This window comes from Triplophysa rosa, linkage group LG10, assembly GCF_024868665.1.
Source record: "Triplophysa rosa linkage group LG10, Trosa_1v2, whole genome shotgun sequence".
In the NCBI taxonomy this organism is placed as follows: domain Eukaryota; kingdom Metazoa; phylum Chordata; class Actinopteri; order Cypriniformes; family Nemacheilidae; genus Triplophysa; species Triplophysa rosa.
The window spans coordinates 20,729,940-20,874,118 of NC_079899.1; the positions used below are offsets into that span (position 1 = coordinate 20,729,940).

Consider the following 144,179-nt stretch of genomic DNA (forward strand, 5'->3'; position numbering starts at 1 on the left):
GGTTGAAATACGTGTAGTGTTTTTTATTTTGCCACAGTTTCTGTTTAACATTCAGTTAACAACACTGATATGAAAATTGATCATGTGTCTTTAGATTTGTAGGCCAATGCATTTTTGTACATCGAAAAGTTGCGTAAACGTTCGTATATAGCCTACTGGCGGTGTGAATTTCTCCCCCGGATTGTATTGAAATCAGTTTTTTCAAATGTATGACGAATATGTTCCGCTGTGATGTCAGTACAAAATACATAGCCATTATTTATGCACTTTGGGTAGTATATTTACAAATGCGCGAAGGGCAAGGCGTGACCTGTACGGTTTATGCTAAGGTCTGTCCTGACTCCTGACCCTTGTTGAAGAGTTTAGAGTTAAACTAAAACGTTCTTGTAGGTGTCATGTAATCTGATCGTTTGTTCAAAATCACATTTTGATTCAAATTTTTAACTCTCACACTTTGGTGTTCATGCGGATTTCATGAGCACTGCGTTATACTAATGAACTACACGCAATTATTGTATATAATAATTGTATATGCAATTATTTTCTAATTATAACTGCTTGTAATTACACAATTACACAATCTTATTGTTATTGCTATAGCACTTAATTATGGTAACATAAAATATGTGAACATGGATAGCGTAAATTGTAACCAATTAGACATTTAGTAAGTAAACGCTGTATGACTAAGAGGAAGAAAGTTATTATTTTAGTGAGGGATATCTACAGTACTTCTGATCGTTGACCAGGTCGGTGCGTAAAAGGGCCATGGCGCACCAAAAGACGGACAGAGGGTTCAGTCCGTGCCAGTTTAGTGGCAGGTAGATTTCAGGCGGAGCGCCCTGAGAGAGTATCTGCGTCGATCCATCTGCTCACGATCCGTCAAGGGATGTGACGCTGGGTGGCACAGCCTCGCCAACGATGCCATATATTCCGCTGTCCCTGATATATCCTCCGCCCCTGAGCTCTGCCCCTGAGCTCTGTGTTAAACGATGCCTAACTTTTTCAGAGTTTTGAAATGTGCACCAGCCCCCGTATTTCTTTTAAATAGTTTCTTTAAGGTTTTGCACATTTGCGCCTCGGTGTGTTATGAGCAAGAGAGGCCCGTTTCATTTTTCATTCGGACTGATAGGTGATAGATTATAGAGAGAGCGAGAGAGAGAGAGAGAGAGAGAGAGAGAGAGAGAGAGAGAGAGAGAGAGAGAGAGAGAGAGAGAGAGAGAGAGAGAGAGAGAGAGAGAGAGAGAGAGAGAGAGAGAGAGAGAGAGAGAGAGAGAGAGAGAGAGAGAGAGAGAGAGAGAGAGAGAGAGAGAGAGAGAGAGAGAGAGAAATAAAATTCATCCTGCTTATCATTTGATCAATTCCTTCACACGTTTGAATTGTATACATTCTTGTTAAATTTGAAGGAAATTGTGTCTGAGCTATTTACATTTGCAATTCCAGATGCGTTTTTGTTGCTAACAATGAGATTTAAGATTTACAAGCAAGTTTAAATCTGGGGACACCATCTTCCTCGAAATAAAGATAAGAGGAGGCTGTTGCTGAGACAGGCTCTGCTAGTGCTGGATTATTCTCCCTATAAAACGTGTGAAATGTTCTCTGAAAAGCAGTGGTTGCCTACAGCTGACAATTCCATTTTATTGCATGAATTCATTGGATACATCCTGTACTTTGCTTAGTCCTCAATGTTGCATTAAGTTCTTTTCCTTATGTCAATAGATTTCTCTCTATAACGGCAGCTTTGGTTCGATCGTGGTCTCGACCACGGGCAAAAAGCTGAATGCCAACTTTCTCCTCCATACATTTCCAGTGGGTATGTGGTATGGGTATTCTTGTTAAGCTTAGTACATTTGACTCAATTTATCTACATCTTTGTTAGCTGAGAAACATGCTGTGGTCTTCACCTGTCACAGTCTTAAAAATGTTGCTATTGGAATCATTGTGTCTGAACGGATTATTTATTATAAACCCATGTATGGCAGTTTTACACACTTTTGGTCTGTAGTAGTCCTAATACACATTTACATTTACGTAATGCATCATGAATATTGTTTTAGGATGAAGGCATCCAGCTATTCATAAAAAGCAAAGTATTATAAGGTGTTTTTTACACAACAAACAGCCTTGCTAGTGTAAATAAAAACTAAAGACACACATTGTAAATTCTGTTTACTAACATTTACTGTAGGTTAGTTCAGTCGTTTTAAAATAATCATACTGCAATGTAACAGCAATAAAGAGCTTCATATACCGTGTGTAATAGAGAAGATTAAATTCTCAGGATTTTGAGAGTTTAATATCAGCTCTATGTGTGTACGCCACAGTTGGACAAGATACACTTTTTTAAACCTCGCGCATGAGCTGAACTTGCAATGCAACAGTACCCTCTGTTGGTTGGTTAATGCACCACAGTGATTTACAAGCAAGGACCTCCAGCACACATTCACTTAATTTCCACTTCCATTATTGATATTTTTGCCAAAAAACTCAACCAACCCAATTTGGAATCTGTGACATATACTACATGTGAATTAGTTATTAATTTACCTAGATTTTCTGAAAATACATGACAAGCCATTTTGTTTTATGTTTGCCTGCCACATATACTTAAATTTAAATGAGGAGATTGAAGAATATGAATAAACTGTTACATGTTACTTTTTAGCTATTGTTCCACATATTTAATTATTTTATCCTCAAGAATATTTTAGGGAAATTGTTTATTCTAAACTTGATATTCACAGTTGGATGTTCTGAGTGATGTTTAATAGGCATTCAGTCTTCTTATTGCCAAGCGTCAAGGCTGTACATTTATATAGCAGAAAGCAGAATATTGAAAAGTTATTCGAACAAACTTGTCGATGAAAAGTGACAGATCTGTAAAAAAAACATGCCTGTGTTGTGATGCATCACGTTAGTCATGATAGTATATTGTCAAAATATCCTGGTGTGCACTACAGTACAAGACACGAAACAAAGCTAGAAAAAAACTGACTTGAGTTCATCTGAGACAACGGTCAGAACATTCTCTCACATTTTCTCTCTCACACACAGATGTTTGTCTCTCTATCATGGTGGGTACTCCACTAACATCTCTATTGTTTTATACTCATCTAATGACATCACAAAATCCTTTACTAAAGTGTTTATTAAACTGTTTTCTTGTGCTATGGGCTCCCTACAAAATAGGCTAAACCTGACCACAACACAAAGGAAAAAACCTGCATCCATTTGTCTCTCAAAAGTTACAACTGCTCAGTACACAAATCGGTTTCAAAACCATTTCCAAAAGCCAGGAGCCACAAAGAACATGAACACAGAGAGCATACCACCATCATAAAACTCATTAAGACCACTCTATGCCCCCACCTCTCTCTCTCTCTCCTCCTATATCAAGAGCGAAACATTAATCTAGTAAATCTGAAGGAATGTCAGCCCTAATTGCTGTTCAATGAGGAAAGAGAGATAAAATGGAAAGACATAGCTTCGTCAAGCAATAATAGATGTGAGCATTAAGACCTTCTGATAAATCATATCTCAGCCCCCTGTCATCATTAAACCCTGGGCCTGGTGGCCATCTTGTGGGCGGCTCTCACCCCAGGCCTGCAAACAAGAACCTAACAGGTTTACTTCCGCACAGGGGCTTCCAGGATGTCTTTGGGATGGTCCTATCACAGGCGCATCCCTGCACTATCCAGCGGGAGGTGGGGGAAGCGACTGTTTGAAAAGAAAAATGGCAATAGAGTGTGACTAAATCAGTTTGCTTGGCAGTCGGACAAAGCCTTGATTCCCCGCTCCCGAGAGAGAACGCGCGGCGCGCTATGCCTGGCATCAGTTCTTAAAGTTGAACGTTGCCAAAGGCGCACATTCACAACAATTAGCTACCTTTTCTGTCCCAGCCCCCTGGTTATCCATCCCCTAGGTGGTTATCTAATCGTCTGCTTGTGTTTAGAGGAACGAATGTCTTTCTCTTCGGGCCGACATTTACAGCTGCCGCTTCTCGATATCTGCGGAGGAGATGGGCACATCACGGAGACTAAGTAGATAAGCAGGGACGTACCCAACCTCTTAACTACCCAACACTGTAAGCCTCCGGAGCGCAAAGAGCTTCGCATATGGGGAAAACGCTTGTCCGGTTTCTAGCGCGCAAGCAAGCGCGAGCTGCGCTATTAGCTTTGCGTAAAAACTTTCAGGGAAGGTGGTTGAGTGCCTGCGCGTCGACTTAAACTCGCCACGGGTGGAGAGAGCTGGCGTTTGAGAAGACCACAGTGATTAAACGGAAGGAGTATGAACATTTCTACTTTCTCCTTCAGCTTTATGGCTGATGGAAAATACCGTGACCACGGGGTGCTGTCGAGTTTTGCACCCTTATTCATAGTCCCCCGGAAGCACGTTTCATCACCACGGTATTTGTGGCATGAGCTTTACATCGTTAAATCTACCAAGTTCTAATGGCCCATGTCCGCTCCATATTTTCTCCCTCTCTCATTCAGTGTTGGTCAGGTGCGTACGGAGGTTACCGTGCACGTCTATATGGTGATGGATAGTGCGGTCACCTGGTCGTCATCCCTGTCGTCCTTACATAGAAGTCACTCCTATAGTTCACCCTGATAACACAGCTCCAGCTGTAAATACAGAGCTCATTTACATCAGGTGACTGTATGGCTGTGTGTGTGCGCACGCGTGTCCTCAATCTGAGCTCGCGGGTGGTTCCGGGCTGTTCCTTATCAAAAGGCCCTACATGCTTTCAGCAGAAGACCAGGCGCTACTCCTGCGAAATAGAGAAATGATGACACAAATGAGTTCTTATTGTTTTCTTGAGGGCATGTTGAAGTGATGCAATCATAAGCAACGCACCCGCTGCCATTTTTGAAGTGTCAATGCACGAGTGAATGTGCGATCCAGTTGCCCTGGCTCCTCAGACTGAGAAATGGCTCAACCATGTCTGGATGTGTCCATATAAAGGTAAATAAAATAAAAAACAGGAGAACATGAGAGGCTGTATGATTTTATAGCGATTTTACCACAATACAAAAAGGTGTGTGCCCTGTGAAAAAAACGCTGTAAAATCATTGCGATGCACAACCCTAAAGTGGCTATGACAGAAACAGCAATAGGATCAAATACACCAAGACCATATATTATAATAATAATTAAATAGTATTTCTGAGCCAGTTACATCATTACATAGATTTGCAAAAATAAATAACGACCGAATGAATGAATAATAATAAGGGTGTGAGGTAGATCGGGATACAAAAAGACAATGTGTATCGTAGAGCTATACATATCATCTATACAAATCAACAACCTTACCGCATTAATACAGATATGCAGTCACAGGTATGCCTCCTGTAAATCACTTTAAAAGGGGCTCACCTAATCAGAACTTTCTGTTGTACAATATACTAAAAACCATGTTTTAAAGAAATAGGTTTAGCCCGTAATGTTCAGCAGCGAGGGCAGATGGAAGCTCTTTCTTACCAGACTGTAAGCGGTGACCAGAGTTAATCAACATGTCACACACACAGTGACCCCACAGGCTGAACCCACTGTATTTGTTTGTCGCCATGACTTGTTATCAGGAAGCAGTGTTTCGAGGGACACCATACATACTTTATACAAATAGGCCTCTGCGCACACCCACACACTCTCTATCTCTTAGACACACACGCGGACATACAATCTCCGCAGGTCCTGCACTCTGATGGTGAATAATGGCGTACTTTTTTGAAAGCGGCAGTTCCAGCCGTAGTCTTCTCCATCCAGCACCATCAGCACTTTAAAAGATTAAGTCCTACCTTCCCTTATCACACTACTTTCCCTGCTGCTGGCTCGACACCGGGTCCTCGCCGGCCGCGTCCCCTCTCCGCCAGCCCTGCGACAGGGCCTTAATTTCGGCCTCTCTGGCGTCTATCTTCTTGTTTCACATTTTTCTCCTCCACGCTCCCGAGCCCATCTCTTTCCGGCTGTGCGATTCATCACCCCGGGATCAGCCACAAACGGCCTCTCCGTCATTGAATGTTATCTACCATCTCAATGTCATAGTCTTCAGCCAGACTGTGCCACGTTGCACTGGTTGGAAAAGAACAGACTAGAACACGATGGGCAGAAAAATAGGGAGACTGCTTGCAAATTCGTAAGCCAGATATGAAAATCATTTCATTTTAAAATTGGATAGTTTCATATATACTGTATGTTGACTGGTAAACCAATGATCCAATCTTGCTAAAATTAACAATGTAGTACAGTCATGATGAATACCACCTGTACTCATTTGCAAACAATGTAAATGCAATGTCTTTGGAGACGTCTGACCAATGGCAGGAGGAAGTGTTCTGCACTTCAAGTGTACAGTGTTGAAAACATTTGAAGACACAACCCAAAACATGAAGACCTCACAGTGTAACAGTAAATGTTTAATCTGATTTTCACATCAATCGACCTTTCTAGCCTAATAATGTACTGCCTTGTTTGCGAGTGCGCTTTAATCCCTTATCAATACAGTACTTGCCCTTAATTATGCAGAGGTGACTGATAAATTAGTTTAGACAGAATTGAGATTATCTGTTCAATCTGCCTCTATCTGGAATTAAAATCGATGGCCCATCAGCACCTGCTACACTAGCCCAAAAGGTAGAAACACAATACAGTGTGCAACGCTCGCGTGTACTGTGTGATATCTTTTTCACACATTTATTATTTTGGGGATAGATTTATGTGTGATTATTTATATCATCAGTTAAGGAAAGGCATGAAGATGAATAGCATTTGCCGAAGACGGTTTTGGTGGTCCTAAAAGGGATTTGTGAAATAATTGTGTTTGTGTTCAAAAATGGAGGAGACCAAAAGCAAGAAATTTACTCACCCTCGTGTCATTCCAAACCTGTATGACTTTTCTTCTTCTGCAGAACACAAAAGAAGATATTTTGAAGAATGTTTGGTAACCGAACAACATTGGCCACCCATTGAATGGACACAAAACCACTGAGACATTTCTCAAAATATCTTCTTTTGTGTTTCACTCAAAAAAGAGTCATATACAGGTTTTCAATGGCATGAAAGTGAATAAATCATGACAGAATTTGTATTTCCGGGTGAACTATCTCTTTAATTACAAGATTTCACTCATTAATTACCCACTACTGCCCTCCACTGGTTAAATGCTTCACAGTGGTGAAAAGCCACTGTCCTTTATCAGCCACTAAATAAATACATAAAAATGAATCTTTTAACACAAATATGAAAGGATACAATGCACGTTCAAATGTACTTTTTACAGAACTCAAAAACACAGTACAGCCCTGCAGCTCAACAAGCCCATTGTATGATTCAGCCAGGCCATCTGATGCTCTTCATAACTCCTGCTGGTGTGTGTGCTTAGCACCACTCACTTTAATTAACAACAGTCGAGGTAGCGCAGTCGCATTTAAAAGGTTGCCATTCCACCAATATGAAAGCACAATTAAATATTAATTGCCTACTGAATAATAGATGAAGAGTATCTGTGTACAGTTCAGGAGCCTAATTCCTGTTAAAGTACAAGTCTTTAATCAAGCAGTAATGAGCACTGCTATGTCAACAGGCGTTGTGCCCTATCAGCAAAGAATAGAGAGAATTACCATCGAAGGCTCGTGACGCCGAGAGCCTGTATCAATTTTAATGTAATTATGCTTTACTAATAACAATTCAAGTCATTATAAGGAGCGCTCGCAGAAATTGATTCTGTAAACAACAGACACGCACGATTCTATTGCGATTACTCTCCAGAGGTTTCGTCCCGCTGTGTGGTAGGCCTACGGTAACTCACGGTAAGAGCTACATGGAACTTAAGAGATCTTTGTGGTGTTGCTTTTCCAATTTTCAAAAATATGATCGACTTTTTTGTCAATTACTCACGCAAGCCATTCCAAACGTATGGACTGTTTTGACAGGGCTTTCATCCTTTCTTAGCTTGATGGTATAAATTGTCCTACACCTTCGGAAAAGTCTGGACATTACTCAAATTATCTCTCCTCACTGCAAATTTTTATTTTGGGAATTTTTGGTAACATTATACTAACTTTCCACTCATTAACTTTACAAGCAAATATGAACAAATAAGAAACAATATATTTTTACAGCATTTTGCAATCTTTGTTAATGCTTGTTCATACAAATGGGTAGTTGACAAACATCTGTCCTATGATGTGACAGCAAAATTAACTAAGAAAGAAAAAACTAACGATGAAGATAAATCTCTCTTATGCTATTTTATAATATAAATATTAATAATATAAAATGATATATTATTAACAGTTTGTTTTCTAAATTTAGGACACATGTACGGTTTATTGTTTATTGCTTGCTCGTGTTAGTGCATTAACTAGTGTGTAACTTATGATCTAAAAAGTATTAATGAATGTTAAAATTAACATTGAATAATATTAAATAAATGCTGTTTTTAGTTCACGTTAACTAATGTAGCTATAACAAACGGAACCTTCTTGTAAAGTGTTACCGAATTGTATTTAAAGGGACAGTTCACCCAAAAATAAAAATTCTGTCATCATTTACTCACCCTCGAATTGTTCCAAATCTATAAATGTCTTTGTTCTGATGAACACAGAGAAATATATTTGGAAGAATGCTTGTAACCAAACAGTTCTTGGCCACCATAGTAAGAAAAATTACAATAGTAGTCAAAAGTGTCCCAGAACTGTTTGCTTTCCTACATTCTTCAAAATATCTTCTTTTGAGATCGACAGAAGAAATATATTTTTCCTTCTGTGGTAGTCAATGGTGGCCAAGAACTGTTACAAGCATTCTTCCAAATATCTTTCTCTGTGTTCATCAGAACAAAGAAATTTATACAGATTTGGAACAACGTGAGAGGGCGTAAATAAAGACAAAATGTATTTACCTAGTTTTGGGTGAACTGTTCTTTTAATAAGAGAATGTTTGTAATATCTAAAAGAAAAGAAAAAGCAGACAGATACTACGGCTTGTACTGTACCACAGGCAAAAATGACTGGTGCCAGCGTGACCCTTTAAAATTCCAATAAGTGAGATCTTGTGTCCTGCCCCACTTCTCTTCTTTGCACAAGAGAGGCGGATAGAGACAGAGAAGAAAGAGGAGACGATGCCACATTCACCTTGATCAAGTACGATTTTTCACACCGTACCGGTGAACTGCACGTTTCGCAGTCTGCCCATATAAAAAACGGGAAACGATTCAATGTCCGACTGTATCTGCATCACAGCCACTTTCTCGCCACCCTGACCTAGAAACAAAAGACCTGGTGAGCCGGCTGGCCAGTGAAGGGGCCTCGGCTGACAGGAGCTGGACGCTCAGGTGGACGCACCAAGGAGAGGAAGACGAGATGGCTTGTGGCACTCTGGCTTTCCAGCTGGCCAACTCGTTCCACTGTCAGGACGATTGTCTGCGGAGGAGGAAAGCAGTGAAAGAGAGAATATAAAAGAGGAGAGAGAGGTTAGCACACAGACAGGCCGATGAGGACAGGCCAGTGAAGCTAAAGTCACATCTCTCCTCTACAGGGTCAAAGTGTTTGAATACAACGGGTCATGAAGAGGTGAAGGAGAGTTTAACATTCCAGCTGTGGTCTCGTACAGCCAGGCTTTTACCTATCAGCATGAAGTCTCCAAGAACTACCTATTAGACAAAAAACTGTATTGATATTTGGTTTTACATGACATTTAAAGGCTATTAAATGCGTAAAGTCTTTAAATGTTTGAGCCTTTTCAACAGCTAATTTATGTGCACGTTTTGTATTGGGAGATCCAGTGGAGAACCTGTATGACAATTGAAGCTCAAAGCCACATCCTGGAACAAAGACGCTCGTTCTTTCTATCGCTGTTTTTATGTTATTTTCTGCAGCCGTATATTATTGATCTCACAACAGACAAAATTTGTTTTCCCCAGTACAGTACAAGTGAAGAAATTGTAATTCTTTTATTACAAAAAAACACACTGAGTAAAAACAACACAACATGCTCTCTATCACTTTCCGCGCGACACAAGTCTGAATTCTATTACGGGAGAGCGGCGGCAGATACAATGAAATATTTTCAAGGGATGTTGAGGCAACAAAGTATATAAAATGCCATAAATAAATTATGGGAGACAATTTTAAGAGCATTAAAAGTTTGATCTCCTTCAGGGAGGCCGCCGGGGACTTTTTGAAGCAGTAATTATTCATAAAAATGAAATGTCATATTAGTTTGTCCCGGCTTAATTTGATTTCACGTTGATGAATTTTTTCCGCTTCGACAGGATTCAGTTGGACAAATGTGGTGCTCTCCTCACGTAATTCTCTCTAATAAAGACACATTTGTTTGAATATACAGACAGGGAGATCCGAATAATGATAGTAATTAACACTGGATGTTTAAGAATTATGTCTGTTACTGCATCCGATCACAGTGATATCAAAAATTATGAACCTACAGGTTTGTATTGATTGATACACTCTTACAGAATGGATGTCATCTGGTAAAATCAGTATCAATAAAAAAAAACATACCGATCGCGCTTCCTCTGGGTTTTTTTGGCTACACATTTTTCATTGACAAAATAGCCGATGAATCACCTACTGTATGTGAAAAATATTTTTACCTTTAACTGTTGTCTACGGTTTCCTGTTGAGCTTTTCTGTATGCCGTTCACTCGGCATAAAAAACATAAATGTATACATTATTTAAAGGGATAGTTAACCAAACAATAGCAGTACCCATTTACTTCTATTGTATGGACACAAAACCAATGCAAGTCAATGGGTACCTCCGTTGTTTGGTTGCCGCCATTTTTTTAAATGTTTTTGTTCTGCGGAAGAAAGTCACATGGGTTTGACGAGAGGGTGAGTAAATGATGACATATTTTTTTATTTTGGGTGACCTATCCCTTTAATGCAAATATATGCTACAGAATGTACCGTTTTGTAATAAAATAACCCAAATATTTCACTTTGTTGAGTCACACCATTTTTTCTTTCTCTTACCTTTACATTTATGTAACAGTGATACGTTATGGATTTGAATTGTTACATAGAATTATTTTACACACACTATAGCCTAAATGTGATGTCAATTGTGTTATTTTCACTATTCCCCTTAGGAAAAGTTACCATGGAATTATTACAGTACATGTACAGTACCATGTTTTTTTTTGACAGACTGATTACCATATTGCTAAAGTCAAAAATCATTGCTAAACTAATGTTCCTGTAATAAGACAATGGCAAGTTTGTGGTTACTACAAATGGGCTACTATAAACTATGGCTATTTTAGTAAACCATGGTTAATTTTCTTAAGGGTCTTAGTATGATGTATCGATGAAAATGTAACAATTTTTACTCATAATTTCCTGTAAACATATTCAGTCACTTACATCAGTCAGTAACTAGCGGTCTAGTTAGCTTGTTTATTTTTGATTCTTCATTTCTTAACCCAATTTAATATTTTTATATGGCTACAGACAAACAAACAAACAAGACAAATATAAATCTAAAATCACATGTGCATCAGCGTCCATGAAAACAAAACAACACCAAATATGTGGTTATGTCATGCTACTGTCTTGCTAGGCTAGCAAAATGATGTAAACATATTTAAATTCCACCTTTTTTCACTTAGGGGTGTGAACGTGCACTTTTAACCATTGATATTACCATCATGAACATTTTAATTTAAACATGTTCAGTTAAATAAGCATTGCTTTTGTGGAACTTATGGGTTCATGTGTATTTTAGTGGTTCATCACGACTTGCCAACACAGAACTGGTGTAGGCTACACCTCAAATTTGTGTTACCGCCTAACATCAGCATTATCCAAAGCAGATATCCAGGTGAACATGCACATGCCCTTCTGTTAAAGGACACAAAGGGAGATGTACAAAAAATGTAGCGGGCTGACGTGTCCTTTGAATCCAGACACACCTTGTTAAGGGTATTAGGATCAACACTGTGATTGATCTGCATGTCAGATTCGTAAGTGAAGGCTGTGGATTCAGCTGTCCACAGCTCATTTTCCACTTGGAGGTCAATTAAGACACGGAAAGGTTAAAAACCACTAGGACACTAGGTGCCGTACAGCCCGTAGACCCTTACAGAGATAGTGGAGATCACATACATTTAAACACACAAAGCTAGCCTTCATTTGATTGCCCAATGTCACTGTTTGGCAATCTACATGGGGGGGGGGGTTGTATCATGATACAGTATATAGATTGCTGAGCTCCAGATGCTTTACAAAAAGAAAAGGGAGGCATGTTTGGATATAAACTAATAGAATAGATATTCATCTTTGACTGTGTCGAACCCAGTCTGCGTAGTTATTCAGCACTGCCTCATTTCCTCGTAGCGCACGGGGCTTTTCTTTTTCATTAGCGAAGCTCGGAGCACACGAGGAGTCAACCGTGTGGATATTCTGACGCCCCTACGGCACTCTATTTACCCCAGCTCCTCAGCCATGTATCAAGGGGAACGTCTTTCTGGCATTAAATATAGATGCAGTCGGATTAACATATCACGAGAGAGCATGATTAATGCGAGATTACACCGGATAGCGGCACTGCGTTTTCCATCACTGTTAGAGTAATGGACTTTGATTCGATTCAAATCATCCTTTGGCCATCAACATAAGCAGCATTTAAGAGAGACACAAGATCGCTTTGAGCGAAGTGCATGCAACGCAAATAATAGACAGGCAGGCTTAAAAATTAACTTGTATGAGTATCGCTGTTACTGTCTTGATACTTCCATCCGCTGTTTCTTTTCTGGACGATCGATAGTTTCTAAATAATCCAGTTGACCTAGTGGACAATAGAGCAACATCTCATAGAATTGCATTCCACATCTTAGGACCCAAATTTAAGCGAGAACTGGAGCAACATGCACCCTAGATATCCCATGAAGACATAAAAACAGAATTTATTTTTAACCCATTGAATCCATCCAAAACGGACAAACCCAACTGTTGGCTTAAATGAACCCTGAAAATGTTCATATATGACCCAACCATTGGTTTAAACAACCCAGCATTTTAGGATGAAACAATCAAGAATGGGTTCATTCATAACCCAACGTTGGGTTTGTCCCATTTTGACCCAACCGTGGGTTGAAAATAACCCAACCCAGCGATGGCATATAGCAATGCCCCAGCATCCACCTACAACACAGTAGCATCATGTACTGTAGATGTCTTTAAATAATGTCCAAATCTAGTTGGGTACAACTGTAATCCCAAAATTATATGCGATTAAAATGATTAATTATATGGTTTTATTAAACAATATTAATATCAATATAATCATTATGGTGGCTATCATATAGTTTAATTGTACTTCTGGCACCATTGAAAACTTTCATTAACTACGGTGAACTATAAAGGCAAAATAAACACGACCCATGTTGTTGCATCAAAAGCGATAACCCAAGCACATGCTCACCTCATTTATCCTACTTGCTCTCTAAGAAACACACTAAGAGTCCACGTATGCATATTGTATTTCTGGGTATTTCTGGGCGAAATTTCTGGGTATTGATATTTTCTGGCCCGGTCGCATTTCGCCTCCTTTCTCCTTCAGAGAGTCACCCGCAAAGGGTTAAACCCTCCCCCCCTCGTTCTGCCCCGTGCCACTGCGTTTCTCTCGCTCTCTCACTGTGTCTCCCTGCATCCATTTGCAAATGATCTCGCTTGTCTGCATATTGTCACTTGCAGCCTGCCCACACATTCATCAACTGTCGGCCGGCTCGCCGCGCACTCCCCGCGCCCTCTACACTTAATTGTTCCCACTCTGACCTGGGAGAATAGAGAATGATGTTTCTCTCATTCGTGCTGGTGCACGGCGTGGAGAATTAACAGCTCTGTGGGGATGGCCAGGCTGCGGTCAGGCTCTCCCCTCTCCTCCTTCTGTGTTTCTGGGGCACGGTCCTTCCTTATTACCGGATGCAGGTGAGGATTCACTAGGAGATACAGGATGGATTGGTGCAGACCTTCCACGGGCCACAAATTGGGGACGTTGGACAGAAATATATCTGGGTAGTTTATAGTATACATGAACTTTACTTTTGCACATCAGGACTTTAGGTTAAACTTTACATACTTTTTACACTCTAAAAATGTTGTGCTATTTTCGACCCAGCGTTGGGTCAAAACTGTATAAACACAACCGTTGGGTTAAAGTAATCCAGAAAATGATTATATTTGATACAAAAAATGGGTTAAAACTACCCAGCATTTTGTGTTCAAACAACCCAGCAGAGGTTCGCCCTTTTTGACCCAAAGCTGGGTTGAGATTTTTTTTGAAGTGTACTTAAACTTTTTGTTGTCATATGTTTTTTATATATTCCAACGGTGTGATGATTTTCTAAAAGTACAAATATTCCATGTGTTTATTTTAAAATGAAGGCATGAAAACAGCATAGACAATAATTATAACACTATTTAGCAGGACGTCAGAGGAATAGAGTTAAGTTACAACTTTTACAAGGTTTCCATACCAGAAAAAAATTTGAATATAGAATCCATTGTATCTTTTGCATATTACCATCAGAGTTGGAATGGACAAAAACTCCAAATAACATGGAAAAGATACCTTTATAACATCATTAGACATTGCGTCTGGTGACACAGTGTATATCGTATGAATTAAAGGGATAGTTCACCCAAAATTAAAAATTCTGTCATCATTTACACGCCCTCTTGTCATTTTAAGCCTGTATGTCTTCTACAGAACACGAAAGAAGATATTTTGAAAAATGTTGGTAACAGAACAGCACAGCCCCCCATTCACTTCTATTGTAACATTCTTTTCACAACACAGTTATTGTGGCCAAAAGAATGTATAATAACCATATTATCGAGATATGTTGATTTATTAAAAATAAATAAATAATTGTATCAGTCAAGTTTACCTTCAATTTAATTCTTTCTTTCGACCAATGAATATGATAGTAGGGAGATGGCGAGAGAGCTGTTGTAACCATTGTGGCTCTTAGCAAAATTTCAAATGGGTGTTAAATAATTTACAATATTATCAAATGTGTAATACGATAGTGATAATCACATTTTTGTTATATCATTTATTGTTATTACCGTTATATTGTGACACCCCTAAATACGCCCCACCCCTAAACCTAACAGTTACTGACGGAAAAACAGATCATAAGATACCAAAATGTCCAAATGGGATTAATGTGAATAATGTCCGAAATAATGTGAATTAGTCACCTTGTAAAATAGTTATGAATTGCCATCAGATCGAATTGCACTATTTGAATAAATTTAATTTAAAGTTTTTTCAAACTTTCAAGAACTTTCAAAACCATAGAAATTGCTTTATAATGCTTTTTTATTGGTACGTTTCTATTTTTAGGAATCTGATACAGTACTTCAGACGAAGGACAGTCACATATAGTACTATTTCCACATTTGACTTAAAATGACTAAAAAATTAACACTTTAAATAAGTTTTATTATCATATTAGCAAAATCATGTCATGTCAACTGCCCACCTATACACAACCAGCTTCCACAAGCCCCCAGCATGTGAGGTTTTCAGTCCCTTTGTGTTCCGCTGTCGAGAGGTCATCCTGCCTATTCATGTGTCACAGGCGAATGCTCCAGGAATGCAGCACAGGGTATGTCACATACAATGGATTTATGGCTCCTTATCAGCATGTCATTTGCATTTGCCAGCAGACCCTGAGCAAAGGCCCATTTTCCATTTTCTGGATAGCGGGCCGTCCTCCGCCGGTGCCCAGGGGCCCCACTATGCATCACTCGCTCCCGCCCTCCGCTGCTAAACATTCCCACTGCATTAGCTAAGACAAGACATCAATTATACATGCCGTGGTTTCACTGTTGCAAAATACTATTTCCAGCTGGCTTAAATAGGATTAAAAATTAAATATTGCTTGCTGAAAAGGAATATGAAATCAGGATGAACTTCTGCTACTTTCAAGCAGGACTTCTGGGACCGGTGCCGAGCAAAGGGGCGAGCCCGTAAGCGATAGCAGGAAAGGAAACATTTTAATTGGATGTTTTTTGGTGTAAGCCTAGCAAATATTTACCCAAGCAGCTCACAAACAAGTCCTTTCAGAAGTTAGATTTAAAGCAACGATAACAGATGGTAAACCAGGCGCTGGCTCATAACTCAAGTTTCAGCTTGACTTGTGTGTGACCACAGGGTACCATTTTTGTTTTTTAACCCGGCCAATATCGCTATCAGTTCAGCCGTTTAAACATTACACAGCAGCTCCAAATACGCCGTTTAAGCTTTCAAAACAACTTTAGCCTATGAAAAAAGCCTGTGCAAAAATGCCACCCAATCATCTTAACGCTTTTCTTTCTTGAAATCATGGACTTGTTCACACCATCTTGGTTCCATCAACGCAAGGGTCGAGAGTGGTGTGGGCCGGTCACGCTAGGCCAGGCCTGCTCATCTCCAAACCTTTGGTCCGTCTCATTAATTATAAATATGTACTTCCATTATGAAAGCCTCAACTGCTTTGAAAACATTAAAGACAGAAAACCCTTTTTTTGTGGTGTTTGCTCAGGAAAGCATTACTAAAATGATCGCCATGCTAATACAACAGGGAACACACATACTGATAAAAATACTTTAGTTTAATGTCGCTTTGGGAAAAAAGCGTCTGCCAAATGCATACATGGAAATCGTGAGAAGAGGTGCTACTGCTTTTCTAATGGACAAATGTTTTTTTTACATGGTTGGAAGTGTAAAGTCTAGTTACAATTGTCCTGCTTTCCCCTTAAAAATACTGTAATAGTTTTGGATTGGAGTCAGTGACCTACACAGGGAAGAAGACTTCAACGTCTGAACTCCAATTCACGTATGTCTACAAGTAAATGTCTTTTTGCGAGGTTACAGACATTAGACGTTTTAATTCCTGTTCCTATTACAATGACTACTAATATGCAAACACTGCACTCATAAAACGTCTTTTACATTGGTTTAACACGCAAGGCTGCTGTGGTCAGAAAAAGCCACAGCTATTACATATTAAAGTCTCACTTCATCTCACAGGACGGAATAAGTCAAACGCAGCACTAACCACTTCAAAGGGCTGGAGAAGACAAGGCTGTTTCTCTGTTATTGTTCAAGGGCTCATTCTAAATATGACCGTTAACATTTCCAGCCGTGTGTCATGTCAGATGGCCACATAGCTAAAAACCACACAGAGGCAGGCTGAAGTATTCTCACACGAATCACCATGCTTTCTCTCTCACCTGCGCAGTAATGTGTGAACAGCCTTGACTGCAGTCTGTTTCCAACCACCTCGTGTACCAAACTGTTCACAGATTCAGCTTAAAATATAAACAAACAACTCCCACGGTTAGACAGGTAGAAGATACCCATAATCCTCTATTTGAGGAAGGCGGGATGTGACTAAATGTAGAGATGCTGTTCGTGAGAAACGTTAGTTGACAAAACGGAGACCTCAAGACACTAGTTCAGCATTGGTGAATGTGAATAGTTTAAAAGACAGAGATCTTAGACGAAAATCACACATCTACACTCCAAATGAAAGTGATAGTTCACCCAAAAATGAAAATTCTGCCATCATTTTCTCACCCTCTTGTCATTTCAAACCTGTATGGCTTTCTTTCTACTGCAAAGCACTAAAGAAGATATTTTGAAGATTGTTGGTAACCGAACAACGGCGTTACCCATTGACTTGCTTTGATTTTGTGTCCATATAGTAGAAGTGAGGTTAACAACACTCTTAAAAATATCTTCTTTTGTGTTCTGCAGAAGCAAGTCATACAGGTTTGAAATGACGAGGGTGAGTAAATGATAACAAGTTTTCATTTTTTGGGTGAATTACTACACGATCTTTATTGGTTCATATAGCAGCAGTTAGGATTCACATTACTTGTAGATTAAACAAGTTCTATAGTCTTAAAAATATTTATTTCTTCAAAATAAATAAAACAATGTATAGAACCCTTTCCACCCAAAGAACTTTTGTGGTTCTGTAAACTTTTAAGGCTCTTTATGGAATATACACGCTTTGCCTAAGAAGAACCATTCTTGGCTGAATGGTTCCATAAAGAACCTTTAACATCAGAAGAATCTTCGTTTCACACAAGGTTTATTGTATTTTGTGTCAAAATACTTTGATTATAAAAGGTAAAAAAACGGTATAAGAACCTTTAAACGAATTGTTCTTTGGGGAAACATTAATGGTTATTTCTTTTAAGGACCTTTTTGTAAAGCGTTTAGCCAAAAAAGCACCTTTTAGGAACCTTTATTTTAGTGTTACATTATTATGCATAATTGGTTCGAAGTAATAAAAAAATCTGAGAATACACATGAAAATTGTCCTCACAATGTTATCTTGATCATTAGGAATGAAAAAAAAAACATAAAAACCATTCAAAAAAATTACATTTTGAAACATTTATTTTCAAGAGTGCATTCTCCAACTTAAAACGTCAACTCTACACGTCTAACACACTGCTGCTTGGGCCTTCACCACGTAACACATGTAAACGTGACCTCCCAACCTTCAAACATACCCTTCATCCCCCAGTATGGCACAAGTGACATGTATTGGTAAATACGTGCATGACAATGGGTCCTCCGCCCAAAGCTTGACAGCATTGTATATTAATAGAAGCTGAGTGTATTATTCATAGGAAGAATTACTTTGGTGCCATGGTCCCAGGCCAAAGGGAGCTCCATGCACTCCTGCTCTCAGCCCTGACAAGAAGAATACTAACAATACCGGACATGTGCAGAGCTGCCCGAGTTTACCACTGCCCACACTATCGCCCATTATAATAATCTATTCACGGATTAAAGGGGTTTTATCTTGGAGCCCATGAATAATGAATGCGGAATTTCAAAATTTAATTGCCCCGAATTAAATGATTCAAGATAATGTTTCTTTTATAAATTTGTAATGGGGCTTGGGTGGCATAGAATGAAAAAGTACATTAAATAAAACCTCTTTTTTTGCCATCCACATGAAACCAAGAATAAAAGGACAATGGACCAGTGCCCTTATGTCTCCTAATGGGAGTAAAGATTTCTCTACATGACAGGTGAACGATTTGAAGAAAAGCACTCCACCTTATTCGATTCGGGTGAAAAAATGCACAGAACTTGGATTCTGATGAGTCTATACAGTCCACTGGCATACGGTTTCAGTGCAATCCACTGTGGATCTTCTTTATGGCTACTGTAGATCACAAGATTTTAGAATATGTATTAAAGCTGTAAGCTTTCCAAAGCTATAAATCTATATAAAGAAGCAGCAAGAACATGATAATCTCTCGAAAATCCTTCTTGAGTCTATTTTGAACAGTGTATTAAACGGTTTTAATACTATAACATAAAAACAGGAATCAACAACAACAAAAAAACTTGTTGGGAAAAAATTGTCATGAATTTCGATGACAAGTCTACTGACGGCTCAACTGAAAAAAGCTACTCAGCACTAAAACATAAACTCAAATCCATCCTGGAGCAGTGTTTCACATCTAAAGAACAACTACATTACTTCTTTAAAGCTTAAAAGACGGATGCAACAGAGAAATGATGTTGGGGTTGCGGCGAATAGTCGTAAAAACAAAGAAAATAAAACTGAATTTGCGAAGATGGTACAATGTTTCAACTCTTCATATTTACTGCTAAGTTGTCTCAGAAGCATAATATTAAGTATTAAAACTAGTGTATAAGCAACATACTCAAGAGTGATTTTAACACAGACTGAACTACATTCACAGCGTGTAGCAACCTCACGGTCACCAACAGCCTCTTATTCTCCGGTTACGGGTTACAACAATGTTCAAATACCAAACGAAAAAAAATCACTTTGAGAATGTGTTGACTGTTCTCTGAAGTAGATAACAAATATGTATAGAAACGTGTTTTTGCGGACTAAATTTGTTTAGAAAACCTAGACTTTTTACCAGGGTAACAGTGAGCAAGCAGCGCTACAGGCATCGATGATCTCGCAGATTGATGTCAGAACCTTAAAAGAATAATGATTGTCTAGCAACACAACAATGTTTCTGGAATGATCTACAGTAACGGCTGTTAGAGAGAAGTCAACTCTCTACATCAGCATTTTAGATAAACAGAAACATCCTTGGCAGCGCTGCCATGTCCTTCAATATAGTATATTTTCTTTAATTTTGTGAGGTGCACGCAAGCTTTCATTCAGACAGGAGTCCAGTCATTTCTGGCAGCGCGAGCGAAGCTACTACAAAAGAAACCAATGTGGCACTGATATAAAACTCAAACGAAACAAAATAAAACGTCAGGCTTCTTAGTTTAAGCTAGTTCATATTCCATACACAAGCTTCATTTAATAAAAAGGCAAAAAAGAACTAAACTGAAATCCACTGCCTTTGTTTAGAAAGCTTCTGCTCCTATTTGTGCGAGTCTCTCGAACGAAAATAAATAAATAGCAGGAACAACGATTGCCACCATGCTCAAGACTATTCGCTGCCTTCTTTTGCTTCATCTTCAGTTCGTTTGGTACTTGGCTCATCTTGGCTTTCAGGTGTCTTCTCAAGCCCATCTCCCGTCTCCTTACCCTCTGGCACAGCATCACTTCCTGGAGGATCTTCTTTAGTGCCGTTGACATCTTTAGACCCGCCGTTAAGAACTGTTTTCCTGTAGGCGGCCAGGCTGGCCTCATCCGGCTTCATTTCCACCAGGTTCATCTCCTCCTCAAGACGCTCATCCTCCTCCTCCAGCTTCCGCAGGATGATGGGAAGCTTGGCGTCAGTGTTTTCCAGAAGGGCGATGTCGCTTTCTTCGTACAGTGGCAGCGGTGCCCCTTCATCCAGCTGCTTCTGGAAATGCAGGCGCTTGGTGCGACCGCTGGACACGGCACGCTCGAGAATCTCTTTTTCGGCCAGGCGAAGTTTTATAGCTATGCGGGAGTGCAGGGATAGGTCGGGTTTTTCTAGCATGGAACGGTCCTCCTGGACAAAACACAATAATAAACATTTCATATCAATGACCATTGGCTCATTTTTTTGTTAGCTGTAAGAAACTTTGGATAAAAGCATCTGCCAAATGCGTAAATATAAATGAAAAACAAAATGACATAAATGGGACAGTCATGCAGAATTAAGGGTCAAAGGTGAATCGCACATGGTAGTTTAGATGTACCATCTCACTTTAACTGGCTAAAAATGTCTTTAATGATCTGTTCCCTCTAGTGGGCACCATGACATTTATGGCCGACTTTTGCTGTATTACTGTTTAACTTCTTAAACTACTTCATGATCTTCATTATATCTAAACGTCGGGAGAGATCATTTAAAAACACCTCTGAGGTCGTCTTGTACGTCTTGAGTAACAGCGTGGCCCGCGTTTCCAGGAATGTCCACAGCTTGATCTCGTTTTCCCAGCTGACGGGGAACTCAGCGTTGCCCAGGGTGAAGATCTTGTTGATGGCGTGATCGCCCACCAGGTAGTCCCTGAGTTCCTCTGCAATCAGAAACACAACTCTCTGGTTAAGCGAGTAATCTCCCGCGCTACGGCGCCAGCAGGTCTGATTCGCCGCGATTACGTAAGGTATGATTACACGGCTGCTAATGAGATGAAAGGGCTTCGCGAGTGAGCATTTCGTTGGTGCGCGTCGCCGAACCCTGTCACACCGGTAAAACAGAAGCCCCCAGCGCAGGGGCTGCGCTTTGTTTAAAAATTAACATAAAAAATCTGAATAATGTATAGGCTTAGACTTTAAGAGGTCTTGCCAGAGGACATGGCCTGGCTTTATGGGATTTATGACAAAAATTTCTTGTGCTTATAAATATTTTACTGGTTATCTCTGACTGTGAATCAGTCCTTGCACACATCTGCTGGACTGTCTTAATCTATTAAACACCTGAGGGACACTTGTTCATGTCCGAATATGCGAAGTTCCCTTCTTTATATTATATTATGCAATATATCAAATGAGTGTGAATATGAAGTATTCATTACGCAATAGCTGGAAATGACAAAATATCAACTGATTCACCAGACACTTTGCAATGCCAGGCCATTAGAGGCTCTTCTCTTGGCACCAAAAAGTTTCTTATGGCTACCATTACAGTCCCATTTTAACAGCAATTATTTTCACAGGCCCAAAACAGGTCAAAGGACAATTCAAACAAAGTGGCTATAGTATGGAAATACATTCATCCTACACTTAAAATTTTTCCTTTAATTTTTAATCACACCACATACTCAAAGAATGCTAATCCGGACACATCTCGTTTCTCTTGTCTAGTTTTGTATAGGGACATGCTATGAAACAAAGCCTCTCACTTCCTGTTTCCCATGCCTCAGGTTCCCAGACAGTTGAATGCTCTTACCTTCAGTCATGCAGAAGACACGCAAGAAGGCCAGAAGCTGAGCAGAGATGGGCGGCTCGCTGCAGTGGAGTGCAAAAATGCTGGACCTGTGGAGGCAGAGAACCAGAGAAGGTTCAAAGCAGGGTGCTCCGGCTCCCCTCCCTCAAATTAAACCCCAATTAACTCCAGCGGAACGGGCAGGTGCTAATGGAAGCCTCCCGCCTGCACGAGACCGCGGCGCTGCTCCACGTCGCATGACAACTGATTGATCTGAAGCGATGAGAGGCCACTGAACTTGATGCATTTTTAAAAACACGCTCAATCATTTATAATTTACCGTTTAATTACTGGAGCAAATCTATGGCCTCTTCCTGTCTGACTTAACACTGGGATGAAAAGAAGCATCTAGACTCTGACCAGAATCAAAAGGCAACTTCACACGCCTGGATGGATTATACAGTATTTATATATCAATGAGGACATTTTTACATGATATTGTTCAGAGAGAGAGACAGTATTTAACAATTCGAGCCGCACAATACTCCAGTAAAATTTGCGATATACTGTATAATGAAATGTGTGATAGTTTGTAAAATCAATTTAAATTATATTACAATAGACTACTTCGTAATCTGTAAACACTGGTTCAGAAGCACTTCCGGTTTCATTTTTTATTTGAATTTCTTTAAATCGTACATCTTTTCCATCTAACATTTTTAATTGGTTCTGTTGGTTGTATTTTGTTCAAACGTTTGTGTAATGTTAAAAAACTGAAACGGGAAGTTGTTCTGGACCAGCAATGTTTACGTCTTCCAAAAGACCAGCAATGTTTACATTTTTCAAAAAAACTTTTTACGTAAAATTATTATCACTACAACTTAAAGTGAACAGTATAACAAATAATATGCAATATGCATCCTGGGATATCGCAATATTTTTATAAATTTGATAAATTGTGCAGTGCTAAATACAATGCAAATACAATACAAAAACTGTGCCCTGCATAGCTGAGGATAAATTTAATTATTTTTTAACAAATTAAAGAAACAAACATAAATTAAACAAAAAATGACTCCTTACAATTAAACCTCGTGTTTTTTTTTAAGATTTTTAGTTGTGCTTTAAACTTTCCCATGGCTTCCTTGGCTTCTCTTTACCAATGCTAATAATTTGAAAGGGCACTGCAGGTCATCTTGTGTCACAATATGATATGTGATCAATAGAAATGTAAAAAAATTATAATAAGTTGGAATTGCTTTACTTACGCGGGTATGCCTGCACGTGCCAGAACCTCGGCCTTCATCGCATACAAACGCTCGCTCTTGCTCACACCCAACTTAATCTTTACGCGGTCATGTGCGTTATCATCAAAGAAGAAACCGTTGTGGATCACAAACTCTGCATTGGATCTCGTCCCGTAGAATATATAGATCTAGAAAGGCAGAGAAGAGAATGAGGCATATTTGTGAGAAACCAAAGCATCAAAGGCAGCTATGACAAATGAATACACAGGTCAATTATACTGTAGGGTCACACATGCAACCTGTATTATCACCCACTGATAATTTAGTCCCCAAAACATATGTCTATATGCTTCCAAACACCTCTAACGTTAGCCCTACCATACATCCGTAACATTTACTGAGAGCACTGTGCAGAGTAAGTGTGAAAGAGAGAGATAAAGCCCAAGCCCAATAGACAGAGTAAGGAGGGGGTGAGAAAAGCACAGTTCAATCTTGCTCTCGGCCTCTTCACATCGACTTCCAGCATGGTGCGAAATCAGCAGCAGGAATCAGGGATCAAACGGTTCTGTACAGAGCGACGCTCACAGAACGGCCCTTCCTACTCGCCCCCAACCCTCGCCGTGTCCCGCGCGCCGGCCCCCGCACTCGCCTTCTTTCACTGGCTGTCTCTCCAAATCTTATCAAATAATTCACATTCTTGTAAGTGGGGGGGTATACCTGCCCTGTCACTGCGGACCTTGCACATCCGCTGTCCTCGTGGCTGGATTTGAATGCCTCTGATCTGATATTACCCCTAGGCCTGCGTAATGACCGCTGGCTGATAAATGCATCATGGGCAGAGCAGTGGCGATAAGTGAGAATGGAAATCGAAAGTGTACAAGCGTATTAGGGGGACAATGCATGGCATGAAATTCACATTTTTTGCCCCTCACGTAGAGAGTAGTGTTGGGGGAAATTCTCTATAGTCAGATCGTTCTATCGCCAGCCTGCGGATCGCCGATACACGATAGTATCGAGGGGCGGGGCAATTACGCATTTATCTATGACAAAATGGATTTGTGGACAAAAATAGAAGCTTACGTGTCTAGAAAATGCTCATGTGTGACTGCAATTAGCATTCTATCAGAGTTTAAGTTCAGTGCAGTTGGCAACATTGTTATTTACCACCGCAACCTTTTAAACGAGAGAAAGTAAACTATTGCTATAAGTCAATATCATTCATCCAAATGCGTCACTGATGCCTGCGTGCGCTGTTATTACTTGATTGCCAAACGGGAACAACTCGTGCGCTGGTTTTAAACCCTCACGCGCATAGCAATTCCTGCGAGGAAAAGCCCGAGCCGCATGCATCACAAGCTCTCTCGTGCGCTGAAAGCCGGCACATTATAAACTCTCACTGGTGCGAGGAAAAGCCTAAGCCCGCGCATTAGCTCTCTTGCATGAAGAAATGCGCATTTGTAATATTGATTTGCAACATATATTGGCAAACAGCCAACTATCGTCTAGGGATTCATCCTGTAAGGTCATCCTAATTTTGATCTTACATTGGTAAAGATGTTGCACGGGGTCACGGCACTTACCTGTTCGGCCTCTTTGTAATCTTTGAGAGCTACACATTCACAGCGGTCGTCCTCTAGATTGTAACCAGTCGTAATCTAAAACAGAACACAGAAAATGGTTTATTCACAGTAGAGAAATGTCACAGACTGTTAAGGAACATTCTACTGTACAACATTTTTCATTGCTGCTTACACATTTCCGCCAAATCTACGTCCCACACATCTGCTAACTCATGTTGATATCAGTCAAATGTTTATTTTACATGAAATTCATTTTTAATTATGATGTCGACCACGTCTGTTAGCTTTGGCCAGCTATTCGTATGCTGATTTACACAAAAACACACCAACAAATACAATCCTTTACTATTAAATCTGTGAAAATGACTGGGAAATCAACTAAATCGAACTAACCATAAACTGTAAAAAAAAACTAGCTGCTACTAAAATATACAATATGTTTTTATTAAGCCTTAACCAGAGAAAAACCATTTCATTACCCATTTTAATGACTGATTTTCAATGCAAATGATCATTTGAAGCAAAACTTCATTTTAGGACATAAGCGCATTACACAGTCATATAAACACAAGCGATATATTGCTCTGTGGCAAAAGCCACGGAGCGCAATCAAAGACAAATTATCTAAATAAATATAAAAGATCCCTCGAGATCAAGGCATAATCTGCTGAAAAAGGGCATTACATTTTGCTTCTGCATCCTTTAAAAGTGAATGTTATGTGTACTTCAGGCGTGCTATTCAACTGAAAGCACAATAAACATGTGACATGCAATTTGAATGCCTAAACCTCTCTTTCTAAAACATTTATCCTCCTGCTGACCACGTATGATTTTGGTTGTGGCATTCATGTTGAGGACTCACCAGGCCGTTTGTGTGGTTGCACATGTCCCACAGCGGAATGAGTGCCAGTGTGACCCGACTACCGTCTGCTGTGGGAATCTGGTTCTGTCGGGTCATCACAGAGGCCACTGCCCACCTGAGAAGCAAATGACATTATATCATTATACATACAAATCGGTTCATATGTGTCTCATATTCAATTAAGTGGTTCCATTTGTAATCTTTAAAGATCATTTTTTCGTTTTGACCTTGGGTTTCCACCGCAATTTCAAATGGATTTTTTCAGAGTTAAAGACGGCAAGGCAGTTTTATGACCAGTCATAACTTAAAACAAAATACTTAAAACATTTTTTAGAAACATTTTGAAAACCCAAAATGGGCTATTAAATCTTTCTACTATAAAAGTTAATTTATTGACAAATCAGACAACTGTTTTAAAAGTGGTATAGACGGTTTCAAAGTTAACTTCCGGTCTGTGTTTGTTCATCGGTCTGGCTAGTGACTAATAAGTATTTATATTTTATTTGATTTTGAATTAATATTAATTTATGTTCCTATCTTACATATAATACTGGTATAAAATAAACAATTTGTTGAATTTTATTGTAGATTCATTTTATTAAATAAACAATTTGTTGAATGGGTCGTGTAACTTCGTCGCATTTAAGTTTAGCCAAGTAATGGTTCTTCTACTGGTAACCCAAAATCAACTGGCTAGACATACTTTTAACTTGCTATCTTAAGTAATTTACTTGTCGTTTCTTTTGCTTGTTTTCAGAAATAATCTACAGGGCCACGAAAGCGTGCATGCTTAGTAACGTTTGTTTATTTTGTTGCTTTGAAACCGTCTATAACTTTAACAAATGACCTCCCATTTGTTTTTCAACAAATGTTTTTCACACGAGAAACATTAACCAACATTAAAAGTGGCCTTCACGTACAAATACAAAATCCTTCAAAAGTACAGAATATGCCTCCCACAGTCCTATAACTAATCTGGACATCATTTATTAAAAGGAACGCAACGAAATCACGAGTCCACCGAAGACAACATTAGCTGTGACAAGATGCTATTTCATTCCCTTCACACGTCGCCCAACGGGAGCACAGACTTGCATCATATTCAACAATGTAAAGATGAAAGGGGACCAAAGATAAATTATTCCTTCACAGATAATTTGGTGCTAATGAAAGAACAATGAGAACAAACGCCTCGTTTGCAGAGGCCAACGGTTCCTCCTGTTTTTTAACCTCGGCAGGGAAGAGACGTTCTACTTTTTTAACGCGCTAGGACATTTCAACCAACCTGTAGTCGTCAAAGCTAAAGGCGTCCTTCAAGGGCAGCTTGCTGGCATTCGGATGAGTCTGGGAATTGAAGATTGAAGGGAAGGAAAAAGGAGAAGAGACGAAGGTAAAGAGGGAGAGGAGGATAGAAAGAGAGGAAGAAAAAAGAAAAACACAAATCAGTCAGTTGAATTTCATTATATAGGCTGCCTAACAGATCCTAACAAGAGTCTAGCCAGGCAGAGAGCGTCCAGTGGTGCTATGCAAGGATCACGGTGGCATTAGCCCGCCATACATCACTGTCAACTTAATTTGTTGTGCCCAGCAGCCGTCATAAATCTGCTTCATCAATTTGGGTGACAGAGAGCCACTGGTGCCACAGAAATCTACATTTAAAGCCACAGACTCGCTCCCTCCAAGGGCTCATTTGCAGCGGGTGTCATGGAGAGCGAAAAAAAGCAAAGCTACGATCCTGCAGAAAAGGGGGGGGGGAATGGAGGGAGAAAAGAATGCCAGGGTCTAATTCAGCCGGCCCGTAGCACCCTCCTGAACATGCAAAATGAGCCATAAAAATAGACGTAGGTATGAAGCTGAGAGTGAAGGATATTCTTCTTTTCCCCCCACAGGTGCTCTCGTGGCTGCGTGTGTGGCGCTTGTCCTGTGAAATGAAGCACGCTGCTCCACAATGAGGTACTGCGCAAACCGTAATGGCGTTGATATGTATATAACGCAATACATCAAAGAGCTCGTGCGGCAAAATCGTAATCACGGCTCGGGTGATCGGTCCATCACGGAGAACGGGTGATAAAACTGCCCTGCAGACAACAAAACGAAATGCAGAGAGTGAAACATAAGAAAACAAAGAAAACTTTCAGAATGACGAATTGTTTACAGACTTGTACACAAAACAACTCGGATGTCGGTTCAGTGTGCGAGTTTGTCTTAAGCAACGCTTAACGTGTCCTGTCATTTTTTTTTTTAAGTCGGATAAAATTTTGATCATATTTGTGTGCAAATATCCGACATATAGTCAACAAGGTTTTTATTTGGGGATGAACAATTGTTGTAAAGTGATAGCTCACCCAAAAAGGAATTCGCCCTCTTGTCTTGTTCTATCCTGTATGGCTTTCTTTCATCTGCACAACACAAAATAATATATTTTGAAGACAACAACATCGGTACCCATTGACTTGCATTGGTTTTGTGTTCATACGATAGAAGTATATGGGTACCGCTGTTTTTCAGTTAACAACGTTCTTCTAAATATCTTCTTTTGTGTTCTGCAAAATGACAAGAGAGTGAGTAAATTATGACAGAATTTTCTTTTTTGGGTGTTCTATCCCTTTAAGAACAAAACACAGCGCTCTTCAGATAATCCTCTCTTTTGCAGATACGTAATCCACAGACATACGTGTGCTTATTAGAAGGGAGACGCGAACTCCTGTGAATCAAACTGCATCATTAGGCGCTCAAACTGAAGAATAGAAAGCACACAGAAGTAGTAGCTAACTTTTACCTTCCATGTCTCTCCCCATTAATCAATTTCCCTGACACTAATTGAGCCCTGTATTCCCCCTTGCTCACGCTTAGCGAAGACGGTGATACCAAAAGGCACGTGTGTGGTCACATCATATATTTGCAGGTTTGTTTAAGGGAAGTGGGTTTTTTTACTTCTAGCTCTACAGCAAAGAACCTGACCTAACCCACTCCGTAAACTCAGACGAGGTGTAGCACGCTCAAGTAGATGAAGGTCGAAGAAGCGGCGTTATAACAACAGAGCTCAAGCTGTCCACTGACGACTGAATTTAGTGAACCGTCGGACTCAGAAGCGGCGCTCGCGTACGATGACGGACAACCATTAAAAGATAAGCCCCCTGTAAAGCCAGCGAGTCAGAATTCAGCGTCCCGAGTTTGAGTCTTGGGTTTGCTGGTTCACGTAAGGATAAAAAAAAACACATTACGGGTTTGACGGAAGTAATAGTGCAAATCTCCAGAGAGTGTGGAGCGGTGTTCTCTGCAGATTTTTTTAAGCGAAGATGTGCTGAATACGGCTAAATAAAAACGAAAAAACATTTAGGACAGCATCTGTATCCATTATAGGCCACCTGAAAAGAGTTAAAGTGCCGTTAATGATATTTTTAGCCCTCTGAGATCCGAATACTCAGATGAGTGCCTGAGTAGCGTAATAGATTCAATTAAGGCAATAATTAGTTGAACCGAGTGATAAACCTCACGGGGGAGAGAACCTGGCTCGAGGAAGACCACGGAGAGGTCTGTCCTGCACTAGGGGTGACGATATGGCCACCAGTCCGGCCAAAAAAAATAAAGTGCACATAGCTAGTTTATAACACAGAGGTAGGTCGAAACCGAGGTAGTTTTAGACGGCACGTTTGATGAGGTGTAGTTTTCAGAGATAAAGGGCAGCTGCACTGCTGCAGGTTCAGCTTGTGATACATTAGCATCACCAGAGAGAGGTAATTCATCATGTGGCACAATGGCACGGTGGCTCAGAGAGACGTGAGGGGGGGACAGCCCTGTAAATCAATTAGAAAACAAAAGCTCCCACCACGAGCGCCTGCTCCGCTTAACGAGGACGACGGGAAACGCGGCTAATTGGCCGGTGGCCTCCAGGAGGTCTTTCTGGAGCCGAGATCCCTGAGCAGTCTCTTCCGCCACACCGGCCGGCATTAGCGAGCTCGTCATCCCGGTGCATGCTGAGTTTCAAACGGAATTGATTTTATTCTTTACATGTTTTTGGTTTCAGCTGATCTTTGGCGAATACCACGCATGCACTCCGTCGCGAAATTCTCTGCATCAGGAAGGTCAGACAGATATCTTCCCAGGTGCGGCAAGGGAGGGGGCTGCGACGGTACCGTTGGGACCCGGTTCATTTCTCATCAACAGCGGCAGATGCGGCGCACCAAGGTTACTTTGCATTCGCTGCATACCGGGGTCACCTTATGAGGTTCACCTCCCCCACACACGCTCGCGCATCCAGCCCCGGCGAGGAAGGCGCAGCTATCATTGGTCCCCCGCGGACACGGGAGGCGCTCGGATACTCCTCGGAGGGCGCCCGGCGTTGACAACAGCCTATCCCTCTTCACGTAGGCAAATATATATAAAAAGCTCCTCAATTCCAGCAGGTGAAGGGCTGGTTCTTCTCGAAGAGATGCCGGGAGGGGGTGGCCAGATAAAGCGGGCGGGGGTAGGAGGCAGAAGAAGGGGGCTGGGGTTGTCAGTCATGTGTGGAAGGTACAATCAGGTCAATTCAATTCAAAGCCAATGCGACAAGCTAATTTTCCAGCCCGGTCATCTGCGGCCGCTTCAGAAGAGAGGCTGACATTGACAGTAGTCATTATAGTGACACTGGCTCCCAACCTGAAGAGCCGAGCGGAGAGGAGCCGCAAAAAGGGACAGGACGCTCACCGAAGGGCCAGCAAGACAACCCTCCCCCTCAAGTCAACCTCAAAAAAAAGACACAGAGCAAGAATGAGATGTTCACTTCACTCCATACTCCTGCTCGAACGCACACAGAGTAAATCCTTCTGTTAATGGAAAAGTTTACACGGTCGGTATGGAATTGTATTACGTTGAGAGGTTTCCCAAGCTTTGGTTTACTGTACATGCTGAAAAGAATAAGTTGCAGAAAAAGTCCTTTGAGTGGAAGTACCACTTCATTTCCACCACGATCCTTGAAAGATTCACTTCTGCCACCTAATGGACAAAGAAATGTTGAAAAATTTCAATATAAGACTTGATTAACTTTTTGATGCCTGATGCCAAAGGCCTGAGGAAGCAGACACATACATTTTATTATTATTGTTTCCTGTTATTTGTCACAACCGTTGTACGGAAGACAGCATAAATACACTTGATTAAAGTTATTAACAGAGAACGAAAAACAATAACACTGTTTCTAATTACACGCCCACCCCCTTTTATAAACCAGAAAACATTTAATAAAGAAAAACATCTACAGTTCCTCAGTGACAAATACATTAACAATCTGCATGAATATTTGATGCCTTATCTTGACAATGTGAAATATTACTTTCTTTTCTCTAATTGACAGTCATCTAATGAAAGAAACAAAAACGTACCAGATGATATTCTGAATGAAAATGGGCAGGAACACCGCATATTATTGCTTCCTTAATAGTCAAGACAAGGTCCAGGAACCAGGATTAAATTCAAGATCAAAGAGCTATCTGAAGGAATTGACATCTTGATGTGTATCTTAAAGGGACATTCACCCAAAATGCTCACCCTCGAGTTGTTCCTGTAATCATTTCTTTGTTCTGATGATCACAGAGAAAGATATTTGGAAGAATGCTTGTACCCAAACAGTTCTTGGCCACCATTGTCTACCATAGTAGAAAAAATTCTTTGTAAATGTCTTTGTTCTGTTGAACATAAAAGAAGATATTTTGAAGAATGTAGGAAAGCAAACAGTTCTGGGGCACTTTTGACTACCATTGTAATGTTTCCTACTATGGTAGTCAATGGTGGCCATGAACTGTTTGGTTACAAGCATTCTTCCAAATATCTTTCTCTGTGTTGATCAGAACAAATAAATTTAGACAGATTTGGAACAACTCGAGGGTGAGTAAATGATGACAGAATTTTTATTTTTGGTTGAACTGTCCCTTTAAAAATCACATTTTAAAATTTAAATGTGAAACTTCTAACAGGTATCAAAACCCTAACTGACATGCAATCAGTCACATTTGCATAACCACTGTGTTGTGTTTGTATCAGACAGAATAAATAAAAGGCATCTTCAAAACACTTCAATAGGTGTCTCGAAACTAAAAGCACATCTGTCTGCTCTTTATGTGCTTTGAAGAGCATTTTAAGGGGTAAACATCTCCCCCTGTTGGCCACAGCACATCAGTGCAGCTCCATCTCTAAACCATGTCAATGGCAGCTTATCAGGGGCCCTGAAATTGGGTGCAAGAGGGCATTATAAAGCTCCTTTACCCATCTCCAATGTGCCTCCAACGGCAGGGATCCTTTTAAAACTGGATTTCCTCACCTTAGCAGACAGCAGAGTAAAGGACAGCTATTCATGTGGCTACGGAGTCTGAATAACTTCAGGCGTGATTGCTTAAAAAGCCCTTCACTCAGATGGCTGGCAGTCCATGTATGAGACACAGATAGGGCTATCAGTCACCTCGCTCTGCACAAAGCCATACCTTGAGGACAACTCTATGGACTTGCTGAAGAAAGTGAGAAGAGGTTTATTTATTGAGAATTCAGTGACATCAATAACTAAAATTCGTTCTTTCAGCTTCGCCTGTATTAATCATCTGCAAGGTTTTATGAGGCCATCTTTCATTGGGTGTAATGTTATTACATGCAGGACAAAGCATGTAAAAATAGAAAATAAACTATTTGTAATGTGCAATAATAACTGTTTTTGGCTGCACAATGTTGTTACATGACCACACCACGTAAGCAAGTGGCTTCTGATATTTACATTCTTTAAATCACATTTTGGGTAAAACTCTCTGAGTCTAATTCAATTTCAAACATAACGTGAAAAACGAGTTGGCAAATATTGTGATTTACTTCCATATATGCACACAACTCAAAGGAAAGATGTGTATGAGTGAAACTTACGTGGATTACTTTGTAGAAGTAGGCGTACTGCCGGGCTGTGTTTTTGTATTGACTGAGCACATCCTGTATGGCTTGTGTGGCCAGCAGGTGGCGCACCTCCTCCTCTTCAAAATAGAGGGGTGTGTCATAGTCAGCTGGCAGGGTCTTGATATAGGGCAGCCAGGAGGAGCTGGGATTGGCCCGTTCACACAGCAAGTGTAAAGCCAGAGTCACATTGCCCATGGCCTGGAGGATCCGGTCTTGACTGTACAGAGGGCCTGTGAATGATGGTAAAGTTAGGGACTTAATGGAAACATCAGTTTATTAGATTTTAAAATCACGTTTTTTTATTGGTAACAACTAACGATCACTTTAGTGTTGTTTTCACACTAGGTTTTTACTGACATGACTAAAAGTTCAGTTTGACCAAAAAACGCTATTTACATTGTGTACACAAAAATCAACGAAATACAATAATTGTATGTGATTACTAAAATTTAAACAAGAAAATAAACACATTTATGGATGAAAAAAATCTACATTTTTATGCTGAAAACATGAATTATCAGGTTTTCCCAAATTTGTGAATGCCACACAAGCTCAAAAGTATGCTGTCATCACAAATAATATTATCACAAGTAATGCAAAACAGACGCTAGAGCTCAACTTTTTGTGGTATTCAGTGACAATGGAAAAGTGCTATGAGTAAACTCACCGAGGACAGAGTTCTTTGCGGATTCCACAGTCATAAGCATTTTTCTGGGGATCCACAGGAACAGTTCTTCTGCCTGGAACAAACAGAAACCCACAGAAAAAAGCCATGTGTTTTCAACACAAAACTACTCAAATTCACCAATGATCAGCTGTACAATAAAGCTTAAAGCTCTAATTCCCCTTAAACATAAAAATTCTGTCATCATTGACTTACCCTCAATTTCATTTCAAACCTGCTGGACTTACTTTCTTCTGCAGAACACAAAAGAAGATATTTTGAAGAGTGTTGTTATCTAGCACCCATTCACTTTGGTTCATTTTGTGTCCATACAATAGAAGTCGTTTATGAACTTTCTTCAAAATATCTTCTTTTGTGTTCTGCGAAAGAAAGTAAGTCAATGCAAGGCAAGGCAAGTTTATTTATATAGCACATTCCATACACAACGAAGGTAATTCAAAGTGCTTTACATAAAATGATTGACAGAGGACAGATAAAATACATAAATAAGACATCTTTTCAAGGCAGATGATTTAAAATGACAAATATAGCTTTAGAATTTAAAAGACAATAAAACTGAAATAAAATTAATCTAAAATGTGTGTATATATTAAAATCAAAAGAAAATAGTAAGTCTAACAGGTTTGAGAGTGAGTAAACGATGACAGAATTTTCATTTTTGGGTGAACAATTAGTTTAATACCAAGAACAACACAAATATGTTACACATCCTTTCTTGACGCCTTAATTTACAAATATTGTGTAAAACTTAATTTTGCATTACCATTTACCAATTCACCTTGCACTCAACAAAAGCACCCACACAACATCAATCTGAACAACAGTAGCAGCCGTTTAAGTCAATTGAACGCTGACTGTAAAAGTGACCTGTCGTGATCAACAACCTCTATAATCAATCAACGCTTTAAATACTTCCACCCACCCGCTGTGCCAAAGCACTAACAAGCCCATGATAACTAATCCCAGGCCTGTAATAAACACTCATCTGCTGACCATTACAGCAAAAGGATTACATAGATTTCATCTACAGCCAATATACATTACAACATCATGATCTGTAGGCGGCGGAGAACGCTGCCAACATACAACACATGTAATTTACATTTGCAATGGAATGAATCTCATTACTGTGTGTTCACAAGCCAACATGTGATGTCAGAGCGATACTATATTAGTCTCGCAAGGCAGTCCTTTGAATTGCTCATACTGGCTTAAACAGTTTAAACATAAAAAAAGTTGTTTGACCAACATACTGACCAACGATTTCCTTTATCACTGTACACTTATAAACCAGAGAGGAAGCTGCATTGCAGTCAGCCAAGGAGTTGACCAGCTCATCTTGGCATCAGATAGTCTGTGAACTAGGGGAGAAATACACTAACCTTAATATCTCTGGTGGCCTTCAGACCATATCCTTCATCAGCAAAACTGGAGATCTCAAAACCCTCGCACGAAGCCCCACACTCGGCGGCCCACCCCATCAGCTCAGAGAAATAGTCTTCCCTGGATCCCTCGAACACTACCGACACCCCTGAGGAAATAACAAAATCCCATTACAAGCTGATTTAGCTTTTGTATGTATATTGAACCACACCGTGAGAAGTTCCCTCTGTAATCGTTTCCATTATTCTACTGCATTATGTTGCTCTAACTCACAATAGTGGAACTAAGTGGTTCTACCTATTACTTATGTAGTTTACTACCAAATATTGTGGTTAAATGTTTATGTTATTGATGCTTATGTGTTCTGATGTGCATCTCTGATACTCCATTAAGGAGACTACTCTGGATTTTCCTCAAGTCTTATAAGACTTCACATCAGAGCTGTATTAAAACCTTAGCTACTACAAACAAAGCTATTACAGTAGATCTGGGTTCATTACATTTGTTTATGGCAAACCTGTACAGTGTGAAAATCAGTTTACCAAATAAAGTGTGTATAACACCACACCATCACTTGTGCAAGTGAGAGTCCTCTTTTATATGATCTTAAAGGAATACTATACCCAAACATCTAAATCATCATCCTGTCATCCAAATCTGCATTAATTTCTGTCTTACACTGATTTTCTTTATTTGTAGCAAATTATTATTGTAGCAAGTTATTTACTTGAAGTACCCCCTGAGATTTTAAGTTTAATAAATTTCAATAATTTAATAGCACATGTACATGTTTAACCTTATAAACATGCATTATTTTATCTGTTTTAAAGTTTCTATCAGTAGTATTTTACATAACTATTGATATTATTAAACCTGTAATATTTCTTTGCAATTGAACTTTTTTAATTAGTTATTAGTAATGGAAACAACTTGTATAAACACCGGTAGATATACAGTATACCAACTAACTAGGACAGTATTAACTTGATTTGCCCTGTTTGAAGGAAGTTCAAGATCACAGTCCAATGGAAAGCTCCAGAATTACAAAATCATATTCATATGATCTATGTACTTTTTTATTATTACAAAATCATAATATTCATGTAAAGTGATCTTTCTTCAGTACCTTTCTGTTTCTTTCGGATCTTTTCTACCAGAGCTCGGATCTGAATGTATTCCTCCCACTCCTTCCCAGGAGAGGGAGCTGTGCCGCTACACTCTGAAGAGCAGAAAAGAGAAAAAAATCATTTAAATAAATTTTTAGGTAACATCTATGCATGGGTCAATAGAACCCAACAGGTTCTGTGATCTGTTTAGTTTTATACAGTAAGCAGATGGAGTAACCAGAAGATGGCTGATTTATATTTTATTTATAAATAAATTCTTTGAATGAGCACTCTAGTATTATATAAATCAGGTATGTCTGGGTTACTCCAGGAACTCCATGTACTTTAAACCAACAACCAAATAATTGCAAAAGAGCTCAGAATTCCATCGTCCACGTCTAATAATAACATTAATAAGTGACTACACTATGTTGAGATCTGCTAGTGGGGGTTGTAGGTTCAAATCCCTCTTGAATTTAAAGGGGCTACTACTACTGTAACCCTGAGCAAAACAAGAGGATGGGACTGTTCACCTAGAAATGAAAATTCAATGGTGACCCTAAACTGGCCCTAACATTCTGCTTATTGCTTAACATATACTTTAGTGTTTCATGGAAGAACAAAGTCACATGGTTTGGAACAACACACGGATACACAATGACAATTTCATTTTTGAGCTATCAATTTACCAATTGTTTGCTCTATTGGTATTATCCCTGTAATGCGTGTCCTTTTTTTTAACAAAAAGGCAAAGCTAAAGTTAAATGATTACATACTAAACAGATTTACTTGTAAATGAAGGTAACTATTCCGTACCCAAGAAACACCCTTTTTAAGATCCATTTGGACCATTTTGCAATTAAAAAAGCATTCTAACAATTAAATCAAGTGATGCACATATTACAGCACGGTACTCATGGGAGTAATTCATTTTAACAGCATTTCAGTTTATACTCACTCTGTAGCAGTTCAGAGATTAAATTCATCATCTCTTTCGGAGAGACCGCAGCTGTGGTCCCCGATTTCTGGGTCTTCACTCGACTCTTTTTGCCCATCTTGCTGTTCAAGGAGAGAGGATAGCTGGCAAAGGTTGAAAAATTGAAACAACAAGAGTTTCCATAAAAGAAGTATTGATTTAAAAGTAACAATACAACTTAAATGGTTCAGATCTTCTCTATGCACCCTAAAAGGCTTTAAAAGCGAAAAGCAAGAAAAAGTACTTGGCTCAGTGTTGGTCTTATAAATATTTATGTCCAGTGGACTAGGTACACCATAGCCATAAGTGGTAAATAGAAGAAACATGTCAATGTTTTACATTCAAAATCAATCTCTGGACCTGCCAAAAAGAGTTCATGGTCTCCGAGAGGGATTACACACACAACACTGCTATAGTCAGCCCAATGACACTAATCACATCTACATTCCTGCTTAGGACCCACTATGTAAACATTAAGGATATAGCTAACATTCATGAAGGCTAGTTACATTCAAAAAATGACTCCTACTGCAGCTGCTGGATTTGTTGGCAACACAGGTCTACAGGACTTTTGTGACATGAATCTTAGAGATCCCACACTGAGCAGGAAAATTCTCCAAGATGGATAATGCCACCAAATGTTACTAAACCTATGTCCACTATTTACAAAATAATGGCAGGCCTAATTATATTACTTAACAGCAAATCGGATAGAAACACTTAAAACTTAAAAGTAAGCTACTTAAGAATGAAACCGTCAGGGACCTAACAGTTCTGCACTCACGCTTGCTTACAGTAGTGGACAGCAGCCAGAGACATGACACCTTCATACTGCATAAATGAGTATCTTATTAATAAACTAAACATATAAACATTCACACAAGTCAAGACATTACATAATGCTCAGAAGAAAAACAGTTAGATAATATTCAACAGCAGCCTGATGCCTTAAAATAACTGCCTTAAAAGTCTGGCCCAATGCATCCATTCAAACCTACTAACGTTAGCAGATGATCATTTGCTTCACATGATTATACACCACTATATAGCATTTCAATCTTCATTTTTAAATGCTAAAATGTCAAGTGATCAAATGCATGTAGACAAAACAGCAATGGACTCTGACTTTAACATATCTAAATACCAATTACCATTCAATGGCTCTTACAAAAGCTACTGTTGACTACCTAAGCAACATTTGTGTGTGTCAATACCGCGTATGAAACGTTCAACAGCATTTCTGGGCTTCCAGCTTTGTGCCTATGATACTCAAAACTGTGCTTTAGTTGGATAACGTTAGCTGGCTCCAATTTAAGACACAACCAGTGTATTAATAACTAGCATGCTTCTCTTTCGCAACACTTTTTGCATTAACGCAGGCACCCTCTTCAGCGTACATTTGCAAAGCAATTTCAAACATGAAGCTTATTATGTGTTTTAAATTACTATATCACCCACGTTGGGTTGCAAACATCATTTAAAACATATTAACACGAAACTACCTTCCAATTGACTGCAAGTGTTTCTTCTGTCAACCTGGAACTCAATCCTCTTCAGATCGGTCTGCTGGCTCAACCAAACTCGCGTCGACGGAGACAGCCACGCCCACGTACGATTTTCGAAAGACTGATTGGGTCAAGAATGTATTTGTCCCGCCCAAGCGTGTACGATGCCTTATTTTGATTGGATAAAACGACATGCGCACTACGACAATTGTTATATAATTGGCTAAAATCGTAAATATATTTAATCTCGCCAAATTGCGAGCAATGATTGGTTGAATCTAAGGTGGTACTTTTTGCAGCACTTTTATTGGTGGTGACAAGAGTCGATTGGTGCGATTAACAATGTTGGTTTGACCAAATGGCTTGTGTGTCTTGTGATTGGAAGTTTACTTTAGAACCATAAATTGACCATAAAAGGATAAAGTGTGCCCAGCGTGATTCGCAGAGGGAAACGTCAATCACAGCTATAACGTACGTAACGCAAATGCAAAACATTTTATGTTTGTAATGTATCAATGTATTACCATTTATAATAATAAAGTAAATCCAAGCAATTTCTAATCGATAAATTATGCAACAGTATTGCAATACCCTTTAAAATAAAAATAGAAAAATATAATTTAAATCATTTTAAAAAATCAGCTGTGAGCATGTCATTTAATTTTCAACAGCTGATGTATTGTGTGTTGTGTTGTTGCACGCATGATAAATGAAACTTTTAAAAAATAATGACGTAATGGTTGTGATTGTTTCTTATTAGAAACCGCAACTTCTACAACTAGCCTACAAACACCAAGCAATCGTTGGCAGTTGTTTTATTCTTGCACAACAGACTAACTTAGCTGTTAGACTTGAGAAGAAAAAAATGTGTACAGACACAAAGATTGGGTACGTAACACATAAAAGAGGGAAGAATGATGTTGGGCATGTTCCATGCAGGTGCTTGTGTTAGATCTGTTTGATGCACATAAGATGATCTCTCTGTCCATTGAAGCAAAACTCTCCAGTAGATGGCAGACTTGTCTCTTTTTTCTGCAATGGATTTCAGACACTACAAACAGCAGATGACAAAACTTTTTTCAAATCTACAAGAGGGTTATTTGCAATTTATTTATCTGCTAAAATACAGGTCAATTCTCGGCTACATACAGCTCATTAAAATATATAACCATGCTAGTTACAGGTATTCTACAGTAAGTTATTTACATAGCACTGAATTGTATGTCCTAGAATACAATTTCATGTGTTTCACATACAGACAAGCTAAACAGAACATTGAATTTTATAAACAATTTAAACATCAAATCCTCATTCACAAAAGAAGCAGTGCATTTGAAAAAATAAGAGGAAAGTATCAGCATTTCAGATTCTTTTGTGCTTTAAAATGAGCAAATATAAAAAGTCAGTAGTTGTGTAGGTTAGATCTGTTTATAAAGGACACTTAATTTTTCAAAAATAGTTTTCATGAACGAGTCTTCCTACTATTAAGGTATTGTGTACATGAAATACTTTACAGCATAATTGAGACGATATATGTCATCTCACTTACAGAAGACACGTTTTTACTGTCCTAAATTCATTAGGTATCTTTTTCATTAGTCAATATGCAAATACACAATTATAAAAGGTCTATACGTAAATGCGTAATTATTTCCTTTTTCAAATGTTTGCTGCTCACTTAAATGAAGGACAAGTTAACACACTGCCAAAAGCCACCTGCTGCATCCAGGGTGAACAAAACCATCCAAAACGAATGTGATTTCAATCTAGCACTGTAACAGTGCTCTTATACATATACAATTGAATGAAAATTCCACATTAATCAATAACTTGATTGATTAAGGATTTCTGCAAAGCTCAGAAAAGGCTTTTATTTTAACAGACAATAAAAAGTATGGCTTATTGGATCACTGATTTTCGAAGAAAGAGCATTTGCGTGAATGCAGCAAGTATCTTTTGAGGCAGTTCTCATTTACACAGATAATACATCTGAATAACACAGAAAACTTAAAGAAGCATCATTTACTGCATTCGGATTTAACTAGAAACCTTCTGTTCATAAAACTTGTATAGAGATCTTATACACAGAAAACTGTGCTATATCTCATGTACATAAATGTACACAAAAAGATGCTGCCTGGTGGTCTCATGAAGTCTATGGAAGAGCATTAGACATTTTACATATAACTAAAAATAAGCAGAACTTTATTATTAATAATAAAAACCTCTAAATGAATTGTTTTATGCATGTGGTCTGCTTCAGTAATGATGAATCTACTGTGTTAAATGTTACGCTGGGTAAAAGGGTAGAGACAATGTAATTATTTAACATCCTCCAATCACCAACTACTGTACTTCATTAAAAATGCATGTGCTAAAGTCATATACTTGATGCATTTAGAAATAGTGATATTCCAGACTAAACTGACAGCACGCAATACTTCCATACTCAATATGAAAGATTGCACTGTATTTGCCCAGTTTATCTATTGCACCTATTCAGTATCCAGAACTTAAAATTGTACAAAAAAGGTACTAACAGTTCCAGTTCTTCTAATACAGCACTTTATCCTGTACACCTCATACATAATTAGCAGTACTGTAGGAAGGGCTGTATACAATTTTGTTATCTCAAAGCTTTGAGATCTCATTTACACTCAAAAGCATTGTATTGTGACTCCTTATGACATGTTCAGCCGGCTCGAACATTAAGAATTTTGACGTCATTTGCCTTACATTTGACAGACTACAAAAACACAAAGGAGGGCATAGAAAGTATTACACATGATTGTCAATCAGAATCTTAAAGTCTGAACAAAAGTCTGAACAAAATGACTGAATTTTAAGCTTATTAATATAAGCTGCCATTTACAGCATGCTGTCTTCAGAATGCAGAATTTATTTGTATAAAAAGTGTTTGTCAGAGTACATGTCTAGAACCTGAGCAAATGTTACTTAAAAACTTATTTTGCAGCTGTTGGTAATTACATAGATTAATCCTCTGATATTAACATTCATAATATGGAGTGACCGTTTTAGGAGTGAAATGTTTCAATTATGTGGAAGTGATTCCATGAGGCATTTAATCTAAGCGCTGTGTGTTTTATTTCTACAGCGGGAATAAAGGAATCCATTAAGCTGCCTTTTCTGAATACTTAGATGGTATGCAGATAAATAAATCGATTAACTTGTGCTTATTGTGAGACTTTTATTATATTCTACCTGTCCTGGTTGGAATGAAATGTCTCAACAGAATGCCGTGGGCTGAGAGGAGCTGGCAGTAGATGCAAATTTCTTCTGTGTAATCCAAAAGTTGCCCAGTTTCTAGACTGTCTGTTCCTCTCGTCGTATTCACAGATTTGTTTGTTTGTTCATGGCCCTGCTGGTCATTGACAGTGAGCTACAAAGGGCCTTTGAACTGGTTCCCAGAGAGATGTTGACGGATGGAGGGTTTCGATCCGGTAGCGTCACCGAGCTTACGCCAGACCACCTGAACACACAGAGACACACGGTTACACAACAACTCATAACACAGATCAGGGTTAGTCAACTGGCGGCCCACAGGCCAAATGTTGCCCGCCAATCATCTTAACCTGGCCCGCCTTAACATTTCAAATAAATGGAGAGACTTTAAGGACTGTGTGCTTGCACATCCTGAGACACCACATCTTTGAAAGTCCAAAATGCTGCTACATTCAAAACAAAAGTAATTTCCGCCGCTCATAATGATAAATTGACATCTAATAAAGCGATTTGATTGGTCTGTCCAAGAAACTTTTACAACTTCAGTTTCTTGCATAGACCAATTGGTTCGCTTAATAAGACGCCAGTTTAACGCCACAACGGGTAGGGATTACTTTTGTGCTGAATGCATTAGCGTTTTTGACATTTACTGTATTTAATTGACTTTCATTAATTCAACCAAATATCTTCACCTAAATCTTCTTGAAAAAACATAGGCCTATATAAAACCAAATACTGGATGCAATATTTGTGTGCATGTTTTAATATATGACCTATAAGTAAAAGCGACAAAAACAGTATAAAAGAAAATGCAGTAAATAACAGAAATACAAAATAACAGAAGAAATAAGGATATGTTAAAAAAAACTGGCCTGCACCGTATTTATACTTTTGGAATCTGGCCCTCAAAGAAAAGTAGTTGAAGACCCCTGACATAGATCCTCTTATGGGGGTAAGGGTTACAGGCAATTTATGACGTAAAAAGAAAGCAAGCACTTGCTGGTAAAACAGACCAATCTGGAACCATTCGCAGATGCATCAAAACCAGCTTGTGATGAGGCTAAATCAAATAACTTGTCACTCGCAAACTCCAGCCACTTAAGATTTTCTTTGTCCGTCTAAAATAAAATGATAGTCTATCACTATACAGGTGTGAAGTGATTGCAATGATTTTGACAGTATAATTTGTCCAAGAGCCATTCGTGATATCAAGACACTGAATTAAATTTGAACAAAACACACAAGTCTGCAAAGCACTATGTTTGTTTGGTTACGTCATTCAGGTCTCAAGCTGATGGAAACACAAGCCGGTTGTGAGAGCGTTGCAGATCACCCGGTCAAGCCGGCACCATTTCGGTGAAAAAGGAAGTACGTGCGGGAACAGAGAACAGGTCCGGGGTTCCCGGGGACCTTCGTACCTATCAAGGGCTGCACTGTTTTCAGTGATAGTTATTTTAATTGCGTAGACAACTGTGAGGTAAACACTTTGGGGTCGTTCGCCAAGGCCTCTCATTAAAATGGCCTGAAAGTGGGTCTCTGTTGTGAAACACTGAAACATTGTCCTCCATCAAAGCCATGGTAATTATACAAATTGACAAGCAAACAAACGGGGGGTGAGTGCATAAACTTACAGCCCCCTACTGTTTATCAGGGCTGTATAAATGGACGAGGAGCTTGTGAATCGTCTGATGCATATTGTACAGAAATGAAAAGACTTTGTTAGTCAGAAAAGCTCTACTCTGGACAACTGTCCACAGAAAATTCTGCAATTTACTTTTTTAATTCTATTACTATATATTGCTAAAAATCTTACCCCAAACTTAACCATGATTCATCACTATACATGTAAGTCCTGTTTATGTATGCTTCAAATGTATGTATTATTCTGGGGAAAGGAATTGGTCACGGAAAGAGGCAGATCGAAGAAGGTTGACTCACATTACACATCTCTCTAACAATTGCTTTCTCTTTCTCACTGAGATCCTCCTCATATTCCTCTGGGATTTTCCTATCCAGGTTCTCATGGACTTCCAATACCTGCAAAACAAATAAACAGAGAGCTAAGTAATATGCTTGGGATAGTGATGCAGTTCAGCCTGCTTCCCCTATTTACAGTGTACACTACTAAGAAGCTAATCATTTGCAGGTCACAAAGAATCCTCTAGGTGGCAGTCTTACTATCATCCACACATAGAGATACATGTAAACACTGCAGCAGTTCCCAAACTAAAGTAGTTGCTGTGAAAGGCTGGTCTTAAAACGCAAAAACAGACGTGCATCAGAATCTTACTTTCATGGCATGTACAACAGCCTCAGGTTTCTGTGCAGCAGGCAGGTATCCTGTGACAGGGGATGGCAGATCACCTCCGGGCATCCGTGTAGAGCCCTGCGGACAGAAACACACACATCAAGTAGGGTTCATGAGCGTCAGGGTTCATCTGACACAGTTTAAGTCATAGTTTTTGTATATAATTTTGAATGTCTAAAAATGTTTAATAAAATGTACATAGCTTTTCTCTGCGAAAGGTGACTACGTCACAGATGCTAAAATATAAAACGTTTTGATTTTTTTAGTACATTATTTCTATAGTTAGTTATTAATGGTAATGTCAATACAATCGCTCAAGTTAGTTTACTTTGCATTAACTAATTTTAACAGTTACAACGTTTGGTTTTAAAAATGTATCGCTAAATGATCAAATTAACATGAACTAAAATTAATAAATGCTGTAGAGGTATGGCTCATTGTTCATGTTAGCTAATGCAATAACTAATTGTTAAAGGAGCATTGTGGAGATTTTAGCGGCATCTAGTGGTAAAGTTGTGAATTGCAACCAACAGCCCACTCCACCCCTTCCTTTCGAAGCACTACAGCAACTGACAAAGGCATGCATGTCGTCACGTTTTCGCTTCTTTGCAGAAGGAAATAACATATTTAAAAAATGAGCTCTGTAGAGAAGTTTGTCTGTTTTGGGCTACTGTAGAAACAACATGGTGAATTCCATGTAAGGGGACCCGCGGTGTATGTAGATAGAAATAGCTCATTCTAATGTAACAAAAACATAACGCTTCATTATGTAAGATCTTCATACACCACTGAAGACATACTGTGGTTATGTTTATTATATTGCATTTCTGTTAATCAATCCTCCAAAAAATTTTCACTGGACCTTTAAAGTTTAATGTGTAAATCAACCTGTATTATATCACTTCTAGTGTGTATAAATACGTAGGAGTGTATATGTACAATACCTAACACTCCTATCAGAAATTTTGTTGACAAAATTATCATTCCAAGTCACACACATCTGACTTCACCCTCAACGCACACAAAACACACACACACACAAACAGACATTCATCATTGTCAACCATCACCATTGCTCATGCCGCTATCTCAGATTACCAGAACAGCACTGAATGCTGGGAAAAAAACATCAGCTATTTCTCTGAGTCAACCCAGGCTCGAAACGGGTTAAAGCATCTCATTATAACTCATCTCTGCTGTTACCCCTTCATGGGTACACATTAACAAAGAGCCCTTTCAGTGCGCAGGGTCTCTCGAGCCCCCTGTTTAGAAACAGCCTTTTGAGTCCCGCTCTACCGTTAAATCCACAACAATTGAGCTGGCATTTCAACACTGGGGTTGGGAGCAGACTCATGGTTAGATGCTGCGACTCGCTTTTGGCCTGGGAGAACACGACTATGATGTCCACTTGCAGTTGCCAGCATGCTTATTGAGGACCGGAGCCATGGGGACTTTACCCGAGCCGGGACTGACCCGAGTACGGCCCACTGTCATGCATCTGACTCAAACCTGTTTAGAGAAAGCCAGGAGTCCAATCATTTCTTCTGCACAGAATATTTTGCCATCGCATAAGTTGATGCCAATATCTAGAAGAGAAGTTGGTGGCCCATATGGCAGAGGCAATTATCTAAGTGACTTACAGTGCATTTAGGCTATTTTTCTTCACTTTTTTTACATTCATGTGAGTGTGTACTTGTATTCATTTCGGTGTGGGGACCAAATGTCTAATTCCAGTTGATTTTGACCTTGTGGGGACATTATTTTAGGTCCCCATGAGGGAAAACAGCTTATAAATTATACAGAATGATATTTATTGACAATGTAAAAATGCAGAAAGGTTTGTGTGAGGGTTTGGTTTAGGGGATAGAATATATCATAAGCCTGATATAAAATCAGTGGAAGTCTATGCTATGTCCCCATAAAACATGGAAAAGTGTGTGTGTGTATGTGTGGCCTTGTTTTTATATCCCGGTGAGGACCTAAACCTGAATACACACCAACTCATGGGGACTATTGTCAAAATTGAGGTCCCCATGGGCAAAAAAGCTTATAAATCGTACAGAACGATATTTTTTGAAAATCTAAAAATGCAAAATGTTTTGTGCGTGTGTATGAAAATAATGAATTGCACAAAATGATAAGAATTTAATTTATTAAGTTACAGGAACAAGTGAAGTTTTATATATATTAAATAATGTTTTATTTAATTTCTCATTTTTTCTATCTTAATGTATATTTGCATTATGTTTGCACCATGTGTACACTTTCTTCTGCACTAAGCTCCTGTCGCCAAGTCAAATTCCTTGTGTTTGTAAACATACTTGCCAATAAAGCTCCTTCTGATTCTGATTTAGAGGCAAATATCCTCCGTGTAAAAAGGCAAAAAGCCCCTCAGCACAAATCCAGCAAATCCTATGAAGCTGATTGTGGCGATAAAGAAAACCGCTGTCACACAATCCGTTGCTGTCAAAAAAAGGGGTTTAGAGATCTGTGCAGTGTTAATCTGCACTGCAGCGATCAATACAGCCAAATGTAATAAATAAGTCCTTTCAATGGCCTGAATAAATCCCAGATCAATACCGGGTATTCTAAAGAGGCTTTAAATGCCTCTCTAAACTTATATTGTGAATTCATCATCTATTTTAATCCACAAAGCACATTGATCACCTTATAAAACTGTAGTAGAATCTGATATGTAGCCTAAAACCAAACAAATCCTATAATCAGTCCACACACCACAAAATGTGTTCTAAATTTTAATGCACCAAATTAAAAAAGTTGATGGGAGTGGCTGCTCTCGAAGATCTGCTCCCCTCATCCCTCCTCAGGTAACCCAACAACCGCCAACCGATACGTTCTATCTATTCTTTCGCCTCTGCGCACCCCACTATTGTTTCAGCCGCACGCTGCTGCATAATTCAGCGCCGCAGTGAAAGTTCAAAGCCATGCTAATGAAGCAATGAGCGTGTAGCCTCTCTGTTACAAGGCGGTCTGCTTCTGCAAGTTAAAATAAGCCTCTGTAGCCTCTGAGGAAGACACCCGTGCCGCTCTTTAATTGATTTCTCCTTCCTGTGGAGGCTGCCCCTCATGCTCAAGTGGAACAGTTGTGCTGCTTTGGCCTGTCATGGCTGATTAGCAAAAGCAGAACGCTGCCAACCATCAGACTGCAGATGACCTTTCCTGAGGAGATGATGATGCTGATGATATCATAAAAGGAGAAAAGAGATATCCACCGATAGTGATGCACAATTTGAATTAATTTAATCAATGTAATATTTTGTAATAAATCAATTATTTAATAAATAACTAAATTAATTAATCAATAATTTGTCTTTTTAAAATAAAAGTATATTTAATATTAAACTAAAAATTATTAAATTAAATTAAATTTCTTCTAAAGATGGGTTCAAAGACATCAGTTCAGAGACAGAAAGATCACCAAACCGTTTATTTGGCCTTGGTTCTACACATGAAAATATTGTCAACGCTGTTATTATCACGCTGCAATACATTTCAAGCCTTGAGCATAAACGTGTTTGAAGTTCAAATTTATTTGCTAATAAGACTAGTTTGGCACGTGCCTCTGTTACAGATCCTCTAAAACATCAGGCACTATCCTAAACCCGGTTATTGACATTATTAAGATCTTTGGCTCTGGTTTGCTCTTGTGGTCAATTCTCATTTGGCAGCTGTTTGAGCAGCAGTTCAGCGTTTTTTAGAAAGAGCTGGAATTTCAATGTCTAATTATTGTTTAAATAAAATCTGCTCTAAATCTGCTTGATCTGAAAAATCCTGGTTTAGGTTTTGGGCTTCGATACAAAATAATGAGTTCAGGTCAGGCCTGCAATGAAAGACATGAAATTTCCTTTAGGAATACGTACGTTCTGTAACGTGTCCTGATACTGGGAAAGTGAGGTGAGCTGGGACTCTGAGTGGTACAGGGAAAGCCCTTTCCGAAGCGTCTTCAGATCTCCGATGTTCCCCTGCTGTGAAGGGAAAACATATATATACTGTATATATATATTTTAAATTGAGCAAAAACATAGGCCTACTGCAAAAAAACAAAAGGCAAAAATACATTAACCATAGTGATACTGACCCAACTCATTTAGATTTCTTATCTGGTCAAATAAGGTATCTGTACAACAATCCTCTTATAGTAATAATAACAAGACTGTATATTATTTTATGAAGACAATATAAATGGTTGCTATGTGGTTGCCAGGTTGATTTTATATTGCCCATTATAAAAGTATTACCACAGGTCCTTTTAACACAGCTTGAGGTATCAATAATTTCCTTAAATCCCTTATCCTAGGCAAAAGCAATATTGATGCTTCCCTTAGAAAGCAGAACTAATAAAATTTTAATACAAGGCAGATCCTTTGGCAAACCCCTTTTGATCAGAAGAACATAAACCAGCAACAATAAAACAGCTTTGGACTTTGGTGATGTTACTCTTCAGACATCAAACAAATTACCTCAGAGATTCCTTCAACATTACAGACATGAACATGGAAAAACAACCGTTATGTAGATCTCAATGAATGATGCCGAATTTGCTGCATTCAACATATCTGACATCATGATGCTGACAATCCTTGACAAAAATGTCTGCAAATGACAAATGGATGTTGGACGACACAAAATGGATAGATCATTTCCTGACTTGTGATTTGAGAAGGGGCAAAGGTAAAAGACAGCAAAGCGGAACATTCTGGACCCGAGGTAAAGTCAGACACGCTTCATAAATAATGACCTTAGAAATTTAGCCAAAAGACACCTGTCCTCAAAACTCTAACTGCTGAATATTTCATTGTCAGATGCCATAAAACACCTTCTAAACAAAAGAAGACCTCATGTAAGGTCTTCCCTATTTCATTTCATTCTAACACAGACATGAAGTGGAAGATGAATGAATTTCCTCCACAGTTACGCATCTGTGTGGACTTTCAGTACATTCATCCTTTCTTCTCAGTTCATTGCTGTGCAAACAGTCTGTGTTGTTTTATTTAGAGGGATTACCGGAGCCAAGTGAGGTTATGACCTTTTTTCAGGGAAAATGGACCATTACAAAAGTTTTGCTCCCGCAGCTTCATGTTATGATAGTACAGTTTGTTAGAAATGAAAGGTGCTTGATAAGGTGTTACAGGCAGTTGCTAGGTGTTTTTTAATAGCCCACATCAAAGGAGCACATCTTGATATTTTGATCTCTATAGATATGGCTAAAGTCCCTCCCTAAACGTCTATGTGGTTTCTTTTGCCGGTTTCATCGTCTTCCAGACCAAAAATCATAGCTTATGTGAAGGGCTGCAGAAAAACGTCTCAGTCTTTACTTTGGCACAAAAGAACTCAATCCAAAAGACACACAAAAGGCTTCAATGAAATGCATTCCCTTCGGCTGACAATGTTTTACTGAGCATGCAAAATTGAACACAGGTTTGACCCCATGAATGAGATCTTTGGCATGATTTTAAGTCGCTTGCAGGTAAGAACATTCTTTTCCTTTTAAGACCAAAGGAAACGTTATACAGCAAAACACAACTGCAAGCTTTCACTGTGCCATTTACAACCTGCTTGAGAAACAAGTGACAGTGTTATTGCAAAATCAATGTAAACCATTGTCATTTACTCCCATCAGCCATCCTTCAGCCAACAAACTAAAATAAGATATTGCCTTCGGTAACAAGAAAATTGCCTTTGATCAGCTATTCTTGAAGGTTATTAGACACAATAATACCCTTTATCTCCAGACAGTCATGGCATACAATATGGGTGCATATTTAGAGATATTTGTATAAAGAATTCCCTCACGCTCATCTTTTGAGGTAATAAAAGGAGAGCGAGACTCAATCCATCATCAGAGAAAGAACAATATAATTTGAAGAAATAACATTAGCATATCAAAGACAGGCATATGCAATTCAACTGACAGCAACTCTGCAATAACTGACAGCTTTGCGAGTTTTATATCTCTGTCTATTGAGCTGGACTCAGAAAATGGTGGATGAAATAAGTATGAGACAGAACATTATAGTGACAGATTTTTATCTTTGTCTCATAAAACAGTCCGAGCTCCATGGCATTTTCTTCAAAGGTCATAATACAATAATCAGAGTCTAATTTTATCATTAAGCTTTGGGATTCATTAGTTATACTTTAGGTCCACTAAATTTGCTGTATATATTGACTTTCTATGACTTTCTGAACTTCTGTTATTTGATTGATGAATATTGTGTGCAGTGCACCAAAGTTCAAAACCTTGTACTTAGGTTTGATACACACAAATGGTTGAAGAGAATACGGCCTCCATCTGGCGCCAATATGAGGTCTGCTCCCACAAGTCCACGTTCATTTTTAATTCGTAATCTACTGCCGATGGTGTGCTGTGTAAGGTGCACTGGGGATCATGCTTTAAAAATTCAGCACTTTTATTAAAATCCATTTAAAAGCACATTTAATAAATTGCCGCATTGCAACAAATGGCCAACAAGTACATCCAGGAAAAATTCTGTAGATGATTGCAAAAAAAATGTTACATGTTGAAAGTGAAGCAGATTTACTTTGTTTTTCAAGCATTTTTAGGCAAGAATATGCATGTTTTTCATTAGGTGTACTCTTTAAACTGTCAAATTACTAGAGGATTACAAAATTACCCCCGTCAACTCTCACCTGGGATAACAGCTGTTTGTTGTCATCCTCTAAAATCCGGACTTTAGTCTCAAGCTGGCGAATGTAGTTTGAAGACGAATCTGTGCAAATGAAAAAAAGAGAAATTTATTACAAAATTTGCATTAAATCTATATTAGATATATTCTCACATTCCTTTTATTTATGACTTGATCAATCTGAATGTGATCATGTATACCATTAAAATGAACTACATTTATAGTGGTCTCTGATTTTTCCTCTATATAATTTTTACGGCCCTGTACTGTATAAATCTTACCAAACATATGCATTCTAAACCATTTCACGGTGCAATTTCTCCAAACGTTATTTGGTGATCCTGGAATCTGAGTCATTTCAAAATCATGCTGTTTTCTATTAGGCTCTGACATACAATACTGCATCCCAGAATGCACTGCAACTACATTGAGTTAAATAAAAGACATCTGTCAAAGCAAAAGAATTCCTTTGTAAAGGAGGAACATTTAGCACAGTTCTCCTACACAATCGCACAAAAGCCGATACCATACTTTTAAAGAGATCATTAAGACAACAAAGAATTTAGAAAAGCTGCTTGTATTTAAACCATCCCATCTTTGTCTAAACAGCACTGGACGTCATAGAAACTAGACAGCACGACTACACAAACTGATTTCAAGTCTGTGTGGTAAAAGCCAATGAATCAGGCTACGAAGACATTACTAGAGTAACCCCCATTTGTGTGATAGGATGCATTCCCAGCATTCCTTTCATAACCTCTGGGTGTTGGAGAGTGCTATACTGAAGACATTCAAGTGGGTATCTATCTCTTACTTTTACATTGCCAAACTCTAAATATCTCTTACAAATACAACAAACCCCCAAATTGAAGAATAAACAAATAAATAAATAGGAAATTATTTTATTTTGTGAGATGAAAGAGACCAGGCAGCGATATAAGAGATAGGTATGCACCGATACCAAGCTCAAGAACTCGTACTCATATAGATACACCGATACCAAAGACTGATACCTCACGTGACATACCTGGCAGAACTGACAGAAATTTGTGCTTTAAAAGTTTGTGACAAGCACAAAAAAAATGTCTTTCTTCATAATGTGTTTTGAGGCAGAGTTATTAGTTTCAGTGTGTTGTGCTTGGAAAATTGCCACCTAACCAAAAAAATACAGGTACAGGCATCGGTATTGGTATCGGCGAGTACCAGAAAAAATATCGGTACTCGTAGTCGGTCTTTAAAAAATGGTATCGGAGCATCCCTAAAAAGAGATACAAAATTAGTACTACTGTATATAGGAAATTAGTTGCATGGGAAACTTATAGACAACTGTACACAGTTTATAAGTAATTATACAAGGGGCAAACTTCCGGTCTCTCTTGTGAAACCAATACGGAAGTGACTAAAACTGCAATTCATCAACTGGCCGCTAGAGGCTGGCTCCAAAACAGAGCAGAATTTCATTGAGCCCCAACTTTACAGCCTGGTACAAAAAATTATTTTGGTCTACATAGGTAATTTTACCCTTCATGACAACTGTGAGGAGGGTGATTTGTTTTTATAACTCACCCGTTTAACTTATATTAAGCCTTAAAATTCTGCAAAATAGTTGCGTGGCCACTTGAGTGACAAGTGGTTTCAGCCAACCGGGCGCCTCAGCTCTAACCACGTCCCGCCTCTTTGCCCATTTACGATTATCCGGGAGTGACGCGCGATGCCAAGATGGCGACGACCGGCTTCCCTATGTGGCACTCACTAAATCCTTGGTGTTTCGAGTCAGACGTGATCACCCAAACGTGTTTTTTCGTCAATTTTAACAATCATAGGTAGTTTAGATGGTTATTGTAAGGTTAGGGTTAGGGTGTGGGTTAGGGTAAAGGTTTCGTAAGACTTGAAACACCAAAGATTTAGTCAAAACCAACAAGCCACGCCCACGGATCTGACTCGAAACACCAAGGATTAAGTGAGTGCCTTCCCTATGTAGCGAATGCTAAATAGTCCACTGCGGTAGAAGTGAATGAAAATGAGTGAACAATTTCGGACACTGACGTAATCGCGGACCTCGTCAAAACGCTAATATTACACCTGTGTGGCTTTATAGATTGTTTTGTAAAATGGTAAAGTTCATTTTTACATAATTTGTCACGTTTATTGTATTCGTTTTTAATAAAGAGAACAAAACAAATGTTTGCCACGTTTATTTACTATTTACATACTATTACGTTTAAAAAAATACTTAATATTTTTAAAGTACAACACTGCTATATATAACATTCATTTAATCTCAAAAGTAGAAAATAACTGTCAACAAGAACAAACATAAGTGTATAAACGTACGTTATTAACGGTCACTCTTCTGCAGCTGATTCTAATCAGACGGTTGATTCGCGTTGTATCATGGGAAATATGAGTGAGCGAGTGTACATCGAATGTACACTCAAAATCAGAATGCATTGTGGGTAAAAGGTAGTGAAACAATGTAGGGAATGAGTTATTTACTCAAAATTCGGACAACACTACAAAATGGCGGACACCCGATACAGTGCACTATATAGGAGATAGGGGGGCGAATTCAGACAGCTTATGTAATTATACCAAAACGAACTAGCCAATAAAGTATAAGCATTCCAGAGAGCTTTGTAGTCTATCACAAAAGTTTCTTTGTATTTAAATCCTTGCATAGTATATAATGTAGAACATGTTTTTGTGTTTAAACAAGCATAAGGTAGTACAATTTCCAAGAAAAACATGGCAATATCAATGTGATAAGACTAAAAAGAATAGGTCTTTGGAGGTATGCGTCTCACGTACACAAACACATGTTGGCATAAGGATGGCATGAGGAATGTGTGATATGTGCTGACAGATCATGTCAAGAGGGCCTTTGATGATATCAGCTCAAATAAGCATCAAAATCTCTTGTTTTATTTTCCTTTCACCGTCTTCCTTCTCAGTTAAACTTAACATCTCATTGCCACACCTGTTTCACTCTCATACCCTCAGAAGCGAATAACGGGCATCCAACTGAGAGCATCAGTCAAGGATGAACCTGATCCTTTGAATCAAGATTTAAAGCTTTCTCTTATGTGCCCTTTGACCCCAATAAACCACATAGGGTCACCGGTCCTCATTGTCCACGGATAAACCAGCTCATGCTTTCCCACAACATTTTATATTTTCCAATCCAGTGAGATTGACGATCAAAAACCTTTTTCACCACCAGGTGTCACTGCAGCCTCCAACATGCTTACAATAAGTCTGATGCCCCTGATGACAAACAAACGGCACTTTTATTTCTCATTCATCTCTTGTTTTCAAAAACAAAGCATGCAGACAGTAACGTAAAAGCTACTCTAAAATAACTTAATGTGGGACGGATACATGAATACGAACCCAGCCGATCCGTAATGGGCCGGAGCAGTAAACAGACGTCCTGCCTATCTAATCCTCTTTACCTTCCCCGTGAACCTTTAATCTAACTACAGTAAATCACCTGACACACAGCCAAGCTGATTAGAGAAGCTGTCTGCAAAGCCTGGCCGGTTCTGCCATGTATCCCCCCTCCCGAGCCACCCTCCTTCGATCCAGCTCCAGCGTTCCCAACCGCTGACGGGAGCACGAGCGGATCATTACACTCCCTCCAGCTCCATTCACAGCCGGACACAGTCTTTCATCTTCGCAGGTCTGCAATACAGCAGGAACTCTTTGTACGTGTGAGAGAAATGCTTTTCTACACCCCTCTCACTGGGGTTTTGTTAGCTAACCCACAGGAATGAGGTATACGCCCCGATACGAATACATCCATTATCAAGGTCAAGAGTTAGCCACGAACTGTGCAAACGTCTGGCCATTGTCAGTCGCAGGAAACCAAGAGGATTATAAAAGGAACTAGCCTCTTTTACGCACGCGTACCTGCTTACAGACATAAAGACATGAAAGGATAAAAATACACTCCTCCAGGTTATCTGACGGAATTTGACAGGCGACATGAGAACAATTGTGGAGAGCGTGAGAGCCCCGCCCACCTCTAGCGGCACATGGAGCGCAGATCTCAGCAACAGAGCGCGCTATCGTGCTGGCATTGCCACTCTCGTCTCAGGGTACGCTCAATTTAATTGGAGAGACACTGTGATGTATTGCCTTAGAGAAAGTGTCCCGTCTGTCTTGTTTGATCTTGTCATGATAGTGACCCACTTGCACGTGTCGTTTTTACCCTTTTTACAATAAATAACACGGTGAAGTGGTTTAGTGGTTAATCCATAAACTGATGGGTTTTCGTAGTCAATGTGGATTAGAATTTGGCATGCCACATTGTCAGTTCTGTCTCCCTCTGTTTTCTGATTTTTTTTCTCATTCCCCACCTCTATCCACAGAATGATTTAGGGACGACCAATATAAAAAAACGAAATTTTAGAAAACAGAGTAACTATCAATGAAAACATTGGCCAAGTGATAGATTCTAGCTGCCTAGAAACTTCTAAATGTTGGGAAAAAAAACATAAGCGTGCAATGACCAAGCGGACCTCAAAGGCAGATTACTCTGCAAGGACTTTGATCTCCAGCACACATTCGTTACATAAGTCATGTAACTCATAGACTTGTGTTGTCTGTTAACAATAAAGCTATTACGGTAACTCTACCGGGTGTAGACGAGGCGTTTCTGCTTTTCTAATCCTTGGTTTTGACATGCCACCCAGGTAGGTTGACTTCTGGAATTCATAAAAAGCTCATTAGCCTTTCCAGTTGACCCCAGATTCAATTCATACATAAAGTAACTCTACAATAACAAATCCACTCCCCCCACCCTCCATGGGTGCGCAGTCCCAAAGCAGCATAAAGAAATAAGCTTTGGTAGGACGAAGGCCCAGGAATGATTTCAATTACTGCAAGATGTGAAAGTGGAGCTGGCCAAACAGTACAGCATTGTTCCGCACCACTCGGGACTATCTTGCTGGTGTTAAGCATTTCCCCATGAAACCTGATGAGGGTTTATATTCGGGGGCCTGGATACAGTTCACCCCACAATGAGAACATGACTCCTTGCAGCACGAGTTAAGGAGACAAATACAGACGCGAATGGCCCAAAGTTAACTAGTCTGTGTTTAATTTACATTAATATTAATTTATATGATTTTTAAACTAAATGAAAACTACCAGAAATTAAGTTTGGGCCACATAACGTTTGTTTATGTTGCTGCAGAAAACGGCTATAGTTGTGTTTAAAATCTTTAATAAATGTTATTCCGAAATGTCATTCAAACTTTTTTTACATGTATGTAAATCTTAAAATCGGTGACATCACATAATCTCAGAAACATGTGTCCTTCTGACCAGATAAGCATTAACTAGAGATACTGTGTTCTGTAGGTCTCATAAACCACATAACTCACAACACCTCGGCCATAAATGAGATAAGATTCTGAGAAAACGCTTCCTAGCTCTGTTTAAAAATAAGGAATAGAATAAAAAAGCCATTTAGTCAATGAGGCCGACCAAACTACAGCAACGTACAAAGCGATTCCCTCTATAAGGCAATCATTTAACCGGTCTGCTTCCTGTAAAACAACCTTGGCACCAGGAGACAGTGTCAGGAAGCTCTGAAGCAGGTATGCGGTTCAGATTGCGCAAGCTCAGCGGGTAGCGGAGCTCACACATTAACACGAGATGTGCTGATTTCACTCATTAACTGTGTTATGAAACAGGCTCCTGTCCTGAGCTCGAGGACACGTCTGCAGCATTGCTGTCACGGAGAAGCTCCTGCCGTGAGATGCAATGACAGAAATGAAACTACAGGGACTTTAAAACACAGTAATGCCATGTCCAGACTAATACTGTCTAATATTGCATAACAACATAAACAGTGTTACATTTGAGTTCGATGCCTGTGTGATTTTAGAAGATCACTAGGTTTTGAAACACAGTCATGGTGACCTTATTATCGGGACAATTCCAGGAAGAAGGAAACGAAAGGTAAAAACTTGATGGGGAAATAATTATTTTAAAACCATCTATCCCTTCATGCATTCAACTCTTCATTTTACTATGTCTTTAGTCACACAAACAGGTTATCAAACTATGATTAGGACATACCAGCTAGGACATACTGTATCACATCTGAGGAAACACAAGATGCTTTCTGTACATGTGGTGCGGACGCAGCATGTGTCAGTGAGTGACAGAGTGCGTGCATGCATGAAGTGGCCCACGGGTGCATTTGAATGTCAACAAATGCTTTTCCTGTAACCTCAATGGGGTCTGCAGTCTAAACTGCCAGAGGCAGAGGGAAGAGGGGGGCGTGAGGGGCGGAAGATAAAAAAGAGTGAGAAATGACAATACAGAAGAGCAAGGAGGGAAAGAGAGGAAATGCGTTCATGTGTCCGTCCGCACGCGGCTTCGTGTGGAAACGGTACGGTCACATGAAATCTGTGCTCGCTGTGCTGAGAGCAGGGGGCATCACACAGCAACAAGGATGTGAGTCAGTGCCCCACGCCACTTACACAAACATCATGCACGCTGCCTTGGCAACCACGCCGCGGCCCTCGTGAACAACACACATCCTTAGACGCTCGGTTGAGAGAATCCAGAATAGTGCAGTGCTACACGACGGCCCATGCATTCTTAATAACCATAGAGGGAAAGAGATACAAAAACTTAATAGAGAAGAACTGATGTAAATGATGAAAAAAGACGCATGCCATTTCAAACCTCTGACTTTCTTTATTCTGCAAAACACAACTGCAGATATTTTTAAGAATATTAGTAACCGAACAACCTACTGACTTCTATTGTATGGACGCAAACCATTGTTCCATAAAGGAAGAGTCAAATGCAGTACAGTATTGGTTTTCAACATAAGGGTGAATAAAGTTTTTTTTTGCAAAACCACACCTTTAAGCCCCTTTCACACAAAGAATGATAACCATAAGCCTCTACACCAATGAACTATAACATTGTCTAAAATTTTGTGACTTTCTAAGCTTTCCAAGCCCTTTAAATGTAAATGGATTTTGATTGGCTGTTCATTATATAGACAAAAATCCATCTGAAAGTAATCCCAGTGATATTGTTCATCTGTATCTTTTAAACTTCATAGTCATAGTTATCGTTCTTGACGTAAACAGACCTTAAAACAGTCGTTCTCAAACTTTTTCACTGTATGGCCCCTTTGTGTAGTGTGCATCGCTTGGTGGCCACCCAAATAAAGACTCATGATCTTAAACGTAGAAGTTTAATTAAACCAAAAACCTATTCAATTATACACTTCTTTTGGTTGGTGGTCTTATTTTCCTGATGTTTAATTGCACAAAAATTATGATAAATGTCTATATTTCATAACATGCCACAAAAATTGTGGCCCCCTGGATCCATCTTGGGGCCCCCCAGGGGTCCACTGCCCCCAGTTTGAGAACCACTGCCTTAAAACATTAATTTGTAATTTCATGCATCCTTCCTTTTTGAGGAATCAAAACACCGGAGAAAAAATATCACATCTACCCACAAACACACATACAAAATGTCCCCTTTTTTATGTCCTATTTTTAGTATCATAATGCAAATCATTAAATGATAAATCACTCTTTTCTAGACTAAAGAATATCATTTTCTATGTCCCACTGGTAGAAAAAGCAAAACTCCATTAGAAAACAGCGGGCAACAAAAGTAATGCAAAAAACAATACATAACCATTAAGCAGTTTTTTAAAGACTCCTCTGCCCACTGTGCTGAGCTTCAAATTGATGAGTTTTACATTGTAGGAGGGCAGAAGTCACTTTAAATGCACAGTTGCCAAGTCGTTTCAGATGGACTACAGCCATTTTCCCCACTGCGTTTTTCCAGCAGGCTCTGAATGCTATAATCATCTTATATCTTAAAATCTGTAGATTAGCAGAGGAGCATATGCTCACTGTCCCACTGAATGTCTCTCTATCTCTCCCCTGCTCAAGTCTTGGTGTTTTGCCCCCTTTCTCCATCTCAAACTCAATGTTTGTCTTTTTAAAGAGGTGTAAATTGCCTAGAGGTCATCTGTTTGGTTAACCAAACTCATAACAGTGAATCATGCTGTGTGCCAATTGCGATGTCTGTTTACCTTCTGCTAATTGTCACCACGAGTTTTGCGATCGACTTTGAAAAATACACAAGAGTAAATGTGCCTAGTCTGTATGTGCCATATTATTGGCTTTTCTATTCCAGCGGTCATTCATGTAAAGGCTTTTAAATCCCCACAGGGAAGGAAAGCTCTTAATGGTGGTGAAGAAAAGCAGAGCATGTCTCCAGTCGGCACTCTGGGGAGGGGCCATCACAAGATCTGCTGACACCTCGTTTCCCATGACTGTGAATGGATAAGATGCTCAGAACGGAGTATGAACACACTGCATGCTATGTGCAAAAAAAAGTTTTGTAACAATTGTGTGAAACAGAAATTACAGTAGTTTCTGAATTATTCCGCATTGTAAATGGATAAATTAGGTTCAGTGCCGTGCACCCAATGTGCTCAAAATTTTGCAGTACACTACACATTTGAGCAAATGCATATCGTCTAGGGATTCCATGCATACAGAATATATGCATACTATGCACTTTATACGTACCGCATGCTGCAGTCCTGTAGGAATAGCATGTTAGTATGTTACCTGGCTGCTTACATTAACTAATTCATTGCTCTCTTTTGTCTTCATCATGATCACAAAGAACAATATAACGCCAAAGGAACATGCCATAAATCAATCCGTGGCGTTATTTTCTTCCAGATAGACTTTAAGAACTATTTGTTTTGTTTGTGTTTCCATATGTACTACTTTCAGTGACATAATGGTTTATAACCCTTGTTCATGTTTTACATGTTAAACTGTGTCTGGACATACAGTACTACATGTGATAAACTGTCGAACACGCCTTATGAAAATATGGAGGCAAAGTTCAAGTCCAGTTAAATGTGTGTGAAACCAACAGTGTTTTAAAGAATCTCCACGGTGATATAATCTTGATAAAGATCATGGCAAGTAATCGTGATTCAGCCATATGTTTATCTTTAAAACATTTTTTGGATATGTACGGTGTGCACAGCCGTGGATAAGATTAAGAGACCATTCTGAATTTTAAGTTAATCATTCCAGTCCAGTGTCTGTTGAATTTCAATAAAATCAAACCTCAGGAGAGACATTAAGTCATCACACAGCAATAACTGACAGCATGACAAGACACATGAAGACTGTGATAAAAATCGAGGTTATCACATGAAAAATAACTTTTATTTGAAATATGGAAAAAATGTTGTAAGCAGTGTTGGGGAAGTTACTCTGAAAAAGTAATGAATTACTAGTTACTAATTACATATTCAGTAGTGTAATTAGATTACTGTACACATTACTCTCTCCAAAAAGTATTTAATTACTTATTACTCATTACTTTCTATATCCTATATATCAACCTTGATTAGTTAAGAAGTGATTCAAGGATAGACATGAAACGGCTCTTTTAATTCATTCAAATAAATGATATAAAACTACATAAAGTAGTACAAGTATTACGAATGTGAGAATTGTACTTTAAAGCACGGATTTTAAAGATTGACTTTGAATTTTGATATCAATTTCACTATTGCACACACATATATTACACAAAGTATTTAGTTTAATTACATCAGAAGTAACTGTAATTAAATTACAGAAAAAAATTGAGTAATCCCTTACTTTACTTTTTCAAGGGGAAAGCAATTAAATTACAGTAACTAATTACTTAGTAACTAGTTACACCCAACACTGGTTGTAAGTAGTTCACAGAATAAAACTCAAATGATCCTTTTACCTAAACACACACCTATAAAAAGTAAATTCAGAAAAACTGTAAATCGTTTTGAAATGGTTTCTTAATTTTTCCACGGCTGTATAGACACCTTTACTGTTAGTAAACATTGTGACGCGTTTTTGTGGGTGGAGCTTAGCTGGAGGCAGAAAGATCCCACTGACCGCATTTCTAATGCTAGATAGCACGTTTTGTTTGCTTGCTTTTTGACAATGACTAGAAAAAATCGGATTAAGTTTTAACATTTAAGGTCACTCACTGTCTAGGACCGCGATTGTTTTTGAAAAAGTTAACTTTAACGCCATGAACCTGGCCTAACTGAAAGGATTACCTCCAGTTAAAGTACACCTATTACAACCACCAGACAGAGAAACCAAGCGTGTATAGTAAAGATAACCTGAGAGCGTTTAAATCTAAAGATGCCTGCCTGTACTAACAGTGGCAAACGTTAGCAAATGCATTTACTTGAACAGAAACCTGATATGAGCATTCTCAATGTTCCCTCTCCCTTTATATTAATGCACTTGTGACAACTAAAGAAAAAGAGATAAATTAAAACAGACAAATAGTTTCCTTTATGTTTAGTTTCTGACCGATAGTTGCTAGTTGGATAACTAACAAAGTTAGCGAGCATACCCTATGAGTTCAAAAGCTAACGCTAACTTACGTTAAAAATAACATTGTTCCCCAGTTTCTGATTTGGGCATACGTGAGATATTTTTAGACACATACCCAAATCATAATCCACACCAACAAAAGACAGTAGCTTTTTAATCTTAAGTGTTATGAAGTGAAACGCGAGCATTTTTTCGGTTCAGTCCACTAGTTTTATTGTGTTTAACTACCGCTGTCGTCCGTGTTTTTGTTTGGCAGTGGCAGCAGGTATGTGTTAAAATATCAAATTGGAGACTGTATTCTGTCGATTGTGGCACTAAACAACACAACAAGATGATATTTTAAACTCCTTATGTAGCCGAATCTGTGCTGGTTTGTATTGGCCACCTCCAGTTTTCCCTTTGTTTTACCTCCAGCTAGAGCGGTGACGTAGCGTGACGTCGGCGAGAAAGGGGTCTATTGTCAGCATTAGAGTCAGGAGAGGGCTTTTAGGGTCTCCCAGCCTGATGCAGTCGAGACTTTGCTCGATTCAAAAATAGAGCACTGAATAAGCGGGTGACGGAGCGCGGATCCGAGAAACGCGTGGGGAAGATAAACTGCATACCGAGGTATTGATAAGAATGTATCCTAGCAACAAGCCCCACTGTTTGACTAAAGGGCCTGACGCTGCTTTAGTTATTACACCTCCAGCCTCTGCCAAATGAGCTTTCCCTTTCTCTTTCCTTCTTTCAATAGCTCTCGTCTTTTCACTCGAAGTCTTTCACACACATACTTATAAAACACACACTCACTCACATATGCATTTAGCATGTACGGACTGCGGTTCTACTTGCGCTACAAGAAAAAGCATTATTTCAATATATAGGCTAAATGACAGTATGCAATTTTAATCTGTGCTTTACGCATGATTTATATGTCTACGTGACTCACTGTTTGCCTGAACTCTGTCTTATCCTGAATAATCACATGATGGGCAAACGGGTCACACCTATATTTAAGGTGGCATTTTATGAAGCAATATTACAGAGCACACTGAAAACATCAGATGATATGGATTTTATGAATTCTTCCTGTATGACAAAGTGTTTGCTGAAGGATGAGTAGGGCATACGTTTAAAAAAATAAACACTTATAGGGATAGTACACACAATTTTAAATTCTTTCACCATTTATTCACCCTCATGTCATTCCAATCCTGTGTGACTTTCTTCTGAGGAATACACAAGAAGATATTTTGAAGCTAGTAAAGAAACAATATTGGGTCACAATTGACTTACATGGACACAAAACCATTAAGACCTTTCTCAAAATATATTCTTTTGTGTTCCACGGAAGAAAAAAAGTCATACAGGTTTTGAATGACATAAGATTGAATTAATGATGATAACAGATTTTAGGTGAACTTTTCCTTCAAAGCAAAACTGCAACAAACCGGTTTTTATCAAAAACAAGCTTTCACCTGAATAGCTATGACAGATTTAGCTATGAAAGATTTAACTTTCCACAAGTTAAACTGTATTTGGCAACTTTACAACGATGAACCATAAAAACACTGTTCAACAGAGAACATCTCAACAATGTTTATGTAAACAAAGATACTCCCTTTACAATAAAAAATGGAAGTAACAAAGACAAGAATGACACAGAGGCAACATATACATGTAACGTGCTATTTTCTCTCCCACAGAGTATAAAATATCCCCCTCAAGGTTATGATCTGTAATTCAAACTGGCATGTGAGATATCTCAGTCGCCCCACCCTCGGATAAATCCTTCTAAACACTACTTTACAACTCATTCATAAGGACTGTGTTCAGTGTGGGAAATCAATGTATATTAAAATTCCTCAAGGACAGGTGTGCTGATGACTGTCATTTCCAATTACTTCATCTGCTTATTCAGTCTGACATCACACACTAACGCTTCCGGGTCCAAACGCCCTATCAGACCTAAAGCGTCTGAACAAACAATACTAATATACACTTGCGTGGTGTATAAAACTACTTATTCTCAGATGGCCATGAATCAATAAAATATTGGTGTCTGTGATGCCATGGGTCTTGAGGCTGTCTAGTGCAGTGGTTCTCAAACTTTTTTGTTGTAAGGCCCCCTTTGTGTAGAGTGCATTGCTTTGCAGACCCCCAAATAAAGACTTATAATCTTAAACTTAAAATTTTTATTAAACCAAGAAAATATTCAGTTAAACAATGCTAAAACATCAATTCTTTTGGTTGGTGGCGTTGTTTTTCTGATGTTTGATTGCACAAAATTTATGACAAATATCTATATTTCTAAAATGCCACAAAATCTGTGGCCCCCTGGAACCATCTTGGGGCCCCCGAGGAGGCCACGGTCCCCAGTTTGAGAACCACTGGTCTAGTGTACACCATGAGTTTATAAAAGCCTAGCTTTAATGTGTGATATAAATAAAAATAAATAGTGATCATAAGCAACTCTGTGGTCTCAAATAAGGTATTCAAGCACTATTATTATTGCGAAAACCTGCCAAACCTCAAATCCTTTCCTAGGCTTCCATGAAGAAATATCTTAAAGCCAAAGCGTGCAGATAAACTTCTCATCTAATCTTCCACCAGACACAGTGGAGAAACAAATGAGATAGTGGAATAGAGACATGCAACTGGAATCAAAAGTAAAAAAGGAATGCAACAGGAAGTCAAGAACAAGATCGAAGATGCTCCATGCCACAGTTAGGAGCTCTAAGACCCCAACAGGGTGACGTTATGACTCTATTCAATCACTGGACTCTTGTCCCTTTGTGCTTTGAACAATAGATGGCCCAGCCTGACACAGGGCGCACAAGCTCCCACCCCCTCCAGACAGTGGCAGGGGTCCAACAGTCTTATTCCCCCCTAACGTCTAAAATAGAGTCAACACAGAAAGATAAGAATGAAAAAGCTCCAGACTTCCCGGGAAGAGTTTAAACCTGGTGAGATTATCTGATCTGTCAACATTTGTGTTATGGTGTGAATTTCAATAATCTGTGAGAACAGGACGAGACATTTAAGCAAAGAAAAGATGAGTGCTACACAAAGACAAGAAGCTACAAGTTAGCCTTAAGCATTTTTTTCGCAACGATGTTGCTACTGAATGCCAAAATAAATATAGTATAAGCCATAAGGTATCAGACAACGTATAAATGTAAATTAAATGTAACTGTAGTTGCACAATATGTGTGTTCGAACAAAAAGGAATAAATACACTGTTTGAAAAAAACATTATCTAAAAACTCATAGGACTCATCCGACCGGAATCATTCACGCTCGGCTCGTTTCCTCCAGCAGTAACAAGCCAAGACAAGGAAACTGAGTCAACAAGATCAGTTCAACAGGGCTGAAAGCTGAGCTTACTATTGAAATCAATGAGTGCTTTAGAACGCAAGCTGCTCTCAGGACAACACTGACCTATTTCATAGCTGGCATAAAAAAGTGGCTCCATTAGAGAAACATAAGCAATCCGAGCTATTACCAATGGAAATATTTGATATCTTAAAGGGATAGTTCATCCAAAAATGAAAACTCTGTCATCATTTACTCACGTTCTTGTAATTTCATACCTGTATAAATTACTTTGTTCCGATGAACACAAAGAAAGATATTTGGAAGAATGTTAGTATTTTTCAGTTCCGGGACATCATTGACTACCATAGTAGGAAGAATTAAATGGTGGTCAAAGGTGCCCGAGAACTCTTTGTTTTCCTTAATTCTTCAAAATATCTATGGTAGTGGATGATGTCCCAGAACCGAAAATTGCTAACATTCTTCCAAATATCTTTCTCTGTAGAAAGAAATGTAGACAGGTTTGAAACAACCTGAGGGTGAGTAAATGATGACAGATTTTTCATTTTTGGATGAACTACCCCTTTAAAAGACTGTTCACCCAAAAGTACTGTTAAAGTATTGTTTACTCATCCTCAGGTAGCTTTAAGCACATACTAATGTTTAGTTTCATGGAGCACAAAATGGGATCCTCCGCCAATTAACATAATGTGCAGTTACATATCTTTCTCCTTTATAAAAGTGAACTATATACATTGTAAAAATGCGCAAGCATGAATAATGTATATTTGTCTTTTCCGAACTGAAAGCTATTGTTTAGCTTTATAAATCTAGTAAAAAGGCATTTTTGTGCTTTGTTTTAGTCAGTTTTGGAGCAAACTATATAAACTACATACTTTGCATAAACAAGAGGCGAAATAGTTACATCTAGTTTATTTTGAACAACATAAGGGTGAATAGATGCTGATTAAATTACATTATTTTAAACACATGGCTCTAATGCAAAATTGCTTTATCCTTTTGGATAAAAGCTTTTGCTGAATAAGTAAATAATGCAATGCAAACATAAATCTGAACTATCCCTTTCAATCTTTTAAATATAAGTAAATCTCTTCAAATGCCACAGGCTGGCTGCATTCCCCCTTCTGTGCTCTGGAACCCAAACACATCTCACCCCGGGTGCCCTCGACTGTTCTCACCCACTCTCTCTGAAGAAAAACAGCTTTGCCCCCCTCCATCTCTGCAGGATCAATCAACCAGCTAATAATTACTGTTGCTATGGCGTTCCACACCCACCCCCGAGCTCTGAGCAAAACCAGTGCTGACACCCGTGCCGTGACCCCCTTTCCATCCACTGCCTTCATATTTTCCATATGGGACAGCAGGGCTGGGTGTACAATGAGAAAGGCAAATTTGGGAAGCACAGAACCGATAAAAAAACAATACAAGACTTCAAGAAAAGAAAATCATTTCGTGGGTTATTTCATTTATTCTGGACAGACAGGCTTCAGTGGGCAGAAATGACAGACTCATGTAGGCATGTGTAAATCTATGTACCTTCATTACATCTGTTCAATCGTTTGACGGAGTTAATAAGTTCATCAAATGCTGATGGCTTGTTTCTGTCTCCAAAATACATCAGCCCTTCAGCAGTATTCTCGCACTAACAATGTGAAACTTCCACTATTGTTTTCAAGGAATGTTGATACTCCTGACAGCCGACTGTTTTAAAATAGGGGATCATTTTTGTTCTATATAAGAGAACATGTCAAAAGAATGTAAATGCCCTGTCAGAATTATGAGAACTAAACGTTCAAAATGACTATACGAAACAACAAGAAATATTCACTGTTTACATTTAAGCCGTGAAACACAAAGGGTGATATTTGGCACAAAATCTTTTACTGTGTCCTCTGAAGATATACAGTACAGTATCAAATCTCATACACATACATTATTGTTTCTCTAGATGCTAAGAGCAAAAAGTTTGACGTCAACGACATCAAAGGCCATTGTTGCACGTCTCCGTATTTCTATATACAAAAACTATTCAATCAAACACAATGCAGTCTACATTTCTTTATTGAGGCAAAATTCTGTATCCATCAAAGGATCTTCCTCATGTTTTAAAGACATTTTATATGTTTCTTGTTTGAACAAAGTTTTTACTGTAATCTCTGTAATCTCTCAGTTTAATTCAGAGCAGACATATGTTATTTCCAGGAATGTCTTGTTTGTCTTTATCTATTAGCCAACATTGTGCTATACAGACTGGAGTGGCACAGGAAATGATGTGTAATTGCATTCATTAACCTGAGAATCTGAATCTAGGGAGTTTATTAAAAAGATTCTCTGCAAGTAAACTTCATCACTGATGTTGTGTGTGAGAGCCAAGCGTCTCTTTTCCATAGACAGTTCTCAACACAACAACACTACACTGCATCAAATCACAGCAACAACCACAAAACCACAGTACTGAATACAAAACTATATGACTCATCCGCTGAAAGACCACCAAACCAGTCTTACTTAAAATATAACCAATTCATTTATAAATCTCACCACATTTACGTTTTACTATAAATATAAATGACTTATCAAAAACCAGCCAACAGACCTGTCACATTATAGGGATAGTTCACCCCCTCAAAAAAATTCTGTAATCATTTACTAACCTCAAGTTGTTCCAAGCTTGTATAAAATTTGTTGTTCTTCTGAACACAAAAGAAGATATTTGGAAGAATGTTTGTAACCAAACAGTTCTGGGCCACTATTGACTATCATAGTAGGGAAAAAACTACTATGGTAGTCAATAGTGCCCCAGAAGTGTTTGGTTACAAACATTCTTCCAAATATCTTCTTTTGTGTTCAACAGAACAAAGAAATGAATACAGGTTTGGAACGACTTCACCAGGGTGCTATTCAGAGGTTTTAGACAACCAAAGAAAAAAGGAACCCATAACATTTTGTTAAAACACCACTAAAGACCATCTTCATCTCAGTCGTAAATCATTGGTCCCAGGAGACCATTTTGTAATGCCAGAGGATTAAAGTGGGACACCCCAATTACAGGCCCATTTAAAACTTCATCTAACACAACCGCCTCTCAGGGACTCGCATGCGTGAGATTATTATTTTCTTTATGAGGCAACGACAAGCAGCGGGGAACAAGCAATAACATGTTAAACATCAAATTCAGCAGAACCAAAGACCCCCTCCTACAGGTCTGTGCTGTCTGGGAGGCGCTCTCCACTGCTGTTTGTTTTTAAAAAGAACAATGCCTTGCTCCAACAGCTCAAGACGGCGCAGACCACGACACAGACGCCTAAACCTGTGGCTGGCTGTTGCAAAAAATGCCGTCTAATGTGTAATGCTTTGATCTTTGCTACTTGGTTACCATGTGAAAGCATGACGAACAAGAATTGACGCAGGGAATTCAAAGGAGCACCGGCATTATCCTACATTTGCCACACTAAGGAAATTCCCAGGAGAACAATTCCATTATTATTATCTTACAGACTACACCGTCTAACAAGACACAGGGAGGGAATTCATACATATTCTCATCATCGATATAAAACAATGTACTGTATTTTTAACAAACTGAAATGTATTCATTATATTTCAATTCATAAATTAGTTGCTTTAAAAAAGGATCTCTGTCAGAGGGGTGACCTCCACGCTAAAAGGTTCGCTCGTAAACTGGGATGCACTTTATGACAAGGCAGACATCTGTAGCTTTGACAGGCGCAGAGGGGCTCTAAAGACCTGATGGAGGGTTTTGAATAGGGGCAACTGAAGCTCTTTTCACTCCGGCCGTGGGAAGAAGCAGGGTGGAGCGTTATCTGAACTCTGTAACAGAATCTCGACCCCAGCCACTAAACCTTCAGTCCGCTGGTTGCTTGCTGGGGGGCCTTTTCAAAGCAGAAGCACTTTTGCCCCTCATAGGGACAGATATGTGGTCTAGAAGTCAGGAGTTCATTTAGGTGAACAATATGAGGATGCTAAACTAAAGAACAGAAAAGCAATGAGGTGAAATAAACTCAAGAAGCTAGATATTGCAGTGGCAGTGTTTTTGGATTTTGAGACAAGGATGTTTTTAATGAAATGCACTCTGTTCTAAAGAATGAGAAATAAACTTGCACTTTGAAAGCGGCACACAAATAACAATTACCTTTTTGTTTTTGTTCAGATCATGTAACAATTAAAAGAAACTCTTCATGAGTCATCACAGTTTTCCATTCGCAAAACATTACTATGGAAAACTTTGCCAGGGAGAAACAGCTTGCATGATGCCAGGATTTTAATGCCCTGTCTCAAAAGAGCCGATTCCCGCGTCTTTGAACATATGGGACTGTTTTGGTCATTTTATCATCTGCCAATTAAAAACCATAAGTCTGATCGTTAGAAAGTTAAAAGAACACGATGAACCTGCCCTGTGCAAAAAATAAAAAAGCAAACTTACATCTCTCATCATGCTGCACGATTTGATCCTTTATCTCCATAACACAAACTGTATGGAACAAGACGTCATTCTTAGGATTAGAGGGTTTTTTTATATGTAAGTTGACAGAAACTCAAGTATGCAACGCTGGGCTTGTGTAATTATTATTTGGGCAACATTAAAACTCAGAAAATAATAGAAAAGCACATGACAATAAAATATCCCATGAAGCTTAGCTGAACAATCAGTAGCCACCTCTAAATTTTAAGTACGCAAGAAAATGCAAAAAAGACTACTATACTCTTTTGACTGGAGAAAGGTTAGGGGTGGAGTTGTGGTTTGGCAGACAAACTTTGAACAACAATATAAAAGAGGCCTGCCAGGCAATGGACAAACGCCACAAGACTGCTCACAAAGCATCGCTTTCTGATTAATAACAATTAACGTATTTACATCACATTCAGAACATCTGGCGAAAGTGTCCATAACACATCACATTAAAGTACTTTTTCACATTCACCACTTCTAAGAATGTCAGACACATCAATAGTATTAAAGTCATGTGAAGGCTGATGAAGCTGAAACCATCAGTGCATACAGATAATGTCATTCCGTACGTAAAGCTACGTGAATGACAAAATATGAATAATATTTTCTTCTATCGCAAAACTTGTTTTCTTGTCAGATTTATTGATCAGAAAAATGAATTCCGACAGTGCACTCATGAAAGTTAGACCACAATGTTGAACAGAATCTACCAGCAAGTTATATACATAATAATTCAAGTTCATAAAATTAAATAAATCTGAATTCAAAGACTGGCTTAAACTGCAATGGAACATAAATCTAAGAATGAAAATGATAACAACCAAATTAAATGTCATTTAAATGACACATAATGTTGTATCTGAGGCTGGTAACAGTAAGTAAACATGCCATCTCTAAGATCCCAGGTTAAAATAGCACAAAATTATAAGAATATAAAAAACTGCCAACAAATCCCACAACAACTCTTAAAATCCAAAGAAAGGTCACCAACAAAAGAACCAACAACTACTTACTCTAATCCCTGCATTATGTCTAGTCTGCAGTACTTCAGTTCTGTGCAATTTATGAATGACTAGCAATTATAATTTGGTAAATAATATTTTATTTAATTACATATCTGTTTTTTGTGTGCTTTGGTTTCTCAGCCACTTCTATGTGCCAGAATTAAGTGTACTGTTCTCTGAATGAAGTGTTTTACGGTCTATTGACAGAAGTTACAGTGTGTACCAAAGCTGCAAGGCAATAGCATTAAATCCCTATTAGATCTGAGTTGACAGCCTAAGGCAATTGGTGCAATCTTCTGTGGAGTCAGCCTGTTTGGATAAGTTGTTAGCCATGTAATATATTATGAAGTAAACCTGAACTTCATGCATAAACTGTTTTAATGGAAACCAAGTCTCAATAACTGCATCTTACTCAATTGTAGTGCACACGTGATGTTCAAATTGAAACACGTACACTTTTTTTCCAGAATATGTTAATATGAGTATTTCAAACACGCGGCGCTATTATTCTTCCCGTTTCTTTAATTAACAAAAATGCAATTGAGATTTCTAAGGACTTACCATTAAGTCCATTGGGTATGGTTCTAAGCAGATGGTTAGTGGACAGATCATCCATAGACCTTCTTATAGACACCATCTTGCCCTCTGAAGGCTTAAGCATATGACTGAGATGGTGATCTGGACTCCCAGCACTCCCCGTGCTGGATGTACTGCTCCCATCTCCAACATCTCGCATGGTACCAGAACCACCATTCAAATTGGTCAGGCTGGACTGGCTGTCTATAGAGCTCCTGGATCCAGCCCCATTCCTCTCCTCATCTAACATAACGATGATCTCCTTCAACTCCGCATTCTCTCTCAACAGACTCTCCTGTCCAACCTCTAGATCTTTCAGTTTTTGCTGGAATATGCCAACCTCCTTCCACATAACGCTGGCGGTGTACCTGCCAAATCTGTGCCATTCCCTAGAAAGCTTTTTCCCTTTCTGTCGATCATCATCCAAAAAGCAGCACAGTTCTCTCAGCTCCTGGTTGTCCTCCTGTAGTTTCTGGTTGACCTCCTTCAAACTCCGAATCTCGTGGAGATGCACTTGTAATCTCCGGTTGACGTCCTTCATCATGTTGCCATGCTCCAACATCAAGTTCGTCTTCTCGTTATCCGCTTTTCGGAGTCTCCTAAGTAGCTCTTCTTTGCTACATTTAAGGAGTTCTTCGTCGGATATTTTACTTAAATCATCTCTCGGGACGTCTGTAATATTTCTGGCCATATTCCTGTCGTCAAAAGTTAACTAAAAGGGAGCAATACGGTGACGATGTTCTAATCATTCCTCGGAGAAAACGTTAGGAGAAATATCGAACTCATGATGTAAAATTAATCCAGTAACGTTAAATCGAAAGGTAAACGAAATTTCGCAATAAGAATTGTGATTTAAAAAAAGTCAGGGACGCGACCCAGATAAAACGAACGAAAGAAAACGTGTTTGACAGCCCGTAAAATAAATTCCTCTTCTTTCGTTATTTCATGTTTATTTGACCACGAATCGTCCCTGTGCGCGTTGATGGGACTCTCTCTGGACGCGCATCCAAACGCAGCGGCAGATGAATGGACTGGGAATGCGCGCAGAAGTCTGAAGTTGCGCTTCGGCTCGGGGTTCAGTGACGTCAGCGCGCAGTGCACAATGCTGCACTGGCGGCTATGTACAAGTTCTTTCTCTAGGTGGCGCTCGGCGGATCAAAAAACCATTACAGGTAGCGGTTTAACAATGGCACTAAGCACAAACGAGACTGAGTTAACACATGAAACATTTTGAGAGATTTTGAATTAAAAGTAGCCTATATGAAGAGTTATAACATTTAAATAATAAGTATGATCTTATGGTACGTGAATACCGAGAGACAACGTCCAGTAATGCCCGCTCATTCTGATAAGTGGTAACCTTAGCCAATCCACCCGTTACACTTCTAATATATTTCTATGTCATCTCTACAATAAAACAATTCATTGCCCAGGGCCGATAAAATATAAACTTTTCAACAACTACTTCAAAGAATCATGCAATAAAGCTACAAAATTCTTGGTTCTAACGCCTCAGAAGATTCAAGATGAGTGATTGGTTTAAATCTGGTAGTTAGGGGTTTGTGGTGTGACCACATCACCACCTTGTGGTTAAAATGTGGTGTCGCTAACGTTTACAATTGTTGGATGGAATAAGCATTAAAACAAGAATCACATAAAACCTGCTATGACAATGACTCATAAACTAATACATAAACAATAGCTTAGACCTTCACAATTACCCAGACCTTCAGAATAGAATAGAATAGAATAGAATAGAATAGAATAGAATAGAATAGAATAGAATAGAATGTACTTTTGACTTTCCTCACATTATAGTAACCATGTGTATACAAGATTTTACCTGCATTAAACTTTTTCTGTTCGTGAATGTCAAACATCTGACAAGATCTACAGTCACATGTGTCAAAGACAGCAGCTATAGGCCTACAACATGAGAAAATATTTGTACATGCTGTATGAATGTCTGATACACACACACTGTTATCAGATTTGTTTAAATATAATTTCCTGTGATACACTCTTAAAAATGGTGCTTCAAAAGGTTCTTCGATGACATAGAAGAACCTTTCGGTTCCACAAAGAACCAAATTTTGTTTCACAAAAGGTTCTTTGTGGTGAAAGAAGTTTCTTTAGATTACAAAAAGTAAGAAAGAGTTGGTTCTATAAAGAACTTTGACTGAATGGTTGGGTAAAGGGAGAGAGAATAATATTAGCTAATAAAAGGAAATTGATTTTTGCACATACAGCAAAGAAATATTTGGAAGCCCAAACAGGAAGTTTGTTTCAACAGAACATGGCTAAAAATAAACAGAAAGGAGGATATAAGTGTATGTGATGGGTAAACTGTGATTGCAAAACAGTATGAAAACAGATGGAACCAAGCAATATCATTGTTTCATGTTGTGCTGAGATGATATTTTTGGTTATACGTGACCATGTTAAATCATAAAGTAGGTATCGTTTCGAGAAAGGGGATTGAAGTATTACCAGACGTCATGCAGCTTGGTTAAGAACACGTTTACTTATAATCTAGTGCAGCAACATTCATTTTTTATTTGTGGTAAAGGTTCACTGCTTTGTTTGCCTGTAATCTCTGAGACCCAAAATAAGATATTTGATAAAGAACTTTTAAAACATGTTATGCAGGTAAAATACTGTTTATATTAAATTAACAAGAAGTATATAAAAATAAGTATAAATCTTTTACCCAAATGTTATGCATCTTCCTAAAACGTTAAAAAAGAGCTTGGGTAAAAACAGGACAGGGTTAATAGCCTTTGGAAATAATCTTTTTTCTGCAGAGTAACTTTGCTGGAAGACATGAGTTACAGTCGGAGAGTTGTGGTTTGGACGTCTGTCTCACATCTGCTCAGGATGTAAGACACGTTTTGTAACTCAGACATGGTGGAGATGAGGTCAATTGTGATACAAATCCAGCAATCCATTTGCGATAGCTCTTAGACGTGAATCTGTTTGGAAAAGGTTGATGATTAAAATCAGGGCAAAGTGCATAGCTGTGCACAAGCCAGCGAGGACATACGACGAGTTTATTCGCCATTGCACAACTTAGCTTTAATTTAACAGGAGTTGGACACCGGGACATGAGCGCTATGTGCTACTTTTGCGACGTTCTCGGGCGCATATGGCAATCTTCGTTTGTTCTGTTTTATTTGTTGGGGTTTTGGATAGCACCTGCCTTACTGCACCCGCAATGCTTGGATTTTAAGCCCCCTTTTCGGCCTCAACAGGAGCTGCAGTTCTGTCAGATGTATAAATACTTCGGCTGCTGTGACTATGCCAGGGACCAAGAGCTGATGGCAAAATATTACCGCGTAATGGATAACTTCGATTATTACTGGTACTCGAACTGTGCCGCGAACGTGCAGGATCTACTGTGCCAGGTAGGTTTGAAAAACCCTTTTGGACGACGCATTTTAAACGTACTCGAATTATATATCTCAACATTTACTGCAAAAAATAAAATATAAACAGTGTGACAGGGGCGGGTTAAAAGACGTCACTTGCAACCACGAGGAATGTTTACGACATTTAATTGATTTACTAGCTTTTTTAACTTAAAGCAAAACTTACAAAGATATTTAACATCAAACTGAAGTAGAGGAAATATATAACATATCTGTTTATTTCTGCTTTTTAGGGCTGACCTTAACAAACTGAACCTGTAAGCAAACAAATCTGCATACATAATCAACTACAGTAACATCCAATGATCATAACTTCAAAAATCAGCAGCACTCAACAAATGATAATAATAATAAAAAAGAACTCATAATAAAATACACCAAATAATTCAGTTGGCATATGCAAGGGGTCACATGGGGGCTTTTGGGTTTGCTTCATACCCAGTGAGGCATGACCTGCAACCCAGCAGTGTGGTTTCACACAGTGCTCGATGTGCACGAGCTGAGATAACGTAACACTTTACATTAGGGTTCCCTTTATAAAGCATTTGTAAATGTGTTCATTAATGATTAATAAGTCATTTACAAATGCATTATAAAGCAGTTATAACTTCATAAATAAAAAGGGGGATTCTAACGAAATACCGGCCAAATAGTGAGCCATTTTTAACTCACATGTTATAAATGCTTAATAAATGTTTTTATTCATTATTTATTTGACTTGAAAGCAGATTCATTATTATCTTGACGTTGTTTGCAAAATAGGCAATTTTGCAAATTAATAATGAATAAATACTTTTATTAAGCATTTATAACATGTGAGTTAAAAATGGCTCACTATTTGGCCGGTATTTCGTTAGAATCCCCCTTTTTATTTATGCAGTTATAACTGCTTTATAATGCATTTGTAAATGACTTATTAATCATTAATGAACACATTTATAAATGCTTTATGAAGGGAACCTTAATGTAAAGTGTTACTGAGATGACTACACAAATACTGTGTTTGAGGCTGGCAAGTTCCAGTTACCACTTAACGTTTCCCAAATCTCATTTTCAGGAATGCTCTCCATATGCTGCTCACCTGTTTGATGCTGAAGACCCTAGCACACCTTTAAGGACCATCCCAGGACTCTGCCCAGACTACTGCTCTCTGCTCCATTCCAAGTGCAGTTCCTTCCTTCCACTGCTGTCTGACGATCCACGTGTTCAAGAGCTTCAGCATGACCAGCGCGGGCTCTGTCAGTACCTGGAACTGGATGACCCAGATTACTGTTATCCTCATCTCCTAAGCAATGAACTGTTAACCAAAAACCTGGGCCGCACCGCAGCTGACTCGGAGGGCTGTCTGCAGCTGTGTTTAGAGGAGGTAGCCAATGGACTCAAAAACCCTCTTGCCATGGTTCACGCCAACGATGGCACACACAGGTTTTTTGTTGCGGAGCAAGTCGGCGTGGTCTGGGTCTACCTTCCAGATCGATCTAGGCTTGAACAGCCGTTTCTAAACATCACAAAAGCTGTGTTGACATCCCCATGGGAAGGTGATGAAAGAGGTTTTCTGGGACTTACCTTTCACCCCAAATTTAAATACAATGGAAAGCTGTATGTGTACTATTCGGTGGAGGTGGGCTTGGATGAGAGAATCCGCATCAGCGAGTTCCGAATTTCCTCAACGGATGTGAACGTGGTTGACCACAGCTCAGAAAGGTGAGCATAGTTCACCCAAAAATAAACATTCTGTCATCATTTATTCACCCACATGTCATTCAATATCTGTATATGATGGTTTCTTCTGTGGAAATATTTGAGAAATGTCTCGGTGGTTTTGTGGCCATATAATTGAAGTCAATGTGGGTCATTGCTTGGTTACTGACGTTCTTCGAAATCTTTTGTGTTCTGCAGAAGAAAAAGTTTGGAGTGACATTAAGTCTGTTACTGTTTAAACCATTTGGACCGCACTAAATCTTTAATAGGTGCAACACTTCTCCATGTGCATTTTTTGTCATCTCAGAATTATTTTGGAGATTGATGAACCTGCTTCTAATCATAATGGTGGCCAGCTTCTGTTCGCCGATGATGGGTACTTGTACATCTTCACTGGTGATGGTGGAATGGCAGGCGATCCATTTGGGAAATATGGAAATGCACAAAACAAGTAAGTTTCGATGTAATGTCATTATTTTGTCATTTAATAGTACAATAGACATTTGTACAAGTGGAGTTTTTCCAATATTTGGAATTTTATTCTGGATTGCATATGCTAATTTACTGCTAGGTCTGCCCTGTTGGGAAAGGTTCTTCGCGTTGGTGTGGATGACAACGAGAGGGGTCCGCTGTACAGAATTCCACCAGACAATCCGTTTGTGCATGAACCCAACTCTAGACCAGAGGTGTTTGCCTACGGCGTGCGTAACATGTGGAGATGCTCGGTAGACAGAGGGGATCCCATGAACAAAGAAGGAAAAGGACGAATCTTCTGTGGGGATGTGGGCCAAAATAAATACGAAGAAATAGATATTGTGGAGAAGGGCCGGAATTATGGCTGGAGAGCAAAAGAGGGCTTTTCTTGTTATGACAAGAAACTCTGTGCTAATAGCTCTTTGGGTGCGTACTGTACTTTGAGTATGCTGTAAATAATTTGATCGGGCAAATACAGTTGTTTCTGTTCTCAATCCATAAAATGTTTTATATTTTTAGATGACGTCCTTCCGATTTACGCATATCCACACAAAATTGGTAAATCTGTCACAGGAGGGTATGTGTACAGAGGCTGTGAATATCCAAACTTAAACGGCATGTACATATTTGGAGACTTTATGAGTGGGTATGTGAAAACATATGGTGATGCTTATGGTCAGTCAGTAGTAGCAATAAATAATTTAACTTTTTAATGTGGACTGTATGAATTTTCACAGACACCTGATGAGTTTGAAAGAAAACACAAACACAGGCAGGTGGGAGTACAATGAGATTTGCATGGGCATGGGTCTGACCTGTTCGTTTCCAGGCCTCATCAACAATTACTATACGTACATCATTTCATTTGCGGAAGATGAAGCCGGTATGTACCTTTATGTTATTTTCTCATGCACGTCAGAAATGACTACATGCTACATGAATTGCTCACTACCGCCTCACTGTGGACATAACGTTTGTATGGAGTTGAACTGTATATTTGATCAGAAAAATATTTCGTGCCATCTAACTTGTTCTTTGTAACCAGGTGAACTCTATTTCATGTCCACCGAAGTACCAAGTGCGACATCCCCTGCAGGTGTGGTGTACAAGATTGTTGACCCCTCAAGGTATTCATTTTTTATTGCTCATAAGACAGCTTCATGAATGGTGTGCAAAGTTCAGTTTATGGTGTCTTTACTCTCAAAGGACTGAAAATGTGTGTTGGCAGCAGTATGTGCTCCTGTAATCTATCTCTCTCTCTCTGACGTAGATCAGATCAACAGTGGCCAAATACTCCATTAGCTTTAATATGATCATTGCACTGACTCTCTGTTCTCTCTCTAATGTCATGCAAACTTTTGCAAACCTTAAATGTGTGTCCTGTTTTTATTCAAAGAGTAGGTAACCAAAATGTTCTTATTTGCAGTATGTGTATTCAGTATCACATTAAAAATGTCAATTGTTTAAAAAATGCATTGCCTGCTTTGTTACAGACGTGCGCCCCCACGAAAATGTCATTATGACCCATTTCCAGTTCGTGTTAAGAGCAACCTAATACCATTCAAGCCTAAGGAAAGTAAGTTTGTGGCCTCTCTAACGTATTAAGATACCTTGCAAATACAAATGTATGGTTTTGTCTGACATACTGTGTTAGTTCCAAATCAAATGTTTTTGTGGGCTCAAATGACTGCATTTATATATAAATGAGCTAACATCATACATGACTTAATAAATGGTTGACGTGAATGCTCTTTTCGCAGCATTAATGGGAGTCAGTGTTCCGACAAAGCATCCAAGACTCGCAGATCAGGAGAAACCCCCTGAACCTGATTCAAAAGAGCTGCTGGACATCTTAAGGGAGCAGGATGGACAGAACCCCACTCCGTTCACCCCAACCACACCCAAACCTCTCAGGACATCCCGCCAACGGAAGGGTAGACGCAGGAAGGGCAAGCACAAGAATGGAGCCGTGAGGTTGGTTGGGAATGAGGAAGGTCGACAGGATCGGGGAAGAGTGGAGGTGTATGTCAACAGGGAATGGGGGACTGTTTGCGATGATCTCTGGAACACCAAGAACGCTGTGGTGGTCTGTCGACAGTTGGGGTTCCAACACGCACTTAAGGCTGCCAAGCACGCTGAGTTTGGGGAGGGCAAGAACCTGAAGATTATTTTAGATGATGTGCAGTGTGAGGGGACAGAAGAAAGTCTCCTGGATTGTCAACATGCCGGGGTGGGCAAACATAACTGTGCTCACTACGAAGATGCAGGAGTTATATGTGGAGATTCAGCTCCAGGTCTGAAATAATCAGGAAAATAAATCTTGTTATTTGTTGTAGCACATAGGTCTACCTCATCTATTTCTGTAACTTAGATACAGAGGACATGAAGTATAATTATATGTGATATTTCAGTTTTAATAGTGACTAAACATTCATGTTCATCCTGATTTGCTGCTATCAATGAAAATTAAAGTATCAATGAAACAACTAGCTGTTGAACCGCAAGTCACGTGTTTAGCGCAAAGACCTGCCTTGATACCACAGTAAGTGTATTGCTTATGCGGCCTATATAAATGTTTTGAACATTCCGTTTTAGTTTGGTTGTTTGTGTCCTCCCCTTTGAATGAAACTGATTGTACTCAGTAAGTAAGTAAGAACCTTATTGTCACTGTGCATGTACAGTACATGTACAATGAAACTTTGGTGGAGCAAGTTCCAGATGCCATCTTTATACATATACATACATACTATTATACATATAATATGCCATTTACATGGTACACTATACAAAACAATACGATGTATACAATAAACATTGGTAATACACAATATACACAGTAAGCTAGACAACACGGTGCACAGAAAACACAACACAAAGAGAACAGATGTGCATGGATGTAAACATTGTGTGTATGAATGTGCAATAAATGTTATGTGCAAATAATCAGGAAGTGACGAGTACTGAGGTAGGAGACATTACTTTTAGACACCACTAGACATAAACTTATGTGCTGTGTAACCACTATAGCTTGTAACAATATTTTTCGTTAGCATCAAGCATTAATGTTTGTGGAAATGGGTTACTAGATTGTTGATGGTTAAGTTTATGTTTAGTGGTATCTAAATAAGGAAGAACGCTCATCCTCGATGAGCTGTTGCATGTAACTTACAGTAGTATGACGTAATAGCGTGTTGTATCGCGTTAGCATTATTAGCATTTAGCCGATAGCTGGGCTACAGCTTGGCTCCATAGCTCAGTGGTTAGAGCACTGGTCTTGTAAACCAGGGGTCGCGAGTTCGATCCTCGCTGGGGCCTCAAAGTTTTTAATTTTGTGCAGTAAATTTCCCAGTTTACAGGTCGCCATAAGTAATTAGCGTTATACAAATTTTAAAAAATTTGCAGTGCTTAAATGTGCATTAAAAGTAATGTGTGCTCATCACGTGTAAATTTATTCAATAAACAAAGAGCCATTAAATATGCGATTTTTGTATGGTTTTATTACATATCGTATTTTTGTCAAATGCTTTTATGACTAAAGTATTTTTTTAGTTTAAACTTTTTATTTTGCACCTGAGGACAGGTTTGCAATGCGTCGATGTGTCCATTCAGCTATGCAACCATAAAGTCTGTCTGTTATCCCAAAGTGGGTAGGTGACATTGTTCTTATTTCAATAATGATGTCTTTGTGTGCTGAATTCTCTCTCTGCCTCGAACAGGGTCATTGATATTCTGAGCATTCAATCACGTAGGTAGTGCCAAAGTCTGTCTGCCAGCTTCCCTTCAAAAGTTGGCATCCCTCTGTAAAGTCATTTAGCTCTGTGCCTCCAGCGACTCATAATTTACAAAGCAACGGAGGTCTCGCTGTTAACAAGGAAGCAATGGATTGATGAATATCAGTTTAAGCAGCTTGCTCTGAACGTCTCACCCTGTAGCTCTAATGTGATCATCATAATTCTTCTTTTATTTAATATTCATTGCACTACTGCTTCCAGCAACCACTAATAGTTCACAATTTGTTTTCATTTTACAAAGTTTGGCTTAAGTGTGACAGCTATTGTGTGTCAAAGAGTTTTCACACCTCAACAAGAATAAAAATAGTTTGTCAACCTCATTTTACGCAGATAAATACCACATAATTCTGGTATAATTTGTATAAGTATTCATGTCGAAATTCAGTAGCCATAAATACAGCCGTGATTAAGAAAAGCGGTTCTTCATGTTTATATGAAAAATAATGAAATGTGTGGGTAGGGAGACACCTACTGACATTATATGTGCACTGATTTAGGAAAAGAGTTTTTGTATTGGGTGATTTACCATATTTTACCTAGAGGGGGCAGTGTCTCACTGCAGTTATCATGTTTAACAATCTGTAAACTTTGGAAAATACATAAAATACCCGTTGCCATCAATTTATGTAAAAACTAGTAACTCATTACGTTCTTGCCTATGTGATTTATTTTTTTACTCAGAGCTATTCACACACAGCCATGTGCTTTGACAACAGACTTCTATTTTTTCACATAAAGCTAATAAAAGATATTTTAGACAAACTCTGAACAATTTTTTTTAACGATTTAAGAAAACATTGGTTCATCTTTTTTATCATTCTTCCAAAAGAATTTTTTGTCCCCAAAGTCATGCGAATAAAATATTAACAAAGGTCATACAGATGGTGTGTCTCCTCCTTTATCATGTCAAGAAAACAAAAAAATTCAAAAAGCATGACACCGTGTTAAAAATAGGTAAGGTTATTTTCCTTATGAATTAGGCAGGACCAAACCACTTTTATTTTATATAAATGAAATATGAGCCGTTGTCTGTGCAGGTATCTCCTAGAGGATGAACTTCTGAACACAGTGATTATTACACATGATTGAAAACTAGCAAATACTGCAAAGTTTGACTACGGCTTCCCATAGAATGGATGGACCAAGTGATGGTAGAAACAGCCACGTCACCTTAACATGAACCCATTTCATATCTCCTCCTGGTAATTACGGCCCATTAATGAGACACTAGTGAGGGAGGTTCAAGTGAAGCGCTGAAGCAGAATAAACTCATTTCCTGTCATGTTTCCTTCTCCTCTCTGAAGAGACGTCGGTTTCTTACAGTACTCTCATCTGTCACCAAATTCAACTGTGAGCGATGAGCTACACTTATGCACTTAAGGGGATTTTAGTTCAAAAATATTGAAAAAGTCAGTATTCCAAATTCTGGAAAAACATTTTGTTTGCTGGCCACTGTGTGTTCTAACTGAAGACTATATTTTGTTTCTTGCATTTGTTTATTGCTGTTCTCTTTATCTAGATGCAATCTGTGGTTTATCAGACCGTGAAACAAACCTACTGAAGGTCCATTGTTGCCGTGCCGTTTTTCCATTCAGAAATATGCGCATGTCCGCAGGTCTTGTCTATTAATAGGAGTGAGGTGACAGACATGAACGGGTCAGTGAATGGGAGTAGGGGTCTGTGCCTGGCTCCAGACCGCCAGGCGATCCTACATACAGCTGTTTACTCACAGCTTGGGGTCTTCCTGCGGTCCTGCCCCCTCCAGAGGCCCTGAGCGCAATGCAGCTTTGGCCCCATACCCACCCCCACTTTAAAGTTAACAGCCAAAAAAAGGCTGCCCGCAAAACACTAATGTCTGATAAATGGGCATGTCTAACATATCTCTAAGCCTTGGTTTTAAACTTTACAAACCACCCAATACACCGAGAAACCTCAGCAACTGCAGAGTAGTGCCCTGACAACCACCTCGGCAAAATCCATCCCTAGTTTGTATGGCATATAAAGTCCTCCTGTGGTTTACACACATTCTTGTAACCATCATTTCATTCTGCAGTACTGGGTTGCCCTTCGGTGGCCCTAAAATCTCACTAAACACAGGGACAGACAGCATCCATATAGAAAATAAACATTCCCGAGGACCTTTGAGCTCAGCAGATGTGGCGCCGTGCATAGAGAGCCAGAAGCAAACATTTGGTCAACTCTCCCTTCGAACAATGAATGATCAGTCTTTACGGCGTCCAGTAGCAATTGTGCCGTTCCATTGTCTGCGTGGTCAGGTGTGTTATCTTCAGCTATTGTGCACACTTGAATGGAAATAGCCAAGGTACCCTCCCCAAGTAAGTGATAACATCTCCTGAGTATAGGTTTTATGACAAAACGTGCAGAAGACAATGGGCTGACCCCAAGAACTACCCTGATGGGTCACTCTTGGATTTTTCTGCACTCTCTAAAACCTCTCAAAACAAGAGGCTTTTACAAAACTGTGTGTGCTCAGCAGGTATTGTGGTTCTAAGAAGAGAAAGCCCTGTAATTTAATGTTGTTTTGGAAATGTCAGTGATTTTGGTTAGTTGTGAGTGCTGAAATGTGTGGCTGAAAAACATTCTGAAGAAGAAGAAACTCTGGCAAGTGTATGTAACAGGTGAGGCGGATATTTTAAAAGGATGTCTCAGGTGCAGTGCAACATGTGGCTATGCAAATTACCAAAGGTAACAACTTCAACTTGTCCACGTTAAAACAAACAAATCTTTTTATTTTATTTTGTGTAAAACATCATCGCTGTTCTTCTCGTATGTCCAAAGGAACGTATGTCTTTCAGGAAATTGAAAAAAACACTACACTTTTTCAATGATGGCATACTGTGTTGTCCAAGTTAATACTTTTAATTGGTTAGATATTTGCAAAACCCAGTGACAAACATAAAGGGTGACTAATAATAATGATTTATAGAAAAATAAAAATCACAAAATGGAGATAAGAGATTTCAGAAGGACAGCATCGAAATATGAAAAACTATAAATTGGTACTAAACCTAAAAAAAGTGTTCAACTTAAAGGGGTCATATGACACGGCTAAAACGAATATTATTGTTTGTTTTAGATCTAATGCAATGTGTATACACCATTTAAGGTTCAAAAAATGCTGTATTTTCCACATACCGTGCATGTTTGTATCTCCTCTTTGGCCTTCCTCTCTGAAACGTGCGTATTTTTGCTATGATTGGCCAGTTAACCAGTGCGTAGTGATTGGTCGAATACTGCAATCGTGTGACGGAAATGTAACGCCTCTTACCATATCAGGTTCCAAAGCAATTGTACTGACAGGTTATTACTTGCTTATACATTTGGGCGGTCTTAGTCAACTCATACCACGAACTGACGTAGATTTGTGGGGGTGTGGTTACACGAGGCGTTTTCAGACAGGTCTGGGTGAGCATTCGCTTTTAGATAGAATGCATCTTTTGTTCCGACACTTTCATTTTTGCAATTTTACGTGTCTAATACATGCATGGGCAACTTATAACACACCAAAGACACAGACACATATGACCCCTTTAACTTTGCATTCTTGTGCCAAGTCCGATAAACTCCTGCATGACCATTAAACCACATGTACACACAATACCTAAAACCAGAAAGGGATGTAACAATGATCTGGAGCAAATGTATTACACCCACAGGAATTACTTAAAAAGTGGGCAAATAGAAGTGTGTCCACCAAGAACAGTAGTATGAACACTTTAAAATAAATTTAGTGGTCTTAGCAGCTTAAATAACACACATTTCTGTAATGGAGAATAAACCAAAATGTGTTTTAACAAAAATACAAACTTTAGATTTCTGCCTTTAATATGTAAGAATAGTTCTGTACAGAAGTTCCTGCATTAAGGTTAATGTTTTTGTTTGATAAAATAATATGGACACATATATTTCTAAAAAAAAACAATGACCCACATAAATAAATTATTATAACAAACATTGCATTATTCAGAAATAAAATAAAAACATTGATAAACATGACCATTTTGATGTCAGGTTGACTTTAGGCTATTGCGGCATATATTAAAATGACATAATCTGTTTCAGTTTAACATATTTACAATTCTGTCTCAAAACTTGAAAAAGAAAAAAATGGCAGATTATTAAGTCTGACATCAGTTGACTGTCTGTTATTTGTTTCATGTGTGCCTATAAGAAAGAACACATACACATATGAACAGGAATCTCCAGCAGATAAAACCCAAATCAGTCCCACCTGTGAGACCAGCAGGGTCATGGCTAAAACTCAACATCTCGTTCTACACATGCTGTATCAAACACTCACACTCAGAGTAAACCATCCAGCACATTTTCTGCTTAAACTTCTCCGTAAATCATTCAGGGTCTTGTTTCAATCAAACAATTTCCCTTTGGGAACTTGTGGGCTTTACGTATGAATGTAGACTATATCAGCCTGGTTGTGTGAGGATTCTGGACATGCAAACACTCAAACACTGCTCTTTTGTAAACGACATGGTGGGCAGTATAGACCGCTCTTAGACTACACTGACAGTCGTTTATGGCACTCCTACAGGAAGGATTGGGGAATTACGGTATTCCTGTTGGTCTGAAAGAGCAAACATGGTGTAACCACCAAACACTGGCAGAGGACCTGTGCATGTGGGGTCTATACAGTAGCTGCCCTTTTATAAGCTGGCTACCAGTTTATGAAATACGAAGCGTTTAGTACAACAGCTTAAAAGAGGAGAAGGGGTGTTTAACAAGCTGGGAGCCAAATTTTGAAAGTATAAAATTATGAAAGGTCACACATTTAGACTATTAGTTTTTAAAACTAATAGTCTTACAGTTATTTGAGACTATTCCGAACTGTATCAATCATGCAGATCCTCTGTAAGATGTTCAGTGATGTTATCAAAAGCATTTTGCATGGATTTCTTTTTTACCGAGTCCCAAAAGATAACTTTCATAATTTTGTCAAATCAAATGAACACAAGTTAAATTTAGTTGACTACAATCTAAACCTTTTTTTACAGTGCAGTAGGATTCAATCGATGGGTTGTAACCCAAGAAGGTTTTGATACAGTGGTAGACAGCCAGGATGGATGAATGGATGCATATCTTTTGTTGTTGATGCAAATGTATCTGTCGTTTGGCAAAAACTGCTATTTTTTTTTGTTTATGCATTTAGAAAATGATCATGTTTGCAATTCAGCCTGTTTTAAGATTATTTTGCTTATTGATGGGACTATGCAATTTACGGTCAAATTAATAAATGCTCGTTTGATTGTAAGGACATTTCACTTTTTTACATTGAACAATTTTGGTCCTGTGTTCGATGTTTTCCACAAAAAAAAATGTTTAAGACTCACATATCTCAAATTTGGTTGTTATCAGATTGATAAACATTAGCGGTTTACCGCTTGCATCAGATAAGCATCATTAGTGTGAGACAATGATGTCATTAACCCCATCGCTCACAAGATTATTTTTTTACTCACTCTCTTGGATGGTGTATACTCATCTGCAGATGATTCATCATCTAAATGTGGCTTGCATATGTTTGGCCCTCTTTTCTTTCGGCCCATTTGGTTTTCTGTATTAGTATGGTGCTAAATAGCACAAAAAATCAGTAAAAGTAGGGCACAATATACTGTATTAATATGAAGAAATTTTCCGTATACATTTTTTTTTCCGTATACAGTATTTTACATTTTGCACTGCATGAAATTACATTTAAGCATTAACGGAAATGTCTGTAAAATCAAGGAAAATGTACTGGTCATTCAGTACCTTATCTGTTTTTTACGGGATTTTTTTTACAGTGAAGTTATGTCTTCATGCCACCATACAGATGTCCACCAGCAGGCAGTCCTCAAAGCTAACTGGTTATGAATTAGCAATGATGCAACAGACTGTCTTCACATCAAATGTAAAATGTGGCTTCCTGTCTTTTAGGCACATGTCAATCATTTCATCTGCAGTTTCCTGGAAGCTTCCCAGCTTTCTGGGGAATATGTTATATCAGTTCTGGGAAGTGGCTGTAATGCAAACAAACAGCAATGTGCTAATGACTGGAACATTTCACACCCAGCAAACCAGTCCAGTCAAGACTTTGAGCTTAAATTCATAGTGGCTGGTCATTTTTTGCCAGAAAGAATTTTGTTGTGTCAAATTATTTCTACGTTCGCTGAAGAAATGGTGAGAGGTGCTTACCTATGCCAACATTCTGCCATGTGTACTAGTACTAACCGTGTTTATTTTTTTGTGGTAAAAGTGTGGTGACCATGTTTTTGGTCTATTGAGTACTATTGGCAAAACTATAGTTATTTGGTGGAAAGCATGTTTTTACTATAATAACCATGTTGTTTTTTTATTTGATTTAACTGTAGTAAAACCAGTGTTCATATTCATAAGAGGAGGGTGTAATGGGTGGTTGCTAAGGTAAAACCGGTATATGAGAATTTCTTCTGTGCAACACAGAAGCAGATATTTTGAGAAATGTCTCAATGGTTTTGTGTCCATACAATGGAGGTCAATGGGGGCCAATCTTGTTTGGTGACCAACGTTCTTTAAAATATCTTCTTTTGTGTTCTGCATAAGAAAGAAAGTCAAACAGGTTTGACATGAAATGAGGGTGTGTTAATAATAATTAAAGAATTTTCATTTCTGGGTGAACTATCCCTTTAAAGAGATGTTCTGATGAACACAAATGAAGATATTTGTAAAAATGTCAGTAACCAAACAGATCTTTTCCCCCATTTACTGCCATAGTAGGGCAAATAAATACTATGGGAGTAGAGGAACTAAGGAGCTGTCCCTTTAAGGATTAAAAACATTATTCATGCATTATTCGTTGTATGTCAAAGCCAAATACTAAGGGTTGAGGGTTTGTTCAAATCCCATGTTTGAGCAATAATAGATACCGTGATGCTTGTTTTAAACTCCACTTAGCATTTATGGAACTCGGAAAAAAGGAAAACTTCTGATCATGCAATTTTGAAAACACACACTTTCTCTTCACCTGTGACAGTCTGAAGTAAACACACATGAAGTAACTCCTCTAAAATGAAGTGAGAGACGATAGCAGAACACAGAATTCACTGTTTGCTTGAATTCCATGTTATAAGGACGCATTATAAAAGTAGAACAGCGCAGTATAGAGTTTGAGAGCTGCAGGCTTTGATCATGGCTCATCACGGGCCGTTCCACCAGCACCCATATGGAGTCACTTTTCTCAGGTCTGTTTTGGATCTCTCTCTCTTATTTATAGCCTCAAGTGCATGTGGTTGTAAGTCCCTCTCGAATGTTGCTCTCATTCGCCAGTGCTCACAGTGATGGAGCGATGCTTACTTTTGCCCTGCCATTCAGCAGGATTTACTGCATTTTTTAGCCATGAATGTCGCGGAAGTGTCGCCCTAATTGTCCCGCATTCATCACAAATACGGCATACAAGCTACAGATCTGTAAACTTAAGGAACTTTGAGGAATGCCTTCTCTGAGTTTGTTAAAATAATCGAACGATAGATTATAACAAAAATGACCAAACATGGCTTTATTGGGGAATAAAAAAGGCCTAAAAAAGACTTCAAGAGAGGTTGAAACTCACTCTAACGGATCTGTTTCGTGAGCCCCCAAACCATATCCCATTGTGTGCTCAACGGTAATTATACCTCCTAATGCATTAATGGTTTGCAGTACATCGAGAAGACGTATGCTTCATAATAGACCTCCTAATCATCCATAATGTACGGGCGGGAGCAAAGGCCACAGTCCTACACGAAATAACCCAATTTGCTTGTCTGTCTTTGGAGCCGAGTCTTTATGTTTGAGCAATGTCCTGTGACCGTTCACTACTCTATTTATTTTTGTTTCCTCTCGTTGTGAGGGACAAAGAGCAGGCGTCTCCCCGGCCTCCCGGGGGTCTCCAGGAGGGGGGTGTTTTCTGTGCAAACAGCCCAAACACAGGTACAGTTATCTTTGCATGACTCTGTGCACCCCGATCCAAGCCGCCGAGCTTTGAATCCTCTGTGGGAGCCATGGAGGGCTGCCCTCCAATAAATATTCGGTTTAAACTCTCCAGCGAGTGTAATTTCTGCTTGTTTTTACCACCGATAGAAAAGAAACATTACGACGAACACTGTGGGGGATCCAGAGGCGGCTTGTTCACTTCAAAGGGCTTCAAAAGCCTTTTTAGAATTAAAATAAAAATTGTTTCAATAAAACACTGACTGTCTGCACTTATAGCACCTGATGGTTTACTGCTTTTGTAAATGTTTGAAAGCACTTTTGACCCACTTTTTACAAAATATTATTTCAGTAACCGAGAAACAAACTAATGATGCGTTCTCATACAAAACCTCAATTCTGGGGGTCTTGTGCATGGGTGGTTGCTTACACGTCCTCAGCACATTGTATATTTATTTATTATTATTAGTAGTATATCTTTATTGTCACGTATGCATGCTTTTTGTACAGCTGCTTTGCAACAATGCAAACTGTAAAAAGAAATAGAAATAAAGAAATAAAGTTGACATTGTGAAGCAGTTGCTACGGCAATGCTATGTGCGCCTCGGGTCTGTACCAATGAAATCAAAGCTTACCCTGTTTGTTAGTTTCTAGTTTTGTGGTAAACAACTCATCCATGAAAGTTGAAAATGAATTAAAATACAAAAAATAAAATAATAATATAAACGGATAGCATAACATTAAAAATAAAATAATGATACAATAATTAATCAATTGATGGGGAAAAAACAAATTTTATTTTTCTCACCTAGTATTCAAGTTCACCCGGAAATATGTCACAATAAAGCTTCACAAGAACATCAAGTGTAAGTCTAAAAGATTTTCCACTATTTTATCGCCTGTTGACAATCGTGAGTCATTTGACTTTTGAAACCGCCTCTCAACAATCCACATTTTTGTTTTATTCACGTCTTTTGCTGAATGAGTTATGCGCCACCAAGTAATATTTATAGATTTAATGTTTTAAGCTACAAACTACTCAAATAGACCCAGCACAGTGGATGTCACCTTTGAAAGACCTTGCAGTGACCTGAACGTCATCACCTCAGCTTTTTATTGACACCCGTTTATGAGGGAAGAGGAAAAGGAACAGATGTCAGGAAGCATATGCGCAGCTCTGAGGTAGTTGAGCAGATCTGACAAAACCACTGAGGAAATCCACTAAGTGCCACAGTGGGCTCTTTAAAGGGGTTACTGACCTCCACAGCAGCACCTGACTTGGACTCGGTTCAGGTTGTGTCCGGGCCGAGGCATTCGAGCAATTCTTAATGTGGAGGCAATTAGATTATTAGCGCAGCAGATGGCAGTTACATAGCAAGATTGCTATTCCATGATAAGCACCGCGGGACCCTCAGGGGCTTCGATCTTTCCTCTGGTCTCAGCTTTCAACTTTGTTACCCAATACATATGTATGTCGGGTAACGTTAAGCGCAGGTCTAATAAAGATGTGATACCAATCCAGTTGTCCAATTAATTTTGCATTAGCCGGACTTAAAGCCAACATTTCAATTTGTCCGAAAACAAAATGTTCTTTTTGTTAATTGGTAATTGAGGAGGGTGCACATGTGTTTAAGGCAAACTAATCTTCAGCAGAAAATGAGAAAACAAATCTATTGTTAACTACTCCATCTTGCTTGAGTTAAAATGTCCGGTGCATGTGTCCTTCAGCAGTGGCAGCTGGTCACGTTTCATTTTTTGTGATATTTTAAACTATTGCAACCATTTTTACTTCACTTTTGTGGTTATTAATAAAGTAACGCAGCTTTAAACTGTTAAAAGCTGGTTAAAATCTATACTGTAAGGGCCAAAATAACAAAAGTTCTTGAGTTTAATAGCATTATGTTCAATGAAAACTATTTTAGACATTTCAGCTAGAAATTAATAACTTGGCTCTTCGGAACACACAAACAGCAGAATCACACTCAGTTAAGCTATCGAAATGAAAACGAATAAAAACATGTGATATTACCAATATTACATTTATTATATCTGGTCACAGAGTGTTTAACATAAAGACAGTTGATGATGGATGGGAGAAACCTTATTGAAGTAGAACGGTGTGTGGTGTGGCAAGGACCAGAGATCTCCGATAGGACACTCAGATTCACATAGTGCATAGTCTTATTCGAATATCCACTTCATAGCAATGGTTACAAAATCAAAAGCAATAAATACTGTACAACGATATATCTGACGTTAAAAATGACATGCCAAACTTTTGACATTACATATAATATCCTTAAAGAATGCAGCATTTCTTTGATCACTTTACACAAACATTTTAAACCGTAAGGTATTGTATATTACATGTGTAATTAAATATACGATTATATGTACACAAATACGGTATATATATTCTGTTATCTGTATTAAATAAAGTGCCTTTCTTTTTAAAGTTCTGAAAGGTGAAGTGTCATATAATCAAATGTACAATGCGTATTACATGTAAACTTCTGTAAATCAGAAAACGATACAATTTCCCAATTTAGTCGTTAACTGATCCCTATACCGTATATTAGATTACTCAATTCACCAAAAAAACTAAAATTGCCAAAAAGGCCTAACCTTCCTGATCTTTCCCTAAAGAATGGCCAATACCGATGTTACCTCAAAAGATATTACGATCACAAACCCAATTTAACATCCAGGCAAGCAAACATTAAGATTTACTGACCTGCTGGAGAATTTAACATAACCAAGAGTTATGGTGTATTTGCCTATAGCACGGAAAGCGTGATGTTTTCATGGCTGGCACATGTTGTTACCTCAATGAAAACATCTTTTTGCTCAGGTCTGACAGTGACCATAAGCGATACTAATGTGTGCAAGGCAGGGGTGCTCAGTCCTCCCAAAGACCTTCTTTAGTGAACCCAAGGACCCTACGGCTTCGGTTTTTACTGTTTATTTCGAGATTTTGAAATGACTTCTTGAGCTCAAGTAGTAGGACTAAACACGGTTTAAGCTTATAAAATAATGATCTAAAAGCATGAAAGGCAAAAGGTTCCAAGGGAAAGGCAATTTTCCAAGCTTTTGGGCAAATGCGTTGATAATTGGAGTTTGACATCAAATAAATATGTCTAGAGCTACAAAAGAGGACGAGAGGAAGTGCAAGCCAGAACTAAAACCACTTGAACTTTGAAGCATTCAGGATCGTAACAGCATTAAAACTTAAAGAGTTCACCCAAAAATGAAACCTGTATGACTTTCTTCCTTCCGCAGAACACAAAATAAAGATATTCTGAAGAAAGTCGGCACCCATTTACTTCTATTGTATGGACACATATCTAATGCATGTAAATGGGTGCCAGTTAACAACATTTCTTCAAAACATCTTCTTTTGCATTTTGCAGAAGAAAGTCATTCAGGTTTGAAATGACAAGATGGTGAGTAAATGATGACAACATTTTCATTTCTGTGTCAACTGTCCCTTTAAGAAAATGGGTCCTTTCGGTATCTCTGTACTACATCATGCTAAAAGTACACTGCTTAAACGTACACAGTAAGACATCATAGGTAGTGTGTGTTAGAACAGGTGTCTCTCAGCGGGTACTTAAGAATCAAATCACCTGCAAGATGTTTTAACATTTCACCAAGGCACATCATGACAAGCAGGCGTGCTGAAAAGGGCAGCTCATGTATGCCATCTCATGTATGCCTCCGAGCTCTGACTGAGGCTCAATGATGATCTCAGATGTTGAAAGAGTTTTTGTATTTAGCGTGATGTACGTTTACCTTCACCTCCAGAGGAAACCTTCAATCCGTCAACCAAGCTTGGACTAACCCCTGTGTCGGTGTCAAGTGAGTATCTCGTATTGCATTCGGTACAAAGCCGACTTGTGTTGAAAGGTAAAAAAGAAAAGAAAATGGGACCCAATTATACCTATGATTTTAGAAAACATGCCCCCCGTTACTAAGTTCAAGAAAAGGTTCCCTATTGCTTCTCATGTTCCCTAATTGCAGTCTAGTACGGTTCTTCGCCAAAAGGTCACATCGCTCCGCATAAATATACCGTCTTATGACACAAAGTCTGTGTATATTAGAAACAACAATACACAAGATGAACTATTCTCAGAAATATTTTGAATCCGCGTGCGAGGATTGTGTTTGATTTGTTTGGACTGATCTCGCCAGGACTGGAGCGGGTCCAAGATCGAGCTTCGGGTCTTAAGTCAACAAAATCGGCGTTCTGTTGCGTTTTAGAATATGTCTCAATTTTAGCAGCTTTACTGGAATTCCTTTAATGGCACATCTGAGTCTTTGAGGAAACTGAAGACAAACACATGGAAATCCAATGAAAATACAGCCAACGTGCCATTGTGGAACCTTCGCTGAACCTTGTCAGGCTGTGCAGCGCGTATCGTCACAGAGAAGAAAAAACGCAGAAGATTGCATCACGGTCTTCCGATCCGGGCTCTGGACCAACGTGTTTAACCAGTGTTATTGCAGTTCAGCTGTACGTAACAGCTTGTGACAGTATTTTAGGCTTAGTCCCAATCCAGATGTTACTTTAAGTAAATCTCCAGATGAACTTCTCTCCAACTCCATATCGAGTCTCGGCTAAATAGTTTCTCGACCAATGATAACTCAGATCTGTTAAAGAGCGGACCGGTTGGAGCAGAAGGCTTTTGTTGCTTTTATAATTGATGAATATGCATTATTTCACATACTGTAGAACAACCTACAATATTGGTATCAACATACTGAAGAATAATGTTCAGCAATATACCATATCAAACATCGCTTGATTCCATTTGAAACAATCCTAGAATTAGATCAGTACTCTCTGGCCTCTTCCAGTTCATTCATATAGACGTCTTCCTGTGGATTCTCAACACACTGAAAACCATTATTGGGCGGTCGCACCGAATGAAACCGACTCCAATCTCCTTTACACAGGATCCATGGAAGCACGTCCACTTTGTAGTGAAGCTCTGGGGAGAACTCCGTACTGATGAGGTTGGGAGCCCCGGCCCCTTTGCCCCGTGTGATGAGCTTCGTATGGTCGTCATAGCAACAGTGCTGAGCCGCCAACGTGGTGCTGTCGAATGAGAGCATCGAACGGACGCAGAACTTCGCCGACGGCTTGTAGATGTCCAGCCTCTCTTTGGGGCCGCTGGCATCTCGCCATCGATAGGTCTTTTGCAGCTTCCTGTCAAAAATGTTAATGGCGTTGTAGACGACCTCAGACGGGTAGACGCAGGGGCAGTTGGGTAATTCGGTAAGGACCTGGTGCAGGTACTTCTGGAGGAAGTCGTTCTTACAGTTCAGCCACTTCTCACAGCTGTCGACATCTATTGAAGAACAGATACATTTAGATACAAAAGGACATCTAGGGTTACTGTGCTGTGTTAAAGAATTCACGAGCACATCGAGGTCTACGGCCCTAAGAAGACCACAAAACCTCATCACTGAAAGTGCCTCATATGTCAACTCCGTGTTCCCATGTGGCAACTTTCTGAATAGTGGAATGTGCAGACTAATACAAATTATACCGCTAACTGCAACCGCAAATGTGTTAGTCATGCTCTACAAATCACCACTTTATGCCAAAACTTTTAAATAAATGTACGCTGCGAGCAACGGTCAGGTTGGAACAAACAAAAAAATGAGATTGAAAAAACACTTTATACGGTTGATTTTTACTTGCATTATTATTACGGTTAAATGAAGAGAGCTATTATTTTCAATGTTCCGTGCCAAACGTTAGAGACCAACAAAAACTCCAAAGCAAATAGTGGCGGTTTTGGAAGAGGAGTCGTTACTTTGTGGTGCTCTCTGTGGAGCATTTGTGAAAATTTCAAATGTCAGAGACCTTTTACAGTCTAAGAGAACTCCCATATTGTTCCTCTCATGGCAGTCTCACAGGAGCCGTTTCCATAACGATGCTTAGGAAATAGACATTAAGCTAAATAAAAGCTAAGACAAATCAATAAATATTTCAACTAATAAAAAGAGCACTTAAGTATCTTGAAAACCACTGAAACTTACACCAAGAGAAGAGTTTGAATGCAACATTATTATTTCCTAAATATCTTTGCAAACAAAAAGCCATTCCATGTTTTCTTTTTTTTTTGGTAGGAAAAGGCATTCTTTGAAGAACCACAGGGATACTAGACTATTTATAAAAGTACAACATCATACCAGAATGTTATCCTTGTTGAACTATAGTACTGCCACGGCGTGGTTTTTGTAAGGTAAGAGTATGTATATATACTGTACATCAAACTGTGCTGAAGGAACACGAATATCCTACACATCTGACACCTACACAAACAAAAATCAACCAACCTGTGCCGAAAAGCTCAGTGCTGTTTGCCGTTTCAAGAGTCGGTTCGGTCACAGCATAAATGTCATCTATAGACGTGAGAGATACAGAAGACATGTAAAATAAACAGGCAAAACACGCTTACCATTTACATTCATGAATTTGGCAAAACAAATCTTGAAGTACTTTTTTTGGTAACACTTTACAATAAGGTTTTTTATTTGGGTATTTGTTACCATTAGTAAATGCATTAAGTAACACAAATTAACAATGAGCAATAGTTTTTCAGCATTTATTAATCTTTGTTAATGTTAGTTAATGTCAATACATTTATTCATGACAGTTCATGGTGCATTAACTAATGTTAACTGTGTCAATGTTTGATTTTAAAAATGTATCGGTAAATTCTGAAATTAACATGAACTAAGATTAATAAATGCTGTAGAAGTATTGTTTATTGTTAGTTCATGTTAGCTAATGCATTAACTAACTGTAAACAGATACAACATTGTAAAGTGTTACCCTTTTTTTTAGCTTATCAGCGTTTCACTAGGAATCAAACCATGGGTCTTGGCATTGCTGGTGCCATGCTCTACCAGTTAACACGGATCAGCTACGATGGGTTAGCAGGTGACCAGTCTTGATTAAAATGGTTCAAACAGTTTCAAGATATCTTTGTTGCTCAGTATGTTAAAAGGAAGTCTTTTTGGGTCCATCTCAAAGTTTTTGGGTAAATACCATCTTCCATCTTCCATCGTTGACAGTCAAATAATTAAAAAACGTGTACGTTTTATTCAAACTTGAATAAATGAAAACTGTGCATTTAGTTTGTAAATGAACTTGTCCATTTGACTCAAGCACTCGTGTAGGCGTATGCTCTCGTGTGCCCGCGGGTGCTGGCAGGTTGCGGGCCGCCCTGTATCAGGGGCTTTAAGACTGAAAGCTTTCATTGAGATGCTATACTGAAGCCAAGTAAACGCCTTCTCCTCTCAAAGAGCGGTTTTATACAGTACACACACATAACCAAACTGGCCTTTTCCTAACATGAGTCTGATGGCTTCTGTGTTTGTTCGTCTTCTGCATGTCAGACAGAGATGAATGAGGTATTAGTGGACTTTTCCATCATAATTACACGTCAGATGATATTAAGATCAAAATCAGTATCGAGTGCCTTTCAGGAAATGGTATCAATGCATGACTGGAATATATTGCAGGATTAAAAATGATCAACCCCGACCTGTAGATATTTTAGACAAATAATACTGAGGAAAGGAGATTCACCGGAGCAACTCTCTAGGTCACATGTCCGTGACTCTGTTGCAGTACAGGCGTAGCCGCATGAACGAATCCTCTTCTGGTTGCCATGGCCACAGGTGACACTGCATGGAGACCAGTCGCTCCACTCCTCTTCCTCGTATTCTGTAAATGAATGAATAAAAGCATGAGAGACTGATGCAACTGACCAAATAAATGAATACATGCATGAATGAATACGGGAAATCTGTGACAACACTCCTGTGACAACAAAGAATGATTTTTTTCTATAAATTATGTGAGTGCAGAGAAATTCCTCACACAGCGTGTGGTAACGTATTGCAGAGTTCAGACCACAGTAGAGGAATTTAACTCTCTATATGATGAGGTGATGGAAGGAAACTATTCAACAAAATACTTTATTTCAGTTTTTGTAGGCCTACTGAGGATACCCTTAAAGTGATTCACCTTTCATTTCACTCTTTAAGTACCTGCTAGTATTTTAACTCTCAGTGTAACATCCAACAATGACATGTATAAAAAGCCAAACCATCCAAAAGCAAAGTGCATCCCTCCGGTGTTTGCACAAAGAATCTAATGATGCACAGCCAAATGAATATTGTGTATTCCTGTGTAAAATATAATGTGTGTAATGAAGAAAATGAGGACTCTGCTGGCAGGCCAAGGTTGATTTTTTTGGAGTAATAAATACGTCAGAGGCAAAGTCAGTCACTTACAGCTCCCAGCCAACACAAACACTTCAGCAGGAAGGCAAGGCCTAATAGCTTAGACTCCTTCCAACAACGCTCTCCATGCTAAAAAGATTAAAGTTGCAGAGTTTACAGAGCACTCCATGGTGGTAATGATGGGAAGAAAGAAAGAGAAATAAGTGTGTTGTTTCCTCACTAATGCATTTTGGATGTTTTGATGCTGTCGGCCAGGTGCGCTGCTCACTGATGATGCAAATGGCAACCTGTCACAGCAAGTAAAAATGTAATGATCCACCTACTTGTTTTGTTTTGTTTTGTTTTGTTTTAACCAACCTTAAATGCAACAGACAACTATAGATTTTAAAGGTCCAGTGTATGAAATTTAGCAGCATCTAGCGGTGAGGTTGCGAAGTGCAACCAATGGCTCACTACACCCCTCCCTTTCGAAGCACTACGGTGGCTGACACAGGACTAAGATGTCATCAAGTTTTCACTTCTTTGTCGAAGGAGATAATGAAACGCGCTCTGTAGAGCAGTTTGTCCGTTTAGGGCTACTGTAGAAACAACATGGCGAATTCCATGCAAGGGGACCCACCGTGTACGTAAATAGAAATAGCTCATTCTAAGGTGATAAAAACAAAACACTTCATTATAGAAGGTATTTATACATCTCTGAAGACATAGTTATGTATATTACATTGTATTTCTGTCAAATTGAGCCTCCAAAAAATTACACATTCGACCACTGATTGACTGTGAACTTAATGGTTGAAATCAAACTTTGATGCTCATTATCTCATAGATTTTGGGACTTTAGCCTGGTTTTCAAAAACTGGGTCACCTATAAACCCATACGTGCCTTTTTTACCTTCAAGTCCAGCTATTAGTTTCATCTCTAACACCACAGACACTTTAATATGTTACTTTTAAAACCCCAGCAATTTCTCCTAAGGGAGGTAGAAAGGAAAAAAGCCTCAGAACTATAACATTTAACAAAGCCGTTGCTCTCTGTACAGTACACGACCCGCCTATAATTCTGCGGCTCACCATAATTGCAGAAAAGCGCTTCATTACTGTCCACGGCCTCTGGTGCAGACCACATCATTAATAATGCGCCTCATTTGCCCTCTCTCTTCCTCACTCGGGCTTATTTGTACACAACACACTCCCAACCCAACTAAGTACACTCATTAGGTCTATTTGAGAGCAGCAGATCCACTGAGGCAACAGAAAGAAGCCGATTCAATTTCATACCCACATCCGCAAAAGCTCCAGTACGGACACAACCGCAGCGAGCGTGCCGCAATTGCATTTTTTTTGTTGGATTTGACCACACACAGTCAATACACTTTCTCTCTAATGATGTTGACATGGTGGAAGATCGCTGGGAAAGTCAATGCGAGGCTGAGGAGGAACAAATGCACTTGAGGAATAGATTATAAAATCAAGAAGACTATAAAAATAGGTCCACACGAGTGTTTATAAGTTGCAGTTAAAGTTTAGCTTCGGGTCAACTTGGAATGCGTTGTTTTTAACCTGAAAACATAACACTTTGATTTTGTATGAAGTCCAACAATATGAATGATAATTATATTGAAGATTACATTTAATCGTCATGGAGCAAAAGCAGATCATTCCTAAACATACAAATGAGATGATACAAATTCATATGAATTAGCCACCTTGTAAAACGTTTCAAACTGCTGTAAGATTGCGTTAGTTATTTTTGAGTTAAGTGATATTTTTTAAGTTAAGGGAGCTAAAATTATAAATAGCATTTTAAAGAGGAAGTGTAAAATGTAGATGAATGTGAAAACGTATTACCTCAACAAAAATAAAAATTCTTTCATAATTTACTCACCCTCATGTCATTCCATGACTTTTTCTTCTTTTGCAGGACAAAAGATATTTTGAAGAACGTTGTTAACCAAACATTTCTCAAAATATATTTTTGGAGTTACACAGAAGAAAGAGTCAAGTTTTTAAATGACATGAGTGTAAATAAATGACAGAATTTTTATTTTTGGGTGAACTCTCTCTTTAGTGTGCAGCGACAACTCATTTAGTCATATACGCATATGCATCACAAATACAATTTACTCAGGCAGTGAATAAAAAGCATGCAAAAAACCCCAACACCACTTCATTCCAAAGCCTGAGAACTGCCTTAAATACCAGAGCGAGCTCAAAGTGCCGGGCTGTGTGAATCACAGCAAAGCGCCAGTCGTCGGATGAAAACACAGCAGACGCTTTCTTTGTCAAGCCCGGCCTGCTGACCCTTGTTTCAATCTGCTGTCTAATTGAACACAAATATTAGTTGTTTAGTCAGTAATGGGGCTCCATGCTGCTTTCAGCAAGCGATGGGGCCGGACTCTCAAAGAGCCACACTTTCCGAGCATTGGTGTCAACTTCAAAGAGGATTCACAAAAATGTGATGCTCGAGAGCTCTCTGTTACTAACGTGAACCAGACGTGGCCTCGAGTTTCCTCCTGCAATCCACAACTATGATGGTTGTTTTTCGGCTTTTTAAAGATAAAAAATCATAATAAAAATGGTATTTCAGCACTATGGTTGATCTCGTTCGTAAATGTTTTGAGCTAATGACCTGCAATAAGCAGTCTGGTAAGATAACATGTGCACCACAGCTAATATTGTGATCATGCATTAGGGCACAAAGCATTGGGTCGCCTTTCACTGTTTACTGCTGATAGGCATCAGAAGAAAGTCTCAGGAAGTGGGTGCGGGAATGACATGTACAACCTCAGATCATAAATCATACTGTCAAGCTTTAAAGAGTAGGCTGGGGCCCACTGGTTTTATTTAAGGGAGGAAATTGGCCTAATGTAGTGCTTTCCAAGAAACCCTAATGCAAGTGCTGATATTTATGATAACCTTGACTGTAGTAGATAAACAAAGTACAAAACTCGGGGTCCCGATGAAACAATTTAGTTTACGTTTTTTTTTAGATCACTGAGAAATGACTTCCTCAGCTTACCGTAATTGTCCATGGAGTCCCAGCCCTTCCATCTCCTGTTCCAATCCGCACCCACCCCACTCAAAAACGAATCCTCTCCCTCGTAACCGGGATCCTCTCCGTTTTCCTCCAAACTTCCTTGTCCCGGACTTTCCTCACTGGAGTCATGGTATTCCCAAAACAGAGGCCAGAAAAGTTTTTTATGGCCCAGCCATTCTTCAGAGCTCAAAGACCAGTCATTTCTGCCCTCCTTGACCAGATCCATCTCAATCTCCATCTGAGGGCTGTCCACAACCTCAATGGTGACCTGGAAGAGACACACACATAATTCAAACAAAGAATTATGGAAACTTGTTGTGGACATGCACTCTCTGCGGAAAAAAACAAAACGGTCTGCGCAGGTTTTGGTCCAACCTTAAATAACCAGCTCTGACTAATTAGAGACCATTAATGACCTTCTACCTTAAAGATCCAGTGTGTCATTTTTTTGGAGGATCTATTGACAGAAATTCAATATAATATACAAAACAATGTCTTCAGAGGTGTATATAGACCTTACATAATGAAGCGTTATGTTTTTATTACGTTAGAATGAGCTATTTCTATCTACATACACCACGGGTCCCCTTACATGGAATTCGCCATGTTGTTTCTACAGTAGCCCTAAACGGACAAACTGCTCTACAGAGCGTGTTCCGTAAATACGTTATCTCCTTCGGCAAGGAAGCGAAAACGTGGCAACATCTTTGTCCTGTATCAGCCACCATAGTGCTTCGAATGGGAGTGGGAGGGGTGGAGTGAGCCGTTGGTTGCAATTTGCAACCACACCGCTAGATGTCGCTAAATTTCGTACACTGGACCTTTAAGCGCTGAAAGTAACTCACATCAGTTGTTAAAACATAAATAAAAGGCACAATGCTTCCTCAACGGTTTTCAGGAAGAATGTTTAGAGGTGACAGGTTTGGTCTATGCATGCTAGGGCTCGCAGTCCCTGAGTCACACTGACTAGGAAAACGATAGCAAGCGTTCCAGCAGGCCTAGACAAAGGACTGGCTGTTTATTTCCTCCACAGTGTAACAATCTGATGGCTGAGGCAGCTGTTTATAAAGACGCGGGGCAGTTTAGACCGGGTGATTACGCTACTGTAACCGTGTTGTTTACAACCATTGGCCTCCACCCACTCCCACTCGATTCCTTCTCAGTTTTGTTCATGCTGAACCAAACCTGTTTCTATTGGATGGACCCGTCGACCATCTATTACATACTGTATATCATCTTAAAAATGTAAATATATTTTTATATATCGTCGCTGTCCTTCCAAAACCTTGGATGTCCAAATTCACCGTTTTTCAGTAAATGGTAAAAACACTGTATTTTTTAAAGTGATTTAATACTGTGTTGTCTGAGTTGACAAGGAATTTTTATTACTTTTTATTGGTTAGATATTAGCAAAACCCAGTGACAAACATAAAAGGCGACTAATAAAAATGATTTATAGCAAAAATAAAAACACAAAATATGGAGATACAAGGTTTCCGATAAGCACCGATATGTTTTTGCTCAAAATATAAGAAGGTGCTAAAAGCATTGCATCAGCACAAAGGCTGTGCCTTCAATCCCCATGAAGCACACACATTGAAAACAATGTGTATACTATACCTTAAATGACCCGTGCGTCACTTCTGGATAAAGTCGTCCACCAAATCCATAAATATAAAATAACTGGATGACTTAAAACTGACTTCTCGAAAATCTAAATATTCCTCACATTAATTGCTACATGTCAGTAAGACACACATTCCCATTTGGCTGCCGTCACAACAGAATCGCATAAAAACAAAATAGCTTTTTCGGGAAAAGATGGACCATTCCCACTTGGACGACTCTGGAATTTTCCCCATTATAAAAGTCAATTTGCTTGCCGGCTTCTCCAGTCTATTTTTTCCCTCAAGTCGAAATTTGTTTCCTCTGAAATCCACTTACACACATAAACTTCGTAACGGTACTAAAAATATAAAAATCCCTTCTTTACCCATGCCGTAAAACATTTCAAGATTGGGATCTGCTCTTGGAGGGAGCATTAAACGTGCCTGTTAAAATAATACAGCCACCTTTCACCTTTCGCATTCTCTTAAGATTGTATTTTCACTTGCTACACTGTGCAGGAGTCTGAGGGGCGCAGCCGGTGTAAAAGGTCTCGCTTGGGGTAATTTAAGAGGCCTCTCCGGTTAGGAGCAGCTGTCATGTGACCGGCGAGAGCGCGGAAACTCCGAGTCCCCGTTGCAATCGCAGCAGCGCACTTTGCAATAACATTGAAACAATGAGAGCATAGGTTAATTATATTCACCACAAACTGTTGCCAAGTACAATCAATCCATTACCCCGACTCATTATACAATGATTTACTGCACTCTTAGGAAAGAAACGACAAGATCCTGGGAATACGGAGACATTATTTGAAACAACAAACTACCCTATAACATCACCAGTGGACTTTAGAAGATAACTAATGCCAAGATATATAGACTTATGGCAAAGTTACTTTGTCGTCTTTAGGTCGTAGAATCAGTGTACTGTCTCTTTAAAAACAGCTATATGTGATTCTGAGGCAGTGAATATAAAGACAACATGCATTCAGGCTTGCTCTTACTTGAATATTTGGGTTCTGGGAGCCCATGTCTGCATTGGCAAGTTCAGGGAAGTTTTTCAAGTCTAAAACGAACGGTTCCTCTTCTTCCTGTGGAGCGGGTTTGGGAAGAACGCCTTCCGAGCGAATCTGCGACCATCTTCTCCTCTGACGCCGCGGCGAATCTTCATCACTCCTCAGCTGGTTCTGCTGCTCAATGTCCAGCAGAGTCTGTCTTGCATCTTTGGAACCACCATGACCTCTGACCTGTGAAAAGCACAACACAATAATCTCTCATAGCATCCTACAATCCTCAGCGCAACATCTGGAGATCTAACGAGAGGTATTTCTATGAAAGCACAAGGTTTCTTTCAGTATAAAGCCCCTGGAAAGGCCAAAAGATAAATACTTCGAAGAAGTTTCGTCATGCAGATAAAGACGGTTAGAGGTTCTGTCTTAGTTCAACACCATATCAAATCTATACAGCTGTGACCTTATGGCCCACATGAAAAAAAGACGTGCGAGTTTCAAATGAACCCATCTGGAGTGAAATGACTAACACACGACAGCGTATCAGGTGGATTTTGGAACGGGATTAAGAGAAATCACGGCAATAATTTAAGACCCGACTTTTGCTTTAACAGCCTGCTTCCCAGACCTCTGGATCACTTCTGTAGTCTCTTATAAAGTTGCGTATACAAAAAGCGCTCCCCGACTTCTTTGATTTCCACGCCGCATATCTGTCAATCGATGCTCCGTTGGGTTACTGTTAGCAACGGAACAAAACATCAACAAGGAAGAGGAATCGCACGCTCGGCACTGCCGGCTCATTCTTTCTCACTCGATGCGAGACAGTCGTGGCTCACTCTCTTGACAGCTGTTTGACATTACGGGTAATGCTGCGGATGGAGAGGGATGGTGAATTCCTGGAGGAAGACTCAGGCGTCGGGACAGTGCATGCAGGTAAATGATTACACATTTAGGGATATGTATCTCTTTCATCTGGTTTACTTTAATACGGAGACGCAGAGTCTGCGGCGGGACAAAATAAAAGGCGTCCCCCGTTGTCCTGACTGCATGACAGTTTTGCAGAGCACTTTACTATGTATTACTGTTGACGTTAAGCTTGAAGAATGAGACACTTGAGGGGGGTTCCATCATGTTCTCCAAATGCCTTTTCACAGCACTTAAAACCATTACATTTTTTGGCTATTTCCATTTTTAATTAGTACTTAAATATTATATTATTTGATAACTGTAAAAAATGTAATAATATTTAATAATACTAGCATAAATAAAAAGAATAAATAAATAAAATAACGAAAATGTCCTGGTCATTTTCTGCCGGTTTATCTTACGGACATTTCCGTTAATGTTAAAACACAACGCAATGCAGTGCAAAATTTGAAATACAGGTAAAACAACTTTAAAAACGTAATACGGAAAATGTCTTCATATTTTTAGAGCATATAGTTCCCTGTTTTTACAATTTCTTTGAGTGTATAAGACTGTTTCATCGGACACGCACCGGAACTGCAGTTAACTTCTGGTCTGTGTTTGGCTAGTGTCTAACAATATAACGATTTCTATTTTATTTTATTTTATTTATGTTAATATTAATTAATATTATTTTATTGTATAATACTTGTATTAAATAAACAATTTGTTGAATGGGTCCTGTAGTTTGGTCGCATTACCTTGACATCTAGCGGTTGAGCTTGGTATCGCAGTCTAAATTCAAAATATTGGAGAGACAAGTTTAGCCAAGACACTGTTCTTCTCAGTTTCTTTTGCTTGTTATCAAAAATAATCTACAGGCCCTCTATTGTTTGTGAATGTGTACCGGAAGTTAAGGGCAGTCAACGAACGCGAGCATGCGCAGTAACATTTATTTATGTTGTCACTTTGAAGCCGTCTATAATCCATATATATTATAACTGCATTTTTTCCTATCTTCATAACTAGTTTATCCTCGCACGTCCACTTACAAAAAAATGTTCACTGACAAAATGCAAACAATAAAACTAGCATTCTCAAGCCGGCAATAAACACCAGATGATACTTTACATCCTGGTACATGCTGTGCTTCAAAGGATTCTTGCGGAGGCACATAAGCCGCAGATACTTCAAAGAACGACAACATACACAGGCATAAATCTGAATCCCAAACGACGCGTGTCTTCATCATGCCTACATACATCCAGCCTTGTCACTTTCCATCAAAACTTTCCAAGTCTCACCTAGACAGGTATAATATCAAAAAATATATTGAAATGGAATTTGGGTAAGAGAACATTATGTTCTTTTCTAATAGAAAGTAGTTTTTCTTGACATTGTATGAATAATATTTATATTTATTCACACTACCAAAATACCTTATAAAAAGATAACAAAACCATTTTCATTGCGAGTGATTAGGCTAATTGAAATAAACTTGTGTCATTCAACGCAACAGCCAAGAAACTTTTTAAGACCCACCTCATCCCAATGTGTGGTTACATAACCAAACTTCTCCCCAACGGTCACATCTTCCCTCATCAAAACCTCCTCGCACATTCAGATCACCCTGATGCATTTCACCATGTGGTGATTCTGCACTTCCTCATCTAGAGGCCCGGTTTGATGGTCCCCATGTTCCCAGCTGATGCAGCGAAGGAAAAAGGGGGGAACTGCAGGGAGGTGTCTGATCAAAGCCTCTCTCTACTGATCATGCGTGGCCTGCCTTGTCTCACTTCACTGCTTGTGTCTCTCCCACACGCAAAACAGATGTCCTCCGCTCCAGACGATAAACTTCACCCTGGTGCTCTACAGAAGTTCATCATCACAGGGAGTGGAGTCGAGGGGGATCTTTTAATGATTTCAACATCATGACTGAACTGTAAGTGATGGAGAAGTACAATTTTGGCACAGTTGTTTTTTCATTAAGATCTTGTTTAGAATATTCTTCTAGGATTAAAAACAAATGCTGATGTTGCTAATGTTATCTAGTTGTAGAGCCAGTTTGTTCTACAAATAACGCTATTTTCCACGCCCTAGTAAGCTGCCTACAGTATCCTTTGCAAGTGCAAGCCCTTGACCTAGAATTAAAATCTATAATTAAAAGAAACAGAAGAATATGGATAATCGATTCACTAGACACTAGAAAGTACTGATTAAACTAAAACCGAATAAAAAAAGTCTTTATTCCCACCGGCATCTAGTGGTGAGGTTGCGAATTGCAACCAACGGCTCACTCCACCCCTCGCTTTCGAAGCGGTGGCTGACACAGAACTAAGATGTCATCAAATTTTCGCTTCTTTGGCGAAGGAGATAACGTATTTATGAAACGCTCTGTAGGGCAGTTTGTCCATTCAGGGCTACTGTAGAAACAACATGGCGAATTCCATGCAAGGGGAAATAGCAATAGCTCTTTCTAAAGTAATAAAAACATAACGCTTCAAAATGTAAGGTCTTTGTACACCACTGAAGATGTCGTCATGTATATTGTCATGTCTATATTATATTGCATTTCTGTCAGAAGATCCTCCCAAAAATTACACATTGGACCTTTAAAATATTAGCTTTAGTCTCCCACAAACTTCTCCTGAAGAGCACTAAATGAAGCACACAGAATCTGTCCATGTACAGCAAATTTCATTTAATTTTGGAGCTTTATGGTAGCAGCTAATGTAGGAAGCAGACATCACAGAGTTTTGGAAAGAAATTAAATTCATCTCTAGCAATTGTACACTCGGAGAACAGCTGGGAACTACCGTCCATTTTTCACAGTCGTGTGAAAGCTAATGAATTGTTACCATCCTCAAAGTCTTTCCTGCCCGTCCGTAATAAATTTGACTTGGGATTTCAACGTTTCTTCTCTTTATGTTCTTTCCAGAGATCTTTCATACCTTTCTCCTCAATCATTTTATAATCAAACCTCAGAGAAAACATCGAGCCAAGATAAGCTCCTCACTCAACGCAGCAGTTTGCAACGGCCTCCCTCCTCACTCCAGTGAAACTTCTGAGTCGGAAAGGACGGCTTTGATTTTGCAAGAGCGCTACAGGTTAATCGAATACTTTCCTGCGGCTTAGACACTAAACAGAAATCTCTGGAGCTCTATAGATGTGCCAAAAGAACTTGGGAGCCAAAACAGCAAGGCCACATGTGAGCAGAGTGACACTGCATGGACGGATTCTTGCTCAGAGCTTGGCTGACACGATCACTGTCCTCCGTGTTTTTCTTTCTCTAACTTTGTTTCTTCCAGCATACCATCATGTTACAATCTGATTATTTTTCTTTTGGCATGCCTCAACAGCATCAGTGCCATGTGTTATCGCCCCTCACAAACAGTTATTGTGTTTCAGAAGACGTGCCATCTGGAAGGGTGCATTTCTGTAAGAGAAACCATAGAGAGCAAATCTCTTTAAAGGGACAGTTCCCCCAAAAATAACAATTCTGTCATCATTCATGTAATTTAAAACCCATGTATCTTTCTTCTGTGAGGATATTGTGAGAAATGTCTCTTTGTCCATATACTACAATGGAAGTCAATGGGTGCCAGTGTTGTTTGGTGACAAAAGTTATTTCTCAGAATAACATTGACCAACACGGTCATAAAGTCTGGGTCAGTAACCGTTACATGAGCCGTTTTTTTTCTACAGTAATTTAATATTGAAAAAGATTCTTTACAATCAATGCATCATCAAAAATTCCCACTATGTTTACAAACTTATTTCATTCTTAGAGGGGGCTTGTCTGGTTGTTTTACAGAAGAAAGACATACAGGTTTGGAATGACATGAGGGTCAGCGAATAATAAAGTATTTTTTTTATTTTGGAGAGGAACTGTCCCTTTAATACCTCAGTCCCTCTTTCTAGACAGCAATGAGCAGTTTTGTGTCTATTTTCATCATCTGTCTTTACGAAATATAGTAGAAGCAACAAAAACCTAAAAAGTCATGAAACAAATGAGAATTTAAAAGTCAAAGTGGTATGTAGAGCAATCTCTGGGCACCATTTAAACAATAAAAAATGTCTGGAAATAATGAAATATGGCCTTGCCAAAACAGATACCACACACATGAACTGAGAATGCCAAGGTGCCACCATCAGATCTGGAGACACAACACAATCTGTCAAGGAAAATTTTCTTAGCCATCTTACTATAGGCCTACCACCCAAAAACATAATTCACATATGCACATAATTCAATCAAATCAATAGATTTGATTATTCCCTGCCCAAAAATGAGGAAAACATGATTTTCGTTGAGCCACGAGTTAATCACCGCTTCAGAAGATTTTATTTATTGCTGGCAAGTTATGCAGTTCAACATCTTTGTGTGCAACAAGTGAAACCAGAGGAAGACTGCCTAAATGGAGACATTAGAAAGCATCTGTCAGGTAGAAACAATGCAATTCAAGAAGTTTCAAAAATAAATATCCTTTTAGAAGAACTTCTGTTGACCCTGTACATCCAACTGTTACTGCCATTACTGTACATGTTCGTTTTAAACCCCAAAACTGTGGATTGGATACATATCTGCTCTTTTACGAGCTTCAGATGTTTATAATCAGATGTCGGTACTGCACTGCACAACATGTTTTGTGGGGCCAAGATCTAAAAAACGGTTGTACCCAGCAACATGCAGGCGAGTTTTAAATCCATTTCTACATTTAAGCTTCGACGCGTGTGTTCTGGTGGTTTAGGTGAAATATCTGGTGTTTCTTCATTAAAATCTGAATATAGGTTTCGCACCGCTATATATTTTCAAACATAGATTACGGTTTACAGTTTCAGCTTAACCTCAATTAAAGCGCTGGACATTTGAGAGCTTTCCACGCTGCAGTCCCCCAGCACAACGCTTTAGAAACGGCAACGTGAACTTCGGAGAGGGCTCAAGAATTTGGCGGCATTTGTGGCATCGGTATCTGATTCCACCAGAGGAATAAGCCTATGATTATTGAGCTTATCAATTATAACACCAAGGCTGTTGAACCCATACCAGACCTTAAGCGGTTCCTCCATGCATGAGCTCTCAGATTCCAGCTGGCTGTTTTGATTAGTAAGTGTCAGTTTTTGTGTAAAGCGATGACTTCCTGTTGCGTTCGAGAAACAATGGTCTTCCAATGTCTACGTATAAATCCCAGTGGCTACTTTAATATAAACATCTTTCCAACTTGGCTCAAAAGGTGTGGAGAAAAACATGATGTTTTCACACAGCGCACAAAGACACTCTTGTATCACCGCGTACCCATCTACATCATGTCAAGTTCTGAAAGATATGTTCTTAACCCCCCCGCTCAGGTTGTGTATAGTGATCTACTATACTGCACGGTATCTGCTGTACTGATCGATACACAAGCACAGTATGAGGTCCCCAGGCAACACAGGGGCTTCAGTTTTATATCTGGGTTAAAGAAATTCTTTTCAGAGCGGAAACGACTATTAAACTCCAGACCGGAGTGGGTTTGCATTGCCTACCTGTGTTAACACTCCATAAAGCTGGTCCTCCAAAAGAGTCGTACACCCTTTCACAACATCTCAAGCATTTATTCTGACTTCACTGATCAAATGAGAAGAAAATGAATTCAGTAAACATCCCAAGTAACCTATGAGCATTTAACTTTGGCTAATCACTCTATCCATTAAAAACGATTTAATCACCAGTGTTAAAAAATGTCAAATTAACTCTCACAGTGTATATATAATCAATCCACACTAGGAAAGTGTGGATTATATATACACTGTGAGTGTTAATTTGACCTTTTTTAACACTGGCGATTTTGCTGTGTTTGGTTAAACTGTAAAGTGACCGTAGTTTAAGCAAATGAACTAACTTCTGGCTATTACGTAACATTTACGGATCATTCCTTACACCTGCTGCTCTATGAGAACATGGGCTGTACTTTATATTCACGAAGTTCTGGAGAATAGTACCTGATTGTTAGAGAAGCCAATTCAGGTGACAAAAGTGATTTCTCAGAACAACTTTGACCAACACGGTCATAAAGTTTGGGTCAGTAACCGTTACAGGATGCCATGAGCTGTTCCATCTCAGTTTTAGACTTAATATTGGAAAAGATTATTTTCAACCAATGCATTCCCAGTAGATTACCCATTTATTTCATTCTTAGAGGGTGCTTGCATTATAAAAGTGATTCGTTAAAAATAGATAAAGTCAATAAACTGTAAGAGTTTTAAATCATTAGGATGACAAAAGTTCTGTATGAGTCTCTTACCTCTGGGGAAGTGCTGCTCTTGCTTTTGATGTGATTTGCTCGGCGCTTTTTTGTGGGGAAACCCTTGACCAACATCAGGTCAAGAAGTGTCAAGAAAACGACACACCGTACAACTTGGCTTCGAATCAGCATGACTTCGTAAACTTGGCAATAAAGACTGCTTTTACTGATTATGATAAAAATCTTTTTGACCAGTTTCTAAAAAGTGCGCTGAAGCGTCTTCACCTCCGCGGTCCGCTGGTCAATACGGTCCCTTATAAAAAACAAATCCATAGAGTCCAAAAGTCAAGACAATCTCCAAGAAACTCACGGAGCAACCGCACAACTCAAAAGTCATGTTCTCGCGTTCATCAGATCCTCCAAACGCATTTCAGCAAACCGCACTTTGATTTTACTCACTCTCGGGTTTGTGCAAAAGGATTTCCCACGTGCTGCGACTCACACAGTGACAGATGCACGCAAACGCGACTCTATCCCGTAGATAAATATGAATAAAAAGCCTTGTGAAAATGTGTTCGTGCCGTGTATATCTCCTCAATCAGGCGCAGCGCGCACTGGAGAGCTAAACGCGCAGGACGCAGCTTATAAACGCACTGGACAGAATGAACGCGTAAAGAAATGATGTGCTTCAAGGTCGGACAGGTAGCGTAGTAAAGCAATCTCGTGAGCCACTGGATGGATGGGACATTCATCTCCCTCCGCTTGTGTGACGTCAAGGGAGGCGGGGTTCACATGGCCACACTGACTGACTGAATGAATGAATGAGCCGTGAAAACTAGGGCTGAGTGGGGTTTACACATGCTAGATAATTGCATCCGCGTATTATAGGCAATGCCAATTCCCTGTTGAAAAAACACATACAAATTTTAGTGGTTTCCATTACCATTATGAACCGTCATCTGTTTACCATTGTTATTTGGGCCAAATTCCAGGATTTAAAGGTATTCTATTGGTTCCCATCCGCCAGATAACATCCTACCCCTAGAACCAAACACATTAACCCAGGAGTCGCACAGACTCATATGAACCTTTTTTTTAAATGACCTTTAAAATAACTTTACAGTGACATGTTTCAACACATCCACTTAAAAAAAACTATTGGGCACTGCCATCTTACTTTATAAAAAGATAGATTGGACTTTTCCCACGATTTTGTAAGCTTTCTCCCCATCACTGAGCACTACATCACAATTTTCACACAGATTTTGGAAAAGTGTGTCATTTAATCTTCACCGACAACGATTTTCTGTCAGCTTTAATACACCGTTACTTCTAATGTGGTCTCCACAACAGTTATTTAATTTACAGTTCTTACACTATAAACTGGATGAATAATATACATATAAATATCAATTAATTCAAGCAAATATGCAAAACTAAAATCTAATAAATAGAAAGAAGACTTGAAAAATAGTTAGACATTGCATTTTAATTTCGTAGAGGAGTGAAAAAGTTCCTGAACTGATATAAAGCCCATAGTTTTGATTCAAAAGTATGTCTAAAAACAGAACTACAGGTTGCAAAATCAGAGTTATTTTAGGACACATACAGTGCATGAGCAGGTATTTTATCTGGATGTTTTCCAATCTATCATTGTAACCAATGGTATTTTTTATTATCAAACCGAATGTGTGATTGTTTTTATATTTGTCCATTTGACTTTGTAGGACATTTTTGGATTTTCAAGGTCCACGGGTGAAAACAACATTTAAAAAGTTAAATGAAATACGTAAACATCCCCTGGATTTTGATATTGTAAAGGGGTTGTAAAAGCAAAATTCACAGGTGAATGTACGACCATTCAATACAACTTTGTTAAAGCAACAGAGGCAACAAAACAGAGTGTACAGGTTCAGCACCTTTAAAGCATCATAAACCAGCAGATTAAGTGATTACATCACACATGCAGAGAATAACGACATGATATAAAAATACTCATCAGTAGTATAAGCACTGAGAGCATCATGCATGTGCTTAAGAGATCCAGAGCTGCCGTCGATGATTAAAGTACACTTCTCAAAGATAAGAAACATGATTAATAAATAAATATGTACATTAAAGAAACATATACAGGAATACAGAAACGTGAACACAAATTAAAAAGCTTAACTATTGAACGAGGTTAAAAAGGTCGTTTAAGACTTGAAATTATAACATGACACAATTCATGTTGAGGGCAAAAGCTTATTAAACTGCAAAACGCAACCCAACTTAAGACATTTGCAAAATCCTTGTGACAGAGGTCCCTATTTAAAAAACGTATTAAAGTTTTGCATAAGCAGTGTTCTGTCGTGTTTTCTAGGTAGTTTCTTACCACACACCTAACGTCTGCTCCGCTCAAGCAAGCAATCGGTTTCCAAGTTTTCTCAGGAGGTGTAAATGTGATAAATATGCACGTTCCTTCACAGATTTAACTCGGACATAACCAATGTTGCCTTCTGCGATTTATATCGCGTTGAAAAAATAAATACACCTGTAACATTAGAAAAACGATAGCCAGATTAAAGAAAGACACCAGACCTGGCGGCAAATCAAAATCTGTGGAAACAACCATAAACCGAACAGCCAAGTTGTGGATTTTGGGTGTTTGATTTAGATTACACAGTGAATGTACTGACAATGCAATCAAAAGAGTAACTCCTCACACAGGCCAGGATCCTTGGAATTATGGGATATGCTGTATGTCTGTTCTCACTTACAGGGGAAAAAATGCATCAATGCTTTTTTGAGGTTTACACTGACATAAGCGTCAGCCTCTTGTGGCAGGCATGGAAGTATTTATTTCCCGAAACGAATGCCACAGTTTGTTACGAACAGACTGCAAACAGCACGTCAAAACCGAACTGAAATGACAAATGAACAGGATAGCGGGGAGCGACAAAGTGTTTCTTTCTAAAAGCGCCAGTGTGGTGCTGATCAGAGCTTTGTGTGTTAAAATAAAGATGATATGCCTAGGTTTAAAAAAGTTGTATTTATTAAGTGGTTCGTTGCCTTCTTTCAGAGGACAGAAGGTGAGCCGTGCACATTTGGTAACTTCAGACAGGAAGCGTATCATTCCTCGTTCTCCTCGTATGTGGTCTCGTCAAAGGGCCGATCCAAGGAGGGAAGAACTTTGTGGCGCGAGTACTTCAGCTGCAGCAGGTCGCCGACTTCACTGATCACAAGCAGCGCCTGAAAACAATCAACACGCTCCATTACTTTCATGGTTACACATGTAATTCATAACGTCGGTGCCAAGAGGCGGCTGCCACCTACAATGCGACGCTTAGAATTCTGCCAGTTTATACTTATTGAAGTAAAAATGATGTAACTACATCCTGATGTGACTCTTTCATATAACTTTCTGGGATTAAGTTACAATGACACGCGGGCTATTTTGGAGAAACCGCTATGAAACACGTAATTTGCCAACTACATAAGTTATTTAAAGGGATAGCTCACCCAAAAATATAAATTCTTGCATCATTTAATCACCCTCATGTCATTCCAAGCCTGTATGGCTTTTTTCTTCTGAAGAACACAAAAGGAGACATTCTGAAGAAAGCTGGTTATCAAACAACACTGGACGCCATTGACTTTTATTGTATGGATACAACACCACAGACACATTTCTCAAAATATCTTCTTTTGCGTTTCACATAAGAAAGAGTCATGTACATGTTTTAAACAACATGAAGGTGAATAAAGGATGACGGAATGTTTATTTTTGAGAGAACTATCCCTTTAAGAGGACAATATTATTAAAACATATTACTCAAACACAGAGGCCATATCAGAAAACAACCTTCTTTATAAACTCCATACAATCTCTCTCATTCAGCTATTGAAGAAATGCATCAAAAACATGTCAGAGGGACATTGAAAAATGTGTTGAAGCGATAACTGGTCACATCAAAGCGCACAGTGTTTTCTTAAGTGAGGAGAGGAGGGGGGCTGACCGCCGGTGTGCTTTTCACCATGGTTAAATCAAAGTGTCCTTAGGGAGGCAGATTAAGATGCTCTTTGATCTCCTGCCAGCGCAGACCCCTGTGGCAGGCGCTGCTTATGTAAACCCTTCAATGGCGGCCACAGACGAGCCCCATGTTAATTTATAGCGTAGGACAGTTCGAGGAGGAGCATGGAATTCTGTACTCTGTGATTATTTTCAAACAAGGTGGGTGTATCGAGTTTGAGATACTACATTTCAGAAGATTGATGGACAGCCGTTTTAACCTGGTGACAGATATTTCTAGTCTCGTTCCTGTTGAAACCCCTACCGTCCTTTCTTCTTAAAATGCTAGGAGCGGCCAGCACATTTCAACCAGTCTTACCCTACGGGGTTCTGCATTTAAACAACTTTGACTTACACATCAGTATGTCATCAAAGCCCACAGTTTTTTTCCATTAGCTCAACATATCCCATTGTAAACATTAAAATTCATGGCATGAGAACAAGGCCCAGTAAAAATGGCTACAATGTTGCTTTGAAGTCATCTAAATAAGTGGACGTGTTTGCTGTGGAGAGGGAATGAACTGCTCACCCCGTCCAGCATTTCTTTGGTGTGGGCCGCAGAGATGCAAAAGCGGGCTCTGGACTCGATGATGGGCGTGGCCGGGAAGCCCACCACCACCACCCCGATGTTTCTCTTCAACATCTCCCGACCAAACGCCCTGGAAGCACACAAAGCTTCATCAATCTTAAAGAAAACATTTACGTATTTTTTTCCAAACTAAGCTTGGAAACTCAAGCTTGTTTTTTTCCTATTATGAGCCTCTATTATGAGTGTAACCCAAGGTCAAACTGTTATCTACAACTCATAATTTCCTATTCTAGACCTTTGGATTTAATGCTTCAGTAGTGCAGACATTGTACAGTATAGTGATAAAATAAAGCTATTTTTATGAATTTCCGTATGCATTAGGGTTTAGTTGGGTAAATTAGATAAATAACTTTTGTCTCTAGAAATGAGTCCGAAATATTACACTTCTTTCATCACTTATTTACCCTCATGTCATTCCTAAAAAATAAGATTTTTCTGAGGAACATTGGTAACCAAACAACATTTTCCCCCCATTGATTTCCATTGTATAGACACTAAAACCACAGAGACATTTCTCAAACGATCTCCATACACAATTATGAATAATAGAATTTAGATTTTTTTGTGTGAACTATCCCTTTAAACAGAATTTAGGGCAAAAGACTAACCCGATTTTGGCAGGCATGTAGAGCATCATGGGTACCACAGGTGAGTCATTGTTGCCGTAGATAATGAATCCCATCTCCAGCATTCTCCTGCGGAAATATACTGTGTTTTCAGCCAACCGCTGGATTCGCAAACGACCTGCAACTAAGAAACCACAAAACACTGAAAAAGCTGAAGGTTTCTGAGAAAGAAAGAGATTCTGTCATTTGGCACTCCGCGTCTTTTTCCACAGGCTTTCATGCGATCGGACAATTAAAATTTACCAACCCACAGATCTCATTACTTCAGATACAAGGAAAGTCAACCACCTGAGCTATAAACTTTATACTTCGAATAAAAATGCGCCTTGAACTCAAGCCTCTGCGATCAGTAGATCAGAAACTGTTAAAGGAGAAATATTTAATACCTGCTGATTTTACACGGCATTTTACATTTCCCCCCGTTACATCATAGACGCACATGCCCTCTGCACACAGAAAGATGTATCAGATGTTTACTTTCTGTTTCCAAAGTGCTTTTTATCACACTTTAGTTCCATAAGCCCTGATGTCTATGCCAGAAAGATTTCGGTCAGCTGGCTAAAGAAAACACTGGCACTGCAGGTTACAGCGGCGTGCCGAGTCTGCGATGATCGTCTGCGCGGCTGCCGGGGGAGAAGAACAGTAATGCAAACAGCCTAACAGTATGGTTGCAATAATCCTGACAAAGACAGAAACATTATTGACTTCATTCATTTTTAACAGTTCCACTTCTCCCAGTGCGTTGGGATAGTGTTCCACATCACCAGAGCTCCTAAAACATTTAGTCCAACAGTGATTCACGGTAAAGGTTTTAGGTTTCTGAGAGCCTTGGCTCTGTATTGTCAAACATTCCATGCATGCTAAAGGCTCAAACAGAGGAATTTCCTGATGTCTCACTTCAGTGTCATCCGGATGAAAAATCTAAACAATGGCCATGCTTGCCGTGCCTTTAGCTTGACACCTACACTACAAGGTCTGCAAACTGCTTATCCACGCAAACTATCCTTGGGTCTGGTTTTGCCAGTTTCAATCTCAATTTAAGATGCAATACACAACTTTTGCCTCACTATCGCCATCTCTGCTTGAAATGTCAAATTACAGGTTACTTTACGTACTAATCTTTATGCTAATAAAATGACACCAAACTGACTTCAGCTTATTGTTGCATTTTCATCGCAGATGTTTAATGCAGTCGCTCTTAATGATAATGACAAATGAAATATGTTTTTGTGTAACAAAAGATTTGAGCATAATTTTAGCCAGAACCAATAAAGTTCATGTGGTTTTGCTGTGAACCACCAACAGCGTGTCTCAGAAACAATGAGATTCAATGCAGAGATACGCATGTAGTTTTCTCAACTATACGAACTATATGTTCAAAGTCGCCAACATTTCTTGGCTCAATACGTTCAAATTATTCATAAGTTTTCATATTTTCAAAAACAAATGGTTTTACTTTAGCAGACAAAAGATTTTTTTTCAGAAACATATTGTTTAACTCCAGAAGACATTTAATTACCCCCTGGAGTCATGTGGATTAGGTTTATGATGGATTTTTGGAGCTTCAAAACAGTGTGTAAATTAAATATGTAAATTATGTATTAAAATTCATTAAAATTCGGCCTGGTCTATAGCGTAACACGTGTCCTGTGACAGACATACAGTACCAGTCAAAAGTTTGGAAACACATTTTCTTATATTTTTTCCACGTTTTAGAATAACAGTAACTCATCAAAACTATGGTGAAGGACAATTGTCACTGTGGGAACTACGCTGTGACTTAAAGCATCTAAAATAAATCAAAACAATGTTGCATTTTGGCATCTTCAAAGTAGTTACCCTTTACCTAGAATTCGCAAAATCGTTCTCTTGACATTTTATCATTTAGCTTCTCAAGATCTCACCCTAGGAAGCTTTTTTAAATCTCCATATTTAGGGCTCTTATTGGCTGTTTCTTCTTCATTATTTGGTGTGTTTATAAAAAAATGTTAAAAGAAAGGTTTAAAACTGTACATTTTCCTGTCGCTAGGGTGGAACCTTTAACAGTTCCTTTTAGCACCGTTACAAGTATATACCACCTAAAGCGTTGTACCTTTTCGGGTACATTACTGTACCCTAAGGACCTGTTGTGTACCACAAGGACCTTTTAAATATCAGGAGCACAAAAGATTAACCGGTACCTTCAAAAGGTACACAATAGGTCCATGGGGTACCCATAAGGTACCAAAAAAAGAACCTTAGGGTGCCACCCCAGCAACAGGAAAATGTACGGTTTTAAACCTTTTTTCTGACAGTGTAATGAAAGAAATTGATATGTTAAGACAATTGTATTTTTATCTACAAACGTAATTTCAAACATTTAAGCATACACCATGAGATTTTTAAGATCAATAGAAACATTTCAGTCAAGCGTCTCCAAATTTTTGACTGCCAATGTGTGCTGGAATCCGATGAGCCCTTGTGAAAGGAGACTTGACTCGCTATGAAACTGGAGTCCTTCCACAATCCCCCAATGTAAATTGGTCACTGACAGATAAAGCAGGTTCCACAAGTCATGACCGGGTCACCAGCTCAGCGCTAAGGAAATTAAGCCCGGCCAATGAGTAACGTTAAACGCTGGCAGCATACCTCACTCGCTTTACGATCCTGGTGGTTTCTTAATACGCTTCCTCGCCCAGCTAACCTACAGCTGTAAACTAAAGTGAACTACAGTTGCCACCGGCCCACACGTGTTCCTCCATCTCTATTTTGCTGTGAACCAACAACAGCTCATTCTGCATTGAAACCACACAGAGAACCTGAATCACAGGAGACTGATGAGAATGAATCATCCAAAGTTGGAGACGTGTTCTCATCGCCTCCAGGAAGACATTGTTAAAGCGTGGCTATTATGGTTGACAGCCCTGACAGAGGACAATTGGGGAACCTGCAGTGCTTTTAATTAATGACGGCACTTATCTAAAAAGCCTTGATCAGCTGGACAAACATCTCAGGTAAACAACTCCACATACATGAACATCTGAAAGCAATAGCCATTCAAGGAAGTTCAAGCAGGCCAACGCCGGGCCACTCCGATAGTGAGCGAGGGCCGAAGGGTGTTGGGGGAGGGGCATCCAGCTCTCCAAAGTAAATCTTTCTGGGGTACCTTTTCAACAGCTAGTTTCCCAAAGCACACCCCCGCTAACTCCTTCCAGACTTCCAGATCTGGAGGATCTGGAGAGGCAAAGAAAGGGACTGAAAGAGCTTCCAGATGTGGGGACCGCTTCCCTTTTTTGAAATGCCAGTTCCTCATCACTTCCTTTTCATCTGAAGGGAGGAGATAAGTAAAGCACCAGTGTGGAGTCGAGGGCGGCGGACGTGCTCCCTCGCGAGGACCTCTCCGGAGAACAGGAAATGCAGCAGCTCACATCTGCGGTTCACCATTATGACTCGGCGGTTCTCACTAGCGGTCGTCACAGATGCAGATGCTGACCTCGTCTCCAGGGCAATGGTGTTTACAGAAGAAAGTGAACTCGTGGGTCTTCGCCCCCATTTACAGGTTGATGCATTTCACAGTCATCCAAACAGACAGACGGCCAGATTCCACACGTGTGGGGTCAAAAAGGTCAGAGCATTGGTGGATACGTTTCCAAAGGTGAAACGCAAATTACTCAAATAACCTTTTATGAAGTCGTCAATGAAGGCTAGATAGGAAGGGCTGTTGAGGTCTGAGGTACTCCCGCAACAATGCATCTTTCCAGAAGAGGTGTCAATGAAACAGAAGCTCATTACAACATCTGGAATAACAATCCATTAACCTTCTCTAAGGGGGCTGTGGGTAAACACATTCTAACACACAAAACACGTGTATCTGCCCTTTCTCACAGAGCACGTCAACACCTCGAGACAAAGATGAATGCCCGATGTTTGTCAAGGCCACCTGTGTGTACAGAGAAGCAGTCGGGCTTAACAATGAGATTCTGCACACTCACTTCTCACTTAACCAAGCCACCACCACACATCACGGCAAGATAAAAACGCCAACATGGTCAACTAGCCTGATTTATGAGGGAAACCTTAACTTTTGGATGCCATCACATTTAGCCCATTTGGCCCCGAGAACGAACAAGGGCAGGATAGTTTCATATTTTGGACGCCAGTTTTTGGATGGTTTGCAAGCCAGATACAATTAAATTGAACTTTATTTCTCCTCTGGCCAAGGATGCAACAGTTAAAGGAATAGTTTACCCAAATATAAAAACTCCCATTAATTACAAAAATATAAAAACTCTTCCATAATTTACCCATATTTAAAGGGGTGCTGCAATGGTGTGTCATGCATTCGGACTTCTTTACAATGTTAAACGTGCGGTCTTCTCATGCTTAACATGGTCAACTTGTCAAAAAACGAGTTGGGCGTATTACGTAGTATTTCTGTGCTTGATACACTCCCCCAGTGATCGTACAGGTTTCGGAAAGTTTTTTTCGAACATATAAAACTGTTTCGTAACAATTTTTCTTAGTCCCTTATTGGACATTTCTCCCGGAAAAGCACGCGGCAGCAAGGAGAGCAGGAGAAGGAGCATGCGCAGAAGTCACTTTCACTTGTGTGCAGGAGAGAGAGAGAGCATACGTTCGCGAAGTTCAGGTGTTTGTTTGTTTACTGCATTTGGGTGATGAATGTTATATAAACGGTGGATATAACGCTGGATTTGGAGATAGTTTGAAACTTATATATGGAGCCGCCCCAGCGCCAAAATATGCCAGACATGAACCGCATGCGGTGAGTGAAACTGATGTCTGTGTTTTGTTGGCAATGGGTGTGCATGTGCTTTAGTTCAGCCTACCCCTCCCCCCACACGCGCCTATGCTTTCGGAAATAATCGTACAGCTGTATCTATCTTTTATAAATGTGATCAAACTAAATACTGTTTGAAGATATGAAGTATGCAATGCTACTCTATAGGTACTCAAGATTAATATGAGATTGGCAGAAACCGCATGTTTTAGGGCCGCTTTAAGATCTGAGCTCATGCACAACAAATATCTGCACAATGAATATCCACTTTCTAAAACTGCTTCCCTGATGATGTAATAACACAATGGCCAAACCGACTAAAAAAATGACCTAAGTACACTGAACCTCCCAGTCTGGCATCCAAAACAAACTTGGCCCCCCATCGCAGCTGGCACTTTGCGCTATACAGCACACTTGGCGATGTCGACGCTCATTTGCGGTGAGTGTCAAATTGTCTTCAAGAGCTATTAAAACAGTTCAACATTATTGAAACTGGAAACTAAAGCTTTCTAGCTGACAAAGATCCGCTACATTATATTAAGACGTGACCCGTGATCAGACGGGAACTGGAATGTTTGATTTAACACAATCAAAATGAAACGACAAGCTGTGAAGGAATATAAAATGTAACAGACTGAATCATTGGCAGTAAATGAGAGCTGGAGGCAATTTGTTCACAGTGAAGTCACTTGTCAGATCAATGCCGTTACGCCGGCTTCAAATTAAACATGACAGACTTATGGGCAACGAAAAGCCGAACAAGTGTGGGCCGCAGAACGAAGGGTAGAATAGGGTTAAGTTCCCACGAGGATACTCAGGATGTCTCCCAGCTGACCTTTGCTTGATTAGTTTTCTTTGTGCATTAACCCCCATCAAACACACACACACAAACACAGCGATTGTTCGAGTCCTCCTTTGCTCGGGTTCTCGGATGCTCCTATATCAGTTAATCTACAATAAATGTCATCGGTTAATCTGTAACCCGTTATTACTGAATGCACCTAAAAGCTCCTCTTCCATTCATACCACTGTGACAGCCATTCTTTGTAGTTGGGGGATGAGACAGAATATGAATCGCAGGTTTTTAGTTCCAAGCAAAATAATGAGGCTAGTCTGCAAATTTCCACCAGCACCAAGTAAATCAAATGAAGGGCTGCATATTTTCTCAACTCTGGTTCATCATATAACCAAATGTAAACCAAAGAAACAAAATGTTTATAAGAGGAACGATAAATAGTGTTGACTTAAAGAGAAAAAAAGAAGATATTTTGAAGAATGTTGGTAACCAAACAACGACGCTATTGACTTGCATTGGTTCTGTGTCCATACAATTGAAATGAATGGGTACTGCCATTGTTCGGTTACCAACATTCTTCAAAATATCTTCTTTACTGTTCTGCTGAAGAAAAAAAGTCGAACTAATTTGAAATGACAAGAAGGTGAGTAAACAAAATAATTTTTCGAAAAACACCGTATTACTTCAAATCTGAGGACAGTGCAGAAAGCTAGATCATCTTTTAAACATAAAAGTTGCAATGCTTTATAGCTGAAATCTGAGCTTTTTCATAGTTGAAAAAAAGCAAATACATAAAACATCCGTGTTGCAATGCAAGCTTAGCTTATAATAATCACTTATAATAGCTGTCGGATACAATTTTGCAGGAAATATCAATATGACATCACCACGTAAAAAAAGTACTTAAAGAAACCTGCAATTTTATATTTCAAACAGAGATGGCGATATAGAGGCCCAAATTAAGGATTGCCATTTCAACGTAGCAGTCAGTAAACATCTGATGTTGGTGAGAGACGAGAAGTCAATCCATCAGCATGTGAAGGACCTTTGACTCTTCAAAGGATAATGAGAACAATCACAGTCTTTGTGGGGCCTGCGTATCCAGGGATTAAAATAGCCCTTAGCAAAGCAAACCTATCCTCATATTAGTCATATTGAGCACCTCACCTGGAGCCGACCGACCGGGGGAGCCTGTTTGTTGTAGCTGCCAACATTGATTGAGTGGCGGGGGAGAAAAGAGGCAGTTTGTTGGGTCTAAATCACACTAGCTACATTGGTAATTGTTAACACATTTCTGAGGTTTAAACGTTGAGCTAAATATTTTACCTGGACAGAGTCGGTGTACAGCTGTAGAACTAATCAGTCTCATTTCATGAGCGCTTGGGAAATTGTACGAAGAAAAATCTCACACTGACAGATCTTTTTTTTCACGGCTTACTTCAAAGCGATCCTTGAGAAATGCTTATTTCAATTCCTGCGCCAAGTTTATCCAGAACGCAAAGAGCAAACAAACCCGAGGATTGTATTTTTGCAGTGAAATAAAACAGTCAATAAGCAAAGACAAGAACAATGAAGTTGACGAAGTAAAGGGACGCTGTTCTGATAATGAAGACGCAGATGTACGGCCGTACGCTAGAAAACGGAAATTACACATGGAGAAGCACACGGACCGTTTACAGAACAACTGTTGATTGACAGCTGGACTGATGTTTGCTGTGATAGATACCTGCACCTGGACAGAACACAAAAATTATGATCTACTGCTTTATTTTTATTTAAATCTTTGGTTTGTATCGTTTCTTATGTAACAAAGAATAAATGTCCGAACACAATATATGCAGGTTCTTATTTGAAACTCTGCAAGACATCTGATGTAAATTAGTTTTAAAATGCTGACGACCCTAGATGGTGCATCCTTGAAAGTCAATGATTATTTCTTTCTGGTTCAATTCTGCCATCTTGTGGCAAACTCAACAATGCACCATTTTTTTCAATGCTTATGCTGCCTTCATGTGCTCTCGGAAATTCGATAATTCCTACTTCAACCGGGAAGAAACCTCTGGATTAAGTAACATTAAAACAATATTACGACTGCTAATACAACTTACTAAGCATAAATAACTTTACTGTCATTACTTTGTCACTTATCAAAGTATTGCTCTGTTTGGGTCCTCACCAGATCTACATAGCAATTTTGGCTCCACCAATAAAATAATTCAAATGTTTTCAGGGCAGAGCTATCTATCTACCTGTCTGACCAATGAAGATGATTTAAGTGTTGGGAAAACTTGTCCGAAAAATGTATTATTTGGATGCCTCTGATTCTGTCACGCATGAAGCATTAAGGCTGCCAAAAAAAAAAAACAGTCAGCAAAACTCACCTATTGACGTTCCATCCTCTCCCATAATGCACTTCATAGAAGCGCTGACTTGCTCCATGACAGGAGGCGACATGGAGGTGGCGTAAATTGTGCTGTGCGAGTGAGTCCGCAGGAACTCTATAAAATCCTGAAGAATGAAGCCAAGATGTTTTACTATGCTTTGTACATCGGTTAAACGTACTGTAAATTGTTCACTACCTTTCGACCTCCTATGTAACCACCTGCGGCACCAAAGCTCTTCGTGAATGTGCCCATCATGATGTCTACATCTTTAGCGTCCAGTCCAAAATACTCCACCACCCCTCTGCCAGTGGGTCCTAATGCCCCGATACTATGAGCCTCGTCCAGGTACACGTAGGCCTTGTATTTCTTTTTCAGGGCTATAATTTCTGGCAGCCGTACGATGGAGCCCTCCATACTGTGGACAGGATACAGGTCGCACAAAAAAAAACATTATATTATGCGAGCAATGTTGCAATTTCTAGGATGGTTCAACAGGGCCGATTCTAATAGGCGTGTAAGGGAATACAAGTGATAACATGTTATTGCTGAGAAAAACATAATGGTAGTACAGTTTGCACATTTATATGAATGAGATGAATTTCTAGGAAGTCAGAGAGATGAATCACCTGAAGATGCCTTCCACCAGAATGAGGATTTTCTTCCAGGGTCGATGTGTCCTGGGTTGGCCATGAACTATAGCATCTCTAAGCAACTTTTCCAAACTCTGCATATCTAGTTGTATGAAAATGCATGGATAGGATTTAAAATGTTTTTCAAATACAACTGCAGAATCACGTCAGTCAACAGGTAATGTAATAGTTGTGACAAGATCCACATTGTTATTAAATCCAAAGTCAGGAGTATATATTTATCAGTATGCGTTCCTAAAGATGTTCCCTAGTGTCATGCATCATTTTCATATACCATTAGCATGGTACTTTAAAAAAATACCAAGATTCACATTAGGGCTGCACTGTATCTAGAAATATTGCACATGTGCATTTCACAATTGTTTGCGATAACTACATAATTTTAATGCAAAATATTCCTTTAATAATTTATTCAAATTGTTCATACTCAGCGTTTTAAGTTAAAGCAGAATTATATCAGAGATATATCAGAGAGACAGGCATGCAAATGTGAGTGCATGCACTGACGTGTGCAAGACGATTAACAACCTGTGACGTTCTCATAGCAAACGAATATATAAGTTGTTAAAACGGCATTGTCAGATTTGTTTTTATATACTGCAACAATAAAACATGGCTGTTCACTTTTCAGAGGTTGTAGTGATGCTTTCTTTTCACAAAAAATATTATATTTTCAGTTTTCAAACTATTATAATTAGGGCTGTCAAATGATTAATCGCGATTACAGAATAAATGTTTGTGTTTACGTAATCTATGTGTACTGTGCATATTAATTTTGTATTTATAAACACATACACATAAATGTGTGCATATTTATGGAAACATAATTTAAATAATTTATATTATAAATAAGTCCACAAACATATATAATGTTAACATAAACTTTTATTCTGGATGCGATTAATGATTTGACAGCCTTAATTGTAATTTAAACACATTTTTCAAAAGGATCATCATATAGAATATTGTATTACTGCAAGTTATCGCATAACACACTTTTCTTCAATATCGTGCAGCCAAACAAAAAAACAAAAGAGTATTTTTGAGTGCAATAAGGTCCCACGTGTACAATAACAATGTGTGGCACATATGTGTATTTCGCCTGGGGCACGAGTGCTTTATATTACCCTAAGGTGTGTCTTCATAACAAATAAAAATGACTGCATTATTGTTTACTTAAGCTACTGGTAAAGTGGCTCACTTTCTTAAATCACATCTGTGGTTTTCTATGGATGTATAACAGTAAAATTCTGCCCTAGTCCTTGGCTATAATGTGGAACAACAGCATATTTATTCATAACAAACTGCCGGTGAGCCAGCTGGTTTGGGCACTTCAATAATAAGTAATCAGAGTGCTTGAAAACTTTCCCAAGACAGACATAAGTCCTCTGCGTTTTGACTCGAGGGCTTCAACTGACATTCACCTCGAGACACCTTAGCAATTTAACAAACCGTTTAATAATCGCTGGCAGCCATCTGTCGCAATTGCCAATTTAAAATGATTCATTTAGAATAACGCCGCTAAAAAGCAATGGAGAGTTGACCTTTCTGGTGATAAAATCTATATTCATTGTGCTTACCTGGACATTAACCAAAACTGGCATTGAGAAAGCGGTCCAAACTTCACAACATCCAGACTTAAATAAACAAACCCCTGGTCTGGTCATACTTTTGAGGAATGCAAGATTTCAAACAAGTCTGTTAATCTTCCACTCCAACAGTTTCACAGTGATGGTTTATGCTTCGTGTTTGTAGCATGTTGTGTGTTTTGGAGCTCTACAAGAGTTCAGCCTTCACCTTGTGATGTCAACAGGTGTATGATAACAAGAGATGTGTCCGTGCAAACTCACTATTGTGCTTAAAGACCCGGATGGTGGAGCCAGACAGCCGTGCTCCCAGCACCAAAGATGCATGGTTCAGCTCATCACTTAGAATCAAACATCCCTACATGTAAAGAAAGGAAAAACAGGTCTGTGATATCTGCACCGGAACAGTTTTATTTTACGTTTACACACTTGGCGGACATGTTTATTCATAAATATTTTTTTCATCGCTTTGGATAGAAGCGTTTGCCAAATGCATATAACAAACAAAACACTGCATTTTATGTGAACATATTTTATCAGTATGTGTGCTACCTAAAATTTAGGGATGTGACGATTCCCTCAGCTCACGATGCGATGCACGATTCTGATCTCACGATGCGATTTAATCACAATTGTTTTACAGAACGAGTTAAGGAAAATGTTAAATGAACAACTGCCCTTTTATTATTTCTCTAATGCTGCACAATTCTTTGTAAAATAAAAATATATTTGATGTCAAATAACAAAACTAAATTGCAGTTTTAAAACAAATTCCTAATCAAATAAAAAACGAATAATACAAAAATCTCTTTAATATAAAAAAACTAAGACTTTGTCTGTGCTTTTCCTAACTTTTACTTTTTTAAGAAATATCAGCATATCATCCACGTTTACCAAGTTTGCAGAAAAACAGCGGCCCCTGCTGTTCAAAACATGTACTGCGTTTTTTATAACGTCTCGACCGACTTGAATCGCCACATATTATAATCGATTTTCAACCGGCTCACGGTGAATCGTTACATCCCTAGTAAAATTCAAACCTACAGATTTACGATTATAAAAAAACTTTAATCTCAAACTAACAGCAAAACATTTAACTGTAACATGCAAATTAAAGTGTACGCAGATTTTTTTAAATATTTTTTTTATAAAGCAGACCGTTCCTTTAAAAACACACAACATTGTTGCTTCTGTTGTCTAATATTTCATAATCTTTGGTTTTCCCATCTACCAGAGGAAGTTTCTATTGCAAACTGCCCGGTAATAGTTAAAGGAATTGTGAAATCTCTCTGGTCCTCTTGCAGTTAAGCACATGTTTCCTGTGGGGTTTTTGTGCCTTATCAAAACTACCCTCTATGTTTGGGCTTTAAAACTGTTTGAGTTGGATCCGGGAGTCTTTCCATAGCGATCGCCTCTATCTGCGCTGTTGATAGAGCATGACAAATACAGTACACCCCGTGTGCAAATGAGAAAAGCTCACTATGGCTTACTGTATGTTATTAAGCATGCACTGACAGGCCGAGAAACGCCTGAACTAAAACTGCAACACTTTTTAGGAGTTGCCTAGGTGGATCAACACAGCGTGAGGCGGCAGAGCAAAACAGAGGCTTTTGGAGCTCAGAATGCATTTTCAAACCTTGCCAGCTAATGCAGGAATGTTCATGGAGTTTGTAGCAAACCCCATCCCGAACACCATGGCTGACTCCACGCACAGGAAAGAGGCCACCTGTTTCTCCAACTCTTCATGCCTGTCGAGGTTACCTAAACAAATCATAAGAATATGTCAGCTACCGCAAGCCAACGCTCATGTACTGTAAACAGTAGCTGGAGAAGCTCTACGTGTGTATGTTTCTTACAAAGCTAATGGCTTCGTTGCTTCAAAGGGTCTTATTAGGACTGTGTGGTGCATGACATTGAAACTAAAGTTTGAAACAAAACAAATTGAAACTAAAGAAGACATTTTAAGGAAGATGCAAGATGCTTGACCATGCAAAACCTGCTAACACAATGCTAGGGTGCTCAGGGTGGTTGCTAGGGCATTGCTACGCGGTTGCTATGCGGTAGCACGTGTTGCTACATGGTTGATGATGTGTTTTGGTTGTTGTGCAGGAAAATGTTACAAAGCAATGATTTCTATTTGTTTGTCTATGAATAATATTTTCCAAACAGCAAGAGTAACGAATGAGCACTCACCCATTTCATGTCTGGTGCTGGCCACGCCCACCCCGTATTTCATCGTCGCCTCTCCAGCAGCATCGGCACAAGAACCAGTGTTCTCACCAAAGCCCAGGTAGTTGTACGAGCCCAGATTTATAACACCCTTCACCACCCGGCCAGTGTATCTGTAGGAGCACATACACTGTCTGAAAGATTTCTTTTAGACAAACACTAAAACTTGACTTGGCTAGACTACCATTTAAGATTAAACAGGTTCTGTCATCATTTACCTGCCCTCTTGACATTTCAAACCTGTATGACTTTCTTTCTTCTGCACAACACAAAGATATTTTGAAGAATGTTGGTAATCAAAAACCATTGGTCCCCATTCACTTCCATCGATGGACACAAAACCAATGCAAGTCAATGGGGACCAACGGTCTCCTGTTACCAACATTCTTCAAAATAATTCTGCAGAAGAAAGTCATATAGGTTTGAAATGTTAAGAGAGTGAAAATAATGAATGAATTTTCATTTTGTGTGTGAACTATCCCTAACGCTTTTAATTGTGACATTACAAAATTTACTGCACATGACCCTAAAAGTGGAGTTAATATAAGAGCTATTTGCACTTTTGGATTATGTGGCTCTTATCTCAACAAGTCAAACAGCCAAGACTTTCCAGTTCGGGTTTAGGATAGCCTACTTACTCAAAGGTCCAGTTGTAATCTTTGGAATTTTGTTCCACAAAGTCAAACTTGGCACCGGGAACACTGCAAAGGGGCTTGTTCCAGCTATCCCGAATCCTCATGTATATATTCCTTGTGTAGAAATTCTCAAAATCTTGATAAAGCGGCACAAAGTCCTTGAGCAGAAGAAAAAAAGGAGTTACATGCTTGACATTTCTGTGTCACTGCTCCTCCCACTTTAATAACTCTTTGCGGGAAAAATATTTTTAGGAAGCACAACATCCATATGAGGTGGGTGTGTACCAGAACACAACACAACCTTTCAGTGCCCTTGTGTACTTTAGAGTTACGGCAAAGTGCACAATTTCCTTCCTGTGAAAATATTCTCTCTTCCTCTCCACGTTCGGCTAATAAATGAACAAGCATTTTGCAACAATGCTCACATTCGCACTACGGTCAGTTACAGTAAATGAACACTGCTGGAAAAACACCATCATGTCTGACATGCACTTTTATTCTTCAAGAATGTTTCTCAAGCTACGCCAGGGAATTTTATTATAAACAAACTTCCTTCGTCAATCAAAGCTGGTGTTTCTCTTTTTTAACACCCAGATTACAATGTTTACCTTCTGCTCCTCCCTTTCTCTGGCATTGTGGCAATTTTCTATTTTCCACTCCCTCATGAAATCCCGCAGATATCCAAAGATCGTAAGGATGCCGTAGCCCATGTACGTGAGCACAGCAACCAGCATGGGAGTTTCCTCGAAGGATTCGACGAAAGGCCTCCTGTACAGCTCTCCATTGCTCGAGTGGTACGCCTGTAAACCACAACTTGTCAAAACATTGTAGTCATGGCAGCATCACATTGTGGTTACTCATTGCGAGATGTTTAAAGTGTCTGTGCATTGTTAAAGTTGATCTACCAGAACAACAGAATCTCACAGTTAGCTTAACGGTTTAGCAGAGGAACGGTGACAGGCATTCCTAAGATTACGAACGTTCTTGACACTTTGTGTGAGTTGCAAAAGTTGAAATGTTTGAAAAGCAGTATCAATATTAAGCAGAAGTTTAAATAAAGTGGCCCCATAACATATTTAGATAATAGTCCGAATGTTCACTGTGCTATAAAATGAAATAACCCTGCTGAAAAAAACAGCATATGCTGGTTTGGTATGTTTTGATGCTTGTTTGCTGGTTTGTGCTGGTTTAAGCGGGTCATGTGCTGGTCCTCAGCTGGTTTAAGATGGTCAAACCAGCATCAAAACATACCTAACCCAGCATATGCTGTTTTTTTCAACAGGGAACATTTAAAAAAAAACAGGGAACATTTTCCAAAAAACTACTTTTTCCGGGTCCATCTTTTGCATTGACAGGATTCAAGGTCATTTTAAATAGTATGAAGTTGAAGTACACACGGGTGATTCAGCAGAGTAACCACAGATGACGTTCATCGGCTAAAAACATTTTCCACCACCGCTGACAACAACAAAGTGGTTTAGTCTTAACTTTGTCCAAAATATCTATTGCTGTATCAACGTGCTTGTGCACTCTTTTCTCCAAACAAATACAATTTAGTATGCAAAGCCATTTATATGTTTTAAGTGTGACTTAACTGTGTCCAACTACTTTTTGACACCACTATATTCACTCAGAGACCTAATCTAGGCCTTTCATTGCCAATCGTATGCAAACCCTACGAGGCGAGAAACAGTAACATTATCGCTTCACTAAAGACTTGAACTACACAGATTAAGTGGTGCATTCAAAACCCTGTGATTTGCAGACACATGTGACTAGTCATGCCCCACTAACAAATACCACAAGGTCTAGCAACAGTGACTCGCACGCGAGCCCTGACCAGCTCCAAGACAACTTTGCATTCATCTGCTGTGTTGACAGTGCCTTCTAGGAAAGACTTTTGAAAAATGAGCAACTGATTTACATCGGTTAAACCTACATTTACTTACAGTGTATTTAAGGTAGACTTATTTATGGGAACCAAACTCGCAACTGAACCCAGGATTAACGACAAGAACCCAGATATTAGGAATGTAAAAAATCTGTATGATGAATGTTGTTTATAAATGTTCCAGCGGAGTGTGTTGTGTAGATATACAAAGAAAGGTGGGAAGGAAGGATCCTGGAATACATTAAACCAGCCTCCCACTAGAAGACACATGACAGAAATAAGTGCCAACCAGGGTCACGAGTTGCTTCAATTCACTTCTTGCACAAGTTAACCATACGGGCCTATGGGGACCTAACTTGTCAAAGTCTACATCTCCTTGTGTACTTTTGCACACGTGACCAAGCCACAAACAGTGAAACTGCACGTCACGTACTAAGCAGGCAGCCACATCTTTCAACATATAAGTTATTGCGTTCCCATGCATCATCGCGCGCACAATGTAAATAAGAAATATTACAAGTAATATTACACGTGTATGACTCAAACTCAATGCATGGTGTTGGCCTTACCTTCTTCTCCTGCTGTTGATATTGATGATGGATATGATGATTCCTCACCATGCCATTTTTTCCTGGTTTCACCCCATTCGCCGCATGGCAATCTTCATTCTTATTGCCCGCGCTGACAGTCATGCTTATCTAAGACAAAACACATGCGATCAAATGCATGAAGATGAAAAACGAAGGAAATGAGTCGGTGATCGGCGTACCAGGGTGCCGCGCTTCTCCGCTACCCTGAAATCCACACAAGAGAGAAACCTGAAATTCCAGCCTCCGCAAACCGGAAGTCGACGCCTCTGGAAAGAGGCGCCAACCAATGAGATCGCGGATGAGCTTTAGTGGACGTGGTTTAGCGGTAATCCGACCTTAAAAAGGGAGTGGCCCTTGTCGCGCGCTGCTGTGAGGACTGAACTCGAGTAACCTTTGTGTGTCGAGATGACTTTAATAGTTGTGCGATACAGTTGGCTGGCGTTGCTATCAGATCGACTTTGAAACGCAAATACGCTTATAAAACATGTTTAGACGAAGCTGGTCATTTATGTAAACACGACTGTTTGTTTTGGGCGGAAGAGAAAGTAGCAGTATATCCAAGATAAAGGCATATCAAAGATCGCATCCATGTCCTGATTGGACCCTTTCCTTTATATAAATAAAAAGTCTTATCAAGCTGATTTCTCGTGCATGTGTGGAATTCAGTCAAAGGACTAAAACAAACTTTATTTAAAACCGAAAAAATACTTTGGATATTAGATTCATACATAAACACATTACCACTATATAAAATATTAATACATGAACGTACATTACCACTATATAAATAATTTAATAAAAATGCACGCTGATATTTATCACTTTATATATTTATTCTGTCATTGATTACACCCCCAACACCACGCCACCACATCCCCCCCCTGTGGTTCCAAATTTATATAAATATCTTTGTTCTACTGAACACAAAGACACATATTGGAAAAATCGTTGACTACCATAGCAGGAAAAATGAAAATGGTAGTCGGAACAACTGTTTGCTTTCCTAAATTCTTCAAAATATTTCATTTTGTGTTCAACAGAACAAACAAAATGATCCATTAATTTTTCCTACTATTGTAGTCAAGGATGTCCCAGGAATGTCAGTTGTTACCATTTTATCAAAAATATTTTTCTGTGTTAATCAGAACAAAATGTATATAGGTTTGGAACTAGGGTGAGTAAATGATGACAGAATTTTTGGGTGGAATATCCCTTTAAATCACTGGCATTTTTATGTTCAAGTTAAATACATTAAAATACATTAGGAATATAAAACATATTTAAATTGGAATATCTTGCAGAATATTTGCATTATTTAATATTTTGCATTAACTTTATGCCATTTTCACCAACCAATTTGTATGACTGTAATGTGGCCAGATGTTTTACTGTAGCTTTTGCTTGTAATACTCAGTTTTCTTAAAAAAATTATTCGACTCTCCTGAATACAGTAGTGGAGAATATCTAGTTCAAACTTGATGATGTAAAAAAACAACAGTTGAACTATTACTACTATAATGTAGGCCTACAGCAAAAAAGAATACATAATTATTATGTAAACATACATATGTAAATATATATCACATTACTATAATTATTATTTGTTACTTCTTATTCATTTTCTATTATTCTATTTTATTGCAGTCTTAATTTAACCAAAAATGTATCAATTAATTTATTGAAAATAGTATAATTATTTAAATTATTTTGATTTTTCTTGACAAGCTTCTTTGAGATTTAGCCCCTGAAGCCAATTCTAGAGATGAACACAGTATGTATTAGTGCTGGAAAGAAACACTGTGGAAATAAACTCTGGAGATGGAACAAAACAAGGGTGGAGTGAACAATATGAGCCAGTTGGTGTCTCTCTTACATCACCGGTTGTGAAATCCCTCTAGGAGGAACTGTGGGGGATTTTGCCCGAATCAGGGCATTGCACGGTGCAGACTACACCCTGTGTATCCTGCAAAGGAGAAAAGCCTGATCACACCCTCTCGAAAAAGGCCTGATGCAGAGACAGTTATGACATTTATCTTATAACTTTATGTGAGCTTTGTTAAAGCTTAGGGCCAGATATACTTTATATGAGATTTTTAACAAATGTTATAGGCTGACCCTCATATCTTCCTGAATCCATTTATATTGCATACGCTCTATATGCTATCTTAACTTTACTCCTCCAGGCAAAACCAGGATTTTAACAGCATCCCCAAAGAATCATTGCCAAAAAACATCACACACAAACACTTTATCTCTCTTCTCGCTTCTTTTCCACACAGCAAGCTTTATATTTTCTCTCCCTCTTTACACAGAACAGCTCTGTGTGTTTAATTAAAAAACTATAAAGGAGAGAACTGTAGGAAAGACGTGGCCCCGAGTCTTGAGGAGCTCTTAATGCTCGTTCTTCTCCCTCACTTCATCTCGCTGCATTGACTTCTCACACACTGAACCTGGACCGTGGTTTATATAACCGACGGGTAGAATGTCACTCAAGGAGATTGGTGTCAGAGCTGATAACGTACCAAAGTGATCGGAGACCGAGATCTCGCCACATAATTATGGAACCTCTTGCTCGACGTGCATCTGGAAAGGAGTGATAAGAAAAACGCAGCTGATGGGAATAAAGCGTTTCTGAGCAGGGGGGTTGCAGGGGTACCACAGCGTCTCGCGGTCCCTCTATATCTCTCTCCAGCTGCTTAGATTTATGTTTGCTACACGCTCCAAATTCATTGAAATTGGAAAGTGAGTGAGTGAGAGAAAGGAGGGAGATGGAAACTGAGTAGGCCTAAAGGTAGCCGTTTTTTTTAAGCATACGTGGCGGCGCAGACGAACAGATGAAAACGTGATGTGTTTACTATAACCTTCTTCGTGCATTTTTATAAACAACTTCACGTTTATCAGCTATCAGTGCCTGTAAGACCTCATCAATTCAGCTGTGTGTCATACATTTGCTGCCATTTCTGGAGGTCATCCCTCCAACGCTGTAATTTCTCCAAGTCGTTCACATCATAAGCGCCAAAACATGTGTGTCATCCGGGGTTTATGTTTCAGGGCATGTAACTGCATTGATATGTATGAAATATGAAATAAATGACTCTTTTAGAAAGCTAATGGCACTTTAATGTTGTTGTTAACATTGACAAGAATATTCAAATTGGATCTTTACATTTTATGAAAAAAGGACTTAAAACTCATGATACTGGGGTTATGTCAGGGCTTTGCTATACGGTTGCTAAGATGCTTTTAGCATGATGCTAGGTAGCTAGTTAATGCTTGGTGTCCACCCTTATGTATCTGTAATATTCTAGTCTTAGAGATTTAAGAAGTCTAGTCCATACACAAAAATGATGAGTCGGAAAGCAAGCATTTTCTCAAAACAGTAATATTAACAGAAAAAAACATCCTCATTTTTAGACCCCTGTACATGATGGCTGTTGATTTATTTTAGTGTTTATCTACACAATCTTGTCACATAAACTTTGAGAGAATCTTACACATGATGATACAGCATGCCAGAAACACGTCACATGTATGATAGGTAACACGGGCTGTTATCAGTCTCCTCGCTGTCCCTCTTCATAACAACCCACATGACACCAGAAAAAAGGGCTACATTACAGAAAACTTATTACACCAGGAGAATTCACTGAACTAAACAGACAGAAATGAAGGATTGTCAATGGTCTAGTTCATCCTATTGGATGCTTCTTTTATGTTACAGGAAGAAAAAGCTGGAATATCCTTAGCCGGTATAACATTGGACCTGGTGCTGAACTGCTGGAAGTGTTTTGGATCCTCTTACATATAGTTCCTGGCTTCCTTTGGCTTTCCTGTTTGCTTTAGAACATTTGGAAGGAAACTTCTTTCTTCCTGGCTCCGTGAATCAGATTATGACACACAGGGCCTTGTGAAAACAAATGCAAATGGAGCCTCTGTCCATCCAGATTTATTCATTTCGAATGGAGAAATGAAACCTGGTTTGAAATTTATCTGAAGAAAAGTTTCATTAAAGTTTTAGAATGAGATTTTTGTTTTCTTGCTATTTGATTAATAATTGCAACACAAATCCCTATGGACCCTGATAGAAAACAGTTAATTATTACTAATAATATGCTGTGGAATATTATGGGGCTACCCATAAGAAAGAAAAATTACAGATGAGATCTCTTTAATATCCCAGTTATTGCTCCTTGACATCAATGAAATGGGAGGCAAATGGAAACTTTCTCCTGATATGTACAGTATCTTCTGAGAATAAGATACAGAAATTTCACAAATGTCTCCATTAGAAAAAGATCATAACAATGTTAGAAACTGAGCTAAGTTCTTCCAAGTCTCCAATAAAAAGTTCAATTCGAACACAAACATGTTTTTTATCATATTTACCCAAATCCAGATTATGCAATTGCTGCTGTCCTTCTAAAACCTTGTATTTCCATATTTCATGATTATTATTTTTCGTCACAAATCATTATTATTAGTCACCCTTTATGTTTTTCACTGGGTTTTACCTGTCAAACTTTGACAACACAGTCTTTAATAATAAAAAATTACAGCATTTTTTCCATTTCCTGAAAAACTGTGAATTTGGACATCCGAGGTTTTAGAAGGACAGCAACCTATGCAATAATTTCACAGCTCCATATGCATTGACTAAGTATGACTAAGATGATACTTAAAAATGAAACACAATTTATATAGAGCTCCATAAAATCTCCTGAGCTATAAAAGAGCAACCTCTGAGCAAAAAAAAGAGAGTATCTTATCTGATTCTTTCACAGCGTTCTCACACTATCAGATTCCCAAATGTGTGTAAACATGTTTGACTTAATCTTGATGTCCTCAGGCCACAATCAAGCAGAGGTGTCAAATAAGAGCTCCTGCTTCATTTACTCGGTGTCCTTTAGGTGACGCTAATGGACCACAGCATGCACATGAGAGACAAACCTGACTAAACTGTTCTGACAACAGTGCAGTGTTAATGCAGCTGGCATTGGTGATAATTTATTACCACAAAGCTTTCTTTATGCTTGATAAAGGAGTACTTTAATAAAAAAAGGTATTTACTTGTCTTGTACAAAAATAAAAAAATGTATTTGACATAGTCCTATACCAATTTGAAAAACACAAAACAACCAGATTATCTGATTATAGGTCATACATTTAAAAAGCAATACGTTTTTGTAACATCTACAGTGTTTTCCTGCGGTTTACAATGAGTTATTTAGCTCACACCTTTGTATCAACAAATGAAGAAAATTGCAAACAGTTTGCCATACAAGAGCTATCTTCTTGTTGTCCGTGCAACATTATCATATTTATCCTATATATTATATCAATGCCCCATTCATTCACTCATTCATTTACATCAGTGTAAAATAGTACATATTCACATTTAAGCCACCCCCAACAAAACTTTCTCTTCCAAATATTCATATAATAATAGACAACCTCAAACACCCTTTCATTTCATAAATAATATGTGGTTCCAATCACGGGTTGGTGTGCAAATACACACCTTTTGTTCTTCATTTTGCGGGCCTTTTATCAAAAGAGCTGTTGTGCGTTATGAGCGAAATAATGTAAAAGGTAACATATTCACATCAAAGCTAACATTGCCGTCCGCATTGCATACAGCGAGCATCTATAATGTTCCCGCCGCACTACATTACTCTCTGCATCTAACTTGGACCCAATTACAGGGGCCCTGGAACAATTTCACAGAGCTTGTCTGGCTACTCAGCAGATAGAGTTGCCATGGGAGCCAGCATGATTGAAAAAGAAAAATTATAGGCTGCCAAAGGAAGAGCGAGGGGGAGAGACAGACAAAAAAAAGAAAAGAAGATTTCCCTTTACCCACCATGCAGTGATATGAAGTGTAGACAATTGTATTTTTACCTTCAATACATCAATCTCATCAAATGATTTTCAGATCCTGAACAAGAAATGAAGTATATATATATACATATATATATATATATATATATAAAACATATTTATATTAATATATTACTATTTATTTATTCATGAATTTATTTTTACAATAAACATAAGATTGAAAAAATTACGTAAATGTTACATAAAAATGTAATGTAATGTTTTATTAACGGTATAAACTAGATGTAAAATATGTGTTCAAAAGAATTTATAGAGAAACTCTAAATTTCTATCAGTAACAAAGCAAAATTGTTTTCATAAATTTCTCTATCCCTTACAAACATACAGTGGTGATGTTTGCATTATCATTATCAAGGACAGCTTGGTATTTATCACAGTAATGTGCATATACCATGGTACACCAAGATACTTAATAAATACCACAGTACTGTATATGTTCAAAATAATTACGTTTCCATAAAAATGTGAAAAGTCTGTTTTGAGTGAGATCAAAATAATAGTTATGGTCATTGTTCATAGACATTGTCCATCACCAGCCAAGAGTAAAGACGGACTACTTGTTGTCACATTAATGCTAAACAGTATTTACAATACTTATTTAATGCTAAACTTACATCACATGACAGCAGTTTGAAGTTATAGCTGCACTCAGTTACATTATGCCATTACTATTTTCTCTGCTTATAACATTCCTCGGTTGTCTGATATCGTATGGAAAATGAGACAAAATTAGACCTAAACAGTTTCAACAAATGAAATTTCCCAAATCACAACTAATAAACCCTCCCTGTTATTCATAAACATTTACTCAGTAACTTTTAATCAAAGTGCAGCTGTGACAAGTCAGAGGAGATCTGGCCCTCCTGACTGAGACTTGAGTTTTTTTCTCCATTTATTTATCATTGGAGTTTGGGTTCCTCGCCACAGGGCCGTGTTGGCTTGCTCACCGGGAGACTGCTGATATTAGATTAGCTTAAAGGTTTGGTAAATTCCGTTTACATCGCTTTATTAGAATGATCTTGCTTGTTCTACAAACACCATGCACTTTACGGTGTTTTTCTTATTTTCTCCTGTAAAGCTGCTATGGAACAATGCACATTATGAAAAGCGCCATGTCATGAGTCATGAGTTTCACGGGATGCATGGACTGTGTGTACATCTCATTCACAGTATGTTGCTTTGGATATAAACGTCTGCCACATGCATAAATGTAAATGAAAGGGGAGCGACCACGGGAAGCTTTGATGTTCATTAATACCTTTGCACAGGGAGGAGTCAATTTTAGGACAGAAAACAACACACTGCACAAACACACATTTCTAAGTACAAGCCAAGCATCCCTGAACTCACAGCTTACTCCTGACCAAGTCGAAATATGTCACCAATAAACAAATGGTGTATAAAATAGCAGCAGGCTACAATACCCCAGCATCTCAAAAGCATTGCCTCATCCACGTTTCCATGGCAACGGGTGCAGGCCGATTAAAAACAATGTCTGTGCAAATAACATAATGGGCCATAATCAACACACCGGGAGGCCAGGGGCTCTGCCTTCTGAAAGCGCACATCACCATAACAACGGCAGCTGGTGTTCCTCTGTGTGTCTGAACATTTGCTCACCTAATCTGTGATTTTATGACAGAATGAAGAAAAGACAGAAAGAGAGAGAGAAGGGAGTGAGACATAGAGAGAGACCTGAACCCAAGATCTACTGTATTCTCAACCATTGTTGATAAAACGGCAACATTTCTGCTCTCTTGAAGACTGGAGAATATTTGATCATGTTGTCTTTTATCAGAAATATTAGGTTTGATATATAAATATAATAATCTGGTGGCAAGCTGTGATTTGTGCATTATTGTAGGAACTGTATTTATGGCATCAACAACCTCAGCCACGTACAGTAAAGTGATAGTTCACACAAAAATGAAATTTCTGTCATCATTTACACACCCTCCAGTCATTTCAATCCTTTATGACTTTTATTCTTCCGCAAAACACAAAAGAAGATATTTAGAAAAAATTTGTTAACTGGAGCCCATTCACTTTTTTTTGTCCATACAATAGAAGCAAATGGGGTCTAGTGCTGTTCGGTTACCAACTTTCTTCAAAATATCTTCTTTTGTGTTCTGCAGAAGAAAGAAAGTCATACAGGTTTGAAATGACAAGTGCGTGAGTAAATGATGACAGAAGTTTCATTTTTGGGTGAACTACCACTTTAAGTTTTGGTGTGTACTTTGACATTATCGTGGTGCTTGGAGAGGCAAAAACTGAAAAAAGAGAAACATGTCTCCCACCCACAGACATCAGCGTCGCTCCTGAGCATACATGAGCGCAGAGATCGCAGAGTCACTCTGGCAGGAAAAGAGTTTGTGCGAAGACACAAAACCGAGCTATGACTGATGTGTCTTATGTCTCACAACCAAACCAAACAAAACAAATAAATGAAAAGCACGGACCATTGAATAGTGTGACCTTTGAGAAGCTTAAAATTGTGTTCAAATGTAGCACTCGGTGACATTTCAAACACTCTGCTGAGTATGAAGTGTCTGAAAGCTTATACTGCAAAGTAGAGATATACACTAAGCTTGGAGCTGAATAAAATATTAGAAAAGGGAAAGAGGCATTTTAAAGACAAAAGTAAAACAGAGAAATAATGGATCACTTTCTTGCTGTATCTCAATCTAATGTCAAATATTTTTACTAACAGATCCTATACAGTAATTCCAGAGTGTTCATAATTACTGTAATACATAGAAAATCACATAACTATAATTTCACTATAGTCAATCTTTAGAAAAATGCATGAAAAATTTAAATGCACACATACAATACAATGTGAATGGGTGCTGGCGCTGTTCGGTTACCAGCTTTCTTCAAAACATCTTCTTTTGTGTTCTGCGGAATAAAGTCACACACATTTAAAATGATATGAGGGTGAGTAAATGACTAAGAACTGGGGTGAACTATCCCTTTAAGGTAGAAAGATATGTGCTTTTAGCATTCAAATGGTAACGAATAAACAATGTGCAAAGCATTTTATACTAAAGCAATAAGCCCCAAGAAGCAGTGGGTTACAGTGCATTTTATAACAGCTAAGGGCGTTGTGGCACGACGCGAAGCGGAGTGCCTAAAACCCCGTAGCTGTTATAAAATGCACTGTAACCCACTGCTTCGCGGGGCTTATTGCTTTTATAAAACGGTTATTCCATATGCTTAGCAAGGTTTCATAAAATAAAGTAAATAAAATGATATTTAGGCTATGTGGTGCGGTCAGCCGTTATATATTGAGGTATTTTATAACGGCTTAGAACTCCGCTCAGCCAATCAGAATCAAGGACCAGAACTGACCGTTTTATAATGTAAAATAAAACATCTAAAACCTCTCTATCTATTTCAGATGCTTAATATTCTGGTCATTCCTGACAAACCACAATGGCGAAATATGTTGCCTCTGACCAGCTCACCTCAGGACGCCAAACAGCTGTTCAGACAACTCTCTGTCTGCTCTTAAACCACAAAGCAAGGGCACATCCTAAGCCCACTAATGGTGTGGACACCGTTCCAGCAGACAACAATAAGGGTAGTTAAGATAAACTCAACCAAAACACAATCAAGCTGACACACACATACACACTTTCAATACCCACTGCCAATGAGAAGCACAGACGCATAATTCAGATGAAAGAATGCTATGAAATCAGTAGACAGAGGAATACTGGCATGACTGCTGTGCTAAATGTTGAGGAACAGTGTTGATTTTAGTTAAGTGATCATGTTTGGTGGCACTAGGGGGAGCGTTGTGCTCACAGAATGAAGGTACGGATGTGTTCCCATGCCACTGTCCTGTATCTCAATGTGACTGCTGCAGTAATTATTGGTAATGGCCGTGATTATAAAAATGACACAGCAAACGCAATTTTGGCCCGATTTGCAAAGCTAATGTTCTTTAATTAACTCCCCAAATGAGGGCTTTTGAAGGTAAAATCCTCTTTGTTCTTTGTGGTGAGGATAAATCATTGTAGTCACTAACATTTGTGTTGATATATATACTGTATATATACAGTACCTAATATGGTTACTAAAATCTTTAGTGCATTAGTTCAACTAAAAATAAAACGTCATCGTTTATTCACCCTCACGTCGTTCAAAACTTTGTATGACTTTCATCTGTGGAACACAAAAGAAGATATTTTGATAAATGTCTATGGTTTGGTGTCCATACAATGGAAGTCAATGGAGGCCAATTACCAACGTTCTTCAAAAACATTTTTCAGTTTGTAATGACATGAGTGTGAGAAAATTATTAAAGAATTGTCATTTTGGGGTGATTTATTCCTTTATGGCCCCCTTCATTGCCCACTACAATGTTGAGCTATCCACTAACAATTTAAAACTAAATGTATAGTTATAAAAATAACCAAACACCAGTACCCTATGTATATTTGTAGTTATATTACTAATGTTTTAGCTTATATTAATCATTTTAAGACTTTGTTAACACTGCTCTACAGGTTAAGAGAAAATGATGTGCAGCTTCTAGAAACAATACACATTTGCTACAAAGTGAATTGAAAACAGTCTGCAATAATACTAAATAACGATTACATACATTCTTACATTTTGCACGTTGTTAGTACTGTAAATACGGCATTGTTATTCCTGTCATATTTCATGTTGTGAGACAAACATTGCAGGTAAATCTCATGCAGCAGACAAAACGTTTCATGCAAATTTAATGTATTATAACCGAACGTAACGCTCTGACTCCCCTCGCTGATGGATGTCCGACTGTCTTCGCTGTAAATTTTGCGTTATGATCAACAGTGGCTCGTTCTTACCGCTGATTTAAGACAGAGACGTGAAGGGGCGGCCGGGTCTCGCACTCCTGCGCCCGCCTCACACCCCGGCGCCGCCACCTGCCAGCGTCAGGTAATGTGAGGTACGCTGGAAAACGGGAGGGCAACCGGGCAGAAACACGGCGCCAGCAGGAAGAGCAGATAAAGTGGCGGCAATAAAAATTATATGACTACATACATCATCCTGACAGCGTATAATTTTATCTGAGAGGGCAGGGCCTTTCTGCCTGCTTTGAAATGGATGTGGTACCTAGGACCCGACTGGTGCGCGTGGAGGTGCTAGAAAGTGAAGGTAGTCGAGAGCCATCTCATCTTCAGCTCTTTCCACATACATACTTGATGTTTCTCCGGGCGTGTGGGCGTTTAACAACATTTTACATAATGTTATGCTCAATGTCCTTTTGACTTCTGTAGGAAACTTGAGAATGTTACTTTTTGGGTACTGCTATAATTCTTTAGGGAAGCAGGGGAATAATTGAGTTCCTGACAATAGAATTGAAACGCATTCTCATTTGATGTAATTATAGAGGAACTCGAGTCAATCCAAAAATAGGATAATCACCATCGTGCAATTGGTGGAACTGTCTCAGCGGTATATTCGTGCGTAAGTGACAATTGCTTTGGTTAATGGAGAGGTGTTTGTGTGGCTTGCTTAAAGGGCCGCAGAAAGACCTTTCGCAAAACCAATTACTTTCCTCTATGCAGACTCCTATGGGATTCCTATTGTGCCAATAAAAATGAACGCAAACTTTAAAAAAACGAACAAAAATATACAATGAGAAAGAAAAAAAACACTTTGATAATGAAAACAATAAACTCAATTGCAAGAATGTGACATGATTTTCAAATAAACTGCTATTTTTCTTAACAATTTTCTAAGTTTAGTTTTTGCAAATAATAGTTTTGAATTCGCTGCTAGATTTTTCATTTGCGCTTTCCGAGTTTTCGTTTACGCTTCTCAATTTTTCGTTCGCCTTTCTGGCACAAATCTCACGTGTGGGCGGGACTTATGGCCACTTTACTCTCATTGGTTAGTGAGATTTGGATTGACAGCTCCCTGACCAGGAAGTCGAAACTGAAGCCATAGTTGCCAAGTCCGCTTATAATCCGCGACTTTGGGCTTGTTTTTTTGTCAAGTCGCGTTAAAAAATCATGAGTCGCGTGTTTATGGAGTCAAAGTAGGGTCCCATATATTTGCAAACAAAAAAAATGTTTTGCAAAAAAAAAAAAAAGTTTTGCAAACAAAAAAAATGTTTTGCAAAAAAAAAAAAGTTTTGCAAACAAAAAAAAAGTTTTGCAAAAAATAAAAAAGTTTTGCAAACAAAAAAGCGTTTTGCAAACAAAAAAAAGTTTTGCAAACAAAAAGAAAGTACTTTCCAAAGAAAAACTTTAGCACCAATGATTTTGCAACACATCTTTTCCTTTGCAGTACCTACTAATTCATTTGCGCCGCCCCTTTAATTCTGCGTTTCAGCCACCAGTGCTTTTGCGACTCGGTTTTTCCTTTGCGCTTCACTTTACTTTGCGTTTGGCTTTGTGACCCTGTTTTGACGTGGGGGAGGAGTCAACGGATTGGGGCGTGTATAACGGGTCTGGGCATGCCTTCCTCGTTACGTCATCAGTGTGAGTCACAGTAGACAACAGTTGCAACGGATCGATCGTCATGGCAGAGCAGAGGAGGCAGATCTCAAGTATGTCTAGGTGATTGTTTTTACAATTAAATCTGTGTTTTGTTTCTGTTTGTTAACTAAAATGTATATTAACACGTTTGCTCAAGTTAAAGAACTTCGAGATCAATAAATGCGGGGTTTTTTTAAGCAGTATGAATGGCTGCTACATGTATTCTACAGGCCAACAGACAACGCAAGTGGTAATCAATCTGCCAAAAACGAAATGGTTATTACACTTTCACTGTATAAAATGCTGTATATATTTACCTGTTGTATTAGTTGTAGTACATATACCATGGTTAAACTATGGCTCCTGTAGTAAAACCATGGTAAATGGGTCGTATAACTTCACTCACTAGACTTATAAAATATACCTTGCTTTAACTTGCTGATTCTCTGTACTCAATGCACATCCTTGGCATTGTTGTGCATGTTTATATGAACTGTGTTATTTGCTCTTTACTCTGTGGCTCATATGCAGATGCCTCTGTTCAGACACAAGACACTTTACATAGCTTAGATATTACAGTAAGTATCTTTATGTTTAGAAAGGTTCCATGATTTGTGTAAACATGTTAATGCTCATATAAGGAGTAAATAATTCTGTTGTTTTTCCTTTGTTTTGGCTACAGGTGTTGTGCTCTGGAAGAAATGCAATGAAACATCCAAGGCTCAACTCACACGATCATTCTGTTGGATCATTTACATACACTGGATTCTTAACCATGTTACTTGGACAATCAATGACTGTTTTTGTTTTGTGGTTGTTAAGAATAAGTACCTTGTTTGTCCTCAGCTGTTAACTACCCGCTGATCTTCAGAAAAATCATCCAGTTCTTGCACATTCTTTGCTTTACCAGCATCATATTATGATATATGGCTCAGCAAAATGTCTCCATACCGACGTTTACCTGGTCTGAACTATATCTGTATGATGGACACATCTGCTACAACCAGCATTTGGTCACATTTTCAGACAGCATATCATTTTATTTTAACTTTTATACCTCAACAAAATTTTTGGTATCATATGATTTTAGCAGAATTGTAACAGAATCAAAACAGAAATGTAAAATCATCTTAAAGCAGTTTAAAGGTTACTTGTAGTGATACAGTATGTTAATGTGCCTATTCCCCATCACAAAACTTTCGGTTTTATTCTTGACTAACTGTTTATTTATATTGTTAATAAAACAAACACATTTGATACTTTTAAAGCACATTTTAATCTCACTTTTATATTGAAAACGTGACTGTTGATTACTTACTGTGTAGACACATGTGGAAAAATGCATAATAATAATAAACATTTAAACTAAAGCATGTCATCCAACTGTATTTTGTTCCATCATTTGTGCAAAATAGCAGCGTAAGCTTTCAGCCTAATGTTCTAATAATTGAAGCCTTTTCAAACAGTGACTGTATGATGTAAAGAACTTTAAGAAACTTATAAACAACTATTACAAAAGATACAAACATTCACTTATGCTCAATCAGGTAACATTATACAGTATATTAAGAATCCAGTGTATGTAAATGATCCAACAGAATGATCGTGTGAGTTGAGCCTTGGATGTTTCATTGCATTTCTTCCAGAGCACAACACCTGTAGCCAAAACAAAGGAAAAACAACAGAATTATTTACTCCTTATATGAGCATTAACATGTTTACACAAATCATGGAACCTTTCTAAACATAAAGATACTTACTGTAATATCTAAGCTATGTAAAGTGTCTTGTGTCTGAACAGAGGCATCTGCATATGAGCCACAGAGTAAAGAGCAAATAACACAGTTCATATAAACATGCACAACAATGCCAAGGATGTGCATTGAGTACAGAGAATCAGCAAGTTAAAGCAAGGTATATTTTATAAGTCTAGTGAGTGAAGTTATACGACCCATTTACCATGGTTTTACTACAGGAGCCATAGTTTAACCATGGTATATGTACTACAACTAATA

General features: G+C 38.9%; 5 protein-coding genes, 1 long non-coding RNA gene and 1 other non-coding gene across 8 annotated transcripts; 3 read left to right on the forward strand and 4 right to left on the reverse strand.

Moving 5' to 3' along the window:
• Positions 1 to 18,255: 18,255 nt before the first annotated feature.
• setd3 (SET domain containing 3, actin histidine methyltransferase) lies at positions 18,256 to 38,680 on the reverse strand. Its single transcript, XM_057343823.1, has 13 exons — positions 38,576 to 38,680; positions 37,056 to 37,177; positions 36,118 to 36,210; positions 34,991 to 35,139; positions 33,591 to 33,663; positions 32,897 to 33,153; positions 27,297 to 27,355; positions 26,012 to 26,126; positions 25,150 to 25,224; positions 23,591 to 23,757; positions 22,347 to 22,432; positions 21,314 to 21,474; positions 18,256 to 20,963 (listed from the first exon to the last, which is right to left on the reverse strand). The coding sequence occupies exons 2-13, from the start codon at positions 37,150 to 37,152 to the stop codon at positions 20,472 to 20,474; spliced, it is 1,824 nt and encodes a 607-aa protein (XP_057199806.1). The 5' UTR covers positions 37,153 to 37,177; positions 38,576 to 38,680; the 3' UTR covers positions 18,256 to 20,471.
• Positions 38,681 to 39,388: 708 nt separating this feature from the next.
• ccdc85ca (coiled-coil domain containing 85C, a) lies at positions 39,389 to 71,609 on the reverse strand. Its single transcript, XM_057344671.1, has 6 exons — positions 70,564 to 71,609; positions 50,802 to 50,881; positions 48,011 to 48,115; positions 44,112 to 44,207; positions 43,760 to 43,858; positions 39,389 to 42,068 (listed from the first exon to the last, which is right to left on the reverse strand). Exons 1-6 carry the CDS (start codon positions 71,267 to 71,269, stop codon positions 41,979 to 41,981), a joined length of 1,176 nt encoding a protein of 391 aa, XP_057200654.1. The 5' UTR covers positions 71,270 to 71,609; the 3' UTR covers positions 39,389 to 41,978.
• A 1,808-nt stretch (positions 71,610 to 73,417) lies between these two features.
• On the forward strand, positions 73,418 to 79,643 carry hhipl1 (HHIP-like 1). The gene is made up of 9 exons (XM_057343938.1): positions 73,418 to 73,982; positions 75,064 to 75,710; positions 76,015 to 76,158; positions 76,279 to 76,607; positions 76,701 to 76,827; positions 76,919 to 77,064; positions 77,227 to 77,308; positions 77,675 to 77,757; positions 77,942 to 79,643. Exons 1-9 carry the CDS (start codon positions 73,683 to 73,685, stop codon positions 78,484 to 78,486), a joined length of 2,403 nt encoding a protein of 800 aa, XP_057199921.1. The 5' UTR covers positions 73,418 to 73,682; the 3' UTR covers positions 78,487 to 79,643.
• Positions 79,424 to 79,496, forward strand: trnat-ugu (transfer RNA threonine (anticodon UGU)). Its single transcript has one exon. It is a non-coding gene; the product is annotated as a tRNA-Thr (tRNA).
• Positions 79,644 to 89,990: 10,347 nt separating the features above from the next.
• Positions 89,991 to 109,701, reverse strand: ism2a (isthmin 2a). Of its 2 annotated transcripts, none has more exons than XM_057344060.1 (6): positions 109,044 to 109,701; positions 101,848 to 102,090; positions 99,219 to 99,504; positions 95,541 to 95,678; positions 94,283 to 94,348; positions 89,991 to 93,285 (listed from the first exon to the last, which is right to left on the reverse strand). In XM_057344060.1, the coding sequence occupies exons 1-6, from the start codon at positions 109,173 to 109,175 to the stop codon at positions 92,768 to 92,770; spliced, it is 1,383 nt and encodes a 460-aa protein (XP_057200043.1). In that variant the 5' UTR covers positions 109,176 to 109,701; the 3' UTR covers positions 89,991 to 92,767. The 2 variants fall into 2 exon arrangements, with proteins under 2 accessions (XP_057200043.1, XP_057200044.1); XM_057344061.1 differs by lacking the exon at positions 109,044 to 109,701 and adding an exon at positions 104,302 to 104,394.
• LOC130560343 (uncharacterized) lies at positions 102,176 to 106,744 on the forward strand. The gene is made up of 3 exons (XR_008963674.1): positions 102,176 to 102,786; positions 104,590 to 104,701; positions 105,698 to 106,744. It is a non-coding gene; the product is annotated as an uncharacterized LOC130560343 (long non-coding RNA).
• Positions 109,702 to 111,995: 2,294 nt separating the features above from the next.
• Positions 111,996 to 130,061, reverse strand: sptlc2a (serine palmitoyltransferase, long chain base subunit 2a). The gene is made up of 13 exons (XM_057344037.1): positions 129,967 to 130,061; positions 129,767 to 129,895; positions 127,915 to 128,106; positions 127,310 to 127,464; positions 126,636 to 126,784; positions 126,079 to 126,203; positions 124,707 to 124,800; positions 122,833 to 122,938; positions 122,402 to 122,621; positions 122,204 to 122,330; positions 114,232 to 114,367; positions 113,564 to 113,693; positions 111,996 to 112,214 (listed from the first exon to the last, which is right to left on the reverse strand). Exons 2-13 carry the CDS (start codon positions 129,887 to 129,889, stop codon positions 112,095 to 112,097), a joined length of 1,677 nt encoding a protein of 558 aa, XP_057200020.1. The 5' UTR covers positions 129,890 to 129,895; positions 129,967 to 130,061; the 3' UTR covers positions 111,996 to 112,094.
• Positions 130,062 to 144,179: the final 14,118 nt, after the last annotated feature.

Coding starts and splice junctions, on each gene's coding strand:
- setd3 (XM_057343823.1), bottom strand. CDS start 37,152: ATGGGCAAAAAGAGTCGAGTGAAGACCCAGAAATCGGGGACCACAGCT. Junction 33,664..34,990: donor AGGCCACCAGAGATATTAAG/GTTAGTGTATTT, acceptor TGTTTGTTCCAG/GCAGAAGAACTGTTCCTGTG. Junction 20,964..21,313: donor CGTACAAGACGACCTCAGAG/GTGTTTTTAAAT, acceptor TGTTTTGTCCAG/GAGGACCGTTCCATGCTAGA.
- ccdc85ca (XM_057344671.1), bottom strand. CDS start 71,269: ATGGCCAGAAATATTACAGACGTCCCGAGAGATGATTTAAGTAAAATA. Junction 44,208..48,010: donor ATCAGGACACGTTACAGAAC/GTACGTATTCCT, acceptor TTCTGTCCGCAG/GGCTCTACACGGATGCCCGG. Junction 42,069..43,759: donor TTGTTAGAGAGATGTGTAAT/GTGAGTCAACCT, acceptor CTGTGTGTTCAG/GTGGTCTGGCGTAAGCTCGG.
- hhipl1 (XM_057343938.1), top strand. CDS start 73,683: ATGAGCGCTATGTGCTACTTTTGCGACGTTCTCGGGCGCATATGGCAA. Junction 73,983..75,063: donor TGCAGGATCTACTGTGCCAG/GTAGGTTTGAAA, acceptor TCTCATTTTCAG/GAATGCTCTCCATATGCTGC. Junction 75,711..76,014: donor GTTGACCACAGCTCAGAAAG/GTGAGCATAGTT, acceptor TTGTCATCTCAG/AATTATTTTGGAGATTGATG.
- ism2a (XM_057344060.1), bottom strand. CDS start 109,175: ATGCTGATTCGAAGCCAAGTTGTACGGTGTGTCGTTTTCTTGACACTT. Junction 95,679..99,218: donor GGACTCCATGGACAATTACG/GTAAGCTGAGGA, acceptor ATTCATTTACAG/AATACGAGGAAGAGGAGTGG. Junction 93,286..94,282: donor CACTGAGCTTTTCGGCACAG/GTTGGTTGATTT, acceptor GTTCTTCAATAG/ATGTCGACAGCTGTGAGAAG.
- sptlc2a (XM_057344037.1), bottom strand. CDS start 129,889: ATGACTGTCAGCGCGGGCAATAAGAATGAAGATTGCCATGCGGCGAAT. Junction 124,801..126,078: donor TTCCTGCATTAGCTGGCAAG/GTTTGAAAATGC, acceptor CTTTACATGTAG/GGATGTTTGATTCTAAGTGA. Junction 112,215..113,563: donor CCAAAGAAATGCTGGACGGG/GTGAGCAGTTCA, acceptor GATTGTTTTCAG/GCGCTGCTTGTGATCAGTGA.